Source organism: Aythya marila, assembly GCF_965140915.1.
Source record: "Aythya marila genome assembly, chromosome: 13".
Taxonomy (NCBI): Eukaryota; Metazoa; Chordata; class Aves; order Anseriformes; family Anatidae; genus Aythya; species Aythya marila.
This window is the reverse complement of record NC_139054.1, coordinates 10284469-10399678: the sequence shown is the minus strand read 5'-3', so window position 1 is coordinate 10399678 and position 115210 is coordinate 10284469. Positions and strand designations below refer to the sequence as shown.

Below are 115210 nucleotides of genomic sequence, written 5' to 3'. Positions count from 1 at the left end.
AAGAACAAATGCTGCTATCTTACTAAAGTCGGGATGGTCTTTAGGAACAGGGTAAAACAGTGATTGTGTCTAACTTCTGGGTAGCAAGGGCTGGGTCACTTTCTGATACAGAAATGAAGAGAACTGACTCCTAGACTGGATTTAATTGTTCTTGTGCCCTCTTTCAGGGCTCTTGCTGTGAAGGATGTTTGCACGTTACTTTTGATATTCAAAAATAAGTGCTAGAGGTATTTCTGAGGTTGTCAGTGGTGCTTGCAGTTATGAACCTTTATCTCATCCCAGCTCCTCCGCGCTGGGTGGAGGTTATGTACCAGGCACAGCTGCGGCTGAGTCCTGCAGAGTGCTTCACAAGGAGAGCTCTGCAGGGACAATATATTTTGAGTGCGCTTTACTGTCAGCTCTCGTCTGCCCAGCTCCAGTCGCGGGGCTCCACAAAACCTCCCGAGCCCAGCCAGCCCTGGCCAGTGCGTCTTGTACCGAGCCTCCTCGGGGACTCTTGCACTGCCACCCTATTCTTTTTTTATTTTTTTTCTTTTTTTTTCTTTCTGCCTACTCCTTGCAGCATTTTAACCTCTCTTCCTCCTCCTCCTCCCTTCCTCTGCGTTTGTTTTCCTCCGCATGCTGTTTTATTGCGATATAAACCTCCGCAATCCCAACTTGTGCTCCAAACTTCCCTGCCCCGCCGGCAGACCGGGGCTTTTGGCCGGGCCTTGCAGCGAAGAGGCATTTTGGCAGGGTTTGGGTTGCGGTGCCCTTTGGGGTGTGGTGCCTTTTAGGGTGCCGGCCCCCTCCTCGCAGAGCAGCAGCGCCTTGGGGAGCTCCCACCCTTCAACAGGTAGACGCTGCGAGCAGCCAGCCGTGCTCTGCTCATCCTCCGGTGCAAAAAGGATGGCGGGGACCGGGGCCGTTCCGGGCTTCGGCGGAGAGCTCCGGGGCACCGCTCGGGGCAGGGAGGGCGGCAGGGTTGGGCTGGGGTGGGGGAATCCGCCGCCCGCGCCGCGGGGTGGGCAGCTCGGCACAAAGCGGGTGGTTAAACCCTCCTCCGGGGCGCGGGGAGGAGGAGGAGGAGGAGGAGGAAGGCGGGGGGATGCTGCTTCCCTCCCTCCATCCGTCTCTCCCTCCCTCGCCGCGGCCGGAGGAACGCGCAGGCGGCGGCTGGCAGCCCCGGCCCGGGGGGCTCGGGGGTGCGGAGCGGTGCGGAGCCGTGCGGGCTCCGTCGCCCCCCGCTGGGGCAGCCGGCGGCGGCGGTGAGTGCGTGCGGGGCGCGGCGGCTCCCCCCCCCCCCAAAAAAAAAAATCCCGGGGCTCCCCCCTTGAGATGGGTGGCAACCCCCCGGCAGGCATCGGGATGCTGGGGGCGGTGCGGAGCCCCCCAGCTGGGGGAGACCCTCGGAGCTGCACCCTCCTCCCCATCGGTTTTCGGTTTAAGGGGTGGGGGGAGAGCGATGGTGGGGGCTCGGGGGGGGGGTGGCTGGGGGGTCGGAACCGCTCTGCTCCCGCAGCAAGTCCGGAGCGTGGTGGTCCGGGGCGAGACGAGCCGAGCCGTGCCTCGGCACCCGCCTGGGGAGCGGGGAGAGGGGCAAGAGGCAGCGGGGGGAATGTCTGCAAAAGGACGGTGTCGAGTTCGGTTCGGAGAGCCGGACGGCAGATGTAGGGGAAGGGCTGATCGGGGAGGACGGCGTAGTAAAAGCAAAGTCAAATTTCCCCCTGAATCCTGCAGCCAGGCCTAATGGGTACTGATGCTGACTTGGGGTGGGGAGGGAAGGTGGGAGGGCGAAAGGAGTTTTGTGGGGCTGCGGTCTCTAAGGCTGCTACGGGAGGAAAGGGAAAAGAGCTCCAGATCCTTCCCCCTCCCCCCCGAGTTACTGGGACTGAGATACGGATCATTTAAAGGGAGTAGCGTAATGCAATTAAGCATTAGACAGTCCCCACTGCAACGTTTATCCATTGTTCTTCGCTTTGCCTTCTGCCAGAATGATTCTAGTCTGGATGAGGGAAGCATAATTGAGCAAATAGTTCATTTCCCTGGCCAATTGCATCCATAGTCTCTCTCCTGAATCCGCTGGCTGCCTGCATACACAGCAGCATCCTCGGGCAGAACAGGGGATCCGGGACCCTCTGGTGAGACTGCCACTGTCGTGGGCCAACTGGCGAGAGCAGCTCTCATCCCTGCCCACCTGAGGTGTTCTGACAGTGGCAGCAGGGCACGCTTGTTCCCTCACCTCTTGATCCTTGGGGGAGGTGTGAAGAAGAAAAATAACAGGTGGAGAGGCAGGTCCAGCCTACAACTAGGAGATGCTGCGTGTGGTTCAGGCAAGTCATCTGTTTTGTCTAGTCTTTCTTAACTTTCTCTTTACCCCGGCGGATAAAGGATCTCTGGCTGTTTTGAGGTGATGCTGTTCTTCTGGTGGAGTTTGTCTGCCTGTCCTTCAGCCTGGGTCTGTGGTGGCTGGGTGCCCTGCAACGCGTGCGCACACAAGTGCAGCAGCAAGGGAACGCAAATGCTCTGCTCCTGCTCTTTTTTTCCAGAGATGCAAGCAGCTGGAGCAGTTGTGGCTGCACCTGGGCCAATGGCACACGCTTGGCTGGGGGCTGCAACCTTTTCCCTAGAACCTCCTTCCAGTTCACAGCAGAGCTCTGTGTTAGGGGTATGCACACACGCATTTGCTGCACCGCTGCGAGACCTCCTCAGCACTGGGAGGCTGCTGCCTTTCCTCGCTTCTGGAGCTTTATCAGTCTGCATCACGCGGCTTTCCTCCTTCTGTTCTCTCCTCTCCTCTCTTTTCTTCTTTGTCTGTAGACTGCCACCTGTCCCACTTCGCTGTCAGCTTCCCCTTCGCCTTTTTCTGCTTAATCCATTCTTTCACCTACATTTCTTTTTCTTGAAGTAGACCTCGTCCTCTTCACTTTGCTCCCTCTCAACACTAGAGAAGAAGCCCAGCTCCTCATCTCAGTAGGAGCATTCCTGCCAACTGTTTACAAAAAGTAGCACAATACCCAGGCTGAATGCTGACATAATTGCATACCCAGCCAGAGAGTGTAGTAAATAATCCTGCCTTTCAAGCTTTTGCCCAGTGGTGAGTCTTTTGCCATCTCCTTCACCCCTGGGCTAAATGTATTATACTTGGCTTGCTTTTACTTATATTATGGAAACACAAAGTCAGCACAGTTAGCACACACATATGGTATGGAAGTAGACATACACTGATGTCTCGCACTGTATGCACTGTGCACGCATGCATTGTGTGTGAGCGTGCATCACACAGCTCTGCTCCTGGGTCCAGCCTTTGACAATATTGCTTGGCAAGCAGGAGGTCAGAGAGGAACGACAGAGCCGTAGATATCCTTCCACTGGGGAAGGAGAGATGGCTGTGGGGTGAAGGTCAAGAGCACCAGCAAAAAGCAAAGGGTTTGCCTAGCTCTTTGCTTTGGTTAGGGTGCGAGCTAGTTCTCCAGGGGTTTGTGTACATACAACACGATTGCTGACTGTGGATATTGTCAGCGTGGTTGTATTTCCAGTAGTGCTCGGGAGCTGGAGTCTGTCTGCAGTTGCTCTGATTGTGAGTCAGTCTGTCTGCAGTTGCAGTAGCCGTGAATCAGTGTCTGCCTGTAATTATGTGGGTGAATCAGTGTTGGCTTGTTACACTTGTGAGTGCAAGCGGTTTCCTGTAGCGGTTGTGGGTGTGAGTCACTCTACAGTCCCTCTGGATGTGTTTTCAAGCAGAGAGCTGCAATACTGGGATTAGTTTTGTTTTGAGAAATTGTCAAGCGGCTTCCCATTTTGAAAAAATTAAAGCTGGGCTGAGAGTTGGGCATGGAGCTTGCTCAACATCACCAACCTTCTGCAGGAGAGTCCCAATTTAAGGCTTGCTTTCAAAATTTCTGTGTTGATTTGAACCTTTACATTTCCTTCCCTTGTGCATCTGGATTTGTGTCCTCTTAAGCTGGTGTCTCCTGCAGAGCTGCAGACAATGCGTTTGGTAACCATCACGTGTGCCTTGTACCTTGTGTGGCAGATTGATGGGAAGGTGATTTATGGCTTGTGCAGTGTGTGTTTATAGGACTGCTCAATGTGCACCTCTCGGGTGCATTTTCACGTTTGAGTCAAAGCCTGGTTCCTCTGCCATGAGCTGCCTGCTGTGTGCCAGCGCTGGCTCTCTAAGATGGCAAACAGCAAGTTTGATTCAGGTAGGCAGGGGCACCGCTGCCTTGTTCTTGTTCTCACATTCTTATAAATGCTGTGGTAGCTTTTGGTCTTCTGGTGGTATATCTATTTAGCACAGAGCTGAACTGTGAGCCAAGTTGGATGGAAGCAGAGTCCAGGCTGACAAACCAAGCCTTCCTCTGCACTAGCTGGTGCAGGTAGAGCGCGCTGCTAGCGGGGCTGGACTGCTTCCAGTACAGGCTGGCTTGGTGTCTGCACCATGCAGCACATGTGTGCATCCCAGCGAGCTCATCTTGCAACAAAGGGATGTGAAGAGCCTGTGGGACCAAGGTCTTGTGAAACACCACAGTGTTATTCTACTGTTTCTAGGCTCCAAGACAAAATATGTCTGCTCACTGCTAGCCCTGCACCCCAAAAAAGGAGAGAGTTTTATTCCAAGGAATCCTCCTTTTTAGCTGAAATGATTGAGAACTGAAGCAAACCCACCCCAGCAGGGACACAGGGCAGCATGTGCATCATCTGCATTTTTTCTGCTGCACCGAGTGCTTGCTGGCTGCCCATCGCTGCAGGAGGGCTCGGAGCTGTACCCAGAGCAGTGCTGGAAGAGGCATGGCAGCGATGATCTCAAGGCTGGGGTGTCTGCAGAGGATCAGGGACAGCACAGCCTGTGCAGGCTGGATGCTTCTGGAGTCCATAAAGGACGTCAGAGGACCTCTCCTGAATACCCAGGACCTGGTCTGTGAAGGCTGCGGTGCAATGAGGGAGGGAGCAGCTCTGAGGAGCTGCTTGTGCACCTGATCTGGGGGTAAACCTGCAGGTGCTGAGGTCGCATACAGCACTATGCTCAGTTGTGCAGGTGGGCGGATGGTTCAGCACCAACTGGGGCTGGATCACCCCCTTCCTCCTGTGCTTGTATCTGAGCCATCGAACTGCGGCTGCCTCTGCTTCCCAGCAGGCTTCCCAGCACCAGCCCTTCTCTGCTCACATGCCCCTGAGATACCTGATTTGGCAAAGATGCCGAGCAGCTGCAGGTCCTGGGGGCTGGGGGGGAGCTGTAAGCGTTCAGCACTCCTCTGGCTGATGCCACCGCTATGGGTGCACGGCACGGCACGTGGGCACGCCAGCGGTGATGCTGCAGGCACGCTGCCTCCTGGTGTGTAACAGGGGCAGATGTGTCCTCTGGGCTGCTGCTTCACAAGTGCCACCTGCATGATGAGACTATTGCTAAGTGAATCAAATTGCTCCCTTGGCTGCGCGTGTTTCAAGGAGGCAGTAATTTGGGAGAGATACTAATGTGACTCTCATAAATGTACCCATGTGGGTTTTTGGGACCCTTTTCTTCATTTACTTTCCTTTGCCTGCATTCTCCTTCTCTGAGCTCTACTCTTTTTTTTTTTTTTTTTTTTTTTTTTTTTTTTTCAGCTTTACCTCTTTCTCCACCTCCAGAGCTTTCTTTTCCTTGTCAGCACTAAGCCTGTGTTAATCACTCTTTCCTAGGAAGGCATTTCAGAATATTTAATGGCTCCTACAGTAAGGATTGCTGAAAGGATCAGACCTGGTATGCAACGTCAGGAGAGCCCCAATGTTAACATCAGTACTAGGGGACCTTGCTGATCCAAAAGGTACCAGCGTGTTTTTGATTCCCAAACCCACCTCAGGAGGAACAGGAGCTGAAGAATGTTTTGGGGAAGCTTTTCCAGTTCCTCTTTCCAAAACTGCACAGCCAGGAGGAAAGCTGTTTCTTGGGAGTCTTGTTTCGCTGTGGTGCTCTGGAGATTGGACAGACAGCATGTGCTGGAGAGGAGTGGGTATATTTACAATGCCTTTAGGTATCTGGTTGTAAAGAAACCTGCCAAAATCCAGAGTGTACTGAATTGTAAACTTCAAGTGTTGCTTAATCCCAGCTGCAAAATGTTAGCAGGGCTCCTTAGAAAATCTGCATTTGATTCAGCTGGGGAGGTTACCAGCAACTGCAGAATTAGTGATGAATGCATTTGCTAAGTGTGCCATTAAGAAATGAGCCATGGGCAGATGGAATAGAGAAATGAAGAGCAGCTTTGAGCATACACCACCCTTACAGAGGTGATGCTGGGAGCTGCAGTGCTATGGGAACCAACAATACTGGGCTCTGGCTAAGGTGGATGTACAAAGGAGCTTTGAAAGAGCCCCAGAACCGTATGCCTTATGGAAAGGAGTGAAAACCTCCCCTGCAGTGGCTTCCTTGCATCCTCCAGAGATGGTGCTTGTCTAGTAATGGGGTGATGAGCAACAGTGCTGAGGGGGGAACTGCTCCTTCTGTGGCTGTCCTAGTGCTGCCTGGCCAGCCCTGGCTCTGTCTCAGTGCTACCAGGGTTCATCACCAACAGTTACAGACCCTGTGTTAGTCAGGAATGTCAGTCATGATCCTCAGGACTGGGTCTGTTTTACAATCCATCTAAGTGTAACAGACAAAGAGCAAGGAAAATGCAGCAGAGCCTCTTCTCTCCAACTCCCCCAGGCAAATATGGAACAAGAACCAAAGGAAAGAGGTAGAAAGCAGTGCCAAGCTATTTTTTATGCTGCACAGTCCTTCCTGAGTCCATAAGAGCATCCATAGCAAAACAGGCATGTCTGGCAAAGTAGTCACTCGGAAAAGTGGTGAAAACAGAATTTGTCCCAATGCAGGTATGCAGAATTGGTCCTGATGCTTAAAATGAAGACCAGAGCATGCATTTAACTTCTTTTCAGGCAGCCCTGTTATTCTTGGCTCACACCTTCAACAGAACTATCCAAAATACAAAATTAGCCATTCATCTTCACATAATAATGAAGGAAAACTGCACGAACAAGGTCTGGTGGAAACATAGCTGTCTTGAGCTTCTTGGCTCAGACACTAAGAAGTGGCTTTTGTCACTGTTCCTGGCCGGATCTCTTTCTGCATTACCTCAGTGCCTCATTTTCTGGTCCTCTTTTCTTCAGCTGCTCTGTCCCACACTTGGTGTATGATCTTCCCAGCCTGTGGTCTCACCAAATATGAGTTCCTGCAGAACCAGGAGGCGCTACTGAGAAAGTGGAGGGTCCTGGTTCATGTGGATAGTACTGGTCAAAAACTGCTGGCAGTGCGAATCCTGCCAAAACAAACCATTAATTTAAATCCACATTTGAATGGGCAAGTGTTGATTTCAATGAGTCTTTTCAGTGGTGGTGTGGGGAAGGGAGGGGGAAGCGAGCACTGGATTTCTGCTTTTGGCTACTGCTTGAAGCTGTCTCAGAAAGAAGTGTTTAAATCCTATTGTATAATATGCAAGTTTAAGAAAATTGAAATGAAATCTGTTGAGCTGCTAATTTAAGGACTTCTGGATTTGCCTCGTAAGAAACATCAACATTTTAGCTGTCCTTGTTCTGACTTGGAACACGCTTCCCTAAACTGTTGGAATTTCCCACGGAGCAGATGTTCAATCCCTAATTTGTGCTTCGTCAGCAAATACTTGGATTCCAAGTCCATCCCTCCCACCCTGCTCTGTCTGTATAGGATGTCTGCTGGGGGATCCCATGTCTGCACACCCCTGGTGTTCAGTACCTCTCACAGCTCAGCTGTCCCCTTCACCTTCGGGCACCTTGGCTGCTCTGGGAGCTCATGGTCGTGCCTGGCTGCTGCGGCACTGACCAGCCTGTGCCAAGTGGAGGTGTTATTTCGGGCAGGCATCACAACAAGCTGTATTTATACAGGCTGCTGCTCCAAGGTGCATCAACATAATGGGGTACATAAAAGGGGAAAGGTGGTTAAATATGTAATAACATCACAATAGAAGGAAAACTGAGCATTAATGAAAAATCTGCGTGTGCTACGCGTGGTACAGTTGAACACTCCCACTGCTTGGGCCTCAATACCCAAACTTTTTAATAGTTTCTGGTGGCGTCATTACCAGAATTAAATGAGGACCTAACTGTCCAGAAAGACATTTGGGGAAAAAATGGGTCTTAAGACTCGTTTCTGCTGTACACGTGTCTCCAAGCAGCATGAGGTGAGGGAGCTGCTGCAAGGGGGCATGGTGGTTGGGTGTATGGGGTGAGGAGGGGGAAGAAATGTGTGTAAAAAGAGGTGTTGGAAGTGAAACTGTGCAGTGACTGGAAGGTGTCAAAGCCCCTGGAGAGCTCTGTGTATGGACACCCCTGGCTCTGACCCCACACAAGGTTCTCCAGGGCCAGCAGTGCTGCAGGCAGTGCTGCTGGTCCCTGTGGGGCCTTTGGGACTTCACATTGGAGACCCCAGAAATACTGAATTCTGGCCAACAGGCATGAACCGCTGGGAAAAACAGAATTAACCTGATCGTTTTCCTGCCAATAAATAATATCTTTCCTCTTCTCTCCTTCCCCTCTGTGCCCAGGTTGTGAAGACCCAGTGGCTGTGTGCCGAGACCATGGCGCCCAGGCTCCCAGGAAGGGGGTCTGTGTGTCTCACTGGCCTTGGAGTCCTGGTCCTGCTTTCTGCTCTCCCTGCCGATGCTGGGTAAGGTGGTGAGAGCCAAGGCCCTTGGCTAAGGCTGCAGTCTCCTTGCTATGCTTGAATATATCTGAGTTGGTGCCTGGATGAAGCAGTCCAGGGTAAAATACTAAGAAATCTGTTTCCTTGGGTGCCCTAGTATAAATGCAGAGCCTTGCCCCTGGTTCCTCCGAGACCTCCTGGCTTTGGACACTGCCACCAGCCTTTCTTCCTGGCCTCTAGGGGTGGGTGAAAGGCTGTTAGACTGTGACAAGCCTGGCAACCCTCCTCCTGTCCTGCCTGAGCCTCTGCTGAGACTTGGGGAGCCTGGAGAGCCCTTTGAGGAAGTGTGGCAGGTCCCTCCGTGGCACAGCTGAGGGGGAGAGATGCAAATAATTTGTGGCTTCTATAAAAGAATTAGAAAATTATCTTCAGAGTGCTCAGTACAGACACAAATGTCTGCTCTGTACAAGTCCAACAGCACTCAAGGACTTTCATGCAGGAACAAATGTCCTGGTTCAGTGCTCTGCCCGTGCCCCCTCTGCATGCAGCTGTTTGCCCAGCTGCAGGCTCTTACCACTTCAGCTGCTTGCACCCAATTTTGCATAAACAAATGCATCCCGTGTATGCCTGGACGTGCAGATGCTGACCTTGGTATCGTGGTGCTGGCCGCCGGGGGACAGCTGCAGTCACTGCCTCCCCCTTCCCTCCTGCTGACCTTTCGCTTCCAGTCGTCTGATGGCTGCTGCTGCTCCCTTGTCACCTGCCATCCCCGCTGCAGGATTCATTTCCTAAATCACATACGAGGGGCCCCTTCTTCAGACACTAACCTGCCAGCGTGGCAGCCAGCTCTCAAGAGAGCATGTGCACGGGGATGAGCGGTGAGGCAATGACTTTTCCTCGAGCCTCTCCTAATTAAATTTGCTGTAAAACTGTCTTCTCTGCCTAAAGGCTTTTAATTGGTTTTAAACCATGAGCCACACACCTCTGCACAGCTCCTCCGAGTTTTTCAGTGGGGCTGGTGGCTCTCCCCTGCCGAAGCCCCTCGATCCTCTTCTTGCCTGCACCGTGCTCCCACGGTGCCTCCCCAGCTGATCCCACGCTGCTCGCGTTCAAGTCAAAGCCTCAAATGTCAGGCTAAGCTAAAGTGGCTTTGAAATTTGTAAACTCACTTTTCCCATCGCTGCTGAGCCTCTGCCAGGAGTTCCTTCACAAAAATCTGTCCTCTCCCTCTTTATATTATGGGTAATTTTTAAAGATAGCTTATAAAACATTAATGAATGAGCTTTCATGAGCATGCTAGCTATTCATAAGTTATAGATGGTTATATACCCATCAGCATACTCTGGTACAGATTGCTTTTAACCATGACATCTAGTGAAAGCTGACACAATTGAAACCTCACTAATTACTGTAGACGTTTGTTAAATTCCTTAAAATCCTCCTTACCTTCAGGGAGTGCAGATCCTTCAATTCTGCTTTATGATCAAGTTCAGGTGCAAAGCCAAAACCGTGTTTTGATTCAAGTGAGTCTAAAAAGGCTGCGATGCAGTTCATAATAGCAGGGGTGTTTTGATGTTTCAGAACTGATTTGGTTGCACTGGGGCTGGGGGATGTTTCCCCACCCTGCCCCGTGCTTATGGGAGCTGCAGTTCGAGCACTTCACGCCTGCTTCTGGAGGCTGAGCTTCCTGGCTTGGCCACTTCTCAACATGAGAACAGATAGTGGTTTGCCAAAAATTATAGACTGAGAAGCCTCAGGAGAAGAGGGATCTGGTCCCCAGAGAAATAAACCTCAAACACTTGGAAAGCAATTTCCCACAGTGTTTGGTCATTGACTGATTAATGTCAAAATCACCCCAAATGAAATATTTCAATTAGTGACAACGTGCTGAATAACATTAATTCAGCCTGACTCTAAAATTACCCACACCCTTCCCTCCTCCATTTTCTTTTTTAAAAACATTTTTTTAGTCCCTTATCTAACAGAAGCTGGGTTTTCTGTTAGAACATTTTGACAGAGAACTCCAATCCAGCTTTGCTTCTTGTCACCCTCTCAGCCCTCTGCAGAGTATTTGCAGATGGACCCAGAGTGTCAGGGGTGGTTGATCTAACCAGATGGGATGTTGCAGGATTAAGCTCTGAACTGGTTCACTGACATTCTCACCCCCACCCCCTTTTCTTTTCTCTCCATAATTACTTCTCGGTCCCTGCTTTTTCCTGCTTAAACCCGCGGCAGCACCCCACAAGCTGCCAGGGGATGCTGAGGCAGCCTCGTGGGCTGGAGCGAGCTCTGTGCTCTGGGGCTGCTCATGCCTCCCATACAGAAAAATGGAGAGCAAAATCTATACCTGGGGGCTGGCTGGGCTTCTTCCATTGTCATGTAGGTTTCTGCCTTTTTTTTATTTCTTTTTTATTTCTTTTTTTTTTTTCTTTCTTGTTTTTATTAATCGGTGTCTGTTTTATTCCCTTCTCCATCTTCCCTGCAATCTCTGCATCTCTATAGATTTTTACTTCTTTCGGTTTTCTGTTGCTTAATTTTCTGCCTTTCCATTAGTTTTAGTCCCAAAAGCTACTTCTGCTGGGAAAAGCTGTGCTTGGAGCTGCAGCACTGATACCCTGTGCTGTCCAAAATCTTTTTTAGAAGCAGCTGTTTTCACTAGGCTCCATGGGCTCCTTTTCCGTTGATTGAGAGGGAGACACAAAATGCAAATTTACTATTTGAGCCCTTTGGGCTTGCAAAATTGCATTGGATATTTTGTTTGGTGATATGAGTTTTGTTTGAGAAATTTGCTGCTTATTTTATTCCACCCGGGGCAGAAAATGCCCCAAGGAAATCATCTTATTTGGGGCTCCTGGGCTTCTTGGGCTGAGTGGAGATAGGTACATGAGAACTCATTTGATTTTATAAACAGGGAAAGTTCAAAAAACTGCAGGAATGGTTCACAGTTTTAATGATGGACTCAGCCTCCCATCCTGCTTTACCGATTTCAATTTTTCTGCCTCCCTTCCCTCTTCCCAGGAGCAGAGTACTTGGAAGTGGGCTGATAGGGTAAATTACTGGCACCTCTTACTCTGCCTCCTACAAGGAGAAACCAGGACTTGGGTAACCCTGAGGTTTTGGAGCCTCTGTTCCTACAACATCCTTCTTAGGGGCAGCCTAAGGCTGGGCAGGTTGGTTTGAGGAGCCCTGCAGAGGGTCCTGTGCATGTGGTCCTATCAACAGATGTGCCACATCCTGCAATTTGGGGCTGTTGCGGTGCAGGCTGGGGAACAGATAAGTGTTTTTTCATTTCTATAAGTGCTCGGAGAATATAAAGAACGTTTCTCTTCTGATCATGGCTTTTTTCTCTCTCCTCTTTTTTTCCCCAAATGCACCAGGCTTTCTCAGAAGCATGTTTCCGACGTCATTGATGACAGCAAAGATAACATCACCATTTTCACCCGCATCCTGGACAGGCTGCTGGATGGCTACGACAACCGCCTCAGGCCTGGACTCGGAGGTCAGTTGGATGGAGCGAAGCTGTGCTCTGCAGCCACATAGCTTTAGGACAGAGGGGCTGCCCAGGGGGCTTGAACAGGTCTGCCCCTGTTGGGAGAAGAGTCTGGTTCAGTGCTAGAGCCAGTCTGTTGCTGGTTTCCCCAATTTCGGTCTGTGCTATCTCACTGGTGTTTTGTGAGAAGAGTGTTGCGAGTCTCCATGCATGTTGTGTCCTGCTATGACATTACATTGATAGGCCTGTAGATGGAGCAAATAGGATTTTATTTATTTCCACTAATTTAATAGATATTGTGATGTCCTAAATTATGACACTACTAGTCTCTAGAACCTTTGACTCGTGTTGGTATTACATTTTAGACCGTAGGCTTTGCTGCACAGCCTCTTTTGATGTCCTTTCAGGTGTTTCCTATGTAGCCACTCTCTAGGGAGCTCTTTGGTGTGCTGTGCTTTAGAAAGCAAAAACATTGGTGGTTAACTTCTAATGCTTATGGCACGCACCTAGCATAGCATATGGAGTGAAAAGCTATGGGAAGATGTTGCTCCCGGTGCATTGCTGGGCTGCGATTCCCACACAGAGCTGGACTTGCAATGTGTTTGCCATTCCCTGAAGGCCAGGCTGCCAAGGGGGGTTGGGAATGAGCTTTCTCTCTCCCTTGCATACTGATGGGGGCTCTGGTGATGTAGTAACAGGCTGGAATTGCACCAGCTGCTCCTCTGCCCAGTCCCCTCTCCTGCCCTTGCCTTGTCCCTCTGCTCACATCTCTCCAGGACGGCTATGGCCCCAAGCAGCAACCATGCATAATCTGGGGAAGAAGGGTTTTTTCCAGTGAGCATCCTTACCTCTGACAGGCTGCCATGCTGCAGAGCCCAGCCAGGAAAGGGTTACAGCATCTGCATAGGCCATCCATCAGCTTTATTGCTTTTGTTGCTTGTTTCTTTCCCCCAGAATTAACTGCGGTCCCACTAATAGCTTTGCTTCCTCAAGTCTCCCCGATGGCTGTATTGATTTAACTGAAACGAGTTCTGAGAGGGGACTGAGGGGGCATTTATGTTCACTGTAGGCTTGGTTGCAGACTACCCTGTGCAAAGTATTAACAAGAGGACTCCCAGGAGCCCCCTTGCTGGGAAAGTTAAAACCTTTCTTGGAATATCTCTGCTCTGTTGCTTTAGATCCTTTAATAATGTGCTTAACATAATAAATTGCCTTTGCCTGAACCAGACATTGTATGCTCAAAGAGTGCTTTCACCTCTGATTTCCCCTCACGGAGCAGTCTGGCAGACCCAGGTGGGAAGTTTTGACAAAGGTTACAGGTCTGGGGGGCTCTGGAGGCCAGAAGGGCAGAAACTATCTTGCTGCAGGCTTAGGGGTCAATTGGCAGTTCTAGGGTGATTGTTAGCATGAGGTGAGTTTCTGTTGTCCAAGGTTATGTGAAAACTGGGAAAGGGACTGCTTTCCTCCAGATTAGCACAACTAGCATTGTGTTGCTGGGTGGTTTGGTGACTTGCACAGTTCCTTGGCTTGCCTGTAGATAGCAGGGGGCAACCCATGTTGACCCAACACCAGGCTCTTGCTGTTTCCCTTGGGAATATCTTCCACTTGCTTTTCTTTGTGAGGACTTCAGGAGGAAGCATCTCTTAACACCATGCAGTCTTGCTTTGGTATTTGAAAAGGGCAGATACGGTGGGGTTGTGCCAGGGACAGGCTAATGGAAGGATGGACTGGCCTAAATAGTGGGTAACAGGGCAGCAGGACATGCAGGCTCACTTCTTGGCCCCATTTTCCCTGCTTTCTGTCACGGACATCCCTCTGAAAACCCTTGGTCAGGATATGAGCAGGCTGTGGGGCTGGGTGTGCCCAGGCACCTGCCCCCGCACCCAGCAGAGCCTCCTCCACGCGCGCCGGGAACTGAGCAATGTTTGTTTAGGCTTTGGGAGAAGTCTGTGTAAGCAACAGAGTGTTGATGTGGTGACTTCTCCCCTCAAGATAGCCTCTTTGTATTTATTTTCCTATCCCCTCTGTTCTCACCATCTGCTGCCACCCACTCTAATAGCTGCCATGCCAGCGCTCCCCTGCCTACCGGGATGCCGCCGGCACGGAGCGCAGCGCAGCGGCGCTGAGCCTGCTCGGAGCACCCGGGGCTGCAGGAGGGTGTCCCCATGCCTCTGTGCTGTGCCTGGCCCTGGGATGGGGCTCAGGGCATCCTCTCGAGCCAGTAGTCCTCGCAGTCTTGATGGCACGCTGAGGTTTGTGAGCACACACTGAGGTTAGAAGAAGAGGGATGCTTTTCCTGGCCAGGAGGGAGAAGGTATCTGTCAGCCCCCTCCTTCTTCTGGACAACCCCGTAGCAGTGGGGACACCACCACTTGTGTCACCAGGAGGTCTTATATGGCTGGTAGAAAGTTTCTTCCCTGTTTCTGCCTGGTGGCTTGCTCTGATCAGGGCCGAGTCCTGTGCTGAGTTTGGTCCCACAACCACTGAACTACAGCCTGGGTTTGGGAAAGGGGCAGCTTTATAAACAGGTCACATTATGGGGCTTGGAGAGGAAGGAACTTTCAGCAGATAACCTGTCTTTCCCCTGAGAAAACACAGTGCAGATGGGCTATTAAGTCAGAAGGGGAACAGACAAGGACCCCGAGGGGATGCAGACATCTGCTGTCACGGCCAACCTTGCAGGAGAAGAAAATCTCCTGCTGAGAGAGTTTCTGTGGGCAGCCTTGGCCTCCCCTCCTGGTCCGGATCTGTGCGTTCATGTGGATCCTGTCCTGGCCCCGCAGGGCCATGGCGAGGGGCATCTATTTATAGCCCACAAATTCTCTTTGCTGCTGGGGCTCCCTGCAGAGCCGGTGTGCAGAGAGGTCTCTGCTTTGAACCCAGAGCTCGCCTTGCTTGTGAGGGTTGGAGGCAGGAGACGTGGCCAGGAGGAATAGGTAGAAATGGCAGACAAAGGGAGAGGCATCCTATAGCTGAAAAGAAAGGGTGCTCAGGGAGTGGGATGTGAGTGATGAGGCACTGGGTGATCCACTGAGAACGATGAACAGAAAACCCTTTATGCTCCTGTGCTGCTTTCTGCGAGGAGTGATTGATGTGCAACCCTTACACAGCCAGATGGATGCCTGGCACCATGAGAGGGGATGTAGTGCTTGTGGCTGGGTGGTTTGGGGTTCAGCGGTGGTCCCTGTGCAGCTCTTACCTCCTGCAGCCTTATTTCCTAACTGGTGGAGTTTGGGTATGCTGTGTTGTAACCTAAACACACCTATCTTGTGTGTGTCCAGCTCTTTGCAAAGCAGGGTAGGGATTTCTCTTCTCTCAGCCAGAGGATCTCTGCTTTGGAGAGGGTGTCAGTGTCTGCGGTGTTTGGTGTGAGGCTGAGGTCCTGAGAACATGTGGAGCAGCGCTGGACAAAATCTCCATACTGGTGACCAGGGAAGCCTCGACTCCAGAAAGCTGTTGGCCTTTTCCAGGGGCTGCCAAGGAGGAAAAGGTTCTGCCACAAGGAGAGAGTGGCTGGTCATTTTCTTGGAAAAGATAGGCTTCAAATGTTCTAGATGAGCCAGTTTCTTTGCTGCAATTAAACGGCAATTTGTAGCAGCTGAGCTGCTACTGATGATTGTTGTTCCTCCTGGATGCAGCATCACCTGCAGCATAGCTCTCAGTATTTGCCTGAAAAGCTTCTACATCTTTCTGGGGCCTGCAAATGGCTGGCCTGGTCCTGCTGGAGGAGCACTGGCAGGACAAGCATCCTGCTGCCCTGTGTCCCAGTGCTGTGACAAGGGTTAGGAGCCTTCTGAAGAGCGTGGGGTTTACCAGGACCAGCAAACATGGGCAACTGGATTAAAGCAATGCACCTGCAAGAAGAACAAGGCATGTGGCCCCCTTGGTCCCTTCTCTCTTGGGGACAGGGCACGGCACCACTTCCTTGGCCTCAGGGTTGGCAGCGAGTGGGTCCCCCAGCAGAGGGGAAGCCCCACGTTGTGTCTTCACATCTGGGTATACCAGGATGAGAGAGTAGCCTGGGCTCATGGCTGCCTTCTTTTCCTTTTTCTCACCTCCACCAGGCTGCTTTTCATGGCACTGTGTCAGCATTTCCCTGCCCTTGCTGGGCTCAGCACAGACACCCTTTGGGTAAGGCAGGATTTGGGCTCTGCCAGTAGGACTCAGATCAGGGCTGCCCACCACGGGCCTCTGGTGCCTTTTATCTGGGTTTGTTTTGTCAGCTCTGCCCTGTGAGTGGTTTTGATCTGTAGCCACCTGTTAATATTTATCCTGCTGATGTATTCCCTTTATTCTTCTGTAACTGAAGTGCACTGCAACTGTTTTTTTTTTTTCCTGTTTTCTTTCCGTGGTGTGGTGTCTTCTCTTCTTTTGATGATGGTGTAGCTTGCATGATGGCCTCTAAGCAAGCAAGAAACATCTGGATCCATGTTCTGCCACCTGTGTTTCCCTGATTCAAGTGCTGACAGCCAAAAAGTTTTGGTCTTGGGTTGAGAGTGGCTCTCTTTAGGTTGAGAGACACCTGAGTGACGTTTGGTGCTCAGTGTGTTGCATCCTCATGCCTCTGTTATTTTGTCCTGACCTGCAGGTAGGAGCTTGTCAGCTGTGTGACCATCAAAGAGGAGGGGTTGAGACAGAGTAGGAAAATTCCCAAACTGCTCCTTGTTGATGCAGAGCTGATCCCCAGTAACCAAGGCCCTCTGGCTCCTCTGCTCACCAGGATGCTGTCTTTTCACCTGTGTTGTGAACTTACATACGGTTTGCATCATAAACAGTTTCCTGATCTGCTGTTTGTGCAAGAGAAACACCAGATGACAAACCCAGTGTGTTTCGTTGTGATTTCCAGGATTTCAGGACTGTGTTTACCCTGTTTTTCTCTCCAAGTGTTCACCTCTCCGAACTTCTCATCTTTTCTCTCTGATCTGACTTCATGCCTTGCACTGATTACTCCAGGGAGGAATTTGACTCTTTCTTAGAGAAAATCCATGTCTTATCTCAGATTTTTGTCTTTGGCTGAGATTCCTTGATGAGTTTTAATTTGAAGCCAAGGCATAGCCTGAACAGCAATTTCTTCTATTTACCTTTCTGGGCAATGGGGACCCTGCTCTGTCTTGTCGAACTTCTGAAGTTAAGATCTATGAACAAATACAAAAAAAAAAAAGAAAGGTTGTCTTCCCCTCGAGTGCAGTTCTCTGAAGGCAGCTTTGCTGTGGATTTGCGCAGCCCCTGATGCTCTCCTTTCTCATGTAGAAATCCCTGGTGCTGCTGCTTAAATCCACAGAGCAGAGGGAGAGGGAGCTCCGCGCGTAAAGGCATGTACACATCAGAGGGCGAGTGAGGAGTACAGGCTTGACAGCTACGCCTAAGGGTGAAAGTCTTCTCTTAAATAAGTTATGAATTTGCTTAGGGCAACAAGCTTGTATCAGAGCTTCAGGGATATCACAAACATTCCGGAGGGGTCAGAAATCCGTTGTGAAAAGATTGATCATTTCTAGCATGAAATGGCACCTGAGCCTCAGGTCAGCGCCGTGTCCCTCAGGGCCATCGGAGCCATGGCCAGGTGGAGGGGACAAGCACGGCATCAGGTCCCTGAAGGAGCTGTGCAGCCGAAGCTGAGCATCGTAGTGAAGCTGTCCTTGGGCTCCTGGGTTCTCCAGAGGGGAAATAACCAAGTCCTTGGGCTGCAGGGACTGGGGAGGGAAAGATGTTTATCATTCTGCTTTGTGTGCTGCTCTTTAGGTAGTGCCTTAGCTTGCTGTGTGTTTTCAGTGAGGAGTCCATCCCACTAACCCCTCCATATATCCATGTATGTGGGCAAGAAGAAAGATTTCCACAAAGGGTGAGAATTTTATAGGAGGATGAACCCCTATGGAGGACTTCTAATGCCAGAAGTTTGTACTGGAGTAACTCAGAGCTTCAGTCCTACATCAGGCACCTGCACCGAGCCATTGCCAACGTCAGGCAGCTCATCCCTGCCCTGAGGGAAGCTGGTGGGTATGTGCTGGAGACAGGATGATGCTATTTGTTTGTAATGACTCCGGAAGGCGTGAGCCGACATTTAAGCATGTTGAACATGTGTTAGATGGCTCTAAGAACATTAGTAGATGGTGTTATAGATGGCCATAAACTGCCTGCAAGGATGTCTTTATTGATCTGTTGGACTATGGCAGCGAGTCATTTATTTGAATTTCCATCCGTTTAGTCAAATGTAAAGGATTTATAATGTGTCTTTAATTCAGAGTGTGAAGTAAGGTTTTTTATTAGGTATTACTGGGTTTAAAAACAACTTTAATTGTTTTATTCAGGGAAGCCGATGGAGAAACAACTGGTCAAATATTGAGAAAACAGCAGGTATTTTATTCATTGAGCTAGAAAATAGTATGTCTGCAGCCATTCATGTACCTATACAGAGGCACTGATGGCGTCTGTTGGAGGATGTTTTGTCATTGATTGTGTTGGTGGATTTCAGACTGGTTCCATCTGGAAGGAGAGATCAAATCACATCTATGTGGGCCTCCTGTGGCGGGGGGATTAACGCTGCTGATTCAGACCAGTTTGTGGTAATGCTGTTTCATTTATTTAAAGGTTATTGTTGGATTAAATAAAAGTATTGGAACGGTCGTGAGGCTCTGGAAGATGCAGGGGACTTTGGGGAGCGCGTTGCTGTTAAGGCTGTGCAGGCTGAATGGTACAGGGTCCCTTGGCCAAACACTGCTAAAAGTCAGAGTGAAATTCTCACCTTGTTGAGGGTAAATGGCAAGCCTTACAGACTCTGGTGGGGCCAAGAATGTAATGATTTGTCTGTGCATACTAACCTGTAGTTTACTTTAAAAGCGTGTCTCTGAAAGACATACAGTTAATATTCTTTTTTTTTTTTTTTTTTTTTTTAAGCATGTTTTGTGGAGTACTGGGAATTACAAGCACAGAGTATAGCCTAGAGAGTTTTCAATCTACAATTTGCATTGTGAGAAAGGGACAGCCTGTTCACTTTACCTTTTGGGAGAACATAATTCAAACCAAAACGATGAGAACAACAGGCTTGGAAAAAACAAGTGATTTTTTTCCCAAGCCTACTGGAAGATCCTATTTCTGACAAAGTTCAGACTGAATCAGTGGATGGGATGATTCATGACTGGAGGAAAATAAATTGAGAATTCTGCAGACACTATTTCAACCCTGTAAAAGTCATTTCAGGTGCCTCTTTTCTAGAGGATCAGTTGCAATTCTGATAGAAGAAACTTGTCAAGGAAAGGAGCTGATGACCATAAAGAAGACACTGCAATTTGCAAAGGGGTAGGAGGCAAAGGCTTTGCACAAGGCTTACTGCACCCATCTGAACCCTTGTCAAGGAAGTTATTTGTATCCATACAGACCAGATAAGGTTTTTGCAGTCCTGAATTCCTACTTACTTGCAGACACATTGCCTGTAGAGCTGTGAATGTCACTTTAGCCAGATAAAGCCCCTGTCATGCAAAAAATGAAGGTGCAAACTTCTCTTTCCACAAGTTGCCCTTTCTGTAAAGGGACTGTGTGTATGTGTGAATTGAATTACAGGTATTTGTTTGAACGATTAGAGCCCTTTCTGTTGGACAGATTCACCTGTTCACAAGTTGAGAATTTGGTAAAGTCTTTTCCTAGGAAAGGGTTCTTTCTGCTTGTAGAAGGGTTAAAGAATGAAAGCATGAAACTTTGTCTCTTCTTTCCTCATTGATCTTGCTGTCATTATGAGAGAGGCTTTCTGATTGCTTCCCTTTGTCATGTAACACTAATACCATTAAGTCCACTTTGGCAAAGAAAGGTAAGCATAATTAATTTGCAAATCAGGAAAGTAGATGTGATTTCTGTACAAATGAGATGGGCCTGAACTGCAGAAGGCACTGCCTGGGCATGGCCATAGTGCAGGTGGGACCAGGGGTTTGCAGGTGCCTGTGACTATGTGTGGAGAGAGTTGCTTGAGCCAGGTGAAGGTATTTTAAGCCTTTGCCTCCAACTGTTCCTTTTTTTTTTTTTTTTTTTTTTTTTTTTGTGAGCTGCAGCTCTATCAGAATTATTATTTTGATGCACGATGCATTAAAAAGGGAAAGAATAAAACCCCTGAACCCTATCCTGACTGATTTGTTCCCAGAAAGATGTTTAATTTTGTATGTATAATTGAAAGGGGCTAAATATAGCTGTATTAATATTTATGGGCCTTCTGTTGGAGTCAATACAAGAGTTGCTGTTCAAGGCAATTAAGCTTTACCTTTTCACATCCAGGATTTCAGTGTTTAGAGATGACATTAGTTGTGTGACCTGCATCCAAGAGCGAATAAACTAAAAGCATGCCATTATCTGTTGAATATGATACCCTATATTTAATGCTGTTTGCTGACAGGCTGTTTGTCTCCAGCAAGGATGATCTCCCAGAAGAAGGACTGCTGCTTTAACAGGGGCGAAATCAGAGAGATCGGAGGGCTCTGAGGTTTGCAGGAGAGCTGTCCATGTAGCAGATGTGGTTTTGGAGGAACTAAGTGACTAGATTATCTCATGGGACTAAGTGAGTAGACTGTCTCATGCCCACCTCTGCCCCAGCAGTAGCTGCTGGGATGAGGGGAAGGAGTAGTGGTGGTTCTTCATGGGCTGTGTTCATCTTTGTGTCATCTCCAGCCTGGAGCTGGGCCATAGGAAACGTGACTGTCACTAGCTCATGAGGATGTGTACAGGGCAGGAATGCTCTCTGCACCTTTTTCTTGGTCTTAGACTTTCTGTGCACATCTCTGGGGCTAGTCACAATCTTCATGTCATTAAAGCCCAGGGAAAGCAAATCCTGTCCAGAGATCTGAGCTGCTGTAGGGAACGTGTGCGCAGGGAATTAGGTCGAGGCTGTAACGATGAAAACAAGTCAGTTTGTGTTAATAACAAAGGCAAAATGATGATGCATTTGATTTCTAAAGCACTGCCTTTCAAGAGAAGGGTATCACTAGGATAACATGACAGGAGTCCTGGCAGCGCTTGAATTGCCCTGCATTGCCGCTTTTTGGAAGCCGCAGCTCCTCACTGCTCCAGTTAACAATGAAGCTGTTAGAAGCTGTAAAATCTCTTGCTGATAAGGGCTGTCTGAATCCTGCCTTTCTACTAAATTTGATCGATGTGTCAGACTTTACTTTCTTCCGTCTGGACACTAATAGCTGCCTTTGAGGAGAACTGCAGAGAAGAGCCTTGGTCACTGCTGCTGTCCTGGCTCTGCAGGCAATGATGGCCAAATCCAGAGCAGATGTTTCCCTCAGAGGCTGCAGAAGGGAGATCCTCTCCGTGAGGGTGAGCCTGGTGCTCAGATCTTCTCCTGGGACTCGCATCCCATGCATTTCAAAGCTTTGTGTGGGTGTATTTCAGTCCTTTCACTGGCCTGTTAGATATTTTGGTTGGTGGAAGCTCCTTAATCTCCTTCAATAAGCATCAGGAAAAAGCATTTCCCATGGTGTCCATTTATTTGCTTTTGGAGCGCATGAGGTTCTTAAACAGTGAGGGAAAAGCAGAAATCAGATGGTGCACATCCGGAGGTTGCCACATACTCTTAGGGGCTGGAAGTGAGGTTTGAACTCCAGGTGGACATCTGAATTCTGCTGTGGTGCTGGGGTTGCAGTGAGCCCAGCAGACTCCTATTTCCAATTACAGACGACGGCATCTTTGCCAAAAGGTGTTGGCCAGAGAGCAAGGGATTGTTCCTTGGTGTGCTTGAGAGTGAGCCAGCGCAGGGCCGTGTCCCACCTCGCGTTATTCCTGAGCGTCCTGACCAAGGGCAAGCCAAGCTGTATAGCTTGGAACAAGGAAATTGCACAAGTTAAATTTAAAAAACTCATTTAGCTAAAGCAGCACAAGTCCCCATGAATATTTATCCGGTGTTATGGAAGCATGTGGACTCCCACCTACTTTATTAAATTGATTTCCAATAAAAACGCCAGTGGAAGACATTTGATTAATGGCTGGTGGGATGGTACAATTAACATGAAGTCTGGAGTCAGCAAGAAGTGTCCCCTGGGCCTGTGTGTCCCTTCTGGAAGCTGGGCTAAGAAAACATGTAGAAACTTCTCTGAGGGACGACAGGGCTGTTTATCTGCATGGTGTCTGCAATGGGGTGAACAGGAGGTGCAGCTTTGGTGCTCTTTGGCTTGTGTGCAGGTTCATTGAGGGCCAGTGTCTTGGCCTTGAAGCTGTTGCTCCCAGTTCTCTGCCTTATTCTGTGTTTTCCATGCAGGCTGCACCTGAGAATCAGGCAGAGCAGTGAGCTTTAGTGATCACGTAGGGTTTGAGTGAGACTCCCTGGGCCTTTGCATTTAAACATGCCTGGGATTAGCTCCATCAGCCTCCGGATCCGCTCAGCTCCCAGCAATTAGCTTGCTTGGATTTGTCTCCTGAAGGAAGGCAATTTGAAGCTGTGATGTTACAGCTCTATTAGGGAGCGCTAGCATGGTTTCCAGCCGGGGCTGGCGCTGCCTCTCTCTGATCTGGTGGGAGAGGTTCAACACGGCACAAGGGAGGTACCCAGGCAGCAGCACTGCCACCAGCTCCTCTCCCCTCTTATCCCTACCCCAGTGGGACAGGGATACCCCAGAGGCCCTGCAGGTACCTCCAGAGTGTGTGGAACTGGGCACGCACCCCCCAGGCTAACAGAGAGCTGGGCTGAGCCTGGGCATGAGGAGCAAAGGGAACAAGGAATTGAGGGAGAAGAGGAAAAAAATGCAAAAGAGTATCTTCTAACTAATATTTATGTGGCAGAAAAAAAGGGAGAGTTCTGGCTGAAGACAGAGGCTGAGAAAAGGCAGCTTGGCAGCCAGCATATTCTGGAGACAGCTTCTCCTCTGTAGGCTGTGAATTGCCTAAGAAACGTGTCAGCAAAGCACACTTGTACGCTCTGACTCTAATAAATATATATTTGAGAGACATTTCTTCAAAACTTCTGCTAGGAGATGTCTAATTCCGAAGGGATGGGATGAAAGATGACATCTAAATGGAAGCAGGGAGTTGCCATGGGAACTGGAACGCTTTGAGTGCATGTCGCTGAAACAAGAAAACATTCCCCCCAGCAAAGGAAATTAAAAATCACATCTGGAGGTATCTGCCCTCTGCTCATCTCTGATGGGAGTGTCAGAGTACGGTGCAGCATGTCGTAATTCATGTAGTGGGTAGGACAGAGAACTTGCTATTTATTGCTTTGTGTAAGTGGTAAACGAAGAGCCTCCCTGTCCGTGGGACAAACAACGCTATTAGCTGGAAACTGCTGTGGAGTAAAAGATTTACAGTCGTCACAGAACTTACTCCAAGAAGGTTTTCTTCATGTGGGGATGAAGCAGCAGCCCGAGCACACAAACAAGCCTGCTGTGGAGCACCTCAGTGCTCCTTGCACAGGCAGCACTGGGAGGCAGTGGGCTGGACTCCAGCATCAGGGAAAAAGCTCCAGTGAGCAGCGCAAAGCAGTGCGAATTAGAGATTATTTGCACTGCATATCGGCGTTGCTGCAAACTAAATGAGCAGTGACCATGCAGCCAAGTGACCCATGCATCACGGCCGGGAGACAGCTCAGTGGAGGCCTTGGCTGTGTGCACAGCCCAGCTTTCCAAATGGCACAGAAAGCATCGGGGTGCGCGCAGACAGGAGCGTGCCGTCTGCCATTGCCCTGGGGGTGGTGATGGATGCCAGTGGTGTCACCAGAGGCACGCCGCTGCAGGAGCTGATAAAGTTCTCCTGCTGATGGACACGCCAGGCAGGAGCTTTCGGGCGAGATAAGGGAACCGGTGTGCAAATTACTGCGTTGCTCCCTGCTATGGTTTTCTTGTATCTTCGTCTCACTACCTGGCATTGGCCTCAGGGGACAGGCTTGAGAATTAAATGGACTCTTGCTCTCAGCTGTACAGCAAGCCCCAGGAGCCGCCTTTATTTTTATGTTTTTAACTTCTTTTTGCATGCTACTGTCCATCATGCAGCCTGGCAGTCCCCAGCCTTCAGAGCAGTCTGGGACACAGTACATCCAGAGGCATGGGAAGGTGATGCTGAGGCTGAGAGACAGGGAAACTGAGGCACAGCAGAGCTGCACTGTGCTCTCAGGGCAGGTTGGCGCTGATGAGGTTGGAGCTCAGGGCTCAGCCTGCAATCCACATGCTCTAGTGGGCTTGTTTATTCTGTCTTTCTCTGCAATGACATAAAATTAATGTAATGCAGCAAGTCTCTCTGATTTTTCTTGCATTTCCCCGCTTGTTTTCCAGTGTTTCAGTGATTTTCTATGTATCAATGATTATCAGGTTAGAAACAGCAGTTTTGTATTGCACCCTAGTGTTATCTTTTCTCCTGGAGATCTGCCTTGAGCTCTGATGAATTACAGAGCTCTGTAATTGCTTTACAAAGCGAAGGATTTTGCTGGCAATGATCTGTAGCTTTGCAGCTCCTATTCAAGCATGTGAGTGGCCTGTTGGGACTTCAGAGGTGATAGTTTGTGTTAAAGAAAGATTCACTGAGACTGAGTTAGGAAGGGAGTGTGTGATAACCTGCCAGGGCTGGTCTGCACGCTCCCTGATGGAGGAACCCGAGCTGTGTCTGCACGGGGGTTGTCTTCCCCAAGCGCCTCTGGCTTAGCTGTCATGGGCAGACATCAATACTGAGTACGCTTAATTATGTATGCTAATTTATATTCACACATCTTCTCATCGTATTTATAATATATAACAAACATGTTTACGTAGCATCTCTTCCATTACCACAGGGTCTCAAAGAGCTGTAGCTCTCAAAGCACGCTCGCACATACGTATTCTTCCTCTGTCTTTACAGCATCTGAGGGTGTCCTAAGTCCTTAAAATAGTAACTACAGTAGCTTTGTTCATTCTTTTTTTCATCTCTGTCTGTAGCAAAAATAGCTCAACTAATTTGTAGTCTCTGTTCGTAGTCTGGATGTGTGAGAACGAGGGGTGTGTGTGAAGCCTCCATGACTGCACATCCTCGCGCAGTTGCTGCTTCTGACTCTCTCGTCTCCTCTGCCTGGACTTTGTTTATCAATAGCTTGCACCACATACTGCTTTTAGCCTCTGGATGTGTATTTAATGTCACTCACTTAACCCAGTAACAAGAATATGTGTATGTCTGCATGGAGCAATGAGGGAAAGCTAAATTAAATTACCTGAGCTGTAAGCATGGTTTTGTTGAGTCGTGTGGTAGATTTTTTTTTTTTTTTCTCCTGGGCTCCTAATGGGGCGAGGCTTATGTCTTTCCTTCTGCCTTTTGTATTCTAAAAGCTCTTGAGCTGGTTTCCTGATCTGAACAAAGGCTGACTGAAAAGTAGATATCAAAGATTTTAAGTCCCTGCAAGATTTGTGAAATTATGCAGATGAGTGGGAAAAGATCTAAAGTAGAGAGAGGGTTGCTGGGTGAGATCAACTGGTGTTAGGCATCAGGAAAAAACAGGCAGGAAAAGCTGATCTGCAGGCAAGCAAGGTTTGTTGGTCCCACCACTGGTGGAGCAGAATCGCTCCTAGGCTGGTTGGAGCCCCTGTCTGTTCGGGGAGGCTGCTGGAGCTTCTCCAAACTCTGCAGCCAACATTGCACAGGTACAGAGAGAGCTCAGAGCCACGAGCATTTGGAGACCACTTGGTGATTTCTGTCCCAAAGACTGAGCTTATCCTCCCCACATAACTTGAGGAGTTTGATCCCCAGGTGGCAGCAGGGGTTGCTTGGGAATGAGACAACCACCTAGGCATGGTGGTGTCATTAATCCCGGACAAGCCATGCTCAAGGGGTGACTGGGTCACTTCTTGGTCCCATGTCTAGCTCCTGCAGAGGACACTAGGTGCAGCTGGGTCACAAAGCTGCATACACCATGAGCTGTGTGTGACAGGACATAAATCTCTTTGTTGCATCAGCTCTCCTCTGGCCCTGCTAAGCAGGAGAGCCAGGGCAGCAGGCTGTCTCCTTGAGGGATGTGACAGGCACCACCTCACTTCATCTGGGCTGAAAAACTGAACGCTTGTAATTGCAGGCTGCGCTGGCTTCATTGTTGTCTGCTTCTTGAGAGGTTCCCTGAAATTCTTCTTAACTTCTTGCCCCTCCTGTGCTGAAATATCTAAGCTGGGGGGTAGAAAGGAGAGAGCGCTGCTGGCAGTGGCACCACGTGCAGATCTGTGCTTACAGATGCAGTGGTTTGTCTCGAGCCTGGCTGGAGGACGTGCAGCTGCCATCGCACCCGGGCACAATTTGTCACCGCAGCTCAGGGAGCAGCATCTTTGCAAGGAGATGTGCAGGAACTGCTGGTGGTCCCGGGGGATTCAGGCAGCAGCTGTGGGTGATAAGGCATCCCTATGAGAAGATGCCTCGGCACCCCAGGACAGAGGGACAGGCCTGATGTTTTCAAGGAGAGCAGCAATTTTTCTCGTTTTCTCTACAATTGTGGTGCTTTTTTGATCACAAGGCTTCAGAAGACCCTGGGAACATAACGGAGGGGGGTCAGATCTGTTACGCAGGCTGAGTTATCTCAGCTTGGTGAGACGGGGAGACCACTTCTGAAAACAAGCAAATAGCTGAGCAAAACTGCATTAAATAAATAGTTCATGACATATAGGCAGAGCCAGATACGGATCTGATCCAAAGGTCTCATTGGCAATCCCCTGCAGGCTCTTACTCACCCCTGCTTTTGCTGAGATAAGGCATTTGTTTCAGACATTTATATTGTTTCTTTCCTTGCTCTGTGGTTTATTCTGCAGGGTACAAATTTCCCCATGCTTGGTCCTTGGCTGACCCAGTCTGCAGTGGACAAGCATCCCATTATCTTTAACCCCATGCCCACTTGCTTTTTGCAGGTGGGAGCATGAGGCTAAGGCCAGCCTTGATCAGCAGGACCCTACTCACCCTCATGTCCCTCCCTGCTCACTAGAGAGAGGCAGATGCCACCAGAGGGTGTGAGGTCTGGGTGGCCTTCAGGATTACCATCCCTCCATGGACAACACGGAGTCAGCAGGGTCTCTGTTGTCTCTTGATGTTGTCTCCTCCACCCAAGTGAGATTTCCTGTGCGTCTGATGGTGTTTTAGGTAGCTCAGGGAATTAAACTTGACGCTGCTGTTAGCTCTGTCCGGTCAGCAAAGCACGGGCCAGCTGCCAGCCCTGCTGGTGACACTCTTGGCTGTGATGGCTGCTGTTGTGCGTGGGCTGTGCAGGCTGTGTGCTGTGCTGCTGAGCACCTTGCTGATTTCAGACGGCTCAATTCTATTGAACATCTCTTGTGATGTTCTTGTAAGAGATAATAAACCTGCCCCGTCCCCTCCATATCCCTCTGTGACCCATTGCTGGCTCTGGCCAGTGCTGGTGTCTACTGTGCTCTGCAGGGAGGGAGCCCCAGGGGACCTGCCCTGGGCTGAGGCTAAAACTGAAAGGAAATTAAATCCCTGCAGTGGGAGACTGAGAAAACGAAGTCTGAGACACCCAAAAAGCTTGCGTGCAGCTGCAAAAATTAGATAGTGTGGCAATTGCCTGGGGGAAGGCAGGCAGTGGGGGCTGGCTGTACAAACTCCTCTTCTGTGGTTCCCTTCCTGGGGATGTTGTGGTGGCTCTGATGCCCCATCCTGTCCCACATGCTCACTGAATTGCCTGATGTGGGACAGCTGTGTCCCCTCTCTCTGCATGGTGATGCTGCCCTCGCCACAGGGTGGTGGGAGTCCCTCCTGGAGGATTTTGTGTGTTTGAGGGGACACTGCACAGGTACTTGGAGGAAGATCACTGAATAAGGGACCTCATCAAGCTGAGAAAGTCTTGAGCCAAGGATAAATGCAGCCTAGGGGAGCATTAAGGGGCATTGCCAGCCTGTCACTACTTTTCAGGTTGTGGCAGTTCGTAGGAGCCTGGTGCAGAAACATCAGCATCCAGACACTGCTCAGGAGCGGATTTAGGGTTCATACCCCTGGGTGCTGCAGAGCAGGGACAGCACCATCCTCCTCTCCAGCCCCATCCGTGCCATCGTGCTCAGAAACACGGCTACCGCCAGGCTCGCAGCCTCTGCAGCCCATGGAGATCCCCATCCCCTCGCTCACCCAGCTCGGCTGCAAGACAGGGCTGCGAGCCTCCCCTACGTCAGCGCCGCAGCCAGGAATCCCCGGCACGGAGCCGCAGCAGCTTTGCTTTGCCCCTGTTTCAGCAGCACGCAGCAGCAGGGAACCTCCAGTGCTCCTGCGAGCCTGCGGCACAGCCTCTGGGAAGCCCCGGCTGGGAAAACGTGACCACGTTCGGCACACCCGCAAACCTCAAGAGCTGAAACACAACCGACTGAGTCGATTATATTCCGGCCCAGAATCTTAAATAAACAGCGCTTGATGAGTGCAGCGGGATGTTTAATAAGAGCTTTCTCGGTCTCCCCCGCCCCGTGCCCCCCTGCCTCCTGTAATCACTTGTCGAGGCAGCCCTGCAATCGACAGCCGGGCTGGGAGAGGCGGCGTAATTTGTATTCCAGCACTGCCGCTGCTTCCAAGAAGAGAGTAAAAATAGCACTCGGTCGTTTTGTAAATAATAACGATCTCCTCGCAGGCCTAGGGAGTCATGAGCACTTAAAAGGGGGATTGCAGGAAGGGGGGATCTGCCTCTCCGCTTGCAGAGGACTGCAGGGAGCTAGCGCCAGCAGGAGGGAACAGGGAACTCTGGGCAGCAGCAGAGGATAGGGGGGAGTGTGTACTGTGAAATGGGAACCCCAAAGCACCCCCGTAGCAGCCTGCACGTGAAAGGGAGGCAACCCACCCTGCTGGCATGGGGTGGCAGAATCCAGCCCTCTGTGCAATGCTAATAGGGATATTTATTGCCTGCACAAGCAGCTAGATGCAGTGTGGCAAATTCCTGGAGAAGGAGCTTTTAAGGAGCAGGCAGGTGTAGGGAATGCCATGGTAACACTGTGGGAAGGGATGTTGCAGCTTTTGTTTTACATTTGCATTGCAGATCTGTCTGGCAGTGGGGGATTTCTGCAGCAGGAACAAGCACGGTGCTTGGCAGGCAGGGGCCAGGCTTTGTGCCCTGTGAGCAAAGGGGCAGCTCCGAGGGACCTGCAGAGCCTCACTCCTGCTCACATGCTTTTGGAAACCCAGGTGTGCCAAGGCTTGGGAATAAGCCGAGCCTACAAGTGGGCAAAGGCACAAACAAGGGAACCAGCCTTGAACGGCTTGGGAACAGGATACACCACCTGGGTATCTAAACTCTGCCAATGTTCAAACACTGAACCTGAAAATCCCTTGTTCTTCTTGTTTCATATCTGCTTCGAGGCATTTTCTTTCATTCCCAGTCCCCAGGTGTCAGCTGCAGGGCCATCATGGGGCTTGGCCGTGGGGCTTGAGGGTGCGAGTGCCAAGAGGCACAGCGCGCCCTGTGCTGGGCAGTGGTGCAGCCCCCAGGGTTCTGCTCTGTGCTCTGCTCCAGCTTCCCACCTGAGCCAATCCTCTCCTTTTTTTTTTTTTTTGTTTCCCCAGTGATAAAACAGGGCTGGCAGCATCCACCTGCCTCCCAGCGGGCTTGAAGGCTCAATTCACCCTGCATATAAAAAAACTTCAAGCGGTAAGGAATAGCAGTGCTAGGAAAGGAAAAACATCACTTAACGTTCTGCAGCAGGCCCAGGGAATGCACCTAACTACAGCACAGCCCTTAGTTATCACATCTTTGGTGGGAATTGCAAAAAGCAGCCAGGCTGGGGATTAGGGTGTCCCTGAACTGAGGCAGGTGATGCTCTTCTCTCTGCTGCCACAAAATAAGTGAGGTTTCCCCTTGTCAGGGCTGAGGGGGGAACATGCTAGGGCAAGGAGGAGAGGCTGGCTGAGCAGCTCCCCATCGCTGCAGCAGAAGGCGTCACCATCATGGGCTGAGGTGCTCAGAGCAGTGTGGGAGCTCCTGGGTTGCAGCACCACGCAGGAAGGGGAGCTCTGCTGGTGTTTTACCGATCTCAGGATTTCCCTGCTCTGTTGAAATCCCTGCTTGCTCAGGGACGATTTAATTTCAGAAATCCCTCTGGATCCCAGCCAGTCCATGCCCTGCTTTAGGAGCACATATTAATGGGGAAGTTCTGTGAGGCTTTTGCCACAAAGGGTGCAGGCATCCGTGACAGTCTGGGTGAGCTAGCTGTCTGTCTGCCTGTCAGTCCTAGGTAATGTTTTTTTTTTTAAACACAAGATCTTAATAAATATCATCTTAGATTGGGTTTGCCAGATTGATGGGGTGGGAAAGGGTCTGTGGGCTCTGTGACAGCCAGGTTACAGTACGATAAGGACATCATCATCGTATGTAAAGGTGCCCCAAACTAGTCCTGCCTTTTCACCTCATCGTTGCTCCCCAAATCCCTTCCACAGAGCTTGGATCCTGAGGGTCCCTTTGTAGAGTGGGGATCCTTTCACCTCTCTGCCCAGCTCAGTTCCCCTTGGCTGCATGGGCAGCCACGGATCTGCTCTGAGAGCCGTGACTACAAATTATTTATTGTAGATAAGCTGAATGCTAGGAAGGGAGGAGGGGACGGGAGGGGAGAGAGATCGAGTTTTCTCTAAAATATAATTAGTTTTCTCGCTGCATGTGTTAAAGAGCCTTGCTTCACTAGAGTTTTCTTCTGTGTATCTCATTTGAGGACTTGCTTGGTGGGAGATGGAGAGAATACCCTGAGTCTTACAGAAGTAGCTCATTTTGCTCAGGATGCTGTCTCATTGCTTTCTGAGTGTTTCAGAAAGTGTACCACATACATATTTCTCTTTAACCTTCTTTTTATCACATCGAGACAAGATCAAGGGTTACTTATATAGCACAGCAATATCAGCCACAGGATGCATCAGATGCTTTCCAGCCATAATAACTAAGGACATGTATATGTATATTTTAGCCATTAAGGAGAAAACTCTGCCAGAATGCATTATCTTATTTTTGGATACAAAACTTTGAAGCATAAGACTAAGCTTCGTAATACTGCAAAATAACTGTCAGGGGATGGAAGGATTTCCATAACTGAATTGAGCAATGGGCCATCCAGGCTACCTGCGAACTGCTGCGGTGGCCAGAATGGGATACTACAGATAAAACATGAGCTCTTACTTGTGGCTCTAATTTGATTATTCAAAAAGCAGCTCCGAGCCAGCTAATGCCACACAAAAGGAGCACAATTGCATGATCTATCCCTAAAGCAATGGGGATTTATGGTAGCATAGTGCTAAGCTCATCTCATTCATCATTTTGCAGCATAACCCAGTGGGCAGAGAGCAAAGGGCTGTAAACCTGGAAAATGACCCACTCTCTGTGCCTTCATTTCCCTGCAAACAGAGATATTTTTCTGGGGAAACACACCAAGACCATAATGAAGGAAGCCAGAATGAGAGCTGTGTGTGCTGTTTCGGCCACGTTCTGGGCAGCACTTTGGTCCGTCTCTACCTGAAGGCATATGAGTAAGATTGCCCTGAGTTTTAGGGCTCTGGGCAGGAACTGGGGCTCAGGGCTCTTGCTGGGCAGTGTCTGGAGGTCAGCACCCATGGGGGCAGTGTGTGTCGGCATGTGGGTGTTTGTGTAATGCACGGGAGCAGCAGCTTTGCAACAGCAGCTGCTCATCAGGAAAACAAGCGCGATGGGAGTAAAAGGCAATCAGAATATTGATTCTTTTTATGTACAGATAAGCCTGGAGCTGTAACAAAACCAGGGTTTCCTAAAACCAGTGGAACATTGCTAGGCTATTTATCAGGCTGGGAGACACAAAGGGATTGCAGATTAAAAGGAGTTTCAGAACATCAGGGCTTTACCTCTACATTGAAAATGTGTGGATCTGCACCACGTTATGTATTGCATAGCTGTATGCATTTTGCAAATACACGTCGTCTGGCTGCGTGGGACCTACTCATCCTTGGTGTAAAAGTGGAAAGCAGCAGAGCTGCTCAGAGATGAATTTGCCCAATTACAAGTGATAAAATCAGCCCTTGTTCAGGGTACAGCAGAAAGTGTGATGCCAGCTCACCAAGGGCTTCACTAGGGTGGCATTTGCCATGAAAGTGCACTGTGTCAAAACCTTTCCTGGATAAATGAATTCTGTTCTCTAATTACTTTTTAAACATGCCCTTCCTCCTCCCCCCCATCCCCCCCCCCTTTTTTTTTCATTCCAGACAGCGTAACTGAAGTCAAGACAGACATTTATGTGACAAGTTTTGGCCCCGTCTCGGACACAGACATGGTAAGTGCTGCTGGCTGGTTGCCTCACATGGTTTGTCCCATCAGATGTTGATAATGGCAAATGCAAACTTGAAGAGCTGGTGTCATTGCACTATTCAAGAACACTACAAGGGTCTTTTTATCTCCTGTAAACACAGCTTTCTTCAGCCTGACGGTGTGCGGAGGAAGGAAGGTGCTCCATGTGAAGAAGGGAGGATGCCAGAACCTTGCTTGTTTTGATGGCAATGCCAGGAGAGAACAGGTTCCACCAAGAAATGGTCCTTAGTGCTTGAACCAGAAAGGAGGCAAAATAGGAAAAAGAGCGAACTGATTGCAGTATTTTGTCATGTTCAGGGAAAATTATTAATGAAAAGGCCTGAGGTCTGAATCTAGGCTTGTATTCCCACAACAGTTTGTCTTCTAATTAAAACAGGACTGTGGAGCATAATTAATAGTGAGCTTTCTCCACAGTGCTTCTTGCAGCTTGTACTCCACACGCGCCCAGCCGCTCAGGGAGGAGCTGGCTGTTGGTGGCTGCCCAACATTTCAGGGCTGCCCCACAAGGACAGTCTCAGGCTTGGTGCTGAGCCACTTCTGCACGCTGGTCCCAGAGGGACTTGGTGCTGGGGTGACCCAGGTGGGAGGTGGGCAGCGCTGAGACTGGGGGGAGCCCACCACAGGAGGGGGAGCAGACAGTGCTCTCAACAGCTGGGGCAAGTAGAAGCAATGTCCTGCAGCTCTTGGAGCCCCTTGGAAGCCAGGAGGGTTTCATTTTCCGCGCCCACAAGGTTGTGAACCTGGGGCTTCCCTCACCGACTGTCCGGTGCTAGGAAGTGGAGGAGCTAGTGGAGGATTACATCTCGTTGCAGTGCTAGCCCCACCGCACAGCCTCATGTGGCTTTGGAAGGAGCACTCCTTCCAGGGTGAGAAGTTAATGTCAGTGTAGCCGAGAGTATTAATCTCATCTGAGTTCTCTCTCTATCTCACTTGCTTTTCTACTGCAGCGGAGACCCATAATATATTCAGCAATCTCAGCCCTTGGGGAGTATCTGATAATTACTTCCAAGGTGGAGCATATTTGATTAAGGGAGCGTGTATAATGAACTGTGAAGAAGAAATATGAGGTATTGGAAAGAGGAAGGTATTCTCTGCAATGTGATTTGACAAAATGAATTTAAAATTAGGAAGACAGTTAAAGAATAATAAATTATTTCCCCCTTGCATGCTTTAGTTCCGTGTATTTTGCAAATGCATAGCGAATGTGTTTTAGCGTGCCATTCCGGTGTTAAATGCACTCGGATGTGTGAGAGAGAAACCCCATCTCCTAGGGAAGCGTGGGGAGAGCCTGCTCCTCTGCGGTGGTTCCTTTCATCTCGGAGTGGGGAAGTCCCTCCCTCCCTGCTCGCATCTGCCTGCTGATCTGGCTCCTGTCCCTCCCACAGCCCTTCCTCACTGCCATGGAGAGCTGCTTGTGCGTCCTGGTGCAGGCAGAGGCTGTGATGATGGTGATGGAGCAGAGGCAGGTAAAGCTGCCGTGCAGCACGGAGGAGAGCAGCTGCTTACAGAGCACGGAGGAGGACATGAGCGCCTTCTCCCTGAGATGCTCCAAGGGCCTTCTAGACTCAGTTTGGTTAGGAAAGAGCCTGATGGGACCTGACATGTGCCTGAATCTGCAGTAGTGAGCTCTTGCAGTTTTGTCTTAGTCCCCAGGAAATAAAAATAAATAAATCCCAGGAGTTTTAAGCTTTGATGGATGGACTCAGTCTTCATGTTTTCAGCCACTTCTAGAAGGTGGAGGAGAGCACAGCCTAGAACTAAGCGTGTTCCTTAGAAGGGGTGACCTGGAAATGATGCTCTCGTGGAAAGAAGGATAGAAAAGAGGGGAAGAATCTGTACACAGTTTCTCTTTTCTTTAGGAATCTTTCCTTAGCATAAAAGAAGACCTGCAGGAATGTATCAGAAAAGTAATTTATTTATTTATTTATTTATTTATTTACTTTTATAAGTAGGAACAGAGAGTTCTGAATAAGATAGCTTTTCTCCTGATCAGGGCTTTTCCCAGACCTACCTCCTGGGACTAGACACAGGCTCATTCCTTTGGGTTTTTGTTTTTTCACTGAGCTTAAAACCACTAAGGGATAATTGCCTTCTGTGAAGGGACAGAATATCCTCACAGGGATATTGTGGGACCACGGGGTCTTTTCTCTTTCCTTCCCCAAACCAGGCTCCAGAAACCCCACATTTGGGCAGAAGTGGCCCTGTGGTCAGGGAGCAGGGAGGAATTTCTTTACCGAGATGCTTTCACTTAGCTGCCATCTGCTGCAAAACCTGCAGGAATTTCTATGACCTATAGGAAACTGATGTGCAGCAGCTTTTAAATGCTGCTGAGAAGAGCTGCAGGAAAGAAATCACTCACAATGATAAGTTTAGTTGGTTCTGCAGCCTCCAGGAGCCCATAAATAAAGACTGTGAAACTGCAACGGCAGGGGAAGAACAGCTGGGACAGCTTTTCCAAAGTCCCTGTCTCTCTCCACAAACCTTGGGAGCTAATGAGATCCTTTGTTAGCCAGATAAGGTGTGTGCCACAGAGGTGAGCAGTGGAGCAGCTCACGCTGACGGGGTCAGGCAGTTTTCTCAAGGGCCGTGAGCCCCAAGAGCACGCCGAGTAGCTTGGGTCAGAGGCCCCACGTGCCAGGCACCAGAGACTAATTTAATTTTACCTCGGGGTGGCTGTCGAGCCGCAGTGCCTTTGCTGCTCTGTCAGGTGGCTGCCGAGGCTGAGGACACTGTGAGCCTGGCCTTGGGGACGTGAGTCTGCCACCTCGGTGAGGTGATATTTGCCGGGGTGCATCCCGCTACCTTGCATAACTGCTAATAAAATGGTCACGAGGAGCATCCTTGTGAGGTGAAACCTGCTCATCACCACGGAGCCCTGCCTCCCGCACAAAGTGCCCTGCTCTGGCTTCATATGGCTTTGCACCTCTTCCTGTCCTTCTGCACCCAACTTGAAAATAATCTCCCCAGTTTTTCCCCTCTCCTCTCAGAAGGACTTGAAGACAGTCCTTGTCTTGTGCTCAGAAGCATAGGGACAGGGCTGACCCTTCAGCCTCTGCACACTTGATTCCACCTTGCCACCGTTTCCGCGGTACAAGAGCTGCAGATAAGTGAATGCCCCGCCACTGGGAGAGGGGCTGAGGCATGGAGGTAACTGCTGAAGTTATATTTCTCCAGCACCCCCTTCAACATTACGTTGTTACTGAAGGCTGAGGTGTGTTTGGTGTTTATTTTTCTGGCTTTCTCCTTGGATGGCAAAAATCCATTTTGTCAGTAACACTGAGAAACTGTGAGCTGTCTCTAGCTGCAGGATTTCAGAGAAATAGCTTCTAATTGCCCCAGCTGGAAATAAGCCTAGGAAATGGGTTTCTACATTAGAAAGAAAAAAAAGAAAAAAAGAACAAAAAAAAAAAAAGGGAAAAAAAAAAAAGGAAAGAAAGAAAACAGAAGTCACTGAATCTTGTATAATGACAAGTTTATGTGGTCTTTGATTCAATGTTTTGCTGGAGATGTTCTGGGGAACAAAAGAACATTAAAATGATGTCCTGAAATTTTATTTGTATGTTTGTTTTAGGAATAGGAGTAGAATTACAGGCATCCTTGCCCACTTGCACATCATGGAACTTCATTTTTGCCTGTTCAAACTCCCACACAGCAGCACACAATGGTCCCCTCTCCTGTGACATCTAGATAGAAGTGCAGCAGTGCGTCCCCAGGACTAACTGCTTTGTGCTGCAGGCTGAATTGCAGCTTGTCTGCAGTCTGTCACAAACACTGAGACGCAGGTTTTGGCATCACATGTAAAACACTTTCCAAAATGCAGCAAGCGCCTGTGATCCTTCACAGTTTTCCCCCCTTCTCGTTGCATCAGGCTTCTTATCAACCGAGGACTGCCCAAACAGAACCTGCTCAACAATCGAAGTTGTTCACCATTTCTTGAAGCACTTCGATGAGAAGTTAAGTAAAACGAGACTTATTTTTCTCTCCTTTCTCCACAAAGGAATACACCATTGATGTCTTTTTCCGGCAGTCCTGGAGAGACGAGAGGCTGAAGTTCGACGGTCCCATGAAGATACTTCCCCTGAACAACCTGCTGGCCAGTAAGATCTGGACCCCTGACACCTTCTTCCACAACGGGAAAAAATCTGTCGCCCACAACATGACAACACCCAACAAGCTGCTGCGCCTGGTGGACAACGGCACCCTCCTGTACACCATGAGGTAAGCTTGTGCCATGGCCTTCCAGGTCCCTGCACACACGACAGTCCCACGCAGGCAGGTTTGGATCTGTACTTTATGCAATTTCTTTGCCGCCAAAGTGATTTTTGTTCCTGATCTCTGATGGGATATGAAGTCAGGTCGTTGGTAATGGCAGAAAAACTTTAGGATGGAAGAATTTGGCATTCTCCAGCAGCTTGAGAGCAGCTCTGAATTTGTTAGCATATATATATACTCCAGAACCCTCCGAAAGATCTAACAAGATCTAACAAGCTGGGGCCTTCCTTCCAGTCACAGGTTGCTGTTGGGGAACCATGCCTGGGGGATCATGGATTTTTCAAGAACAGCCCTGGTACATACACTTGCCACTAAACTGCAACAGGCAGAGAACATGGAGGAATAACTTTGGGTTAATTGTATGTTAGTTCAGGAATTACTGAGTTGTTCCTGTATGCTTGGAAGCTATTCACCCATGTAACTAAAGTTTGCCACCTGGGGTTGATGTACTAATCTGCCTTCCAAGGTAAATGGACCTATAAATGAAACAGCAAGATACTCAGAGATGCAGAAGAATGGTACTGAGTTGTTTATGGGAAGGTGTAAATCCTTGTTTTCAAAAATTATTTTCTGTGCCTCCATCTTCAAGCCAACCCAAACTAATAACACGCTTCATTGTGGATGCTGTGTGCCGAGATGCTGCACTTTCACCTCTGCTGTTTGAGGACCAGACAGGATTTCATCTCTTCATAGCTGAGCTGGCTGTGAATCTACACAGTGTCAGCAAGTTTTACAGCCTACATTGATAAACAATGCTCTGCTCTTGTGCAGCACTTCTCAAATATGAGCTAATCCTGCCAGTGCCCTGGGGGTGGAGGTCTCTGAACATCAGTGATCTCACGTTACTGAGGCAGATGGGGTAAATGAAGGGAGAAGCCCAATTTGACTTAAGGGCTCAGCTCTGCTCCTGGCTGTCTGACCTGCATGTCAGATGACTAACACTCCCCCAGTTTGTATCCCTGTCTGACTGCAAAGCATTATAGGAGCTACTGGCATAAAGCAGCAAAAAAGGACCCAATTTCAGGGCATTTATATCATTTCACTTGCTCTTTATTTAGCAAATAACCATTACCTTCTTCAGCAAGTTTTGTGTGACTGGGGAAGTATTGAATTTGCTCTTTCGTTTAGAGCTGGGAAGGTGCCAGGGTGCCAGCATCACGAGGCTCTTGGGAATGAGCTTCTCAGAGGGAGTGGAGTCACAGGGGGTTTTACATAAATTCAACACATCCTTCAGTGTAGCCATCTCCCAGGGAAGGAGGGAGGACAATGGTGACCACAAAGGGACCTACCTTTGTTTCTGCTTTTGCCCCCCGTAAATGTACTTCCAAGTCTTTGCAGGAGGTGAAGAGCCCACTCAGAGATACCCAAAGGTGAGGACTGGATATGTCATGTTGCATTGCTCAGTACCAGGAGGCACAGTGCATGTAGACTTTTTGCTTGTCCAGCAGAGCTTGTCACTTGCAAACTTTCCTGATAGCATGTGTGAAACTATTCCAGTGCGGCCCCAAGCAGTGTTGGACCAGCCTGGTGCTGGAGATGTGGTCAGAGCTGGCCAGAAAGGCATCTGGAAAGCACAGCTCTGTACAGGACAGTGTCTTAGGGATGAAAGAGGTTTTACATGTATATCATTTTTTGGTTTGCTGTTTGATACATGCAGGACAGGATCTCTGTCACAGCACAGCTGATGGTTGTTCTTCTCCCTGCTGCTGGAGAAAAAGCTCACTCAGGGCCACGCAGGGTCTTTTGGGTGGGAGCTCAGAAAGAAGAAGATGTAAGGGCACAGGCTGCGCAGCGTGTAATCAGGCTGAGGCTCAGAGACCAGACCTGGCTTTGCCATGGGCTTGTAGATACTCATAGGCACCTCAGTTCCTCTGTAAAATGATGGTGATGGCATTGCCCTCCCTCGTTAGGTGCTTTGAAACCTCCTCCCAGGAAAGGGCTGGAAGAAGACTCATTTTATGTTGTGCTTCCTTCATCCCAGACTAGCTCCAAGTGGCACACATGCGTGTCCTTCTGAAAGGAGGGAGCAGGAAGGCAGTCTCAGCCACAGAGAGCTGCCATCCAGCCAGGTGCAAATCCCCAAGGCCCACGCTGTGCTGCTGGCTGGGGAGTGAGTTTTGACCTCCATCAGCTTTTCCCAGCACTGTCAGGGCTGCGTGCTGCCTGTCCCATGCAGTCCCTTGCAGGCTCAGTCAAGGCTGGTGCATTGCCATGCAGTTTGACTCCTGAGACGTATCTTCCTCCTTTACCTTGTACCAGCCAATATCCTTGAGGGATCAGCTCTGCTGATGTGCAATTAGAGGCATGTCTCTTGCTATTTATCCTGCCGTGAAAGCCCACTTCTCTTAGTCAAGGCTTACATTTATAGATGAAGTTGCTCTGGTGGAACAGCAACTCTGACACATGCATCCAGCAAAATTACACCGGTGTGACAATATTTATGGCTCCTGGAGAGAGCCTCTTTATCACTGACCTGAGCTTCAAGGAGCTGCACACCAGCTGTAGCTGGGCGTCCAGAGATTTCCCTTAGTCACATCACAGCGCAGATCCCTTAGGCACCATGGTTCAGACATCTGATCCCTGACTCAGGCCTTGGCACCTGGGTGACAAGATGGCCTTTGTGACCGCAGCACAAAATTGTATTTCTCTCTTCCCTTCCTTCTGGCTGCTGAGCAACGGACAGGATTACTGATCCTCCTGCCTCTTCCCTGCTGCTCTGGCTGCCGTAGAGAGTGCGGGGAACACAGCTTTGTCATGTAGCCCTGCCTCTGCTGTCTTGTTTTTGGAGCTCCTACAAGATCTAAGTAGCTCACAAAAGCCCAGTTAAGGCCTCAAAGCTCTGGTGTCTGAGCTGAACACAACAAACCAGGGATTGCACGTGGATTTACATAAGGTACAGACAAAAACTCAGCTGCTGCAGCAATCTCTGGATGTAATCTCTGGCTCAGATTGTGTGGGGCACATCGATAATGTTCTGGTTCTTCCTGGCCTTGAAACATGAAAATAGCAAAAGCTTGATGCTGTGCCAATGGGATTCAACTTTGTGAATCCAGGTTTTAAAGAGCTCTTCTACTTTTCATGGGCACTGTCAGAGTGGCGTGTTGAGGCTTTGTGGTTATTGTCAGAGTGTTTCCCAGACAATATGTGCTCAAGTTATGCACTCAGAGGATGTTTTCTTTAACTGCCAGGCTGACACATTCAACTGCATGCCCAAAGACTTTGCCTCAAGAACCAGTATTGCTGAAGACAATGTAAAGTCTTCAGCTGCAGTGCACGAGCACCTGGAAAGGACAAGTGCAACCCCGTGTGAGGTGGAGGAAGAGCGTTAGGGAAAGATGGGCACAAAGGCACCCAGGGCATGTGGAGCCCCAACGAGGTGGCTGAGCCCTAGATAACAAGCCCCATACCTGCTGCAGCATGCTTAGGGGGTTGTGACTCCCAGGCTGCTGTTTGAAATTGCAGTCTTGCAGGATCTCTCCCAGCAAAAGCTTTGGGTTGCTTTACCGCCTGTTTTTTGTTTTAACCCCTGGGTAATTTGTGATAACTGGAGGCTGCATCTTGCAAAACCCTCCTGTACGGTGGAGGTGCAACCATATTTCTCCCTTCTGCAAGAGGAGCAGCTCAGGCATCTCAGAACCAGCTCCTCTGCATAGTAGAGTGCTGCAGCTATTTGGCTTCATCCTACCTTGTGCTTGGTGTAGGCAACAGCATAAAGGGACCCAGGCAGACCAAGTTACACTGCTAGCACACAAGCCCCTGAATAGATGAGGTGAGATGTTATGAGTCAGTTTGAAGCTTCTCCCTTCCATACAGTTTCCTGAGTGGATCCAAAGGCAGAAACGACCTATTTTCCAAGTTTGCTTTTATGCAGGCACACTTTCGTAAAGAAGCTGTCCCAGGAGGGAGAAATCTTCAGGGATCGCCTTATCTCCCTGCATTTCTGCCATCATGGGCTGAAATCTCCGGGGGATGGCTGCAAAGTGAATTCTGTGTTTTCAGATCCAGCACAAGGATCCTAGAAAAAACTTGGCTTCCAAACTCAAACCCCAGCAATTAAACCTAACCTAGATTTGCACACAGCCCAAACCGCAAACACTACCTATTCATCCTGACTGTGGTTATTAACAAACCTCCTGGAGGAGAAATCAGGACAAAACTCAAGCAATCTCCCCGGCATAAACAAAGTTGGCTCCGTTGTGCGGGGTGCTGTCATGTTTTTGGAGCACACGTACACCGAGGGATTATTGCGTTTTGCGTCCCAGAAATTGGACCGAGGCTCTCCCTCATCCTGCAGCACGAGGCAGAGGCAGGTAGCGATGGGGGCTCTAATGACACATCAAAGGCTCTGCTAAGCTGCCGGTAACCATGAGAACGCAGCTGAAGAGGTTTGTTGTACCGCCAGCCCTGGGAGAGGTATGTTTAGCCTGATTCACGCTTCTTGCCATTGTGTTGAGCAGTTCAAAGGGCTCCCCATGACTTTAAAGAGGAAAAACATGGCTTCTCCACTGGATGTTCTACTTTTGGTGCTGCCGTGGCAGCAAAGCAGAGGAAAGCACGAGGAGTTGGCAGTTTGATCCCAAGACAGGTCTGCAGAAGTTGTTGTTAGTGACTGGGATGGACGAGCCAAAGGATACAGCAGCTGGATGATGTGTTTGCTGGCAGTTTGGCTATTTTTTCACATGCTGCCGAGGCTTTGCAATGGCATTTCAGGGCTCAGATGTCCAGACCTGAACAGGACACCAGGGCAATGAAGCAAACCTCTGTGGCTATCTGGCCATGAGCTCTCTTGTACAAGGTCAGGGGCAAAGATGAGAATTTCTGTAACAGGCTCTTTAGCACGAATGCCGCAGAGGCAGTGGTAATTGTCTGGGAAGCGAGGTACATTCCTCTTAGCCTGACATTTTGACGTTTCATTAGGCAAAGCATATGGTGCTGAGGAGCCCTCTTCCAGCAACAGGAGGCTGTGGGGAGAGCTGGGGGGATGAAAGAGGAATACAGGCACTTCCTCAGCGGTGATTGATGCCACAGCTCACCTAATGCTGCTGCTAATTAGTGCTCTGAACGATGAGTGTGTGCGAGAGAGGCTGCAGGAGAAGAGGGCACAGCAAAGGGGAGTGAAGGATAGCTGAGGGATGTGGGGGGTAAGGAGGAGCAATAGTGCGTGGGACAGAGCACCTTGGGGCTAGCACACACGGGGCAAAGGCAAAGAGGTTTCAGGCCAAGGAGAATAGCTGTGAGGGGGAATGCCCGTGCTCCATTTCTTTTCAGCAAGGAAGCTGACTGCCTTCACGTGTTATCCGTGAATGTGCTGACTTCAGGCTGGTTGAAATTGCTGAACCACGCTCATCTCGCTGGGATGATACGGCATTTTGCTTTTATTTAATTTCAGGAGACTTAAAAAAAAAAAAAAAAAAGATAAAAAAAGACCCAGCTTCTTCAGTTGTGGGTGGAGGAGGTGGTGGATTAGGTTGCTTTTGTGACTGTTGCTTTCCCACACAGCCACGGAGTCATCTGGCATTGTTATAAAGTTGTGTCCTTCTCTTGATGACAGTTGCTCTTGTTGGCCATGGCCTGGAGTGGGCAGTTGGGTATGGCCAAGGCCAGCTTGTGCCCAGCTGGTCTCTGCTGCTGTCCTGGCCCCCTCTGAGGCTCTTTCTGGCTGCTCTAAATGGCACTCAGCAACCGGACCCACAATCTGTGGTCCCTTGAGCTGTCCATGTTCAGCTTTATCCCTAGTAGCTGTTAATCACAGCCAAAATTTGCAGCCAGAACAGTGGATGAAAAAGGCCATTCTGGTTTGGGGGAGTTCAGGATAAATCAGAAGGAAAGCACTGACTAGGAGAAGGCTTTTGGAAAAGCCGACTTTGTGAACACCCTTTCAAAAAGAGCTTTTTGAAATGATAAAGCAGTTAGTGAAGCCAAGGCAGCAATGGGAAGGTTAAAAGGAAGAGTCTTGTGTGGCCTCCTGAGGGAAACAGGTGGAATGCTAAATTTTGCATGCAGAGGCATCAACATTTCCTTTATGCAAGTGACAGTGACAAATACTAGAAGCAAAAAGTCCACTGCAGTTGGAAAGGAAACAGAAATAATTGAGTGGTAAAATCAGTGAGGATATGCTTGACATGCTTACAAACAACAAAGCTCCCCAGGTAAATTCCAAGCTGGAAAAAAGAAAGCATCACTCAAGAAACAGAACAGGAGGAGCAAGACTGTTTAACTTACGCCTTGCTACCAGGTTTTTATACCCACTTCTTGAAACCTTAATCTTCACCCACATTATAAAAAAGCAACATCAAAGTGAAAGAGCAGTTGGTGGTGGCATTTGGTCCCCAGCAGAAAGTCATTGCAGCAATGTGCTCATAGGCTTGTTGAAACTAGTAAGTCTTGGCTGATGTCCTAAAGCTCAGCCCTGCTTTTCTCTCATGTAAGGGCACGTATGTTCAGCGCAGAGGTGAAAATGAGATCAGCAGGTCAGAGGAAGATTTGCTTTCAAGGAAGTAATGTTGTCCACACAGTGGTTGTGGGGTAGGCTGAGGAAGCTAAGCTGGGGTCAGACAAAATGAAAGTAGGAATGTCATTATCAGCTCTTTCAGTAGAACAATTACCACAGACATGGTGTTCCCCAGCCCCTACTCAGCAAGGATTCACAGACAAGGTAAGGTCCTTGGTCTTTTGTGCACTCAAAAGCCTAAATGCAGCCTCTGAAGCATGGTAGCTGTAAACCACCAGCTCTGGGAGAGGACAGCAAGGAGAGACTTGCTCAGAACGCACACGGGTTTTGTACTTCCCCATAAGCACCTCCTGGCCTCCTCTACTAGACATGGAGTCTGTCTGTGCAGACACGTTAAACCCCTTCTGACTAACATGGCCAGAGTATGGAGCATCGTATCAGTCATGGCTGGGCTGAGAACCCTTGAGACCCAGCAGCAAATGTGACCTTAACAATCCACACGGGGTGTATGGGGCCACATCCTGCTGAGACCTGTTTACCAGAACTGAGCCCGTCCTGCCTGGGGGAGCTGCTGTTTTTATAGTTGCCCCTGGCTGGATGTGCCTGGTGGAGATAGGGCAGTTGTACCTGGCCCTGGAAAACGTCAGAAAAAAATATTTGCTGCTGTTGCATTACAGAGCAGGGAGGTATCACTGAAACACGGTGGGGATGGATGCAGAAGACCTGCAGGAAACCACTTTCCTCACCTGTTTCCTTTGCAATCTCATGCAAGAAAACCCAAAGGCTGGGTTTGCAGGGTTTGAAACCCCTGCTGTGGGGGCTTCTGGTCACACAGGAGGGTTTTGGCCACCCAGCCCTACCCCATTGAGGTTATGCCAGCTTCCAGCTCTGCTTCTTGATTTAACACCTCTGCCTGGCTGAGGATGCCAGCTTTTGCAGCTCCTCGAAAAGGAACTGAACTGATGATACTGGATGTGGCTCCAAAATCATGAGGTTCGTTCCCTCATGGTGGCAGAGCAAACTTCCTCGCTGGAGGGGAGTTTCCAGGATACAGCCGCTGACGCGGAGCAGCTCTGCAGGAATCTGCTGCTGCTGCCCTCCCTGGCACAAAGCTCGTGTCCTGCCTGCCGCAGCACCATCTGCTGCCTGCGGCCACCATCGCCGCCGCCTCCATCCTCTCTGGAGGCCCCAAGCCATGCTGCCACTCTTATGCTTCCTTACAGAGGTACTTGGAGTGATTTGGGAAGTGTTTGCTGTCATCCAGCAGGACTCTTTGATGATAACTTTAAAAAAGTCCTTCTTTTTTTTTTTCCTTTTTTTTTTTCTTTCTTTTTTTTTTTTTTTATTTTTTTCCCCCAGAATCATTTAAGGCTTGCTCCTATGAAAACAAAATCCCCCTTTTTTTTAAACTTTCTTTTCTCTCTCTCTCTCTCTTTTTTTTTTTTTTTTCCTCTCTTTTTTTCTTTTTTTCTTTTATTTTTTTGCTAGGAAAAATCTGAACCCACTATTATTTTTGAGGTTTGTCTTGCATTTGACAAATTCTTAATATTTCCTGTGGAGAATAACTGACCTGAACATATCCCATTGGTTAAAAGGCCATTTTCCAGCTAAAGGAAAATGTCTTGATAGAAGGTTTCCACCATGCCTCCTGACCTGTGTTTTCCACAAGCCACCTTCAGCCTTCAGTCTGTGCACTTGCCCTTTGCACTCACCCCTTGCTCCCATCACGGATTATTTGTTCCTTGTTATTTTTCTGAGCCATCAGAAGTGGGTCCATTTTGACAAAACTGTTCCTCCAGAGGAGATCATATTAGAAGTCCCCGGGGAAGCCATCTGTTCTGGCTCTCCCTCCTAGTCCGCAGGCTTTTTGGTACTTCAAGGAGGAAGAAGAAGAGCTCAGAGCTTCCTTTTTTAGAGCCTTTTATAACGGATCCTTTCATGCCTGGCCCCATGTTCTGCAGCGTGCTATGATTATGCCTGAGCCTCCCTGATGAAACCACTTAGTGATGAGGCATCCCGCTGGGGTTTGGTGGATGCACAGAGCACAAAAGCAGTCCAGCACTCCTGGCAGCAGCCCTGGGATGGACACTTCTACATCTGCCCGTGTGCATCCTCTGCAATGCCACCACCACGGGAGGTGGGCTGTGGTGCCCCACACGCACCGCGGCCTTGTGCCCTTCAGTGCCACCTGCGACCTCCTGGCTCTCACTTTGCTCAGCATGCCCCTTAATTCTTTGGCTTTGGTGAATAATCTGCCAGCCCTTGGCTCCTCCCAGTCCATCGGGAAGAAATGGACGTGTTAGGTGTCCCTGGAAGCTCTTCCTTCTGCTTTCCAGCACCATCCGTGAGGTGTCCCCTGGCACCTGGTGTTAATGAGCTCTCTGCACAGCACAGAAGCAAACACACGTCCTGGCCTTTGGCAGATTTTCTGATTGCACTGAGTGGATAAAGATGAACTCAGTCAATAGTACTGAGTTCAAAAAATGGGAAAGGCGGCCAGATCTGCATGCCTTCTGCTCTCTCCACAGCTGATGGCCTTCTGCCTGAAGACCTAGGAGTTAGGGACCACGTTAAGGCCTTTGATGGATGCGGTGTAAAGATGTCATGGCAGAAGGGCCAGGTGGGAGCCTCTGCAGCCGTGTGTTTCTGATCATGCCCTGTGTTTTGTCTTGTAGGCTAACGATTCATGCCGAGTGCCCCATGCACCTGGAGGACTTCCCAATGGATGTGCATGCTTGCCCACTGAAATTTGGGAGCTGTAAGTACCTTGATCAGCCCCTGTAAGGTGGTAGCTTCAGAGATAAAGAACAGTCCTTCACGTGGCCAGTGTCTTCCATGATTTTATTAATGGTGTTATTAATTGTAGCATAGTTGCTAATGGTAACATGACTAAAAATTTGTTTCTGGTATCTCAAATGCAATTCCTGCCATCATCACAAATGAGCAGGGAGCAAATCTGTGGTTAAATCTGTGGAAAGTGGAAGAATTTGATTGACACCAGAAGAAATCATGTTTATCATGTGCATCTGCCCCTCTGTCTTCTGACAAAATGCATCCATGAAGCTGGATTGTTCAAAACTTCTAAAAAGAAGTATTTTCTTGGGTAGCTTCTATTAAATGTAGAACTCATTGCCACAAGACATAACTAAGTCCAGTAAATTAGCAAGCCTTAGAGAAGGATGAATTATTAATGTTAATTGACCTTGTGAGGAGGGATATAAAATCTCATACCTCAGGCCTAAACTTTGGGATTATTACAAGACTTTCAGGAAGGCAGATTACTCTATATCTAATTACTTTCTTGGTGAGGAAAAGAGACTAATGTGCATATTCCTGCTGGAACACCCTTTGGGGTTCTTCTGGGCATTTTTTTACTGATTTGCCCTTTAAATGATGGGAGTTTTGACACAAGCAGCTCAGAAAGCTGCCCTTGATTAATGTTACTATGAATATTTCTAAAGCACCCATTTGCATAGCATGTGGGTTCACCTCTCTTATGTTGGAGTAGGATTAAATCACTGTTTGCACCAAAAAGCTGCCCACAGCTGGAAGCTGCTCGTTTGCAAGAAGCTTAATGTGGTTCAGATTCTGTAAGTACAAGGGCAGTGCTAGTGCCAGATGTGCTGTTCAAAGGATAGCTAAATTTGCCTTGGTGACAAGTGATCCCTCAAGCTGAATGGCTTATCAGAGGCCTCCTGTCCCTGTGCCACAGTGGCATGCACCCCGAGTGGGAAAGCAGAGAGCTTGCAGGAGAAGTAGGGTGATCAGCCACTTCAGAGAGCCACAGTTGCCCAAGTGCACACCGTGTGCTCACTTCATTCCTTGGGCCAGAAGTGTAGTGAAGGTGATGGCTTTACCTCTCCCCACGCTCCCTAAAGATAGATGAGCACAGCAAAGAACAACTGTTTCTAAGCCAGTCATAGGAGATTTGTATAGCAGCTGAGACTAGGAAAGCAGAAGATGTTGCTAGACTTATCAGCTCCACTAAGTGTTACAGAACTGTCCTTGGATTGGACTAGACTGCATTGCAAGTGGGTCATTGAACAGAACTAAAACAGATTCCTGGCATTAAATAGGTTCCAATTATCCGTGCCGTGGCTACATGACAGCAGGTATCACAGGACAACTAGGTGAGAACAAACCTGCACTTTCACGTATGAAGCAAAGTGGATGGTGCTGAAGATGTGGACAGGTTTCCTCTGCAGACTGAGAGTGGTGGTGGGAGAACCGTGACTGCCAGAGCAGAAGGTGCCATCCACCAAGGCAGAGGAGCACTGGCAGAGCTGTACAGACCTAAGCCTGAAGGAGGAAGGTGCTCTCCAGAAGCATGTGGAGAGCTGGAAGGAGGGGCTGGAAAAGCAGTGTTGCACATCAGATGAGAAGTACCAGTCTGCATCTGAAGTGCTTAAGCAGCACCGTGGCATGCTGAGAAACATTGGCTGATCATCAAAACCATGCCCCCTGCTTCACACAGTGCCTGCTTAGTGTTTAGCAGGTTTGCCAAAACCCACAGTGCAGGGATAACAATGGTTGTTTTTAAAAGATCAGGGAGATCTAGCTGATTTAGGACACAATCATCCACAAAGCATGAGCTGAGAAATTTCCATAGTAGACTTGACCCAATGCTTGGCCTGACCCTAGCCGGAGATGTCTTAATATCTTAATACAAGAAGCTGGTGGTAAAAATGAATGAAAAACACATGTTAAAATGGCTTTGCAAATAGTGAACATTGTTTTTGCCTAGAAAATTACTGCAGAGTGGGCCTGGACAGGAAGCTTGAGCATTACAGAGAGTTGTAGCACCTAGTAGAACCTGGAGAAACTTAATTTCTAGATACTGGAGGACTGGCAACACTGAGAGAACAAGTGGGAAAGAGAGCAGTTATGGGAACAAGCAGGGTTTTGGTCACAAAGGCTTGTGATGGTGATGGTGACCGTGTGTTTTAGGGAGGTGTTGGGCAAGGATGGAGAGGGGAGCTTGCAAGTCGCTGGAAGGCTGCCCTGGCTGCGAGCCCGGCACTGCCCCTTGCAGCAGCTCAGCAGCACTTGCCTGCTGTCTTCTGCAACGTGCAGGCAGGCTCTTCCCAGCACTGCCCTGCAGGCATGGGGTCGCACAGTGCACAGAACACACTGGTGGTAGGGCACACCACCTCCAGGGCTGTGAGGCTGGGGACAGCTGTGCCTGAAGGTAAAGATTTACATTTATTTATTTTAAACTAAACAACCTGAAATTCAACCCCGTTTGTGTGTAACCCCTCTTGTCAGCCACTGACAGAGTAACTGTCCCAGCCCCTGGCATGGCAGGGTGGTGTTCGTCCTGCTGCCCCAGCACCATGCTAGCCTGGATGCCTTCCTATTTTGCCTCTGCTTGGAGCCAGCCCTTGCAGAGCCACTGTGTCAAGGCGACAGCATTTTTCAGAGACATTGCTCTGCCCCTATATTCCTTCCAGCTCCCTTCCCAAAACCCTTGTTCCCTTTTGCTCATTCAATTAGCAGTTGCTGAGCTGCCTTTGTCTCTGGCCATGCTTGGCTGTGCTCAGCCATGTGGCTCTGAGGAATGTACAGCAAGGAGGCTGCAGGCTACAGGCTAATTTTGGTATATTTTAGGTCAGCCAGAAGCACGAACCTCATTTTTCTTTCTCCTCTGCAGATGCCTACACAAAGACAGAGGTGATCTACACCTGGACTCTGGGGAAGGATAAATCAGTGGAAGTAGCAAAGGGTGGATCTCGCCTGAACCAGTATGACCTGCTGGGCCATGTTGTTGGGACAGAGATGGTTCGATCCAGCACAGGTATGTGTGGGACCATGACGAGATGTATGGGCTGAGCACACTGTCAGGCAAGACAGACCAATGGGCTTTGAGTACCATGATTTTGCATAATTATGCAGGCAGTACATGGAGGCGACGAAGACCATGGTGCTTCTCAAGCCCTGTGATGTTGGAGAATATGGCTGAGGACATCTGGGGCTGTGACCTTCAGGCACTGAGATGTTTAGCTTCTAGTGGTTTCTACAGAGAGAGCCTTATTACCTGTACCTTCTAGAAAACTGATTTCAAGCATCTAAAATGACCTGATGTGCAGAAAATTTGCCCCATCTTGCCCAGCTGGTCCTTGGTACTGTAGACTCATTTGTCTTGGATCCCTTTTCAGCCTGTCAGGACAGCATTGTGGGCAGGGAAGGTGAATGCAACATGATGTTGTGTGATTTTCACTGCATCTGCTTACACAAATATTATCACAGCTAATAGAAGATTCTTCCAAACAAATGTTTCCTCTGATTAATGACCAATATTAATCATCTTTCTCTCCCATCTGCTGCTCCTCCCTTTCTTTCTGAATTCAGGTACTGATAGCTTCTGTTATCTCGTGTGTTTCTCTCATCTTTCTTTTCTTCTTCTTTTTTTTTTTTTTTTTTTTTTTTTTTTTTTTTTTTTTTCCTTCTGTATGCACCAGTAATTCTCTCATTTGAGAATATTTCCTCTCTGGTGCACTTGATTTTAATAGTGTCTGTCTGTAACAACTCATATCACCTCCCTTGGGGAAATGTAGGGAGTCCAGAGGACTAAATGTCATAATATCTGGCCCATCTCTCTACTTAAGTTGTAGTAAAATGTACAGATGAATAACCTGAAATGGCAAGAAAGCTGCTAAAGGCTCCTGCGTGTAATGACTTAGCAGAGCAACGCTCACAACAAAAAGGCACAATAACCCAGCGAAATATCCAAAGCTTTGGTGCATTGCTTTGAGTGGAGGAATAGGGTACTGGAGGAAAATAGAGACGGCTGCTCCTTTGGTCTACAGCCCAGACCTTTAATAACAGAACTTGCCCTGATTTTTTTTTTGAGGTGGTTAAAGTGAGGAGAAGCAAAATATTGTCAGGATTGTCAGAAAAAACAAAATCGTGCCATCCAGCACCAATACAACTCACAGACTGGAATTTCATCTTGGAGTTTGCAAGTTTGCTCAGGACAGACCGTTGGTGTTTTGGAGAGGGACTGGTGCTCAGTCAGTGCCATCCTGGAGCACAGTGGTGGCTCTGTGTCTCTAACCGGCTGTCTCTGCAGGGGAGTACGTCGTCATGACCACACACTTCCACCTCAAGAGGAAGATCGGGTATTTCGTCATCCAGACCTACCTGCCCTGCATTATGACTGTCATCCTGTCCCAGGTCTCCTTCTGGCTCAACAGGGAGTCAGTCCCTGCCCGAACGGTTTTTGGTGAGTCTGGGAGCATGTGGGGTTTGTGGTCAGGTCAGGGGAGAAAGGCAAGCAATGGGAAATTGCTGCTTTGTCCAGATTCACAGCGCAGAGCAATTTGATGTATGCAACGAGCTCTTCGCCTCCCCATCCCATCCATGCCTCCACCATCCCTTTGGTGGACAAGTTCACCATGCTCCAGAGCCAGCTCCCCTTGCCCTGGTGGCCTGGGGGTTTGCAAGGCAGCTGGCACCAGGCTGATGGAGCTGGTGAGGTCTGGGGCCCAAACACCAATGTCCATGCCCCATGCAAGGAGATGAGCTGAGGCAGTGTAGGCTGCTGCCTTACAAAGAGTTTCTGGCTCGTGACCCCAGTGGACAATTTCTCCTTTCCTGGGATGCCTTATTAATACATAGCTGGCAGAAAAAGCTAAATTATCAAGAATCCTGATCTCCAGCACACATAGGCTGCCACAATTTGAGTCAGCGTGTCCTGCTTGGAGCACAGCTCAGAGGGGAAAATGATTCTTTGGGAAGAGAAAGGCTACAGAAAGAGGCAGGCTTCAGGGCTGGCTGGGAAACAAGGGGAGGAAGGACCAGCCATCAGAGCTGGTCTTCTCCAGCCTTGACTGGCATCAGTGAAGCCGCTGGCCATTTCCCATAATAGCTCTCAGTGTCTTTCCAGTGCTCCGATTTCCACGGAATCTCTGTAAAAATACTTCTGTCCATGTTTCTGCTACAAGCCAAGCCATAAATATTAACAGTAATCAAGGTATTGATCATCTAATTATATGCATTTGGCTGTGTCTGCTTATCTGTATGAGCTTTTGAGTTGAGGAGAGGGTGGGTACATGGGGAGGCATTTAATGCTCTACCTTTGAAGTTGCTAATGTGCCCCTGGTCAGACTCCACGGAACAGGATCCTGAGCTGCAGCAGTTTAACTGCACAGTAAATATTTTGTTATTATTTTCTTCAGCTGGTTTCAGACCCTCTCTCTGAAGCAAAGCGTCAGGCTGGCGTTGCACATGTATTAATAGCTTCAGCAAATACATAATAACAGAATTTATCCGTGCTTTCCTGCCAAGACCTGGAGTTCAGGATCTATACTCCCAAACCATCACCCCACCATACCGCACTGCCAAGGGGCAGACAGAGCCTTGGCACTGCAACAGGGAAAGGCTGGAGGGGAGGATGCAGACCTGCACATCATAAAGTGAAGGATGTGAAGCTCTGTACCACCTCAAAGAGCGTTTCTCGAAAGAAACTCCTGCACCAGCTCTGGAGCACCTCTGCTCTCCCGATGCCTGGGCTGAGCCCTTCTATGAGGTTATTTGATTCCCTCTCATGTTACCCTGATATTTGCAATTAGACAGGTTTCCTCAAGTAGCAGCACAGATTCGTCAGGAAAAAGCTGATTGAAAAATTAAAAGCTACCTTTGTGAAAAATGTCTTCGCTCCCAAATTGCTTTGCTTTGCTATTAAGAGAATAATGAGAACTCCAATTGTTTATTCTTTTTTTTTTTTTTTCCCTCTCAGAAAGTATTACCAACGATATTACTGAAACTCTTCAATTACCAGGAGTATAGCTTAAGGGAAGTGAAAATTAGTCAATATTTTTATAATGTTTTTAATGCATTTTTAATTGAAAAGCATATTATTGAGGAAAATGGATAGCAAGGGTTGCTTGCTTTAATGAAAAAAGCTTTAATAGGCATTTTGCTACAGATTATTTTAAAAGATAAATCCTTGTGACACTTTTTCTGGCAGCATGGGCCACTGATGGGTGCCTGGCCATGCAGGCAGGGCCTGCGGTCCCACAGTTCATCCATGTAGCCCACAAAACACTTCTTCCAGAATATTCTGAGATCTGCATTGTGAGAGTGGCCAGCTCCTGCTCCTCCATTAAATCCTAACTATTTAGCTGTACCTTATTATTGTTATTGTTGTTGTTTTATTTTATCACAGTAGCAACAAGAGGCTTCTCCACACCAGCCTCCATGTGAGGGAGCTAGGCCTAGTGTCAGGGAATTCACAAATGAGGAATTAAACTCCCTGAATTAATGTGGGTGCCCAGCTTTGAGCTAGGACTCTTTTATAGTGAGCAGAAATATATTCAGTAGAGTTTGGGTCAGATTCCTCTTACCCTGATGTGTAGGCCATTGTTTATATGAATTAGAGATATTTGGAACTGGCCCACAGAAGGCCTTGCAGTTGGCCCGACTCAAGCAGGGGTTGGACTAGTTGAGTTCCCTTTCAACCCAAACTTGTTTGTTATTCTGCAAATTGCACCATGGACTGGTGTGGCTAGGGTTCCCTTAATTACAGCACGTTGTGCTGGCTAGGGGTCCCTTAATTGCAGTGGGAACCTGGGCCACATAGCTTAGAGGACAGCTCCCAAAAGTATGTGATGGAAATGCCAGCTGTGTGTTTTGTGGGGAAAGTGAAGCACAAAGATGTGAAGTGGTTCACCAAAGCCTGGTTTAACGTCAGTGGCAGAGAGGGGAGCAAATTTCACTTCTTAAGTCTGCCCTGTTCCCTGCCCTCTGGGCAGTGGGGATATTTTTCTGATGTATCCCTTTTGTGGCCAAATCACTTTTGATATTGGTAGATCCATATGCAATGGAAGCACCTCGGGCAGGAGCCTGCTTTCGTCAATTCTTGTATCCCTGTCCATGTGTGTGGTGGACAAGCTGCCCCCCTTTCTCAAGGGGCCAGTACATCTGTGGGCCAGGCTGGTGTGACCTGTGACAAGGTTTCTTGCAGGCTTTTCCCCTGAAAGGGCAGGGCACAAAGATGATGGGGGTGGGTGAGTGCAAATGTACGGTCTGACAGCATCCTTGCCTCCTGCTGTGTTCCCACAGGTGTCACCACCGTCCTCACCATGACCACACTAAGCATCAGCGCAAGAAATTCATTGCCTAAGGTGGCGTACGCGACGGCCATGGACTGGTTCATAGCCGTCTGTTACGCCTTTGTGTTTTCTGCGCTGATCGAATTTGCCACCGTCAACTACTTCACCAAGCGCAGCTGGGCTTGGGATGGCAAGAAGGTGCTGGAGGCCCAAGAGATGAAGGTGAGCCCCATGGCCAAGGCCGGGGATGGTGAAGAAACGCTGCACGAGAGAGCTGCGCTGGGACCAGGAGTGGGTAGCATGCAGCCCCACAGCACTCCGGGAGGCTGGGTGCTACTTACTGGAGTTCCCAGCTCAGGTCTTAACTGCAGCGGTTCTTGGGGAACGAGGGAGGAGGGCTGGTCACTGTGCTCAGCTGGAGAAAAACACCCAGATCAGACTGCTCACCCTTTCCCATGCCTTTCTGCATGACTGTTTGCAGGTGGGAATGAGAATGCGTGCATGTTTTGCTCTTACTCTGGTGGTGGTCTCCTTTCTTCTTCTCCCTCAAACCCATAAATGCCCCGCTCCATCTTTCCTGCATGCTACCCAAGCCCAAATACACCATGGGATGCCAGCCTCACCAATGGAGATGGTTCCACCCTGCTGCAAGTACCTCCCCCAGCACGGGCAAGCATGGTGCAGCGAGGGGCAGGCCCTAGGGCTGGTGCTGTTGCCCAAGGCTGCTGGCAGCTGCTGCTTTGTATGCTCGGGCAAAGAGGATGGGTGGGAAGCAAGCAAACAGAAACGGCACCTGGCAGTAAATTAGTGCCTGGCATCACCCACATTTCTCCTTCTACTCAGGATCAGCCTCTCTGGCAGCATCCTTCCTGACAGCCATCACTAGCCCTGCCTGTGCCCCCTCCCTCCTGACTGATTTAATCTGGGCTGCGCAGAGAAATCGCTTACTGTAGCATGCTGCTCCTTGTTTATATTTATTGAATCAATTTGAAAATCACATTTGTCCTTGTTCTCGGTTCTGGAGCTTCTATATTTTTCTCCTTTGCATTTCAATGTGTTGTTTAAAATTGTTGTGGGGCTCTATGCAAATACCTGGCAGAACTGCAGTAACTTTTAGGAGGACGACAGCCAGCCATTTCTCTGGTATGGAGGTCACAGCAGAAGAACGGAGGCCTTGTGGAAAACCACAGCCATCACTGGATGCTGAATGCCTCTGTCTTGTGATTCTTGGACTCTTTCTATCCATTTGCTTTTGCAGCTGTGGTCTGAGTACCAGGCTCATAGCAGAAGGGCTCCAGAGGAGGACTGTTGGTTGTCTTCCACATCCATCATGAGCAATAGCACTAGCTGGGCCTCTAGAGATGAGAGAAATCTTTCTCAGGTCATTGGCATGAACAAAAAATCAGAGCAGGTCCTCAAAGCAACCCTATCCCTTTCAGGGATGGGTAAATCAGCACAAAGTCAGGATTCACAAAGCCTTGGGCAGTTATGTGAACTGAGCACAGCCAAAGAAGCAACAAAGGCTTAAAAGCTTCAATTTATGATAAAAGAAGCAGTTTCCTCGATTTATTTATTGACCCAGCACTGCAAAACCAACCATGCTGAAGCAATAGGGTAAAAACAGGCAGAACGTTTGCACACATGGTAATTGAACAAGAAAACAAAGCAGGACTGGAAATGTTTCAGAGAAAGCGCTCCTTGGGAGAGTTTGCTGCAATTGGTGTCAGCCTGAAGAATTGCAATGGACTCCAGATTTGTGGATTCTTTTTCAAGCCAACCCTCTTCCTTATCTGATGCAAACTCAAAAGGCTAACCCACCCTGGTCTCTGCAGCTCAGAAGCTCTCACTCTACCTCATTTTCTCTATTTTGCTTTTATATATGCTGCAAACAATCACATCTGAAATCACGTATTCAAGGATAACATCCTGAACAGTCATGGACTTTCAGGGAGCTTGTGAATATGATGCGTCACCATATTTGCTTTCATCTCTATTCCACCGAATATTTCCAAGCAGTGAATTTGCTACGCAAGGAAGGTGCCACATTGGCTCAGTTCCAGCCTTTAATTAGCTCTTCTTGAAACAATTGACAAGCCAGGTGGTTGAAACCACTAAAGAAAGAGGAGGCAAAAGAATAACTATCGGCATTTTAAAGTGTTGATACCAGGAGAGTAAAACTGCCAGTGACAAGCCCAGGCTGAGCCTTGGTCTCTGGAGAGCCTTCCCCCAAGCCAAAAAGATTGTTCTTTATTGATGTGATGGCAAGGACCCTCATTCCAGGTTTGATTGTTTCCTTGCATGAACAAGAAAAAAAAAATAAATCAATAAGTGTCAGCCCTGCCCTCACCTCAAATTCAGGCAGCAGCAATGCTTCTCATCCTATTTAAAAGAAATCCCTATTTTGCAAAAGCTGCGGGTTGCTGACAGGCACTCCCAGCATGTTCACTCTCTCATGGCAGGTTCTATTCTTCCTTTGTCCCCTTCATCCATTCTACCAATTTAGATGGAGGATTCTGGGAGGCAAAGCAGTTTTTGGGTAGAACTTAACCATGATGGGTAGATCTTGGTGAAAATGTTAGGCCCAAACTTTCTATATTTTTTTTTCATATGTCTTTTTACCGAGGAAAAGTCACCAAGGAGCATCCTTCAAACCTCTGTGTTGATACTATCATCCTTGAGTTTTCTTCCTTGTTTTTTGGAGGTGTCTGACATGCTTGCCATTTGCACCAGGTAATGTATAGCATCTTAGTTTCAGTCCCCTCCTTCCAACAGAGAGGAGCTAGAACCAACCTTGATAGACCACAATTTTCAATCAAAGACTCAGAGGGTGATTCAGACCCTTTTTTTCTGCCTCACTATGGTAAATATGTTTTAATGTGACTCTTTCCTTTGCTGACCATGCTCTGCAACCCAGTCTTCTTTGTCCTGCTGCATTCACATTCACCTGTGGCTCCCCGTAGCACTGCAAAGGATTTATGCTTTCAACATCTTCACTAGGTTCCATGTAACATTCATTGACTCCATTTCGCCCTCTTTCTCTCCACGCTGTCCAAATGGTGTCTGGGGGTGATACAACCTCTGAGTTTTTGTCTGGAGATACAGAGAGTGTAAAATCATTGAGGTCAGCTCCACATAAGCAGAATGAAGAAGAGATGGGAGGGGTGAGTGGTGCACCTGGAATACTGGGTTCGGTTTGGGCCTCTCACTACAAGAAAGATACTGAGCTGCCAGGGAGGAGATGCAGAGAGCTCAGTCTCCAACAAACCATCAGCAGAACCAGTAAGTTCCCTAATTTCAGATGTTCAGCCTTCAGCACCTCAATAGAGAGTCTGGGGCACAAGAATATTTAATGAAATGCTATTGTACTCTACCATGTGTGTCTGTGGAAGAATTTGTCAGACTCCAGTATCTATCCAGGGACCATATTTATCTTCAGACCAGATTTCATAGCTTTTCCCTCGGGAGAGCAGCTCAGGAAGATAACTTTCTGCAGCAGGTTCAGTCTCCCTGAGCCTAAACTGGGACATAAAAACAAGAATAGCTTTTCAACATAGACATTTTAACTAGGCCAGTTTTTCCAGTGTAAATATGGGGTTTCCTCTTGTTTTTCTGCTCCTTCTTTCTGATTCAGTACAACATGGAACTCCTCATAGATAAGCGCGCTGGGTTATTAAAGCTGAGGGCTACTTTGCAGCTGACAGCAATAAGCAAGTTCTGCTTTATTTGATTGTCAAAACCTTGCCTAAAACATTTATTTATAAAGCATAGTCTAGTATCTTCAGGCTGAACCATTTTTTTGACATCTCAGGAGCCTGTTTTCTTGCATGTGTGTGCTCTGATGAGAAACATGTACTTTGCTTGTTTAGCAAAGACTGCCCAGGCTCCCAGCACTGACCAGGGCAACTGTGGACAGCTAAAAAGTGTCTCTGGTTGTAGGCTCCCAAGCCTCAGCACTACCTGAACAGCCTGATCTGAGGTCCAGAGAAGCAGTGCAGAATGTTGGGGGCCTCTGAATCACATTAATAGGAGCAGTTGCTTGCTGTCAACACCCACAACATTCACGTTAGCCTGAATTTCCTCAATTTCAGCCTTCTGTTTTCAAGTGCTGTTGGCTAGACAAGACAGATCCACTTTGCAAGCTCTGGGGCAGAAAAGCTAGCCAGGTTGAAAATGTCATGTCACTAATAGTCATCTTATTCACGTAACATGGCTGATTAATACTCAAATAATCACAGTGCACTTCAAATTACATTCTGCAAACAACAAACAATGTTTTTCGTTTCATTGCGTACTATTAATTATTTTATTACCTCCTGTAGCTATGTTAATAACTAATCATGCTAAAGCACATTTGAATGTTTTAGAAGGTGAAACATCTTTAGTCCTTTGTTTGCTTCTTATCAGCTCTTTAGCAGGAAAAGTTCACCTGTGCAGGGGGTACCAGTTAACATGGCTCTAATGATTGCAGAAATCAGTCACACAGTTAATCATTAAAGATCATAACAATCTCTCCCACATTATCCATAGAGGACTATGAATATGGTCTGATCAGTGGTTTAGTCAGATCTGGACTTTTCTAGACATTTAGACCTCCTTCTAAGAGCAGATTAATTTCTGTAATTGCTGGAGTTGCTATGAGGCTGCATTCAGAGCACTGATGTTACTGGAGAGGGGCTGAAAGATTGTGCAGAAGTCTGTTTTTTTAACATCCCACTGAAAATTGCTGTGGAAAATGCATTTCCTAAGGTAACCAGAAATATCCCTGGTGATTGTGGACACATTTACAACGGAAGTACAGCCTGAAATCTAAAGCCCTTGGAGTATCTCTGCAGGTCAGATGGTCAATCCAGCCTTTCTGGTTCTCAGGCTAGGATGCAGAGATGAACACATCCTGCTGGCTGTGCACTCTCCCTTTCTCCCAGCCCTTACTTTGCACGTGGTGTCTGCATGCCTACGTACATAGAAGACAGTGCCAAGCACCATTGGGAAATGACTGAATGAACGTTATTTTGTGTTTCAGTTGCTTTTGAATGGGAAATGAGATAAGAAGTCACACCTTGTTCTGAGTTTAGATTTTAGATTCCCACTGTGAGTGATTGCTGTGTCTAGCTCTGACTCCTGGTGTAATTACAGCGGACACCACACAGACACACACAGGTGCTGGGCTATGCCGGGTGTCTGATAGCTGCACAGGAAGAGATTTAATTCAACAGGCATCTCCTGGTAGACCTAGATTGCTTCATACAATATGGCCTATGGTGCAGCTGGTCTCAAGTCCCTGACAACAACAGGAAGATCCCCGGGGTGGGGGAAACATCCATCATGACTCTCTAGCTCTGTCTTCCCATCCACTCATCTTCATTAACATCGGAACTGTCTGTCTTAAGCATCCTCCTTCATCCTTTAGTGCACCATGTCAAACACAAGTGTGTCTTTTCCATTTCCTGTGCAAGCTCTCCACCCTCAGCAAGGACAGCTCTGCTCTCCTTGGAGCCCTGGGGGAGGGCTGCACTTTTCTCCCTTGATTTGCAGCAACCCTTAGATATGAAGGCAAGATGAAAGGCTCCCCTCTGCCCTTATAGCATCTGGAGTTCTGAAAACCAGAGCTACTGCAAATCTTTTCTGTCTGTTCTGTATCCTACCAGGGTAGGTCATGAGATGAACTAAAATATCCCAGAGGCGTTGTGGACTTCGTGACGTTAAATTCTGAGGTATTCCATGTGAGACGTTCAGGGCACTGAGGCAGTGTAAGATATGGCCTTTCAGTATCATGGTTCAAAAGCATTGCAGTGCTGTCACCCACATTCTTAAGGCCACTGGTTTTCTGCCTAAAAAAAAATATTAAAAAAATCATCTGTGATGTCTCCTCCTCTCACCTGATTCAGGAAATGGACCGGCTAAGCATAAAATCAAGTTCTTCCCCTAAGATGACCACACTGGGTCTCATGCTTTTCTAAAGAACACGTTCCTGCTTCGTCTCTCCGTGGCTGAACCTTACATACAACAGAAAACAGAACGAGCTGAGGGAGAAGTCAAGGAGTCCGTGTGTAGTTTGAGCTTGCATTCGCTTGTACTGGCCTAGCAATATACAGCACAAACTTGGCAGCACTCAGCCAGTCAAGGAGTCACCCATCTTGGGCAGCTACTGCTCAGGTGCAGCTGCACGCACCATTTTATACCTCTGCTCTCATCTAAGAGGTTGCAAGGAGACTGTAAACCCAGCTGTGTGGCTTCAGTTATTTGACTTGCAGCCATGCCTAACAACTAGCTGCCAGTCCAGGACCTCTGTGCCCCGTGCCAAGCTTACACGGAGCAGCCGGTGTAATTGAAGGAGACCCTAGACCTGCACATCCCACTGCTCCAGCTGCCCTCATGTGGCAGATGTCATGAGTTCTGGCCATCTTCTCACCACATCTTCCTTCCCTTCCACAATGCTGCCTTCTCGGTCTCTTGCTCCTCGCACCCTTTTCCATCTTCTCATCCAGACAGGCAGGTAAACTCAGAGGACAAAATATTCTCTGTGCAATTCTACAGTCACTTCATCTCTGTTGTGTTTTTCTTCCACCTTCCCTAGAAAAAAGAACCGGTGGCACTAGCGAAGAAAACCAACAACACCTACAACATAGTTGGCACCACATATGCCCTCAACATTGCCAAGGACCCCGGCCTGCCCACCATCTCCAAGAGTGCTGCTGCCACCGCGACGGCCACCAACGTGCCCCCCAAGATGCCCCGCTTAGAGGAGAAGCTCCCAGAGAGTAAGAAGACGTACAACAGCGTCAGCAAGGTAGACAAGATGTCCCGCATCGTCTTTCCAGTCCTCTTTGCCATTTTCAACTTAGTCTACTGGGCTACCTATGTAAACCGGGAGTCAGCTATCAAAGGAATGATCCCCAAACAATAAAACCGGTCCAATAAACCTTCCATCAGTGAGCACCACCCAGGCAGGAATTCTCCAGGGCTTTCTTCTTTCCTGTTTTGTTTAATTATTGTTCATTTGAAATTACTATTAGATTGTTCTTTTATAATGTAAACAAAACTGTGATTTTAATTTAATCCCGTATGCATTTAGTTTTGTTTTATTTTGGTTTGGTTTTTCTTTGATGATGAAAGGAAAAAAAAAGGATCATAACAAGTTGTGCCTCTAACATCGTGAATCTGATGTCCCCACCCACCCAAGTCACCCTGTGCTTCCATCTCTCCTCCTCCACGGTCTGCATGCCACTGCCATCTCACGCTCCTCTCCGCTGGGGGCTGCCTCCCTCCTCCTCCTCTGCGATGGACTGCCCTAGCGTGGTGGATACTCCTGGTGGCATGGGCTCAAGGACGTGGAGGCCTCCAGAGTCAGTCACTGGGCTGGTTTTCAGTGCCCGGTGTTTTGTGCTAGGCTGTGCTCCCCTAGGGACAGGGAGCTGCTCTGGAGAGGGAGTGGTGCTGCATGGGCCAGCTCCTAGCCCACTGCCTGCTGGGGTGAGCCCCTAGCTGCCAGGGGCTGGTAGAACCACGGCAGGTGTGGAACAGGGTGACAGCACCTTGTAGGTATCTACCAGGCTTCCTCCTCTGTCTTCACCAGCTGCTTCAACCAAGCCCAGCTGCTGGTTTCCTCCATGCTTCTCCCCAGATGAGAACAGGTGAGAAAGGTCTTGTCTGTCTGACATCCTGCACTCTTGGGGCAATTCATGTTAGAGGATGGGATATTTCCTACCAGAGAAATCATTTTTCTCAGGGTCAGTGAGTGACTGAGGTCAAGACTGGAGCTTTCTAATGCCTAGGAGGAGATAGGAGCTGTGAGGCTACATGCATTCAGCATCAGGAAGCCATAGAGCTCAGACAGATGGTTTATCACTTTCTCTTGGCCCCATCCACTTCTCCTTGACTTCTCTGCTCCCCAATTCATCTTCCTTTGGCTCCTGTGCAGCCCCCAGTAACAAAGATCTTGTTGCTTGTGGGTGGATTTAGGCAGAGAAGCCCCTGCCTCCCAGGGGAGCCATGCTGCCAGGGAGGAGCACAACCCCAGGACATCCAGCTCATGGTGTGTTCCTGCTCTCATGCACCTGAGCAGCAGCAGTGCTGGTTCAGGCCCTTTCCTGCCCCAGCACATCGGGAACCATTCTGACACCTGTGGGGGTGCCTGGGGCTCCAGTCGGTCCCCAAGAACCCCCCTGTCCCCTGTGAATGCAGCTGAGCATCCTCATCACCAGGGGAAAACAGCAGAAGGGGATCTTTGAAATGGGGTGGTGGTGGTGATACTGCTGTCCCAGGGAGATGTGTGACCAGATGTCATCTCACAAACCCGCTGAGATGAGACACAGCTCTAATACCTGCAAACTCATCCAAGAAAGCCCTCCAGCGCCTCGGAGAGAGGCTTTTTCTCTCTTCATGGCCCTTCAGTCAGGGTCCCAAACCAGCAGCTTCCCCCTTCCCAGCAGCAGCACAAGTTGGTGGCATCCAAACCCTGTGCCTCCTACCCCTCCCTGGTGCCTGGACCCCTGGACACACTGACCTGCTGCAAGGAGCAATGTCCTCTGTCTGAGTGCTCATCCCCATCCCACGAGTGGCACTGATCCTGCCAGCAGCCCTGCTCCTGGGGCGGGATGCGCCACCTCTTTCCTTGGTCACTGGCTGCCCCCTCCACCTGCCCCCTGCACATTTTGGGCGCATGCAGCCAGCTCGGGGCCCCAGCACCCTCAGCTTGATGTCTTCAGCATTGCTTTGAGCCTCTGCGCCAAGCTCAGCACCCCCTGCCAGCACAGGAGCGGGGCTGAGCACGAGGCGCAGGACTCGCCCCACCTGGAATATCCATGGGGACGGCAGGATGGAGCGGGGCAGGGCAGGATGCTTCATCCTGCAGCGTGCGTGTTGTTGGTGCAGGTCCTGCCCGTCCCTCACCTCTCTTGCTGGCTCAGCAGCAGCGCACAAGGAGAGGAGCTCGGAGACATTCAGCTCAACCCCCGGCGTGTCCCGTCCACCAGCAGGTAGCGTGGGGTGAGATGTGGCACATCCCCCAAGCAGATGGGAAGGAAACCAGCTCTAGCCATGCCATCTGCACCCCAAACCGCCTGCGACATTTCTACAGTGCCTTTCATCCCCAGGGCTCCCCGCCAGGCAGCGAGGAGGGGAAAACCCCAGCATTGTGCTGGAGGAGCGGAGGGAAGATGCGCTGTCCCCAAATCTGCTGGGCAGGGGGGGCATCCCCGCCACTTTTGCATTGCCCCAGCACTGCCCTGCACCCCTGTGCCCTTTTTGCTCCCCCCATGCCAGCACTGTCCCCTCCAGCAGTGGGTCCCCCTGCTGCCACCCCGCAGCTCCCCGGCTGTAATCGCTGAGCTAACCGGCCGTCAGGCTGTCTGTTTGGGAGACTACTTGGATGTCATTTTCTTAAATCAGCTAGATGAAGTGTATCTCATAAAACATTCATGTCACTATAATACTCAGGCCTAAGTGAATGAAATAGAAACCCTATAAAAAGCAAAACAAACACAATAAAATGGTAACAAAGAGGATATTGTGTTTACTAACGGAATTATGTCAAAGCCAAGCTTAAATATGGGATCCAGTGATTTCGCTGACTTGAGTCTCCTCCTCAGCCCCCTCCACTAGCCTGGGCATTCCCCAAAATCCCCTCTGCCTGAGGACAGCCCTACCTGCTGCACAGTCAGGGTGAGCCTCCTGCCTGTCTTCTTCACTTCTCCTTCCCTCCTGCTGCCCCCAGACCCTTGTTCCTCTGCAGGACACAGTCCGCCAGGCTGGCTTGCCGGTGGCACCCACCTGCTGGCCCATCTTTGCTCTCCCCAGCTCTGAAAACTCTGCTCCCTGCCGGATAAAAGGCTCCCTCCCTGGATCAGTGTTAGCACGCCTTGAAAGCCAAGTCTATTCCCACCAAAGCCTGGCACTGGCCCTGAGTCTTTTTGCCAGCTGGAAGCAGAAATACCGGCATCCTTTGGTTAAAGACAACAAACCAAACAGGATTTGTAGTTTGGCTTCCAATCAGGGAAGCATTTCGGGAAGATAGTTATAAATAAGTGGTTTAGCATCTCCTGCCAGCAGACATCACAGAGAAGATAATGTTCTTTTTTTAAAATCTGTCAGAGGCTCAAACTGGGACATTTCCCTCCCAGCTAACACGAGGCTGCTCATGGGCCCTTCTTCTATGGGGCCCTTCTTTTATAACTGGGCTGTACACAGCCATCGACAGTTTACTCCACAGAAAGCCAGTTGTGCACAGAGTGGGCTCTGCATTTCACTGTGAACCTCGATGCTTCAATATTTCTTTTCTTTTTGCAAGGTCCAAAGCCCCCTGACTTGATGAGAGTCTCCCAGGAAGGAATTAGAAGGCGTTAACAGTGACCAGAACGATCTGTTAGCCTGTACTCCTGCTTTGTAGTCCCAACCTGCAGTTGCAGTCCTCCTGACAATGTCAGGTGGGTGTTTTGGCACTGGCACCCCGCCCCTGCTCTCCTCTGAGACCACACATGGGCCAAATCGGTGTGTTTTTGGGATGCTCTACACGCTTGGGAAGGCAGGGGATGGTTGAGTTGAGGTCCTCCAGGTGGTCAGGGGAGCCAGCTTGTGGTGGCTGCAAGCACCAGGTCAGTGCTGCAGTGTGAGGGACAGGGAGAAGGGGTCACTGGGTGCCACCCGTGCTTCTAAAGGGCTGATGGGGCTATCCCCATATGACTTCTCTAAAAACGCTCCTTGAACATCACCAGCCAGGGCCATGACACCCAGGGCACAGCTGCCCAGCTCTTCTCCACACACCAGGCTCTCTGTGAGCAAAGGCAGCTTCACTGCTCCCTAAGTCCTACAACAAGTTGTTGAAGCCAACACAGCTCATCCCCTCCTGATCTCCACCAGCTCAGTGGCACTGGTAGGGACCCTGTTCATTTTCTGTAGGACCACCCCGTGTGAGCAGCCCCCATGCTTGCTGACCCCAGACACAAGCCTGGCATGCCAACAAGGGTCCGACCAGCCTGTTTCTGCAAGCAGCCATCCTGTGGATACAAGGTACATCCATTTCTCATCTGCTGCCTTGATTTCTTTTATCCACATCTTAGATTCCTCTCAGCTGCCCCCTGGGGGAGAGTTATAGGGCTGCACCACAGGTCAGGAAGGTATTTCTCTTGCTGCAGGTCATCTTGTCTGGGAGGACCCTCTGTTCTGCAGAGAAGCTCTCTGAGTCCTTCTAAAACCCGGAGCTGTTGCCTCTCCCAGAGGCTGCTATAAAAACAGCCTCTTTGCAGTGCTCCTTTGCAACAGCTGGGGGAACAGAGCAATCTAGCACACATTAACCCACCCCGCCAAGTATCCACCTGGGCTTTGCAGACCTCCTTGGTGGTGGGGAGGGCTCAGCCAGGGCGAGAGGCACACTCATGCAGTGTAAATGCTCTATTGATGCTGAAGTAGGGGGAAAAACTTTGAACGGTTCACCAAGCCTCTCTCTGTATCAAGCTAAACTACCCCTGAAGGCATTTTTGGCTAGATGCCACGGCGCAGATGAGATTGATAGCTTCAAGGTATAAATATTTACGGTTTGACCTTGTAATTGTTCAGTCAGCCAAGGTTTTTACATATATATGTGGGAGTGTGTGTATATTTATGCCCACAAAGTCTATCTAAAAGTCAAGCTTTTTCTCTTTGAAAGAGAAAATGGCAGCTTTAAATTGTTTCACTTCCCTCTCGTTCTCTTTGCTAAATCTTCTGCGAAGAGGTTCATCCACCTCTGCTGGTCCTCACGTGGCTCTGGGAGATCTGGGGGGCACAGGGAACAAGAGGAACAAAGGAGAAGAGTTTCTCTCTTGGGACCTGGGACCAAGGTCACTGCTGGCAGCACCACCCAGCACCTTTTGGGAAAACTTTGTGCCACACATCACAAATTCTCCAATCCAGCCCTTTTATGCCTGCCCCAGACACTAGGTTGTTCCCAGGGAGGCAGCTTTGTTTTTTCAACAGCTGAATCCCACAAGCCATTAGCCCCACACAACAGCGCAACCAGGGGGTGTGTGGCTGAGCATCGTAAGGGGTTTTGAGGTCCCCACCCTGAACCTGCTTCAGGAGGGAACACAAAACCTGGCTGGATCCTGATGGCCAGAGGAAAGATGCAGGTAGGAGCATCTCTGCAGAGCAGCTTTTAAGATCCTGTCTGCCTGGAGAGGGAAACCCGGTCCTCAGTTTGCTACGTGAGTCAGGATGCTCTTGCTGTCTTCGACGGCTCTTGGCTCTTCTCTCCCCTGCTCCTTGAAGGTCCTGTCAACTTTATAAGTCCATTGGCTCACGTTACACTGCTGGCAGCTCTCTGTTTCCTCTGAAAAGTCTGTCAGTTCCTCCTGTCTCTTTGCAGGGAACCCAGCAAACATAAAGGCAATCATATATAGAACAATTTTGGTTTTTGCAACCGCGAAAAAGAGCAGAGCTGGGAAACCTGAGCGGCTGTCACATTGCCTTTGTGAGGATGTGTTTGGAGTCGAAGGGCTCCTCACAAGTATCCCCATGTCAAGAACTTCCCTCTCAGCTGGCTCTGGGTCAGTGAAGGTGCCTGCTGCTTCTCTTGCTGGAGCCCTGGCATCCACCGCTGGGGAGAATTGCATTAACATCACACTAGGGCAGCCCATCAAAAGAAAGAACACGTTGCAACAAAATGCCAGAAAATACGCTCATTTTCACTGCCTCAGGTTGAATCCGTGCCCCTCGTACGTCTTCTGTTTTGTTTGCCATCTTGTGAGACTCTCTTCACTTCACTATGAGAAAGAATCTAGCTGGCAGCAGTTTGATGCATGACAATCCTGTTATTACAGCTGTAAATAATTAACGACTAGAAAAAAAATACAGTTTTTAATTTTTTGTTGACTTTATTTTCTCTATTGACTAGCTGGTAGCCACTTTCTTAAGGGATTTCTCATGGAAACTGTGACCTTCCTCTTTCTCTCTTTCTCTCTCAGTGTTTCCCCTTTCTTTCCCTCTCTCTTTCTGAAATTTGTGTTTCAAATGCTTTTTGGTGCACTGTTCAATGCCTGTTTGTATTTTTGAATCGTATTTTTCAACCTTTGCTGGAAAAAAAAAAAAAAAAGCCCATTCTAACTGGCAGGATTTTGAGTCCTGCAATTTTTTTCAGCTTTTAGCTTTTTCAGTGAGTTAAAGCAACAGAAAAATGTCTCAAAAATTTACAGTGAAGTTCTGAAGAGAGATTAGAAAACATCAGAAACCAGAACAACATGAACAACATCGACAAGCTGAGTGGATGAGGAGGACTCTTCTGACCACCTACCAGCCTCCTGGCCTAACACACCAGGCAGGACTAGACCTTTTCACTGAACTAAATCACTCCGCTTTTCCACTCTACCCACTCTCTTGAACTCTGATCAAAACAAATAAAAAAATCATATTTTAAAAAAGCACTGCACTATTGTTTGTTTTTTTCCAGAGTCTGTTTCTCAAAGGCAAGTGATGGGGAGCAAGCTCTCTGGGCGTCAGGTACCTGCACAGCTGGAGAGTTTGTCCCAGTGGTGAGCAGGAAAGCTACCTGGGAAAAAATAAGTATTCCTGGAGAAAATATTCCCTAATTTCCATCATATCATGTTTAAAATATTTCCTTTCCAAAGGCAGGGGAGCGGTGGGCACAAGATATGGTTGAGGCCAGTTGGATGGGGAGCTGGGGGTCTGCCCTGAAGCTCAGATGATGGTGTGAGAGGTGGGCAGGGGGAGAGCTGGGGGTGTGCTTCTTCCCCCCAGTGCTGCCTGTGGTTAGACTTTGTGTTTTTTTTTTTTTTTTTTTAAGTAAAATTCTCTGGCATTTCTCTGTGTACAACATGAACAAAGCTTTCTGCCACTCTAGGGGTGACCAGAGGAGGTCTTGCCCAAAACCCAGGCTTATGCCACCCACCACGTACACTTCTTCAGCTGAATCATCCCTTACAGAGACCCTGGTGGGAAGAAGGACATGGGAGGCCCTCAACCCAAATGTCAGTGGCCATGTGGTAGAGGGAACACGTGGCAAGGACAGGTTGGGGGCAGCTCAACCCACACTGCTGCGCTGCTCAGCTGCTACAACGACTGCCAGCATTGCTTTGGTCACCCACACAGCTTCCAGGCATGACTTAGGATTCACCCTGGTCCAGACACCTTTGCAGCAGGGAGTTTTGGTTGTGGCAATCCTGGTTCTGGAGATTTAATAGCACCTAGCTGACCGTGCCATGGCACTCAGCCAGCAGCTGTGTGTGTCCAGGGGGCTGTGCTGTTTGCTAGCAAGGAAATTTAATGTGTAGGGACTTCATTTGGACCTCCAATTACCAGTGGGAAATAGCAGGAGAAGGAAATAATGTCAGTGCCATAGCCAGCTGTTTTTCACTCCTGAAGGAGTGAAACTCCTTCCCCTCTTCCCTGGGTTCCCTGAGCACCAGCTGGAAGCTGCACCAGGGACTTGCCGGCAGGACAATACCTCCAAACATACTGCAACCTTGAGCAGGAAAGTTGCACGCTTGAATTTGCTGCTTTCAGCTGAATCCTCCCTCTCGCTTAGAGACTCGGAAGACAGAGGAGGCTTGGGAGCAGCAGCTCGCAGCTGCCGTGGCAGATGGATGGTTATCACGGGTCTTGGCGGTACAGGCTGCATACTTATGTCTTCCTGAGGAAGGGGCATATCCTGTGACCTCGTCGAGAGCATGCGAGGAAGAATCCCACTATGTTTTCAATGACAAAAGCTGGGACCTGAAGCCTTCACCCCTTTCCCCAAGTCCTCCCTCCACCAGAACTGCACAGGGTTGGACCCAGCCTGAAAAGATCTTCCTGACTCAGGAGACAAAAATAAACAGCGATGTAAAAAGCTTCCCTGCATTATCACTTCTCTATTTGAACCTGGAACAAGGGCCCTGAAGAGGAACAGAGTGTAATTGCAGTGTCCACAGAAAAGAAATACTAATGAAAACAGGCAGAGCCAGGAGAATTCGCAAAGAAGAGGCATAGCAGAGCAAGTATTTATTACCCTGGCACTTAACACTCCGGCTGACAGGTGTCTTAGGGAAGCAATAGCCAGCTTTTATTATTAGGTGCTTATACCACAGCAGTGCTCAGAGGGGGAACTGTTGATGTACGGCTCCTGCAGTGAAGGACATTTGGGAGCAGATAAATGTGTCCCCTGTGCCCGGACAGCCCAGAGCCCCACTCAGCCGGATGAAGGAAAATGTCCCCTGGGATGCAGTGCTCTTCCTCTGCCCTTCAAGGGTCCTCAGCCTCTGTAGCTATTCCAGAAGCCTCCTCCTGGGGTGGGGTAAGAGCCCCAAAGCCAGCCGGGAGTTAGCATTCATGCATTTGGGTGATGGGATCAAAAATCCCAACATCAGCTTGGGGTTCCCCCTGTGGAAGGAGCTCTCAGCTCTGCTTCCCTCTCCCCATAATGTGAGTAGGTCTGACACCGCAGGATTCCCACTCGTGGGGCTCTTCCATCGCTGTGCTGCTGCCTGCGAGTGAATGGCACTTCTTCCTGCAAAGCCCGGTTCCTCCTGACCGAGCTCATCCATCAGCAGCTTGTCAGCAGGAACATGATTTGAGACTTTGCGGTCGCCCCACTCCACAGAGAAAGTTTGCGCTTGATGGATTTGTGGCTTGCTGGGATTCACTCTCCCTTAAGCTTTCACATGTTGGCAGGCTGCGGGGGCCCCGTGGGGGGTCCCGGGCTTTGGCACCTGAAGCACACGCTCCTGCGAACTGGAGGTGGCAAAAAGTGGCTGTGGCTTCTCTCCTGCCTGCCCCCAGCACCTTCCCTTTTCATGTTAGGGGTACAGGTGCAGCAGCCCGAGCAGCAAGACAGGCTGCTTCCCAGCACAGACTTGCTCAGGTCCATTTGTGGATGCTCACATCCCTTTGTCAGGCGATCTGCCCGGAGCTGTGGGCATGGGTTTCGACCACACAAAAGCTCCTGGTAGTGGGAAAGCCACCCTTTCAGCTCCCAGAGAGAAAATTTTTGAAAAACAGCACTGGGTGGTTTCCTTTGGAAGGGGAGAGGCGTTGGAGCTAGCTGAGCATTAGGCATTTTATAAAAGCACTTTGGAATCCCTGATAAATAGCAATCTAGGAATTGACAGGAGTGGTTTCAGCAGAGGTGGTATTGCAGCCGTGATAGTCTAAGGACGTAAGTGAGGCAAGGCTGGTAGGAAGAAGTATTTTTTTTATTACCCAGATAGCACAGCCAGGGAAAAGAAGCCAGGCTTTCAAGACCACAAACTCCTCTTCTGATCTGGTGCCATAAACTTCAGGCTTAGGCCTGTGAAGGGCTGGGCTGGGCTGGCTTGGTAATGAGGCAATCGGGGAGAAAAAGCTCCTTGGTCCATGCTGCCTAGCAAGCCGCTTATAGGGGAAAAGGTATTTCTTAGGCTTTTGTGAGGAATGGGGGAGAACAGGAAACATAATAGCACTGCTGAGTTTATTCAGAAAAAGAAAAAAATCGTGCAATGTTCATGATTTAAAAAAATAAATAAAAGAGGGAGATAAAAATACATAGGGTACAGACAGAAACCTCCTCTAAAGTTAATGTGCAATTTTTTCAGCACACATGGGTTTTGCATTTGCACAAGGAGCAGTAAGTCTCTGGTCGGATCCCAGCTCAGCTATACATCAGCACAGCCCTGTGCTGGAAAGGACTGTAACTCATCAGCCTATCTCTGGCACTTGAGGGCGGTTGTTTAGGCTCCTCTTACAATTCCTCCTTGCTGTTGTGAATCTTTAAGTATCTGCGCCAGACTGTAATCCCCAGTTTGACCGTAAAGCTGGCCTTTACCTTCACACTGCCTTATTACATCCAGTTTAAATTATGAGGGGCATTGAGACAGGGTTGATAAGGAGGATTTATTAAGCTTGAATGACCATCTATAGCGATGCAGCACTGAGTGACTCCCACTCCAATTCCAACTCCAATTCCTTTTTCTTCTCCCTCTCCTGGAGAACAGCTGCTGCCAGAATACACTCGTTACCAAGTGTGACCCCTCAAGCAACTGGTGTTGGAAGGCTTCACTCAGGGAGGAGAGGATTGGGTTCAGCTGACTGTGGTTATAAAGGGAGGCATCTCTCCAAGTAACTGGCTTGGGAGAGCTCTGCTCCAGAGGTGTGGGGTTTGTAAATGGTCCTGGGCAGGGGAATTCCTGGAGGTTTGTCACCTCATGGAGGTGGTGTGGTGGCCTGGGTGAGGAGTAAAGATGTGCAAAGTCTGGGTACTGGGGTAGGAACGTTGGGTGGGTTATGCGGTGGTCACAGGAGCTCAGGGTGGTGAGGAGCAGCAAAACAAAAATCAGCTCCTGAGTACTGGGAACACCAGTGGCTGTCTGCTGGGATGTGCAGGTAGCTGTGCCACGTCCCAGGGTGGAAAGCAAGCCTGTGGCAGAGCAAAGCTACTCCTCTTCTGCACCCCATCAGGGGTGCTGGGAGGAGGTCGGCCTCCTCCATAGGGTTTTTAAAGAATTAATGAGTAGGATTTGGGTGACATTTCCCTTCCTGTGCTAAGTTTGGAGTGTAATTGTTCTGCTGCTTGTTTGGGCTTTTTGCAGCCCTGCTGTCTGGGGAGCTTGTTTGCGTAATTTTGTTGGGTCCCGGCTAATAATGACGTCACTTAAAAACAATTCATTTTGCTGGACCGAGAGTGGGCTTCGTTGTCATGGCAACCTTTGATTCGGAGACTTGCGGGAAGGAGACAGGTAAGTGCTTGAAATTGCCATATTTCAGCATGGTTTCAAATGCCTCAGAAGTCTAAGACCGGTTTTCCATAAATGAAATTTCAAGTCGTGTTGAAATACTTTGTAAACAAAATTCATTTATTGCCTGAGGAAAATGGGGCGGAATTTAGATGGAGAAAACACTTTTCTAAAAATGAAGGTTTCATGAAGCATTCTGCCAACTAACGGGAGTTTAATGCAATCAGGGTGTGCTAATGCTGCTTTGCTCCCCAAAACAGCTTGGTAAAGATGCCCTTTCCCTGAAAGGGGTGACAGTCCCCCCTACAGCTGCCCAGGGAAAGGGATTTACCCTGTGTGCTGTGGGGGGCAGCACCTGCAGAGGTCATGGAGAGGGATGGATGCAGATCTGATGAGAGAAATCTTTAATTGCTTTCAAAGGCAACCCCATGTTTGTTGTGCATTATATTATCTGGATCAAAGAAACAATTTGTTCCCAAAAATTGGATCAAAGTGTGTTACCTTAGCCAAAATACTTTGGAAGGCTCCCTTATAGCTAGATATCTACGTGCTTATTACATATTATTCTGATCATGAGTGCTCATGGTTTCTGTGAAAATCAGACCTGGACGATGTAAGCCCCTGTGGATATCAGAAAGCCTGAACTGGGGTTTTGGAGAGACATTTCAGCCTGGGAAGGGCTGGGCTTCTGGCGAGAGACTCCCAGTTTGGAGATGCCGTGTGCCATCAGGGAAAGCTGTGTTGTGCTGACTTCATTTCAAAATGAAAATCATGTTGGCAACTTGGTTGGGGGCTTTGATTCTGCAAACTCCTAAATATTGTCTATGGGGGCACCCAAAGGTCTGCGAGTGGAGTTGTTTGTATAAGGACAGGCTGGTGCACTGCCCCACCAGGATGTGGGTTGAACACTTATCTGGACCCTGACACCTGCCTGAAATCCTGCATCCCTTTCTTTGCCTGGAATAAGGTGGTCATTTGGGGTTGACTTTCCTTCAGAGGTGAAAGAATCAATTGGCACCTAAACTCAGGCACAGAAAGTCAGCCTTTAAGGCACGGGGCAAAGGCACAAGGTGCTATTTCAGCTGGCATCCCCAGGGAGCAGAAGTCACTGAATGCAATGTCAGAGCTGGCATCAGCTCCTGCCTGTTCAAGACCCTTCCCCAACAGGATGGATGCTCAGGGCAGCTCCGGAGAACTGCACTGGCCACAGCAGGATGAGAGCAGGTCCTGCGGCAGTGGTGAGGAGGGAGCTGTGGGGGCACGTAACCCCAGGGAGGGCAGGGAACTGGGTCTGCACTTCTCATGCTTGCAGGGAGTCTCTTGCTGGTGTATATAGACAGTGCCTGAAATAGAAGCTTTTTTGGAAACAGCAAGGAAAAAAAAAAAGGCATTTCGGAAGGACTCCAACCCTTTTCCATGTGATTTGCCCAACCCTTCAGAGCGGTGGTTGCTTTTTTTTTGGTGGTGAAAGCTATTCAGGGAATTTGACCTGGATTTTTGCATCACTTTGGGTGCCTGGAAATTGCATGTATATAAAGTAAATAAGTCATTTGCTGAGAAGTTATTGCCCAGCTATGTGTGGGGGGAAGGCAGGTATTTCAAAACTTAGCTCAGCTTTAGTGCAGGTGATTCCTGTGCTCACAATTTACGGGCACAGAAGAGCTGATATACTGGGAGAGCCAAAATGCTTGTCACAAGAGTATCCAGTTTCTGATAGCAGTCAAACAGCAGATGCATGACAGTGAAAGCCTAAGATTATAGGAAGCATCTTGCAGAGCTTCCCTGGGGTTCTTTCTCAGCTTCCAGCAATCTGTGGCTCAGGGATTTGCCAGTAAAAGATGTGTCCTTGTGCTTAATAGTTCTCACTGGATTTCCTGCTGCTGTGCTGTGAGTTGGCCCAGTAGCTTTGTAAACTCGTAACAGCCATGTCCACGTCCTGCAGAAAGGAGTTTTCCTGCTGCTTTGTGGCATGAAGAACTTTCAGTTAGGCTTTGGGTCTGTTTTTCCCCCTTTCATTGCATGTCCACTGGTGAGTTTGTGTTAGAAAAGAAGGTGAGCCCTGGATCCTTGTCCATCCTTTCCCTACCTCATGCAATTATACACTTGGACTTGGGGCCCTTCATCCCCATGTAAGAGCCCTTCCAGCTGGAAGAGTCATGGCTCTGGGGGCTGAGGGAGCTGCGAAGCCACGGCTGCAGGATGTGACCTGGCATGGACAAGCTGTGCTGAGCATGGCAGGCAAAGGCACGATGTGCTTTCGTCTCTTCATACCTCCATGTACAGCTGCTCCTGAGTAGAAGATGAGAGGTGTGGAGCAGCAACATGATGTACATGTGCCCAGAAAGGTGGGGTTAATGTGGTACATCTGTGCCCTTCAGATGTGTGCCTGTTGCTCAGTGTCTGACTTAGGGCTTCCCGGAGTGCCCTTGGTGATGTTTGCTCCACACAGAGCACCTGGGTGCTGCCATGCCAGGACCCTCTTGTGACCAGTGGGGTGTGCAGTGCACCTGAGCATGGGTTCTGTGAGCGGCAACATTTCCAAAAATCAGACTGGATGACTCCAGAGTGTACTGAGACATCTCATGTTGCACACGAGCTCAGTCCACAGGCTGCAGGAGCGGTGCCTGTAGCACCTCGGTGCTCTCCACCCCAGAAGGAGCTATAGGAGCCTGTTCTGCAGAGTGCTGCTTTTCGCAGAAGCTGACTGAGAGTGCTGTCAGGCTGCAGCTCTCAGTTAGCAGCACTTGAAGTAAATGAGATTTACATAAAGGAGGGACCGATGAAAGCTCCATGGGGGCAGCAGGGTGCTTGGAGCTGCCATCTCCGAGCCTCCCTCTGCAGCTCTGCCCTGACCCCAGCTTCCCTGCTGTCCTGGCTGGGGCTGCTAATGGTGCTGTCAGGGCTGTCAGGTCCCTCTGTCCCCATCAACACCCAGCTCTTCCCATCCTCCCTTGCCCTTGCTCTGCTCAGCGGGGGCACTTCCATCTCACACCAAAGGGTTTTTATGGTTTTGCTCCCAGCTGCTGGCTGCCAGTCGTGCCCAACAATAGCAGGGAGTTTTAATGATGTAGATAAATATTTCTTGAGAGCCGAGAATTCACTTTATTAGTGATCAGGACAGCTTTTCAGGGACAAAACATGGATTTAGAGTTTAATCCCTGGCTCTTGCTGTGTTGCGAGCGCTCTCTAAAACCTTTGTGGACACCAAGGCCATTTTGGAGTTTCAAAGTTAAACAATCCCTCTCTCTCCTCCTTGTAATCACCAGGAGGAGGATTGGAGAATCAAAGCCTCAGATGTGAATATATTCAGCTCTTAAGGTGTCTCTCTGCCTTGAACCTGCTTGTATGGCCCGTCTCCAAATCTTCCTAGCTTATTTCCTGCGCAAAGGGCTTGAGCCGGTCAGAGAAGTTCAATCTCTCTGATGCATGGTTATGTTGCAAATAAAAGTGATGATGCATTTTAGCATAAATAAATATTAATTTGTTTTTTTCACCATTTCATTTATTTGCCATCTGTGATTCTCCTGATTAGAAAATCATAGCGTCATCTAATCAAGGACAGGAAAGGATGAGCTGGGGCTTCACTGGCCCATCCTGCAGCACAGAGATCACCTTGCAGATGGATGAACCTGGTGGCTAATCAGTGGCTGAACATCGGTTATCCCAAGTACTGGGCAAAGAGTTAAAAATTTGCCCCGATGAATTCCAGTGATGTGGTCCAGCTCCAGGGCAAAGAGAAGTGGGGGTTCAGCTCCAGAAAGCCCTGGCTTTGAATGGCCCTCTCCTGGCCAGCCCTAAAATTCTGGAAACCTCCTCAAAACTTAGTAATGAGATGCTTGGGAAGAGAAGGGAAAACACAGAAGGTAACCAAAAAGTAATCTGCAAGGAAAAAAAATAAAAATCAGTGGACAAAAGGCTTTGTTGTGCCAGCAGTGGAGCCACTCAGGCAGCTACAATAGCATGCTCCCTCCTCATTCTTTGTGCCCCAGCTCTGTACTTTTGTGGTTATTATCTCGCCTGGACCAGATGGGTGTTGACAAACAATAGACCAGGTAGCTCTGATTTTTCCTTGTATGCATGGTCAAAGGGAAGGAGTCATCTGCCCTTCGGAGTCTGATTTGTCATTGTCCTCACACTGCTTTACTCTCTCCGCTCCACAGTGCGGAACAAAGACCTGAATTATGGCAGAAGATGAATGGGGGCTTTGGGAAACTATTAGAACAATTAGGCACCAAAGCACAGCACGGAGGGAGGGCAGAGGGTTGCCACTGTAAGAGCCTGAGTCTTTTGAGATCTGGGAAGGTTTGGAGCTGCTCCTCCAGAGGGAAAGCAGGAGAGGGAAGCAGAGGAAGGTCTGCAGTGGTGGCAGCAGCTACATCGGCTGTCCTGTGACCAGATGGATGGATCAGGGAGCCTGAGGGCAGCCTGACTGTGCTGGGTGCTGCCCTGAGATATTTTTGGCTCTGTACCTCCATCCTGGGTGACCTGAGCCATGGTGGGAAACATGGCATGGGGGGGAAGCGGAAAGAAGGAGGCAATTTGCTGCTTGAAAAAAAGCAGTGATGATGAAAAGCTAGAAAAGGGAATAAATCCCATCATAGCTCTGCCATTAATTTTTCTCTGATGTGACAGGAGATGCAGTGGTGTACACGTTTCCCTTCTGCGCTATCCCCAGGATGTAGCCTTCACCTACTAGTCCCAGATTGGAGAAGAGGTTTTATTCCCCCCCAAATTGAACTTTGTGACAATGGAAAATGAGCTCACGACTCTCTGGCTGGCAGGATGGTGTGAAAAAAATAGTGATATAAAAAAAAAACAACAGTAATCTCTTTAGAAAAGAAAGGCCTGGTCTCGCTTGGCAGGTGTTATTTATTTTTCCTAGCAGAGGGAGCAAGGAGTTGCAGCTGGAATCTCTGGTTGGCTTCCCAAGATACTGCTGTGACATTTTAATGATCCAATTCCCCTCAAAGGTGGCATTTTCACTTGTTCTCCTGACCTATCGCTGTACATTTGGTGTGAAACAAACTGCGCCACTATCAGCCCTGACATCTCAGGCCCAGAGAAAAAAAAACTAAGGCTGCGATACTAATGCGGTGGATGGACTCTTCACCCTGCTAATCCCTCTGAGGATGTCTTCTCACCGTGCTCGGCAGCCACGGGCTCTTCAGGAGCACGTCGGTGCGATGCTGCTTGCCCTTGCAGCTTCCACTGGCAGGGGCTGTGGCTCGGTGCATCCAAGTGGTGTTTCCTGGCCCATTTACACCCTGCTCCTGCAGGGCTAGTGGTGATGTTTGTGCTGGTGAGACCCTTTTCTCGCTCTGTAGCATGGCTACAGAGGATGAAGATCTGGGACTTGCAGGACATCCTAAAGCCAGCCTTCACTTTCCACTCTCCTGAGATAAACTGGTTCACACGGGTGTAAAGTGCGTGCAATGAATAACACAACTGCAGCAAAATAGTTTATGTAAAGCACCGACGTGGGAGAAATTTCATAAGAGGTTTCATACCTCAGAAAGTCCTTTTGTCAAAAATAGAAGCATTTTCTCTAAGGAAAAAAAAAAAAAAAAACAACACTCAAGTTTCTTGCACAGTCTTCCTGTTGTGCTGGTGCTCTTCTGACTGCTGTAGGGATCCTTTTTGGGAGTGCGAGCCACTGTCACTGCTCTTTTCTGGGAGCAAACAGGAGCACAGCAGAGCTCCAGGATGGGTTTGTGGTGCTCCCGCTCCAGAGGCACAGGGCGGTTGTGGGGACCGGGAGAATCCAGGCGGAGAATCCAGGCCATGGAAATCAATGCAAATGACTCTGCTTGCTGAGTTGCAAGCCCATTTGCTCTGTAGGAAGCACGGCTGTCAGCAGGGACAGGCGGCGAGAGGGGTGGGATCTCACAGCTTGCGAGATGAGATGGGGAAGGCAGCAGATGCAGGTTTTTCTGGCTTCAGGGAGGGCAGCAGCTCCAAGCGGGCAGGCTGGGTGCAGGGGAACACGAGCAGGGACACGATGGGTCCCGCTGTGAACAGCAGTCGGCCCTGTGGGCAGGGGGACCAGTGCCTGCAGGCGGGCTCTATGCCCTGATAACTGCCCTGGTTGGTTCCCTTGTGCTGGGAAAAACTCTGCTTGTGTTGCAAATTAACATTTCTAGGTGTTTTTAACAATAAATCCCTTTTAGGAGGGGCTTTGTTTTCATCTGGAGATGCATGTGACGGGGTGTGTGCCTCAGTCCTCAATGTTGTTATAGGTTAATTATTGTTAACAATCAGTGATTACCGCTCTCAGAAAGGCTTTTCCCTGCTGGTCAGGGTGCACACGAGGCATTCACAGCTTTTTACTCAGGGACTTCTCCGGGTCCAGCAAGTGCCTTAGATTGCGGCAGGTGGTCTGAGCAGTCCTGTGTGGTGTCTTTTAAAATTTATAATCTAAATACAGCTAGCTAACATCTCTCCATACTCATGTGAAGCTTTGTGCAGGATCTTCTAGACTAAGTCTTGTGGGTTTTCTCCTTTTTGTAAGTTTCTCATGCAGTGAGGCAGCTGGAACAAGCCCAGTGAGGTGTCCAGTGGTAACACATCAGTTTTCAAAGATGCAGCTGAAAAACCTAACACCTGTAGCTATTGCCTTTGCTATGCTTACAAAAATGAAGAAGAGGGGGAAGGAGGCATCAGGAGGTCCCTGGTGAGGCCACTGCAAGGATGGAGAGCCCCCAGGAGACCTGCTGGCCTCAGAGCCAGGCAGACTTGGGCATGGCCATGAGCATCCCCTCCTGCCAGGAGACACTTCCAGCATTGGCCTCTCCACAGTATTTTTTTCCCCTTTTTTTCCTTTCCTGGCAGATCCAGTCGCCAGCTCCTAAAATGGGGTCAGGCATATGGGATCGTGGCAGGAACGAATCCGCCTGGCTCGAGTTCAAGTTCATAAGAAACTCAGTTGCCTTTTCATCTTTTTTCAAACCAAATCCCAAGCATAAATGACGTGGACTAGGCGCTTCCTGGCACCTGCAGCTGCTCCCCAAAATTGACTTTCCTGTCCCCATTCCTGCTGGTGGCGCAGAGCTGCCAGCTGAGCGCCGGCCCCCGCCGCAGCCCCGCGTTGGCACCCAACAAAAGTTCAGCCAGCTCCGAGCGCTTCAGACTCAGCGAATTATTTTCTGACAAAATGTTGGTTTATTGGGAAATTTCCGGCTGGCTCTAATTGGGACAGCTGTTGAGGCGGCAGTTTTCCCGAGAACTAAAAGTCGCTTTCAGATGAGCGCAGCTCTTAAAACGGCTGCTGCTTTGATAACTGCTCATTGCCTTTCTTGTCTGATTATTGAGCTTAGTATCTTCCTGCAAGCTTAAAAAAAAATCCACTTTGCCTGTTTGATCTTTTTTCTTTTGTAAACATTATCTTCAGCCCCCCCTCCTCCTTCAAGGAGAATGTGTCAGTTCAGATTTTACCCTAAACTTGAGCTTTGCAAAAATTAATGTATGTAGCATTTCAGATTAAGAGCTTTTTTAACCCCAAGCTTCCCAGTGTTCATAAACACTGTGGGGGGGGGGGGGGGAAGTCAAACCAAACATTTTCCTTGTAGTCTTAGCATGGGAGATCCTGCCAAGGAAATTAACGGGGCCTGTCTCCACAAAGGGAACAAGCCCATCTCGGTCTGTTGGTGGTACTGAGATGCGCAGCCTGCTAGTTTTCTGTAATGACATTTTTTAACGTAATTGTTTTTCCTTTCTAATTCTACATGCATTTTCACCACCAAACTGAAGAAGTTGGTTAGAGCATGCAGAGGTTCCCAAATAGCTTGTACAGTCCCAGAGTCTATGAGCTGGAAACTTGGTATTCTCTGGGAGTTGGGAGGTGCAAGGCTCGATTAAAGCCCTTGATAAAAGAGTATTATGAGTCTTGCTCTGATCTGCCAGCTCTCCCCGAGCTCATGCCAGGGACCAGATTGCCCCAGGCACTCTGCCGAGTCGCTCAGCTGTCCCCTTCATTCTCACACCAAGGGGCTGCAGTGAGCGGCTCCCTGGGGAATACCCATTACGGATGTGGAAATTGCTCCAGAGCAGAGTGAGGGATGGAGTGAATTTGGTTCAGATTGATTCAAAAGCTTTTTCTTTCTTTCCTTTTTTTTTTTTTTTCCTTCCCCCCTACATGGCTTTCCAGTGAAATGGGAAAAAATGAAAAAAATTCATCTTGTCATCTTGATATTTTGTTCAAACCTAAACAGTGGTTCCTTTTCTCCCCTTTTTATTTAAAGAAGGTCACGTTTTAAATGAATAATGGTGTGCTGATGTGGAAAAACTTGAAGCAATTCATTTAGAAAAAGGATTGGTGAAACGTTTTGGTATTCTTAGAATGTTTCATTTCGAAAGAGATTGGGAAAAAAAAAAATGTTTTGCTGCTCTTTTCTCTTGGATTGTGGTTCTGTTTGTTTTGCTTTTAGCTTAAACTAATTGCCAAATTCTGCTTAAGTTTGCTAATTGTTCAAATGCTGCAAGCCTCTGTTGTGCACCAGAGCTGTGGTTCTTTTAAAACCACGGAAATGTCTGACTGCAAACCACACGTATGCAAGGAGCTAAGAGGAGCCTCCTTACTTTTGGGTCCTTTGTGTTGCTTGCACCGAGAATCATTACCTGACAGTACTGCAACCTTTAATTCCCCTACAGGCAATGCGCAGCGTCGCCCTTGTTCCTAAGCAGGCTGCTAGAAGCCCATGCGATGCCATCGACACCTCCCTGAGCCCCATGCTGATGCCCCTGCTGCTGTGTTTCTGTTTCCCATGTGGAAAGAGCCCAGCAGCCTCCCTGGGGTCCCCAGCTGGTGGGAGACCCTTCTGCATGACCCCAGGACCTATGGGACACACACAGCACCTTGTGCCCAGCTGCTGAGCACCGTCCCACCCTTGGTGGCAGAGGGAAGGGATTTAAATGAAGAGGACCGAAGTTTATATTTAGAGCCGGAGGATGCTCCTTCATCAGATTACGACAGTTTTAAGTAGGTCAGGCTGGAGACCCGAGATACCCGAGTCCCCTTCAAAGGCATCCGTCCGTCACTTATTATTCCAGGCATTTCCCTTTCGCTCTGCCTTCCTTTCACAGCCCTTTGTCGCTGCTTCTGGGCTGTGCCAGCCCTTGCCGTGCATCCCTACACTTGCTCCTTTCATTGCCTTTCCTGTCCCTGTGTCCCCCTTGGCCCTGGGGCCTGGGACTTCAATTCAACAAAGACGAGAAGGGTTTGCAGGGGTTGCATTGCAAAGCTCCTAACCCTATCCCTATTGCTCTCATTTCTTGAAAAACCTGAAATCCCCTCTGCTTTGGCACGGGCAGGTCTCACACGGGTGCATGGCTCTGACCCTTCTGTTCTGGCACCAGAACCAGCAGTGAGCAGCACCCGCTTGTTTTCATTGAGCCCTTCCCTCTATCTCAGCCTGTTACATTTTTCAACTCTCGGTGGGATTTATTTTTTTTAATTTTTTTTTTTAAACTCAAGGCCTCCTTCGAGCTGATCACAAGGGAACGCTGAGTGCTTGTTTTTTAATATTCTGACAGGTGCTATTTTGCTATTTGCTTGTGATGATTCAGGACATTTGCATCTCTTTGTCCTTAATTAAAAAGCGCTTCACCCTTGCTGCAGGGATATGGCAGATTTCTCTTGATCTATTCATTTTTGGGGATTTTTAATCAACATATCCACTCCATCAGTGCGGGTGCATTTCTGACAGGGGGGTGAAGCTTAGCGCAGTGTGTGGAGAGCTGTGTGGGTGTAATTATGGCTTGCTTTTTTTTTTTTTTTTTTTTTTTGGGTGGATTTGACTGCTGTTGAAAGGCGTTCTCTAACAGCCTCCTGGAAGGCAGGAGTCCCCTGTCCACCAAACCCATGTCTGAAGACAAGGGGGAAATTTGCTGCCAAGCTCCCCCAGGAGCTGATGGTTTCCCTTCCCAGGCTTCCCAATGTAGCCGTGGCAGGTGATGAGTACCTGGCTCTGGAATCCACCTCTGCTGCAGAGCACTGTCTGTTTGGAAATACCCAGAGGGGAGGCACCCCAGCACTGCACCCCATGGGGAGCCTGCCGTGTGCTCCCACACCTACTTCTCCCCCCCATAACCCCACTGCCTGGCCCGGCGTGCTTGGTTCCCAGTGCTGCCTTCCCATTCCAGCCTCAAATCATCTCTCTTACAAAATATCAGGCTAAGAAACGAGCCCTGCAAGGCTCCGGCTGCTTTTGCAGTGTTTATCTGTGCAGCTCATGCAGGTCAGGGTGTGCGGGCTTGTGGGAACCTTTGAAGATTATTTCTCTTCATTTTTTGAAGAGACTTCAGTTTCCTCTCGAATCTTTTAACTTCACCTCCTTTCAGCGCATCGGCCCGGTTTCCCTGAGACTTAACAGCGACGAACAAGATTAAGATTGGAGCTTAGCGAGTATTAGGGGAAGATCTCTCATTGCCGACGTGCTGGCAATTACCAGGTCCAGCAGCCAGGCAGCAAAGGGCAGCCACCTCCCCAGAGAGCTTTCACGAACCCCTGTTGGGGTGGCTCTGTGAACGCCACCAACCCAAACACTGCCTTAAGGCATGACAAAATCCAGCCCCTCCTAAAAGCATCCCTCAGGTTCAGGCACTTGAGAGAAAAGGGCATCGGGACATTTCCCTCCTGCTGGTGTGATACCAGAGCTTCGCAGGGAAGGGAAGCAAAGAGACCCTGCAATCCCTTGGAGCTTCCAAGAGGAAAAGAGGTGTGAGAACATGGGCTCGCTGCGGGCAGCTGAACCCTGCCACAAGTGAGCACTATTTACTACTGGATAAACATTCCTGAGGCAGTGTGGAAAGAAATTCCCACATCTCCGGGCAGAAATGCCCTAAAGGTATTAACAAAAAACGTAACTGTGACTCCCTCTGCCTTTCTCAAAGCCTGCCAGGCTGGCGGATGATGGTGTGCCTCAGCTTCCCAGCAGGCATGGAGAAAGTTGGTTAGGGTTAGGGACTGCATGGGATTTGGTCCTGAGCACCATCTTCTGTCCTTGACCTTCCTGGTTCCTTTTCCCCTCCCCTGAACTGATGTTGACAAGGAGCTAGCTTGTCTTGATCCAGAGGCAGAAGTGTTTCTGCAGTGATGAGGAGTAATCACTCCTGTTCCTGCAGCTGCTTGTCCCCAAGGTTTGTGTCAGGAGTTGCAGACCGTTTGGAATATCCTTCCTGGGAGTGATGCTGGTGGTTGCTCACCAAACTACCAGCTCGTGGTCCTGTGCTGGACATCTGATGGATGGATGGCATAGCTGCAAATTCGTGTTTGAAACTGCATTGAGGCACCTCGTGCTCAATTTGCTGAGATTTTTTCCTTTTTTATTTTTTTGCTAAGTACTGCCAACTCTCTCCCCCTCCCCACCCTCTCCTATGTGCATTTTCTCTTCTCACGTATTGATCCCGAGGAGGAATGTAACATTTTAAGCCCTGAGCTGGGGAGCCTGCCAAAAGAGCAGAGCCATAAAGAAAAAGCAAGCAATGGCATCTTTCCCATCCAGGGATGACAGCGAGAACCGTTTTGACACCCAGGATCAGATCACATATCCATTTGGTGATCTCTTCTAACAAAGTAGCTTGAATGAGGGACTGTCCGTGGTGGAAGGGGATGTGGAGGCTCCTTCAGGCCCGGCCTGATGTAGCAGCCAAGGCTGAAAGCAAAGCTCTTGCTCCCATCAGCGCTCCCATCGCCCTCCAGGACAGCGTGTAGCAGCTCTTGCTATGACCTGGGCTGTCCTCCCACTCCTTTCATTCTCCTTGGAAAACATTCACATCACATTTGTTCAGGATCCAAGCACTTCTTTTTTATCCGCAAGCACTGCCAGTTCACTCCTGCACCCAAAAATCAAACCGTGTCCTGTCTGCTTCATACATCATCGCTGTCCGTGTCGGTGGGAAGCCAGAGCCCAGCTGGAGTGGTTATTGATGTCGTGTGAGCCCAGATGAGCATCTGCTGCTGTGCGCGGTGAGCCTGAACAGACAAAACCTCAGCGGTGTCGAACAAATGCCCTGGTAGAGTAAACAAATGTTTCTGGTGTACAGGATGTGCCCCAGTTCAGAGGAGAGAGTTTAGGCTTATGCACGGGGTTTTATCATAGAAGTTTTCCAAAGAGGCCCTGTAGCCAGCTTCTCCTGGGACTTCTCCCATAACAGAGGAAGGAGACCCACTGGAAGTCCTGGTGTGGGAACCTGCATGGCTCCAAGAGGACAGCACACGATGGCCAGGTCACAGCACAGCCCCGTTTTGTTACCATGAGGAGAGCGAGCACCAAGGACAGTGGCTGGGACTGTCCAACAGCACCAGAAGGGACAAAAAGTATTTTGAATGAAATATTTCATCTCCTGTTTAAGTTTGGAGAATCCTGTGACAAGACCTTGAAACAAATGTCTCTTCAAAGTGGAAAACAGGGACTCTTTCCTCCCCAAACACTGGTGTGGGACATCTTGTGCTTCTCAGTGTTCAGACTGAGGGTGGTTCGTTCCTGTTCAAAATAATTTGCTGAATTTGAAAAGGCTTTCTTCCTGCCTCAGCCTACACTGTTGGTATATAAGGTGTTTGTCTGAAAAGCAGCGCCCTCCTTTTGCTTTCCTCCAAGCCCCATCGATGTGTTTCCTTCTTCCCTTTGGTGCAAGTGAAAACCGAAGTGGTGCAGTGAATTTCCCCACGTGCCACTTCACATCCAGCGTCTTGAGGGGGAGCTGAGAGCACATGTACGAACCCCTGGGTTTTCTGTGATCCGTTCAGGACCACAACCTTCCAACAGCTACATCCTCCCCGCGGCTACCAGTGCATCTCTCCCAACTTCAGCTTCATCCAGATCCCTGCAGAACTTCTGGGGCAATCAGGTGCCTCGCTTTGAAGTTTAAAGGGTTCTTTCACCTTCGCCATTGCTTTGATTTCGTTATTTACTCTTTTGACATGTGCTTCCTATAAACCCACCATCCCAGAGCGGCTCCTGTGCTTGCACTAAAAAGAAACATCATCTGCAGCTGCTCCGCTACAAGGAAATTCCATCTCGGAGCGGCGTTGCCTGCAGCTGGCTCCTACGGCTTTGATGCTGCTCAGATCTCATGCTCGAGGGCTTGAGGTGATCATTGCTAGAATCGGCAAGGGAGAGCCTGTGTAGGAAGAGCCTTGAAAAATCACCCAGGTGTGCTGCTGTTATTTACTGTTTGTGCTGCTGTATCCCCCTCGTCCCCACCGAGACCAGCCCTAGCTAGTAGACACTGAATGCGTGTGGGGAAGGGACATCTCCCTGTCCTGCTGAGCAAATGAGGCAGTGGTTAGAGGCACAATGCAGAGAAAAGGAAGCGATTTGCTTGTGCTTGTGTGAGAAAGGCTGTGGTGGGGCCAGGAGAGCCACTTGTCCATGGTGCCACTGCAATACATCCGATGGCATCAAGTCCCAAGCTGTGATCGATGGTACCAGGTCCTCTGGGAGAGGCAGGACCGTGCCCCTCAGGGGACAGGCTCCTGCAAAGCACGGGCTGTAACCAGATGGTGAAGGGCAATTCTTGCTCCTGCATGTAGCTGTAACAAAGTTGGGTCCCAGTAACTCTCATCTAAAACGTGCCAAGGAGGAATCTGCTATCCCTGTTTACAAGCCGGATGCCAGCAGTGAAAAGAACTGCCCAAGGCTGCTTGGCAAACCGGGGAAAGCAGCAGCAGAGAGCTCAAAAACTCACAACCCACCCTCAGCCCCCTGCAGCCCCAGCCACCCCCTGCTCCTACCCACACACTCCCACCCTTTTCCCACGGGCCAGCGGCCCTACAGGTGGGAGAGGACCCGCTGCCGGCTGCAGCTCCTCGGCAGCTCAGCGGGGACCGCTGCCTTGCGTGCTGTAACAATAATTACCCTCAATTATTTCTTTAATTAGCCTTATTTCGTACGTATCGATGGCAAGCGACGACTCCTGGCTCCGCAGAGGGGCAGGGCGAGCACCGTGCCACCCGCCGCTGCTCGCTCCCGGGGGCGCAGCGCTGGCAGATTTTTTGGGAGGGGGAGGCTCAGCGCTGCGCACCCCCCCCCCTCTAAGCTGCTGCCCGGCCCTCCGGGGGCGGGCACGGGCCCCCGAGCGTGGAGCTAGGACCCTGCACGGAGCCCCTCCTCCCCTCGCCGAAGAGATGCCCAACTTTCCCCTGCCTCCCCGGCGGCGCCGAGCGCGGAGCCGGGCGGGAGGCGGCGGGGCTGGAGCGCGGCGCAGCGGGCACAGGGGGGGCCCCGCCGCCGCCTCCGCCGCTCCCCCCCCCCGCCCGGGACCGGCCTTTTCCTCGCCGAGATGTCCGGGACGGTGCTGCTGCTCTGCCTGGCCCTCGGGCCGGCTCTGCGCCCCTCCAGGTGAGCACCCCGCCGGCCGCGGTGCGCCCCGCTCCCTGCCTCAGTTTCCCCGTCGCGGAGATTTGGGGGGGGGGGTCTCCGGGCTCCGTGCCCCCGGCCGCTCCATCCTGCCCGCCCCCGAGGCTCTGCGCCTCGCCCGGGGGATGCTTTGCACTTCGGGTCCCCGCTTTGCGTGCCCAGAAGCGAGGGGACGCCCCGTTTCCAGCACCCCGTTTCCAGCACCCCGCCGCCTCCTCGCCGGCCCAATGCTGCCGGGGGCTGAGCCCCGTCTGGGGGCAGCCGGGACACGGCCGGGGGCGGCTCGGCACCGCGCACCGCCGGGGCATCCCCACGCGGAGCTGCGCTGGGTGGGAAGGAGCCCGTAGCCCCCCACTCGCGGCACCCCAGCCCTCGACACCCCAAAAGCCCACCCCAAAGCCCAGGCTCCTGCCCTGCTCCACAGGTTGGCCCCGGGGCGAGCGGCGGCGTGGGGCTGGCACATTACGGTGCTCGCACAGGGCCAGCGGCTCGGAGCGCTGTAATGCAACCGGTGATGAAGGGCCCCACGCACAAGGGTTTTTTTCAAGTTTCGGTGTTGTTTGTTTTTTTTTTTTTTTTATATATATTTTATTTTATTTATTTTTTTTAACAATTGCCAGCCCTGCTGGTGAGTTTAATGGCTGGATCGGGGAAAGAACATGTTGTCAGCAGATTGTTGCCCCCGGGGCTCCGGGGAAGAGGGATTTCACTGGCTGAAGCTAATTGACAGAATAAGCCGCCTTAAAGCCGATCAAATCCCATTACAAATGCAGGCAGGGGCAGGGAGCATGAATCCTGCTACTAACGGTCTGCTCTGCCAAGGCTTCCCCGAACTCGGGTGCGAGCAGCCCCGTCCCTACCACTGTCCTCCAGGGCACAGCCTCGCCAGCGTGGAGGCAGCGAGAGCTGCTCTGTGGCTCACACCCTGGTCCCCAGCCTCTCCATCATGCAGGATTTGGGGGATTGAGGGCAGCGAGGGGTTCATGGTGGTCCCGGCTCCTGTGCCCTGCTGTCCCTGCAGCACAGTGCCACCTGCACTGTGTTTTGATGGGGTGAGTTGTAAGCGGTAAAATCACCTGGAGGTGCCCTTAAGTTCTGGGTTCGCATGCCTTTGAGTGGGAAGCTTTGCCCCATAACCAGCCCAGGTTCCCTTCTGCCCTGTCCCTTGTGCCTGCTTCTTCACCGAGCTGCCAGGAGCAGCGTCTGTGTGTGTGGCGTGGGGGTGATGGAGCAGCAGAGGAAGCCTGGGGGAGAAAAAGGAGAAAAGGAGCGAGTTGTACCAGGGTCCTGTCCTGGATTCTCTGCCTTTTCCTGCGTGCAGGCTGCTCTGCACTTGGGTGGGTGCCTGGGCGAGGAGTGTGGTGCAGGTGCCACACCGAAGCAGTGTGTGCAAGCTCTTCTCCAGCATGTGCTGCAAGACCTGTCCCTGGTGCTGGGGTGGGCTGCACGCTCTGTGCTGGGTGACTCAGCACTCCCCAGACGATTTCCCCACCACAGAGGCTAATTCACCAGCGTTTCCCAGAGCTCTGCCTCGGCTGGGACCCAGGTACCCAGCTCAGAGCCCTGAAGGCAGGATCCTGCACAGCATCACACCACCAAAAAGCTGGGCTTGATGGATGGCTGGGGCTGTGCAGACTTGACCAACAGGGCTTCACTGAGCGAGCTGTGGAAGGAGAGGTACACTGACATGTGAAACAGGTAGAGTACTCTTTAGTGAGCACTCTGTCCCTAATTTTTCTGCCTGCTTCTAATTTAGATTAATTTGCCTGAGCATTCCTGTGTCTGCAAGCCCTCGGAGGCATTGGTATGGGTGACAAGGACACATTAGCATGCAGTAATTGGGATTGAGCACCGTGCTTTTCACCCAGGTGAAATGTCCTTGCTTTTTGTCGCTGCCTGTTCCTGTGGAGCAGGTGAGGCTTTGAGCTGTTTGCAGAGGGGCGGCACAGTCACAGCCCGAGGTCAGCATCTCCTCCCAGACCTTCCTGCCAGGAGGAGGCTGCCAGCAGGGACAACTTCTCTGGCCCTGCTTTTAATCTGCCCGTTGGTGTGCTCGAAGCCCTCAGTAAAACAGGTGCCTGCTCGAGTGAAACACAGTTCAGGAGGCAAGGCAAACAGTGATGTCTTGTAGAAAAGCCCAGGGCTGCCCAAGGAGGGTTGTCCAACCCCATCTGTGTACCTGGGCACATCCAAAAGGACACCTCTGTGCTACACTGCCTCAGCCAGAGGCAGTCCCCGGCCCTGCCCTGCGGTGCCCCAGCCCTCCCGTGCCTGCTCTCCTCCCAGCTGCATCCCAGCCCCGGGGCTGCGTGCAGCAGCAATGCAAGGTGTCTGTTTTGACATTTCCACAAGCAGAGGTGAGGAAACACTGCTCTGCCTCTCCTCCTGACTGCATGGAGACATATGGAAGCTGGCTTTCCCCTGTCACCTAGCCAGTCGCTTTGTGCAAGGGGACAGAGCCACCCAGACAGCAAGTGTTCACAGGGCATTGCTGTGGGTTTGCAGTGTGACGTTCCCAGATGCAGCTGGAGAGGCATGCACAGCCCTCTGTCCCTCACTTCTTTTCTCTGCAATAGCTCCTGGACTCTTCTCTTCCTGATTTGAACTGGGGAGGAGGCAGGGGACTGTGTAGGGTGGCACGAGAGTCGCTCCTGACCATCAAGAGTTGCTCTCTGTGTGTCTGTGCGTACACCCAGAAAAGCATATCTTCTCCAGCAAAAGCTGGCTTGCTTATGCTACAATGGCTTAGTGTGGTTTAGTAGCCCAGGATTAGCTGCATTAGCAAAAAAAAAAAAAAATAAAAAGCATATCTTTGGTAGTGTCACTGCATCTGTAATGGGGATGTGACTCCCTGAAAATGCTACTTCAAACCTCAGGGTGTTCAGCAGCAATGAGAAATTGAGGGAAATCCAGAAGGCTGAGGTCAGAGTAACCAGTGCATTTTTTTTTCAGTTCCAGGGGATATTTAGAGCTCTGCCACCGCCTTAGGGCTGCAGGAGCTGGATTTTGGTGGGACGGCAGGACAGGCAGAGTTCAGTGCTGGCAGGTAACATGCCCTGGGCTGGCTTCCAGTAGGGTCAAGCAACCATTAAAATGAGGTTTAGTTGTAATTGTTCCCACTCTTCTAGAGGCAGCGAGGAAAAGGAGCTAGGCTGGCTTTCCCCTGCTGGGCTGGGGGCAGAGACGTGTCCCTCCTGTTCCTGGAAGCCAGCTCTGGCCAGGTTTGGGGTGGGCACAGCAGTGGTCCCTGTGCCTCCTGCTGCCCCTGGGCACAACGGAGCTGTTGGCTCGGCTGCATCCTGAAGGCAGTGAGCCCGCACTGCCACTCGGATAGGGAAGTGCATCCTGACAGCCTTGCTTAAGACTCCTTAAGCCTCGTTAGGAAGTGCAGCACGCAATCAGAGGGGAAACAAGAGGCTGATGTACCAACACCTAACATGCAGCGGCAGGTGGGCAGCTGCGCGCAGCCCAGCCCTTGCCAGGAGCCGCGTCCCAGTGCCTGAAAGCTGGGGAGATGCAAAGAGTCTTAAAGTGGCTGTGAAAGCAACTTCCATCTGGGGGTTTAGAAGAGGAGCTTCTGATAAATTAACTGCAACGTGTCAATTTAATGCTCGCTTCCTCTCTCCCAGCGCCTTTGCCAGGCTCTGCCTCCCCTGGTGCCGAAGGGAGCCGTGCACCCGCGGTGCCTGCTCGGTGCTGCGAGGCTCCAGCTGGGACGTGGCAGCTCCCGCTGCCAGCCCCTTGCAGGCACTGCAGCAGGTGACATGTCGGCACAGCAGACGTTGAGGGGGGTGCCGGGTGCAGGATTGCTCGGCATCCTCTGCCCCATATGGCTGTGTCTTTCCAGGGACGATCCTGTGAATGAGCTGCCCAGATCGGCTGCAGGTGGTTGGAGTTTCCCCTGTGACCATGTGGACCTAATTTAATTAGGGGGTGTAGGAAAACTTCTTTAGGAAAACTGGAGGCACAAACGGCTTGGAGAGGGTGTGTTTAAAAGGCAGGGGGAGAAGCTGTTGCTCAGTACGCTGCATCCAAAGGAGGACGCAATTTTTCTGGCCTGGAACTGGACGATCAGAAAGGTGGAGCATCTTTAATTGGGAGCTGGCTGGGGTGGAAGCGTTGGTGAGCACAGGAATGGGTTGTGGCAGATCATAGCCCAAGGGCAGAGGAGTTTGCATAAGGCTTTAATTTCCCAGGATCTGTGCAGGGCAGATGGCTGGGTGCCTGGCAAGCCAGACGTGCCTGCTGTCTGCATGGTAGTTTTAGGACCCCTTTTCTCTGAAGTGCCTCTATTATAAATGCTTTGCTCCCCCAAAATGCTATTTGGTCACTGACGTGAATCCCGCTTCAGGTGCAGCAGCAGTGAGAGCAGCTGAGGTTTTGGAGCTAACAGGCAGCCCCCGTCTGGGGGCTGTGAAGTGAGCAAAGGTGCCAGGTAAGGTCTTAGAGCATCGCTGTGAGGAGATCCCTGAGCTCCTCACGCTCAGCTCCTCCTCCCCCCTTCAGGATCTCTGAAAGCCAGCTGTGCCCCCACTCCCACAGTGCACCGCAGAGATGTCACGGTGATGTCTCTCTCCTTTTGTCTCTCTGCTCCAGGTGTGAGAGCACAGAGGAGTATGATTATGATTACCTCAGCATCAATAAAACCTGGGTCCTCACCCCCAAGACACAGGAGACTGATGCCACGCAGATCCTCAACTCGCTGCTGAAGAACTATGACAACAAGCTGAGGCCTGACATTGGCAGTAAGTGTCCCCACTGATGGCCTGGCCAGGCTTTGTCCCACATTTTCCATACTTTTGTGGCTGCTGTAGGTGGTATTTTTGGTCAGGTGGAGCCCCTCTGCTCCCTGATGCTCACCTCCATCTCCCCTGGCCCTCCACCCTTCACTAGCCAGTGATCCTGGCCCTGAACTCATCCACATCTTTCTTATTTTCTTTGCAGTCAAGCCCACATTCATCGATGTGGATATCTACGTGAACAGCATCGGGCCGGTGTCTGTCATCCAGATGGTGAGTGGTGGCACCCCTGCTGCAGGGTCGGAGCGCGGGCTGTGGGGGCAGCTGGCCCGCCACTGGTGCCGTGTCCTGGTGGTGGCGTCACAAGGAAAGGTGGATTTATTTGCTTCCCTCGGGAAGAGGTGCAGCTGATAGCTGGAGCTAGGAAGGCTTGGTGGACGTCCCGGGTTAGGGGCAAGGTCCCTGAGTGCCCTTGGTGAGCTCAGTGACCCTCCATCCCCAAAGGCCTGGGGAGGAGATGCTCTGTGTCCTCCCCCAGCGACACCTCTGCCTGCTGGCTCTGTGCTGCCCAGGGAGTGCGCTGGGTGATGCTGTGATAATTGGGAGAGAGGGAGCAGTGGTTGCTGTGGCAATGGTCGGAAGGTGCAATATTTGGGTGTCCAGGCCAGCCCGTAGTGCTGGGAGGTGCAGGCAGGGTGCCTCAGGTGCAAGAGCTCTGCTTCTGCTCGTGCTACCCTAGACTGATGCCACCATGCCTGTGATGGCTTCTGCATGTAGCTCAGGCCCCTGCTGCACTGGGAGCACTGGAAATACCCAACAGAGGTGCTCTTTGCTCTGCAGAGCCTCCAGGCCATGACAGCAACTATTGTTTGCCTTTTTTTTTTCTTTTTTTACAGGAAACTTCCATTATTGTTTTCAGTGTGAAGTCATTTTTCATGTTTTCTAGCAGGAAACAAAGCTGACTTCTGTCAGCTTTGGCTCACAGGACAGTGGGGTAGGGAGGCTCTCTTTCCTAGCAAGATGGAGCAGAAAAAAAAACAGCCTCTGTTAAGCCAAAAAAAAAAAAAAAAAAAAAAAGAAAAAGTGAAAATCTGATAGGTATATCTTTGTTTATTTTACTTTCCCAAGTAGAAAATTTCCACTGAGCAAAGTTCTCTGGGGACGGAGGAATGGTGCTGTAGACGTAGTGCCACTTTTGCTCCAAAAAGCATTTGAAGCAGCCCTTGTTGTCTTTGTTCCTGGGGGCCTGGTCTCTGAGAGAAGACCCACAGCATGCGGGTGTAGCCCAGGCTGGGTGGGTGCCATCCCTGGTGCCCGCAGACACCTGCTTTGCACCGCCCAAGGATGTGCTGAGAAAACCAAGCCAAAGCACAGTGCACATCCTCATGCCTCCTCTTTCCTCATCTGTTTCCCTTCCCCTCTTCCACCCCTCCTGGAAACTCCGCTCCTCCTGGAGCTCCTCACGACTGCGCAGGGGGGCAGAGAGTGGCTTAGAAATCCCATCCTTGCATCTGGAGCTTATCCCTTCTCCTAAGCGGGGCTACCAGACACTGCTGCTATGCTGGTTTCCTAAGAAACAAAGCTTATGCCATGGTGATGCATATGTGAGAACGTATGTACATCCATCCCAGCCCTTCAGTGGTTTTTGATCCACCAGGCTAATACCAGTCGTATGTGGCAGCGGGGTTTTCAAGCATATTCAGTTTCTCCAGTATTTTGTGAAAACAGGTGGAGAGAGCAGCCATTCCCTCCGAGGACTCAACCCTTACTAGACACCAGAGAATCGCAGCAGAGTGCTGCTGCCCAGATTTACCCAATTTACCCAGCCGCAGCCTCCTCACCTGGGGAAGGTGTCAGTGCACCCAGCACGGCAAGGAGCTGCTGGGCAGGGCAGGAAACTGCTGGGCACGGGCACTGAGGGCTTGTGGGGTCCTGTGGTGCTGGTCACAACTGGCTGCAGTCATGGCAATGCACATTTCCATGGGAAGGGAACCCAAATTTGACTCGGAGCTATATCTCTCCAGAGCCCACGGTGAGATTTCTTTTAGGTGCGTTGCCTGAGCATCTGTGGTGCCTTCCCCAGGTACAGAGCCTTGGGAAAGCTGCAGGTCCATTGGAGGGCACGTGTCCCATTGATCTTTTTCAGGTCACACTTAGCCAGGCCATGTAAAAGTTTAAAAAAAAAAAAAAAAGTTCTCCATTTAAGAAATACAGCACCATGGCTGTGGCTACTAGTTTTGGTTAGTGTAGTCCAAAGCTGAATGCTGCGGGAGAGTCCTGATGCCCAGGTGAAGGAAGGCTCCAATCCAAGCAGTGTAGTTTAGATATTGGTGTCCTGCCATCTTCTGCTCACCCCTCAAACAGTTAACCACTCGCGGCTGCCTTCATGCTGGTGATGCTCTGTCAGTGCCTGGAAGCTGGTCCTGCGTAGCCACTGCTCAACCTCCCCATGATAAATCACGTCAGGATGCAAAACTGATTCCAGTCCTTAAAAATGAATAGGTGATTTGAAAATGTCCTGTGCCGGGTGTGGATTCTGCATCCCCATCATCAATCACTTGTCATAAATAACATTAACATTCAGGAGTCAGCAGAACACGGGCAGGTTTGGAGGGGGGAGAAACATAAAGTGATTTCCTGGTATCTCTTGTAGATGAGAACAGTAGTCTTGTTCCCCATTTAGGTAGCCAAGTAAATTTTACGTTCCCTCCTCCCTGTGTAAAGGACTTTCTGTGCCAGCCCTGGGGCGGTTATCAGATAGAAGGCACGGAGATGGTTAAATGGCAGGAGAGTGGTTTAGGAGCTTGTGGTCTATGGAGGGACAGGGCTTGGCTGAGCAGAGAGGATGGGCTGAAAGCAAAGGGCTGTAGAAAAGCTGATGTTTCCTCCAGGTTCCAGTCACCGCATGGGCTGGGGCTTGCAAAGGGGCATACACAGCTTTCCTGTGCCCTTGAACCCGCTGTGGTTGGGTGGCACTGGGGCACCGGGGGATACCTGGGGCAATGGGGAGCTGTACTTGTGCCCTTGGGGAAAGGAGGTGCGTGGCCACGAGCTCTTCCAGGGCTGCCTGCAGCCTCTGGGTGCCGGCCAGCAGCACCTCAAGCCAAATGAGTTATCCCCCACAGCGCCGCAGCTTTCCAAGCTGTGCCGCAGGTTTGGATGCCCAATTAGATTCCCATTAATGCAGGCAGGTTTTAGGTGTCCTTGGTGTATCGCTAAGCCTGGTACAAAAACCCACCGTGGTTCTCCGAGCGTGTTTGCGGGAAGAGGCGCCAGGGAGGGCTGCGGTAGCAGGGACCGAGGGAGGAGGCTCTGGGTTCAGATTTTTCACTGACTGGTTGTTTGCTGGAAGGATTTACTCCTGGTTTTGTTTTGTGATGGCATTATGGCCATGTCAAGGGCACCTAGAGTTCTTCCTCTGGGGATGACTTTCAGGAAATGACTGTAGAAACAGGGCAGTTGCCAAATGCTGGGGCTGTGTCTTTCAGTCCCAAGGACGTCCGTGAAGTGTCCGTGAGAGTCAGCAGGGGTGGGATTGAAGAAGTGCCTCTTTTCCTCGCTTGAGGATGGAGCAAGTCCTGCTCGGAGCTTCTCCCATTCCTCCCAGAGCCCTGACTGCAGTTGTCCTTTTCTTCCTTTCTTGCACAAATCCAAGTGTGAGGCTCAAGGACTGCAACACAGAGAAGCGTGGTGCCTCCTGGCCCATGCGAAGGGACACGTGCTTCTCAGCTAGGGACTGACCTTTGTCACTGCTTCGAGTGTCCAGGATCAGAGGTAGTTTCAGGACTAGAAACTCCTCTGTGGTATGTGTGGGGGTGTTAGAAGCAGAGGAGATGCCCTAGTGTGCCAAATCCTGTAGCCAGACTTGATGACAGCCCCTCTGCTGGGGTTGTGCACCACCTCAATCCCATTACTTGGTGATACCAAAGACAGAAAAGTCTGTGGCATTCACCAAGGGCCAGGTTCTGTTGCCCTGTGATTTCCACAGGGTTAGACTAAGCTCCTGTCCCCACTACTGCAACATACGACCTTCACAGCCCCCCCTCCGAGGGGGTGCCTGGAGCCCGAGGAGGGCGAGACGTCCAAGTGCACGTGTTGAACATCCCCCCCCTTCCTTCCCCAGGAAGGAGAAGCTGCGCACTGCTAAATTCATGCTGCTGAGCCTGGCTGCAGTAGTTACCATGCAACACGCTAACGAAATCGAGAACGAAGAACGTATTTTCCCGTGACTGAAGTATCGCAGGATAGATTTAATAGATGTGCATGTGTGGTGCAGTTGTGAAAACCCTGGGAAATAAGGGCGAGTAGGGGGCGAGGAAAGGGGGAATGTTTATTCGTTATCAGCTGATGAATAATTAATTTACAAACGTTGTCTTGTTAAAAATAAATTAAACCCTCGTTTGACACACTTTATAATTTAGAAGTATAAGCACAGCATGAATGAGGAGAACTCCCCACTGACTGCTTTCATGTAAATCCCGAGGAGCCGGTGAGGGGCAGCGCTGTGCGGGGGGCTGCTGCCACCGTGCCTCCCTGGGGACCTGGGGCTCTTTGTCGAGGTGCTCTCCATGCAGGGCTGCTTTAGCGGAGTGGGAAGGCTGGGGCTGTCCACACAACCCCTTCCAAGGACAGCTCCCTCCCCGCTTGGAGCTGCGGGTGGTTGAGAGGCTGGCTCGCGGCTCTTTGAGCAAAATCCCCGGCGGTGCCGCGTTATCGGAGCGTGCGGCACGTTGGCAGCTGCCTGTGAGCGGCTGAGCTGTCCCAGCAAAGATCTCCGAGGGGGGAGCTGGGCTCTGCAGGGCTAAGCCACCCTCGCTGAGAGCCCTTAGGCACTTAGCAGCAGCTCCACGCCAAAGCAGAGCCGCAACCCGAGGAGTGGCAGCCGGGCTTTGTTGGAAGGCAGCGAGGGTAGGAGCTGCTGTGGGAAGCCCCGGGTTACAGCCCTGCTGTCCCGCTGCAAGGCTTGGGTTAATATCTTCATTTCTTCTTAATAGATGGGGAAACCGAGACCGGTAATAATTGTCTGGCTCTGAGGAACACTTAAGTCTTGATTATACTTAGCTTCGGCTGCTTTGGAATAAGTAGGGAGGAAATGAAATGAAAATGGCTCACTTTTTAAGATGCTTGAATGTGTTGCTCTGGAGCACGAGATAAGCCTATAGGTAAAGGAAATTTGTTACCTCCCCCCTCCTTCCTCGATAATAATAGACTCCAGCAGTTGCACAGCACTTCTCAACTGAAAGGACTTAAACACGCTTCGCAATTCATCTGTTTGGGAGGCAATAGCCCAGAAGCACCCACGTCTGGGATGGATGGCAATGCCTGAAGCACGCAGCAGTGTTGTGCCGAGGGCTGTGCGCTCCCCTCAGCCTGCCCAGCACACAGCGAGGGCCGGGTGTCAGCATAAATCCCCCGGAGTCGCACGGGATGTGCACTCGTGTAATGAGCAAGGTCGGGTTTTGGTCCGTGATGAAGATGTATATCACGGAAATTTAAAGTGGTGGGAAATGGCTGTGAAGGGCCCCGGGGCTTTTTCTGGCCATTGGTTTCCACGCCTGAGTGATGGCCCCGCGCAGCTCCCAGCCAGAGCTGGAGGAACATTTATAGCAGCTCCACAAATACTCGTGCTTGGAGAGGGCTCGTCTCTCTTGACTCCTTGACATTTGGGAACGGTCACCTGAGCCCAATCCTGCATGCCCAGGTGTCAGGAGAAGGGACCATTCCCCATGTAGCTGCTCGTATTCACGTGGTGAGGCCAGGCATGCAGAGAAGGGCAGCATCCCTCCTGTAGCCAGCGTTTGGCATTGCCTTCAGAAAAAGAAAAAAACAAACAACCATGAGGCCAGTGAGGAATAGCACTGATCATGTATGACCTGTGGGACAAACCAAGAGCCACACAGCAGGTCTAATGAAATAAATGAGTTTCTCCCATCCTGAATGTACCCCAAGAGCTTCCACAAGTTTCAGGGTCTGCTCCCAAACCAGAGAAGAGCTGATTTATTCACTATGAATGATTCAACTGGCTCCATTTATTATCCAGAACATACATTAATCCCCTCCAGATATTTTCTGTGTGACATCCATGTTGGTATTTTATTTATAGGCTGTTTATTGTGCAGAAGACACAAGGAGTCTGTTATCAGGAAGATGAACAAAAAGCTATTTTTTTCCCCTCTAAAATTTGGAGCAAAATAAAATAAGAGAATGTGGACAGCTTGCTCCTGGGGGGAAAAGTGCTGTTCTTCAGAGGCGTTTCTGGAGAGCAAAGCCCCAAAGTTAATTAACATCTGTGCTCCCCAAGCAGGTGCTAAATGGGGATGGTGGCTGTTCTCAGCCAGGTTCCTTACACTGCAGCATCAGCCCTGGCAAAGAGGTGCCTCACACAGCCCCTCGCTCCAGTGGCCTCCGGACCTCGGGCAATGTGGGGTAACTCAACACATGTAATTAAGTGAGTGGCTTCTGTAAAGTCTTCCATGGATATGATTTCTGGCCTTCTGCTGGCAGCAATGGCTCATTTCCACATTTATTCAGTGCCAGCCTCTGGATGAAACTCCCATTTCTTCAGCCAGTCTTAATATAAGTTTTTTTTTGCCCGGAGCCCTCGCAGGCAGGGAAGGATGCTCGCTGCGGTCAGCCTGAGTGCTCACAGGCACGACCTGGGAGTGTTGTGATATGTGATTCCTCACCCTTTCCCCCAGAAAACCTTTCTAACTGAGGTTGTGACTGCAGCAGCTGCATCTGGGTCTTCTTTTCCAGAGGTCCCCACCAGCACTTTGGTTTATCTTCTTACTGTAGCCAGGGCAGGGGGCTGCAGGGACATCCCCTGTGCTGGCACCCGAGCTGCAGTGTGACCTGTTTCTCGGTTCAGTAGGAGCTTTGCCCTCTGCCAGAACATCAGAAGAGGCTTTGCCAGGCTGCACCGGCATGGGTGATGGCCCCCATGTCTGGGAGGTGGAAATGCCACCTGCATGTGCCTGGGGGACATGGGCTCAGGGCAGCCATGCAGCTGCAGCTCATGGAGGAGAGCACAGATGCAGCCATCATCATTGCAAACACATCAGTGTCAGCTGATGGAGTTGCTCTTCAGCATCTCAGCACCGAGACGTGTATTTGTGACCAGGCCAGGAAGGATGTGTTTGATTCTGGTACTGATCTGTGCTCTGAACCTCATTAAATTGATTCCTCCAAGTCAAAGGGAAAGTGCTACTGCGTCAAATCTGAAAGATATAGGCTCTGAGCTGTACCAATAGTTGTCAGTTGGTGGGCTGAATTATTTTTAAGGCGGGGTTGATTTATCTGAGCTGAAGGCTTTAGATCTCTGCACAGGAGAGCTCTGGGTATTTAAGGTGTAGGAGGTAAGAGCAAAGTCAGAGTGCTGCTGAGAGGCCAGGGTTTCTGGTAGGGGGTGCACAGCCACCATCTGGGGAGTATCACTTGCTTTCTTCCCCCAGTTGGGACACATGACCAAAGCTCCTCAGCATTTCTGAGGGAAAATGGGTTTATGGACAATCAAAACATTTACGTCATATCCTCAGATTGTTCTGATTTGATCTCCGTATATTGATAAATGGTGTCCTCTAACTAAAGCATCAAAATGAGTGTTTGAAAATAGAAGTTGACATGAACCAGGTAAGGGCAAAATATTAGTTTACTGAAGGGGAAAAAAAAAAAAAAAAAAAAAAGCTTCTAAATGAAATGATACGGTTGAGGTAATTCATTTTAGGTTTTGACGCTTTTAGTTTATTTTCAGCAAAACTTTTTTCAGTAGATGAAGCCGTCCTACCATCTCCCCTTAAAGGCTGGTGTGAAATCTGCCTGCAAGAAACGTGCAGGAGAGGCTGTTCCTCGGGATTCAGTGTCTGTGGGTGACCAGAGGCAACACGCATCAAGAACCTCTCTGTGCCTTGGTGCCAAACACTGAATATTGTGCCTGTTACATCCCATCTCCGTGCGCAGGAAGGGCCGTGATTCTGCGGTAGCTTGAAAAGAAGAACTGAGAAAGGACAAACTAAATGAAGCAGGGAGAAGGAGCTAAATCGAGGAACTGGCAGGGCCAGAAGAGAAAGCTGGCAAGCACAGCAAGGGGGCATGAGAGACAACATGAAACAGGTTTCCTTGAAAGAGTCAGTGGAGCAGAACACGCTGCCTCTTCATCCTGGGCCAGCAGAGAACAGCGTCAGGAGTGACGCTCTGTGCAGAGGGCACAACCCCTCCCGTTTTGTGAAAGCAGAACTTCCGCAGATATTTTTTTGATTTATTTATTTTTACCTGGAGGGTGAGAGGTAGGAAGGGATTTTTACAGGCCAACACTGTTTTTCCTCCTGGACAGCACAGGTGTTTCTGTACAAAGAACAGCATCCGAGGGACGTGGGCAGCAGGGGTGCACGGTGCTCTCCAAGACCCCTTTTGGTGAGAGGACAGTGCAGCATCAGGGTTTGGGACATGCACCTCTCTCTTGGGTGCCTGACATTGCCCACCCATCCTTACCCCCTCTGGTTTTGCACCCTACTGTGCCATGTCATGCAACTCCTGTGCTGGGAGAATGTTCCCAGCTCTGATCCACAAAGCCCTTACAGCTCCCTTTCCCTGCCACCCTTTCCTTCTGTCTTGGCCTCAAAGCACGGCTTCTGAAGGGATTTCTCATCACTAAGCCTGGAGTGGGAGGGACTGCTCTCTTTGCATGACAATTGGCATCCAGCTGAGATCATTAGGCATGTTTCAGTCCACAGAGAGAGCTGTCCCTGCTCTGGAGAGCCTGCAGCCTTACAAGATGAAGCAAAGTCCCATAAGAAGATAGGAAGGGGGTGGGAAACTGTGTGATGCTTGAATAGGACCATTATAATTTGTGCTGTTTCTGTTCGTGGTGGAGCATGGGCAGGGTGGAAATGCCTTCTTGCTGAGGCAGGGTGGTGAGCTACAGGCTGAGGGGGGCCTGGAGAGGAGGAAGGAGCAAGAAGAGTAGGATGGGGCATAAAGGGACAAGAGGGAAAACCCAAGAAGCCCTGGGAAGATGAAATAACAGCAATGGGAACTGGACAGCAGGTTTGGGCCACTAAGTCTCTGACCAGACAAGGGAAAGGTGCTGAGACCTTTACAGAGGTCTGTAGTGGACTTCTCCACCTCTATAAATTTTTAAGACAGGACACCCCGGAGGATTCATGGGACCTCCGCCCTTCCTTGGCTTGGGGAGGCAGCGCTGCAGCAGCTGCTCCCCCATCCTGGGCTGTACCAGGCAGCTGGTTGGGTGGTTCTTTTTTATCATGGTAGGTGGTATGAGGATAGGAGGTGCTGTTAAAGGAATTCCAGCTTCTGGGCTGAATTTTGCCAAGCTGTGCTGAAGGAGCAGCCTCGGGGAGTCGATAGCATGCAGTGAGGTTTCTCTTCTAGCCCTTTCAAAGGAAATGTTTTTGTCTTGTCAAACACCTCATCAGCATAAAGGACAAATAAACAGGAGCACTTGCTCAAAGTGCTAGGTATTCTCTTCCCATTATCCTGCCTGCTTCTGTCCTCACCTCTTCTCCCCCCACACCTGCTTTCTTCTCTGGCACACAGTTGCCTCAAGCAACCTCATCGTGGGGAACATTTCAGCATTTATCAGCAAGGTTTGATGGGCAGACAAGACTTTGGGTATGTGTGGCATTGCTTTGCAAGCAGCCCAGGCATTTTCTGGAGATCACAGTAACTGGACTGCGTCCTGGTGTGCATCAGGAGGTGTTCACACAGAACTTTCCACCCAGACCATGTTCTGTCCTGAGGGTGGTGGGAAAAAATTGAAAGGAGGCAGCTCCTTCCCTGTGGTGCTTTGCATAATACTTCACTGAAGTGTTCAGTATCTTCCCCTGTAATTAATTCTGCCCCATCTGCATACAGCATCCCGTGTCTGTGCCTCTGCCTTTTCAATAATAACCTCGTCAGGGACAGTGCAGACAGACCGTGCTTCTATAAACCCGAGTCTGGCTGATGTCATGTCTCGACTCAAGGACTTTCCTTGATCCTTTGGGTAATGACTGTTAATCAGATGCTAAAACGCACACGTCTAGGTCACACGCCCCTGGGGCTCACGGTGCCGGGCTCCGTGTGCCAGGCTGTGCTCCCACAAAAAGAGGAACAGGCACCACAGAGATCAGCAGCTGTCTTGGGGGTTTCACGTGAGGAGACAGCATTGCTGAAGGACAGTAAGTGGCGTTACAGGGGAACAGCTCAGGAGGAAGGGTTTGGGTGAAAGAAAAACTCTGGGGTTGTTGGCTGTTGGTACAAAAACCTGCTTTTCCTGGTTAGCACTCCAAAGCAGGATGGCCAGCAAGCAGCTAGCGTTCAAACATGCTCAGAGCACTCTGTGCCAGGGAAACGATTAATCTGCCAGCCCTGGATGCCCTACAGCACCACAGAATGTCAGAACCCCAGTTACGTGTTGTGGAGTTGGTACCTCTATGGTTCATCCTCACCTTCTTTGCTAGTTTTATGTGAAGGAAGCTTTAACAGGACAGGGAGCTGTGCCATGGAAAGGGTGTCTCAAAGTGTAGGTCTCTCTGTGTCGAGCAGTGACTGGGAATGCTGTCCCTGCCTGCACGTGTGTGGGAGCAGCACGAGCAGAGGTGTGGGGGGCCTGGCAGGCAGAAATCTCAGAGGGCAGCCCTTGGATGTGAGAGCCCGGTCCAGTTCCCATCTGCAGAGACTCCAAGGGTGAGCAAGCCATGGCCAGGGAGTATGCAGTCAGCAGCATAGCATGTGCAGCAAGTCCTGTTTGAAGGCTCCTGGCAAGAGCGCAGGACATGGTGATGTTTTTTTAACAGCAAGTTGGTATTATAAAAAGAACAGTGTCTCAACTGAGATTCCCTGGGCAGAGGCGAAAGACATTCAGACAAGGACAGCACTGCCGGTGTTGCTGCAGAAGTGAAACAGATGGGAAGTTCAGCGTGTCACCTTGAAAACACAGACCAGCAGAGCTCTGCTCCTTTTGTCCTTGTGAGCTCCCCCAGTCACCACGGCGTCACGGTCAGAAAGCTCTCCGGGGTGTCACTTGGAGGGAGGAGGATCTTGCAGGCATAATGGAACTTCGACTCTCATTCTTTTGCTCTTTGTGTTGGGAAGACAAAACTCAGCCTCCCTGCACGCTGAGGTTTGTACAGCCCTGTTGCCCCAGAGGCTGATTCCTTCCTTTCCAGCACACCCTGCATTGAGGAGCAGCACCTGTCCCAGAGCTGGGAAAGGGATGCTTTCTAGGGTGTCCTACATCTCTGGCGGGTCTGTGGCAGGACTGAGAGAAGCCTGACACTGCCTCTTGCTGAAGAGCTCAGTGGCAGGCATTACCTGTGCTGTTAGCACATGTACTTTGTGCTCACTGCCTTTTACCAGTGCTTGTGTGTGTCATGCCAGAAGCACGCGTCTGCCCACACCCTGCATGGACAAGAAGTTGTGCACCAGATTTGAAGAGTTTTCTGAAGTGAGGTTATTTTATTTAGTTCTCAGTGCGTGGAGAGTTTCTCTAGACCATTTGAGTGTTCCCTGTGACGTGGAGCTGGCTGCGGCGAGCAGCCCAGGTGCCGTTAGATCTGTTTGCAGGCAGGGAGGGATGCGTGGGATGTCGTGGAGAGGAAAACGCTCGCCTGCACAAGGCTGTGTGGGTGGGGAGCTGCTCAGTGTGGTTCGGCCCAAAAGAGAAGCTTCCTTGCTTGCCTTGAGCTGCTCAGGGACACCCACCAGCCCTTGAAGGAAATATATCCCATTCCTGGGTCTCCTCCAGTAACTCCTGAGATATCAGTGAACTGCAGCATCCCGAGGGGTTTACATGAAATAGTTGCTTTGTTTAGCAAGTGTTTTATCAAGTGACAGCACGGACCCACCAGGTTCACATCAGCCCACCGAAACACTCGCCGTGCTTCCCAGGCAAGCAGCCTGCTTTATTGCACTGCAACCAGGCATTTGCTTGGAGGTGCAGAGGGAACTGGGTGCCATGAACAGAGAAAAATATCAGAACAATAAAAGCTAGAATGAGACTGGCTAGGGTATTAATCTCTCATCCTGGCTGGTATTTAGGATTTTTTCAAGGTTCCTCTCAAGTAGAGGAAAATGAAAGAACCTGTTTCCAGATTTCTGTCTCCTCTATTTGGAGGTTTTCTTGTTGCTATTAAATGAAAGTACAGTAGAAAAAAAAAATCTTTAAATCCTTAACTTTATCCTTATTTAGGAAGACATCTTCATCTTGTGGCTTTCCTGTTCTCTTTGGCATTTCTCATAAAGTTGAGCTCTTAAAGAAAACAGAACATTAATCTCATAGATTAATACAGGGGGACTTTGTGGTGCCAATTTCTCTGCACCCCATTAATTGCACCCTTGAGGGGTGGCAGCTGGATCACACACACAAACTTCCTTTGAGCCATTTGCAAATTACACGACACAGGGATCTTCTGGCACTGTGCAGCTCTGTTTATTTGGTGTACGAGGTAACCTGAAAAAACAAAACACGGATTTCAGGTTGTGTCGTGCTAACCCTGTGAGTTGAAGCTCTTAGTCTGAAACTGGATGGCCTTAACTCACATCATCCCTGAACGCAGGGTGGGACTTGATCCCAAGTAGAACTGCTGGGAATGAAAATGTCAGGTTTTTCTCTTAAATGGCTTTTCACAATTAAATTCCATAGCTTTTCACTTAGACTTTTTTTTTTCTTTCCCAGATTAAATATTCCTGTATTTATGTGACACCCCCTTATGTCCCCAAATGCTCTTTTTCAGGACTGATTTTTTCCATTGAATGTTTTTGAAATTTTACCTTTTAGTTTTGAAACTGGGCTTCCATCAGCATCTGTGCCGTCCACATGAGGAAAACGAGAACTGATCAGTGATGTGCGGCAGTGCCAGGTGATGAGGGTGCCCAAGATCCAGCAGGGACATGCTGTAAGGCTGAGCTGGATCCAGGCCCGCACAACCAGCAATGCTGATGCTGCAGGGTGTTCCTTGGCTTCAGATAAACTCACGTGATAGTATTCAGGGTAGGCAGTCTTCAGTGTTTGCCTTACTGGCAATTTGTGTTATTTATGACTGAAGTTTGGTGTAAGATGGCATGCATGCCAACGTGTGCATGCTGCTACACACGTGATCCATATGGCACAGCCTAACTCCGAAAATGATCCCTCTTCTTTCTCTAGTTCCTTCTGTTGAAAGAACTAAAAAGCCCATGCTGTTACAGAGAAGTTAACAGCCTCCATGTGCCACACAGCAGATGGTATGGTAATGTTGGGGGCGTATTTTACAATAACCTTTTTCCACATGGGGAAATTGAGGCATAGAGAAGTGTCCTTCTGATGCCTGAGAATGAAGCAGTGCCAGAGAGAACTCGCAGGTGCAGGAGTTCAACAAACAGCACCTCTGTAAGTTTTAGGGCTGAGCTCATCCTGCCCTTGAGTCCCTAGGAGAGCAGCAGGTTGCTTTCTGGGTGCGTAGCTCTGTGGAGTGCATCTCACCGAAACAGTGTGCGAGATCTCTGAGGCAGGATCTGTGCAAAGGAAAAGCATCTCTCCAAACTGTTTTTGTTGCCCAGGGCTGGTGCTTTGGGCAGTTTGCAGCCAGCCATGTAAGTGATAGACTTCTGATAACACGGAGATAAAGTCAGAAGGTCCTCATACGACCGTAGAGTGCCCCCCTCAATAGCCAAGGTGTCCACAGAGGCCTCCTCAGAAGGAGGAGGAATATGGCAAGCACGTTATCTGTGGGTCAGAGATCTGGCCATCCAGGGAAGGCAATGAATTATGAATAATAATAGCTAGAAGGAATTACTGCCAAAAGCCAGGGCATGCATGTATAAATTTTGCCTCGGCTAATTCTGAATGAAAATCCATTTGTAAATACCAACATCTCCCAAAGGATTCCTCGCATAAAGGCAAGGCACCTACCTCAGCCAATAACTTCTTCCTCGTGTATAACTGTGCTTATAATAGCCACCAAAATTAGATCAAACGACAGGACAGTGACAATAACAGCTCAGATTTTACAGAGGAGCTGAATGACTTGTGTGCTGTGCTTTTTGCAAAGGCAGGCTATCAATGGCACAAGAGGAGCTCTTTAATGCTGATCCCTTCTGAAAGCCTGGGCTTGACAGCAAGTGCTAAAACCCTGGGATATCTGACCCTCAGCTCTCCCAGGACTTTAGCACTGGTTATCCTGGACCTGACTACTGAATTTCACAGCAGGGCCTCTGACCTGAGCAGCCAGCTCTGAATTGAGCTCTCACAGGTTGTTCCAGTTAAGAGGTGAAAATGATGGTGGCGTCTCACCTGGATTTATCGTTGCAGTTTTCGATGCTTTCTCCTACACCAGAGGTGTTCCTGAGGAGGAGTGATGTAAGCTTATGCTGGCTCAAGCAGGGTTTGCCCAGGTAGGGGAGAATATGTCAGGTGTTGTGTTATTTTGGCCCCCACAGCTGGCAAGAAAAAGAAAATGCCCATAAGCAGAATGAAGTCAGGTTTCACCTTCAATGTCATGCTCTTGGGCTCCTACTATGCGATCTTGTCCCTGCTGTTCCAGTGTTTCTTTGCCCACCTTTGGGCTCTATCTCACTGTTTCACATCTTAAGACATGCCTCCGTGTCCAAGTAGCACCCAGGACAACCCAGAGCACTCAAATGCAGGAGTGGGCTCTCCCCACCTCCTGTGTTTGGAGGGTGGATGTGCGCCTGGCTTTGAGGGCTGCCGTTATCCTAGCTCTGTGCCTCAGAAAGGGAGTGCTGTGCCTCCTCACGTCTGTTTTGAATCATTTGTGGAGACAATGCCGTCACTTTTATTATGCTTTAGCTTAATGTGCAGCATCTGTTCCTGTTTAGAGCTACATTAGGACCTCATCCCCATCACCTTGGCTCATCCCTATGTCTAACCAGGGTGAAGTATCAGCCTAGAGAGTGAATTGACCGCCTGATGGCAAATATTATTTTCTCATGATCTCATTTCTATGCAAGGGACGTTTTTGGTAGCAATCACTCATCACCGGTTGGCTGACAGTGGAACGAGGGCAAGGAAAATGAAGCAGGAGTCGTGCGCTGCCCTGCTCTGCCTCCCCCAAGCAGGACACGATGTCCAGGGGAGCATCCTAAGAGCACCACATCTATTTTAATGGCATGGTTTGAGAAAGCCAGCTCCGAACCAGCAGTGAGGGCAGCGGAGGGAGGACATGCTGCAGTCATAAAAATTCCGCGGAGATAAATCAATAGAGGGTCGAGGAGAGTGGGAGGGAGATGGCAAGTCAGGCTTTGTTCGTCTTTGCACACAGGAGAGAGGAAAATGATGCCTCTGTGGTCATGGCTGTTTAACAGGGGTGAAAGGGAGCAAAGTCCAAGTCAGAGAGGAGCTGGCAGAAGCAGGTGAAAACCTTCAGTATGGGCTGGTGGACCTGGATTTGGGGGTCTGCTTCAGACAGCCACTGAGTGCCAGACATGCTCCTGCACGGCACTAATTAGCACTTTCTCAGGCAGGCTGGAAAAGAGGGGAAGGAGCAAATTGACTCGCAGCGGCCGCAAGCAGCAGAACAGTGGGCTAATGATGTGGACCAGTGCCAGTCCAATCCAGACGGGAACTAGTGAGCCAGTGCTAGCTAGGTGAGCTCAGACACCCTGCCTCTCACCAAAACCAAAGGTTCTCAGTCTGGTGGAAACTCTCTTTTCTGCCTGCAAAATACTCAAGCAAATTTTGAACTGGTTGCACCAAAAAAAAAAGAGCTGGGTCCATAGCAGCTCCTCACCAGCTTTCTTTTCTAATCTTTAGCAAGGGGTATCTGCCCAGGATCCCTTAGTGCTTCAGATTTATATAAAAATGATTTACACTATAAACTCTGTAAGCCGTGACTCCAAACCGGTGGCCTGTGACTCCAAACCAGTGGCCTCCAGACCAGGGGACAAGGCTCTGCTTTGCCTGAATCCCTCTCAGAAATGTGTTTTTTTTCCTTCTCTTCCACAGGAATACACCATTGATATATTCTTTGCTCAGACATGGTACGACCGGCGTCTCCGTTTCAACAGCACCCTGAAGGCCCTCACACTGAACACCAACATGGTGAGCCGCATCTGGATCCCAGACACCTTTTTTAGGAACTCCAAGCGGGCTGATTCCCACTGGATAACCACTCCTAATCAGCTCCTCCGCATTTGGAATGATGGCAAAGTGCTCTACACGCTCAGGTAGGTGCAGCAGGCACCTCATCTGGCTGTGGAGGTGAGGAACCAGGGAGATGATCAAGGCAGAGGAGAGATCCAGCTGTCCTGGGGCAGAGTAGTGGAGATGCCTCCCAGGGCTGATGTTCTCATACATTTAGCACTGCTCACAGAATGGGCCTCCTCTTCCAAGACAAAGGGTCCCCCCCAAAAAAATCAAACTATTTTTCTGTATCGTACCAACAAAGAGGTCAAAAGTATTACAGGTTTCCCAAACCAAAATCCTTTAAATATTTGTGTTGGTCACTCCAGCTATTTTGGTTTGATGATAAACTTTTGGCTTTAGTTCCCATAATTTTCCACTCTTGTAAATGAATCTGAAAAGCTCACTAAACAAAAAGCCTTTTTGAATGTGAAAATTGGATGTTTTTCCTCACTTTGAAAATATCCAAACATATGCTTGGTTTTGCTGCTGTTTTGAAATGTTCCTGCAAACAGACTGATCTTCAACAAATTAGTGTCTCTCTTTCAAGGAAGCGAGAATCCCTTTGTCACATTATGGTGTTGAAATCAAACCACCTTCACCAGCACGAAATCTCAGCCTTCCTCTCCCTCTCTCTCCTTCTTTTCTCTCTCAGGCTGACGATCGAGGCTGAATGCCTGCTCCAGCTGCAGAATTTCCCAATGGACACTCACTCCTGCCCTTTGGTTTTCTCTAGTTGTGAGTATCCATATTTCAGAAATAGTTTTAGAAGGCAAGTAAAGAAATTTGAGTAGAGTAAAACTCTGGTCAGAGAAAACCAACTTCCCTTTTAGCTACGTTTTCACCTGATCTCTATGTCCCTCTTCCTAGGCCATTGCCCACCTTTCCCTGGAGCATCCCCACAGTCCTGGGCCAGCAGTTATTCAGGTGCAGATTCACAGACCTCTGAGTTTCTTCTTAATTAGGACGGACAGTTGGAGGTGTTTATTTCACTGACCTTCTGGTCACTCTGACCTCCTAAACGTGATATATCCCTTCAGCTGGCAGACCAACAACACAAGTGCTACATTGCATCATCACTCCTCTGCTCCCCAAGGGAACAGCTTGGCTTTCCAGACCAAGGGAGACACCACCCTCAGAGAGAAGCCCACTTGCTGTACCAAAGGCAATTAAAAGGAGGAGTGCTCACACACACACACACACCCTCAGTCCCCATTTGTACGTTCTCATCAGTAGACAGGGCTGCTGATGTTGGCGCATCTCCACTGGTAATTTTGCCTTTCTGCACCAAGAGATTCCTGCCTTCATGCGTTGGCTGGAAATCTGATTTAGTCACTGTGGCCCTGTTTTGGCCGCTCCCACTTCCCCTGCCACCAAAGCGATGTAGCTCACATGGCACTGAGGTGCTTCAGAGGGAGGCAGCATGCTGAGGAGATAACACCACCGCATCTCCTGCCACCCCTCATTCTTCGCTAATTAACAGTGCATGCCATCCATTCTTGATAATTAGAAGCACACTTTTAGTTAGCTGCCAAGCTTTGCTCCTTCCCTCCTCTGAGGAGCTTGCTTGTAGGTGTTGAGGTCCCTGCCTGACAGTAGGCTCATGTCTTTGCCAAGAAAGCCAAAGCCAAGCTCCAGCCCACAGGAGTCAGGTCTCTTTCCCCATGGAGCAAACCCAGGGTGCATTACCTCTTCTTCACCTTACAAAGATCAGCTCCCAGGGTGAGAGGTGCAGAGACTGTTGGAGCAGACCCAGCCATGCTTCTTCTCATGTTGGCAGCTTTGTATTCTTGGTGTGCTCATGCCTGGGAAGGAAGGGTAGCCATGAGGACTGGCAGCCCCTTGCTGCCTCAAGATGCTGAAACCCTAAAAGATCTCAGGCTGGGAGAGTTCGAGTCTACTTCCCACCATTGCAGTCCTTAAAAAGGCTCAGTTTCTAGCATTGCTTTAATCTTAGGAGTAACCTAGGACTCAAACTGGCCCCCAAAGGGAGCTGCAGTCCCTGCTCCCATTGCATGTGTGGATGCCTAAGGTAATCTGACCAAAGAAACACCTGCCTGAAAACTTAATGTTAGCAAAACATCTGGAATGAGATGCAAGTGCTTGTGTAATCAGGGTTTGACTCGAACTTTGAACTTCTATGGTTGGACTCGAAGATCTTAGACGTCTTTTCCAACCTACGTGATTCTATTCTATGATTCTATAATGCACTCGGTGTCCTTGCCCCTTTTCCCAGACGGCTACCCAAGGGAGGAGATTGTCTATCGCTGGCGGCGCTATTCCATTGAGGTCTCTGACCAGCGCACCTGGAGGCTCTACCAGTTTGACTTCACGGGGCTGAGGAACACCTCGGAAGTTCTCCGGACTGGGGCAGGTGAGGCAAAGGGAGACAGCCCACAGAAACAGCACTGTGTCGGAGACCTCGCGGGATGCAGAGGAGTCACCAGACAGCTCCGTGGGTGGGAAGAGAGGTCACAAGAGCACAGTTAGAGGAACATGGGAATGAAAAGACGGACCTTTGCTAGGAGGAGCAGAAGTAATGGAGATGAAAGGTGAGGGGAAGCTGAAGCAAGTGTAGGTCGGAACTACAGACGTCTGTGAACTGTAGGGTGACAATGCTGATGTGAATGAATCCCAATCAAAGGGTCAGAATGGAGAGGTGATGGAGTTCAGGTCCCCTCTAGCTGGAGTATGGGCATGCTATGTAGATCCCTGGGTGCCTGTAACTGGAACATGGATGGAGAAATCAGAACTTGCAGGTCTTAATCCTGTCTCAGTCTTTCCTTATGTAAAGTGGTGTGGAGCTGATAAACCCCTGAATTTTAATTTAAGAGCCAGAAACACTGTTGTGTGGGTTAAGAAATGAGGGGATGGGGGCTCTTCAGCTCCTCCTCACAGTAGCTCACATCCCCTTTCCTTCCCACAGACAACTGAGGAAAGCCTCTTTGGGTTCCTTCAGGTGGGCTCGTATTTTGGCTTACATTTTTCAGCCTGCTGAAGGAGCAACTTCAAGCAGTGTTTCTCCCATCCAGAGAATGTTGCTATTGCCAACACTGGCAGCCAGCCTTTAACTTGGGCAGCACAAACTGAGAATAGGAGTGGTGCAGTGAAAGTGTCTTGAATGCATTAGTGTTTGTCTGATGTTTGTAATTCTCTTTCTTGGTAATTGCTTGCAAGCTCCATCTTAACTCCAGAGCTGTCGGGTTGCTTTCTTTCAATACACACTATGAGCCTCTGAAAAAGAGGAAGAACCTCAGCTGTAAGTTGCCAAATGAGCAATTAGGATGTGTAGCACCATATGTCTTTTCCAAGGGTAGAACCAGAGTCAGTGGAAGTGATTGAAGGACGTCTCCTTTGTCGCGGCTCAGGTAGTTAGTTGACAAGTCAGGCCATGTAGTCTGCTACAGCTAAATAGCTTTCTATAAAAAAGAAGCCCTTGCAGCGATCAGCTGAGGTTGAGTACTCTCTTCAATTTCTTCCCTGAAACTTTCCCAGACGGTGTGCTGTTCAGTGTGCTTGGATACACGGCAAGGCCAGTACAAATGCAGCCTTGTGGCCACTTAACCAGACAGTTAGGCAAGCACAAAATTAGTTCTTAAACTGGTCACAAAGCCAGAAAGTCAGGCAGGCACAGAGCCAGCCTGCCAGACAGGTGGCTACAGAAACACTGCAAATTCTGAAGTGTTCTTATTCCTGTGTTTTAGGAAGCCACGTGGTATGATTCCAATGTCTCTGTCACTTTTTCCTAGGGGAGTACATGGTGATGACAGTTTCTTTTGACCTAAGTAGACGTATGGGTTATTTTGCCATTCAGACCTATATTCCCTGCATCCTGACTGTTGTTCTCTCCTGGGTTTCCTTCTGGATCAAGAGAGACTCTACACCAGCCAGGACATCTCTGGGTAAGAGGCAGACTTTTGCATGCTGACTGCTGCAAGGCTAGCAGACTGACAGTGTTGGAGTACGGAAACTCCTAAAACACTTGAGCATTATTCAGCTTAATAAAGGGTACCGCTCCTGCATCTTTCTGTTTGTAGCAATGTCCTCTAATTATATATTAAATAATGACTTCCATTTCTCGATCTGAGACCTGAGCACAGCCTTTTCCAAGCTGACAACGTGGTGTTCTCATGCTCCAAAAGGGAGAGGGAAGGAGTGTGCTGTGGCATTGCAATGCTGGCCCCTGACACATGCATGTGTTCTGTGTCTCCTTGTGACTTCCCAAGGGCTCAGTAGGTCCAGTGACATGAAGGTTGTAGGGTAATGAGCAAAGCTGCTCTGCCATATCCACAGAGTCCCAAGCTCTGGCATGAGCTGCAAGCCTGGTAGGAAGATCTACCTATTGCTTAAATCTGCTCTGCAATCTGCTCTTTGAGGTAGAATAAAGCTTATGTTGATTGAATCCTGCTCTGATAGGAGCTAGAGAGGGCTTTACAAATCTTTAAAGCGCTTTGGCTGTATCTGAATTTTGCAGCAAGCTCTGCTTCCCAGCGCTGCCCTTCCCACCAGCCCTGCTGACTTTCCCTTTAATTGGAGGTTGTATTCCCATCCCGCCTGCAGGCTTCTGCAGGGAGGGAGAGGGGCTGTCAGCATCAGGCAGGGCTATTCAGAGTCCATCCATTCTGACCAGCCCTCCGCACCTCCCCATCAAAACCAATTCATTTTGTGTCCATGAATAGGGCAGGAGAGGATCTGGGGTGTTGTTTCCAATGGAGGTGAAGGTATGTCATGGTCCTTGGCTGGAGAAGGAACGAACAGCAAGAGGCAAAAAGACACCACTGTGGTGCCCGTCTCAAAACTCAGAGGCAGGCTCCCCCAGAAGGCAGGCCCTCTCAGTGGGAAGTGACCTCCGCACATCAAGAGTAATGTATTCTCTCAGCAGCCCCTGTTGTACTTTATACAAATGATCCCCAGCACATTTGAAGCCCGTCAGCCTGCATTAGGGAGACATAAACCGGACCAGTTCCATTGGCATTTCAAATGTATGGGAAGTCACAGTGCAGCTGCTAATGCAAATACCTCAGGAAAATACAGAAAGCTTTTGCTGTGCTCCGACACAGAGCCATTGGGGTGAGCACAGAAGTGGGTGGCAGATGGATTTAGAGGAGTGCTAGAGTGCAGGAAGAGTTACTGCTGCTCCTCCACATCCTAAAAACAGTGGAGCCTGGTCAGAGGTCACTGCAGGACCACAGTCTGGCTAAGCAGAGCAAAAAAAAAAAAGGGACAAGATAACCAGAAGCATTTCTCTCCCCCAGGAGAAGGGAAACAGAGGTGTCCTGGGGACTGGGTGCATGCAGAAGACAGAAGTGCTCTTCTTCATTACCCAAACCAGCTCGTTTTTCCCCTTAGGTATTACCACTGTGCTAACGATGACCACTCTGAGCACCATCTCCCGCAAGCACCTTCCCCGTGTTTCCTACATCACAGCCATGGACCTCTTTGTCTCTGTGTGCTTCATCTTCGTCTTCGCAGCTCTCATGGAGTACGCTACACTCAACTACTTGGTGGGAAACAAGAAACCACTGGAGCACAACAGCAGGAAAGCCAGGCTGGTAGGTTGAAGGGGCTAGCAGAGGTGCTTATTGTTACAATCCCAAGCCATTTAGCAATATCTCTCCTGAGCCTGTGCTGGAAACTGATGAAGTTGTTTGGTGCGTGGGCTCTGTTGTGTTCATAGAGTCCTCAGACCAATCTGTGTGCGGGGTCAGAGCCCCTGAAAGTGAGACACAACAACAACAAAAAGCAACACCAAAACAACACTGAGGCTCCCAAAAAACAAGGAGGTACCCCAAGCAGGTGAGAGCAACCAGAAGACATCTGCACTGTGTGCTCTGCCTTCAGAGATAGCTGAGATCAGAGGAATGAAGGAGGAGGCTAGCACAGCTGAAAACAAACAGCCCCTTTGCTGACTATCAGTGGCAGAGCTGGGGAATCAGAGCAAGTAGCTCTTTGCTGTCTAAAGCCATGCCCTAGGATGCCAGGAAGGAAACTCCTGTTCATGCAGGGAGCTGCCAAGTCTTCACAGCATGCCAAGGTGGTTATCTGCAACCAGGTGCGGAGATGGGGGGTGATCAGTCACCTCCCTCCATTGAACTGTGCCTATGTTATGAACTGACTAATTGCGAGTTGGATAAATTTGGGTGTCTAAAATGTGATCTCTTGCCTTTTTCTTTAACCCACTTATCTGTCTTCATTACAGCCACCTGCTGGCGCACAGGTGATGCCATCCTTCACTGCCATCAACATCAACAACATCATGCACTGGCCCCCAGAGATAGAGGATGATGAAGATGAAGACCCTGGCTCCCCGTGCCTGGAAGGGAAGGAATGTGAGAGGTTCTTCTGCTGCATTGAGGACTGTCAGACAGGGATGTGGCGGGAGGGGAGGGTCCGCATCCATATCTCCCGCCTGGACTCCTATTCCCGTGTCTTCTTCCCCACCGCCTTCCTGCTATTCAACATTGTCTACTGGATTGCATATCTCTATCTCTAGCTGTCCTTTCTTCTCAGCTGGGATGGACTGGAAGCCAGAAGACAGGCTTTTCAAGGAGCATAGAGATCAGTGTCTCTTCCATGTAGTCGATTGTCATTCTGAACAATCCAACCTGGTGAATTCCTTCATCCTGCTCTCTCATCTCTTCTGAGAAGAACCAGATGGCTTTTTTTTTTTAGCCCCCGATTATATCTTTTTAGATAATCTTCCCTTCCCCAAAACCCTCTCTCCAGCACCACCAGCATTTTACTCCTTGTAAGATTGCCCAGAAAGTTCTATTCCCCAAAACAGTAGGGATTTTGTCAAGAACTAAATCCTTAATGTTTAATTTTTTCATCCACTCCCACTGCAAAAATTAATGGGAAATGATTATAAATGGAGTTTTCTGCATAGCTAAGTCTGCAAAGGAAATAAAGCAGATTTTACAACTTCTGAACCATCTCAACCAGAATAGACTTTGTGTTAGAGGCTTGCCTGGGGGCTTCTAGGTCAGAAGGAGAGAAGGGTGAACAAGGGTGGCAACACAGCTTTCCCACAGTAGCTGGGCTTGGTGAAAATGTTTTGAACCTGCCCATAAAGCTGACAGTGGCACAGACAAGAATGGAGTAGCTGAAAGCCTCCACCAGCTCCCCAGAGGATATCTGTGGAGCATTGCTCGTGGATCGCTTCACTTGTTGTACCAAGTGGCAACCAAGGCATCCACTCGGTGAGGCATTTTTCCTCAGACAGTGGTGAAAAGCACCTCGTAAGTTTGGAGTGCCTATCTGCCTTACTGGAGCAGACTTTTACTGGGCCCGTGGTGGTATTCTGCTTTGTGATCAGGACTTTGAGTATGCCACTTACGTTCAGCGTAGCCAAAACATGTAGAAAATTCCTTATGCTGTGAAGACCAGAAGCAGTCTCATAAGTCCATTGAGTGGTAGCTGTCTTTGGCCTGTCTCGTGTGAGCAGGGCCCTATTCTACCATGCATCACAGAGAGGCAGTGCTCTCTTTCACAAGGACACTTGTTGAAACCATCAGATCTGTGCATGATAATAGGTGCTAACCTGAGAAAGTGGTACTAGAGAAGGGAACGCTATCAGCAGTGCTGCACCTACTAGTGGTGGAGAGAGAGAGTTCCTGCAGCTCAGATTTCTTTTTTCTCTCTCTCTCTTTTTATATATATATATATATATATATATATATATATATATATATTTAAAAGAAAAGATAGACTTCAATAAAACTGTATGGCTCCTTCCACTTGGAGGGTTACCAATTCCTACACCTTTTTTTTCCCAAAGTCAGGAAGGGGAGCAAGTGTTAATGTGGTAGTTCTCAGGAAGGTCAGACAGAAAGAGATGGTTCCTAGTGGTCTCGTTTGCTTGTCAGGACCCTGTCCACTGCAATAGGATTCATCAGCAACCCTGAGGAAAAGGGCTAGAAAAATGCAAAATACTGACTCAACTGTATTTTGAAGCTGTATAATGTGGAAAGGCAAATCCAGGTCCAAGGTCCATAATGTGTACATCAGCTGCCTCCCCATTGATACCAACTGCTGATGTGGCCTGCAGCATGATTAAGAAAAGCAATGTGACATTAATATTTACTTACTGTGTAAATTGCAAACAAAAACATTCTTTTTAAAACACACATATTAGAAACAATTGCTACTTAAAAAGCTTGTCGTGAGAAGAAAGCAGGCATGGCTGCAGAGAAAAGTTAGGAGTGGCTCGCTTGCAGGACATCTAACAGGGGCAGGAGATTTTATGTATTCTTAGACAGCAATTTGATCTGTTTTAAAGATGGATTTTGACACTGTTAAATCTGATCTGAATAATGAAGTGTCATGTTTAATTCATTCATAAATACAGCTTTACCTTGGTTGCAGAGGAACAGCTAGAACGCCTAATTAAGTATACAATAGTACAACACTCAGCTAAGTATAACCTAATGGGGTCAGACCAGCATAGCTCTGGAAAGGGAAATTGTGCCTGTCTAACCTGTTACAGTTCTTTTAAAATACCAAGTAAGAGATAAAGGTTACCCAGAAGCATAATTTGCTTAGCTACTCCGACAGCTTTTGAAAGGATGGAAAGAAATTATGGCGGGTGGTTCTAACTGAGGAAATTGATTTAGCAAAAGAATTATTAAGGAGGTTCTAATTAGAGGAAATTAACTGAGGAGAGGGGGAAAAAGAATTGTTAAGGAGGTTCTAATTAGAGGAAATTAATGTTTTAGAGAGAGAGACACAGAGAGGGAGAAGTCTAAGAAAAGAATCAAAACAACTTCCAGACGAGGAGGGCTGCTGGGTGACAGTGCCGACTCCCAGCCAGGCGGGTTGATGTTCTGCTCCTGATAGCAAAGTGCTATTAGATGTGGCAATAGAAAAGCCTCCTATGACTCAACTGTACACTGACAGGGAGCTGGATTAGAGAGGGACCTGTGATCTCTATGGGGAGCCAAAAGGAAAGAGCATCCTAGATTAAAATTGGCTCACATGACAGCCTCTGAGTGAAGCATGTCTCCACATGTCAGAAGGCAGCTGCTGGTGTGTGTGTGGGAGGGGACACCCTGGCGGTAAACCAGGGCCTGTGCCAAGTATGCTCATTAACAGTACTATGGCATAAAAGGTGTGCAGGCAATGTAGGCTGCAGTGAATGCAGACAGCAAAATCTGGAAAGGTAACATGCAAGAAGGGACTGCTGTAGGGGAAATTCAATGTACATGTCCAAAAGAGTCCAAACATCTC

The 115210-nt window shown here is 49.5% G+C and overlaps 2 protein-coding genes across 2 annotated transcripts; both read left to right on the top strand.

The window, feature by feature from the left end:
• Positions 1 to 735: 735 nt before the first annotated feature.
• LOC309882920 (gamma-aminobutyric acid receptor subunit alpha-3-like) lies at positions 736 to 60384 on the top strand. Its single transcript, XM_082770423.1, has 10 exons — positions 736 to 835; positions 8532 to 8653; positions 12007 to 12128; positions 32226 to 32293; positions 36326 to 36546; positions 45727 to 45809; positions 48702 to 48845; positions 50121 to 50273; positions 53114 to 53325; positions 59678 to 60384. The coding sequence occupies exons 2-10, from the start codon at positions 8565 to 8567 to the stop codon at positions 60005 to 60007; spliced, it is 1422 nt and encodes a 473-aa protein (XP_082626549.1). The 5' UTR covers positions 736 to 835; positions 8532 to 8564; the 3' UTR covers positions 60008 to 60384.
• A 24621-nt stretch (positions 60385 to 85005) lies between these two features.
• On the top strand, positions 85006 to 112620 carry LOC309882959 (gamma-aminobutyric acid receptor subunit gamma-4). The gene is made up of 9 exons (XM_082770510.1): positions 85006 to 85111; positions 89726 to 89874; positions 90074 to 90141; positions 105809 to 106029; positions 106641 to 106723; positions 108222 to 108359; positions 109735 to 109887; positions 111335 to 111537; positions 112185 to 112620. Exons 1-9 carry the CDS (start codon positions 85053 to 85055, stop codon positions 112476 to 112478), a joined length of 1368 nt encoding a protein of 455 aa, XP_082626636.1. The 5' UTR covers positions 85006 to 85052; the 3' UTR covers positions 112479 to 112620.
• Positions 112621 to 115210: the final 2590 nt, after the last annotated feature.

Coding starts and splice junctions, on each gene's coding strand:
- LOC309882920 (XM_082770423.1), top strand. CDS start 8,565: ATGGCGCCCAGGCTCCCAGGAAGGGGGTCTGTGTGTCTCACTGGCCTT. Junction 8,654..12,006: donor GCTCTCCCTGCCGATGCTGG/GTAAGGTGGTGA, acceptor CAAATGCACCAG/GCTTTCTCAGAAGCATGTTT. Junction 48,846..50,120: donor GATGGTTCGATCCAGCACAG/GTATGTGTGGGA, acceptor CTGTCTCTGCAG/GGGAGTACGTCGTCATGACC.
- LOC309882959 (XM_082770510.1), top strand. CDS start 85,053: ATGTCCGGGACGGTGCTGCTGCTCTGCCTGGCCCTCGGGCCGGCTCTG. Junction 89,875..90,073: donor GCTGAGGCCTGACATTGGCA/GTAAGTGTCCCC, acceptor TTTTCTTTGCAG/TCAAGCCCACATTCATCGAT. Junction 106,030..106,640: donor AAAGTGCTCTACACGCTCAG/GTAGGTGCAGCA, acceptor TTTCTCTCTCAG/GCTGACGATCGAGGCTGAAT.